This window comes from Mercenaria mercenaria, chromosome 4 (assembly GCF_021730395.1).
Source record: "Mercenaria mercenaria strain notata chromosome 4, MADL_Memer_1, whole genome shotgun sequence".
NCBI classification, from domain to species: domain Eukaryota; kingdom Metazoa; phylum Mollusca; class Bivalvia; order Venerida; family Veneridae; genus Mercenaria; species Mercenaria mercenaria.
The window spans coordinates 38,791,322-38,935,500 of NC_069364.1; the positions used below are offsets into that span (position 1 = coordinate 38,791,322).

Consider the following 144,179-nt stretch of genomic DNA (forward strand, 5'->3'; position numbering starts at 1 on the left):
ATCATGTGAGGAAGTCATCCTGCTGGATTACGGTGGTTCTACCCAGGTGCCCACCAGTGATGAAATAATGGAAGGGCACCTGTGATAAAACTCCACTATGAAAGATGGAAAGTTGTCAATCTATAGCTGTGTCGGTGCAACGTTAAACCCTAAAAACTTCTAGCGCCTGTATAGCTAAAATACCCTATTCCCTTAGTTTACAAATTTGTGACGTCTACCTGTGTCATTGGCCGGACGTATTATGTGAGGTATTCATCCAGCTGGCTTGGGAAAGCCACTTATAATACAAAGGATCCCTGTTGTTACTGAATAACCGTAAGGCTATCTGAGAATCTGATCTGGAAACACCTGAAAGGCTGTGTACCATTGACCTAAACCTACATGCTTTATCTTCGGTCGGTCTTTAGAATAGCACAGAATAACTTACACATTAAGTTTAATTAAAGCTTCTATATTTACGCCATCATATTGACATAACATGGTGTCATAAAATGAGAAATTAACTAACAAAGCATATGAAATTCATAACTTTCTATATGGACTAATTGGAAACCGGGTTATATCAATTTGTACCAAAGTGGCATTCCTAGACTACAAATGGACTGGAAATGTTGCTATCGTCAGAGGTATGGAGCACTTATATTCTGTCTGAAAAAGTAAAAGCTATGCCCATTACATATTTGCAGGCTATCAGCAAGGTTTTGATAAAACATACTGGATGGGGAAGAGGATATTGATCTCAATATAGAAAAAAGTATATTACTTGTTTACTGCAAACAATCACTATTTTTGTCTTACATATGTCAATGATGTCGAAACCACTTCAAAGGCCAGACTGCTGTAACAGCAGCACTCTGTTACTGTAAAAATGGACATATGAAAGTGGGAGTAGGTAAGGAAGGGGGTATTCCCCCCAATAATAGGCCTTCCCCGGAAAAAATATAGTTAACATGGTAATCTCTGGTGCATATTTTCGGGGGCTCAGATTCTGAAAACCCAAATATGGTTAACCTGTACACAGGAAGAAACGAAGAAACTGGGGCACATTTAAACTTCACTGCATAGGCATACATCGTTCTGGTAGACTACCAATGCTGTTGAACCTGTAAGGGGGCGATGAGGTTATCCCTCTAAAATTTTAAAAATTAATCTATATATAATGAAATAGCGGCCTCTGGATGATTGTTTGGGTCTAAATTCTAAGTACCCAAATATCATAAATCTGGGGAGATGAATACATCATGGCATACAACCTCACAGCAGACGTCATCTTGATAGAACCCTAATGGTGTTCAACCTCTGGGAGTAGTAATGCGAGGGTGTAATCCCACGTGGAAATTTGGAAATATATATATGAAAAGGTGACCTCAGGTGCATTTTTGAGTCTAAACTTTTATAAGCACAGATCACTTCTCTGTCGACTGCGGTTTTGTTTGAATTTGAGTTTGAGTTGGTGGGCAATAATCACTCAGTCTGCTTTGATGTTTAAGATTTTATGTGGACATTTTCTCCATCAAATTTGTTACCACAGATAAGCCACAAGTGCACAACACCCTATATTAAAATGATGAAGCCTTAGAATACTGCAGACAGCTAAAACATATAAATGCAATAACCTAAATGCAGTATTACTGCGATTTAATTTTGAGACTTGTCACGGATACATTTTTTTTTTGAAAAAATAGAGGAAACAAGAGCTGTTTGTAAAACGCTTATGACTCCAACGATGGCTTGTCCCATTTTCAGTCCAGTGAACAATACGATCATGACATTTGACCTACTTAATTACCCCCAAAACGATAGGGGTCATCAACTTCATAAGCCCAATCATACCATCAAGTTTCAATACACTGGGTAAAGTGTAAGCTGTTTTCAAGGTTCAGGACCTTGACCTTTAATTTATTTATCCAAAAAGCAATGGGGGTATTCTTCTTCATTAAGTCTTACCATGCTATCAAGTTTGAAGGTTCTTGGTGAAGTGATTCTCAAGTTATGTGGCAGAAATAGTTTTCAATGTTTAGGTTCTTGTGACATTGCGCTTTGACCTATTGATCCCAAACACTGTAGAGGTCATCTACTTTATAAGCCCAATCACATTATCATGTTTGAAGGTTCTGGGTCAATTGGTTCTCAAGTTATTAAGAGGAAACCGTTTTAAAGTTCAGGTCCCTGTGACATTGACCTCCGAAACAATAAGCGTCATCTACGTCATATACTCATTCAAGTCACTAGGTTTGAAGGTTTTAGGTCAAGTGCTTCTAAAAGTATTGGATGGAAACAATTTTCAAGGTTCCGGCTCTAGTGACGTTGGCCTTTGACTAACAGACCCAATAAACAACAGCAATCATCTACTTTATATGCCCAACCATGCTTTCGAGTTTGAAGATTCTGGGTCAAGTAGTTCCCTAGTTACTTGGCGGAAACCGTTTTCAATGTTAAGGGCATTCTAACTTTGACCTATTGATCCCAAAATCTATAGGGGTCGTTTACTTGATCAGCCCTACCATGTTTCCTTGTTTGAAGGTTCTGGGTCAAGCAGTTTTCAAGTTATTGGGCGGAAACCATTTTCAAGCCCCTGTGAACTAGACCTTTGACCTACTGAACCCAAAAGCTACAGGTTTCATCTACTTTATGCGCCTAATCATGCTACCATGTTTTAAGGGTGTCTAGTGGCGGCCGAACCAACTGACTGACGGACGGACCAACATACAGACACGAGCAACAAGTGCAAAAGCAATATATCCCTGCTTCTTCGAAGGAGAGGTGGGGGAAGGGGGAAGGGGTAAATATAGGAGGCTTTTCAAAATAAAGGATTTTTTAAAAGAAGTAGGAAAATATAAGAATATAGAAATTGGTTGACAGCCTGTATTTTTTGCTAAGGGCAAGACATCTACAGGACATTGTGTTTTAAGCCGATGACAAGAAAAACTGAAAGGCAATTTTTCATGTGGTTAAGCTACACCTGCTACCAAAATGAAACAGCGTCCACCCGGTACATATTCTACCATGAAGAAAAAGGAGAAAATACATTTGAGGAATTCATCACAAAGCTAAGACTGTGGGAGGAATGGTAGATTCAGCCTCAGGGATGACACCACCATTAAAACACGCCCGGAGTGTGGTACAGACACGGAATTGGGCATGCTTTAAGTGTAAAAAATGAAATCATTTTGGATGTATGTGCTGAGCTACGTTTCATGAAATTCGCGAGGGCAATGCAGAAAATGAAAATATATTTTCTGGAAGTGTTGAATCCGAAGAAACAAATGGACAGACACTAGATTCTAGTATTTGCTATGGCAGTTAAGTTGATATTTATAATGTTTAAAAGAATCGATCAGTAAGGTCAACATTATTACCATTTACAGAATTCAGAGTCTAGGCATCAGGTCTGGTCTTGAGAAGTCAAAATTGAGGTTACCTGCGTAACGGAAGTAAGACTGAGAGAAGCGAAAGTTCAGCACCCCAGTGCATACACCCAGTATTTCAATGTAGCAGATTGTAGGTCACCACCAGTGTCTGCACACCAATCTTAGTATCTAGCATTGACTTGACTTTGATCTAATCTGGAACAACTGATACGGGGACTGGAATGCGGCATTTATCTTATCTTATGCTGTCGTCCAACCGAAGCGTATGCCGTAGGTTATTCTGCTATTACTCACACACGCCTTACAGTTTAACTCGTCCTTTCAGTGAAAATCTGGGAAATCATTTGTTGAGTTTTTTGTTGAAAACAAAAGTTCTGCCATGAAATTATTGACTGCATCTGTTTTTAAATGGGAAATATCTACATAAATGTTACATTTCGCCCTGTGAAAATGGCTAAATCTAGGCTTGTCTTACCCAGAGAGAAAGATGTCGTTTTTTACATGATATTTGCCTTGTTGATTCAAAGTATTTAGAACAATAAAATTAGGACATATTTTAATGAAAATAGCAAGTCGAAACTGTAAACTGTTGCCTAAAAATATTTGTTTTCTGGTCTAATTGAGATAAATTATTCAGCAGGATCCGAGACCCATCAGATACTCTAATAAAAAGTTAGTACTAGAAAAGAATGAAAAATTGTTCAAGGGGATAGGACTTGTCTGAAGAATGCTCTGTTCACATTGACCAATCTGTAAAATATGTAGCCCTAGATATAAGAACTCATGGCGATATTCCGTGAAAAGCTTGTTGCAAGATCGGGATACTGGAGGCTCACTGAGCAATTATTTCTTCTACCCCTTCAGAAATGGCAAATGTGTGCAATCTTGTTTGGTTGTAGGTTTCACCTCATTCTGTAACGGTCCGAAGGTTGATGTACAAATTGATCAATTGCCATCGAGTTGTAGTGTATAGGTATAAAATAATCATACACAAGGTAATGAGATCAAAGATGCATGCATGCATTAGTTTACTCAGGTCATATGGTGGCAGAGAAATGTCATAGGAGGGAAGTCTGGAAGTCACAGTAACCCTGACCTTTGACCTACTGACTCCAGACACATAAGGGATCACCTACTGACCACAGGCTTTCATCATAACCTTGACCTTCGACCTACAAACAACCAAAACATAGGGGTAAGCAATTATTCTATAAATTCGACCGGACATGCCGTATAGATCTGAAACTGACTGACAGATGCTATACCATCTTGTCTTCGTAGTGGGGCACAATTAATTATCATTACTATACCCAGGAAGGTCTAATACGGGGAGTAGAAACTCCGTATAAATCAATACATTTATCTGTACTATGCTGTCGTCCATACCTGTAAATATCGACCAGTCGTTAGCGATCGATATTTTGTTTTCGCCACTATCAATTAGCGCGTAATTAGCATATTACCTCATGTTAATCATGGAGCTATAACTCTTATTGTTCAAAGGGTTTACAAGTCACATGTTAAGTGGCGATAATTAGATGATCAGAGATTGATCTAAAGGGATTCTGAAGCAAAAACAGCATGCGACTGCATGTGGTGATATGCTTAATTATTATGAATTAACTCGAGCTCACTTCCCTGAAGAAATATTTTACCACGTAACTTCAAACCTTTATCAAAGGGCCGATTTTTGTTGGATTTGAATAAAAAAAAAGGAAAATAACAGAAAGCTGACACTTTTTTTAATCTTGTAGAGCCATAATTATAATTATTGTTTATAATGTCAGATTTCTACATACAGAAACAAACATTCTTCTTGAACGTAGGGAATGTTTCGAACGAAATTGTTGTTTAAACTCCAAAAATTAGTTTAATAAATTTAATCTTAAAACCGATGTGTGAAAAATACAATGTATTTAAATTAAAATAGCAATATTTTTTTTTAAAAAAAGGCTGACAACGAAGTTACATTTAGTATTCCGAACTTTTAGATATAACTGCAGAAAGTCATCTAGGTTTAACACGCATTTAAATGGTGAAGAACAGAGCAATATCATAAACAAATATTTTCAGGCAACAGTTTACAGTTTTGACTTGCTATTTTCATTAAAATATGTCCTAATTTTTTTATTCTAAATACTCTGAATCAACAAGGCAAATATCATGTAAAAAACGACATCTTTTTCTCTGGGTAAGACAAGTCTAGATTTAGCCATTTTCACAGGGCGAAAAGTAACATTAATGTAGATATTTTCCATTTAAAAACAGATGCAGGCAATAATTTCATGGCAGAACTTTTGTTTTCAACAAAAAATTCAACAAATGCTTTCCCAGATTTTCACTGAAAGGACGAGTTAAACTGTAAGGCGTAAGTGTTTGAGTAATAGCAGAATAACCTACGGCATACGCTTCGATTGGACGACAGCATCAGATAAGATAAATGCCAGTTTCCAGTCCCCGTATCAGTTGTTCCAGCTATACCATATCAATATCATATAGTATTTTCATGTGTACAACTTATTCCAGAGCTTAACAGTGGAGCAAAACAGTCAGTGTACCAGCATCTCGAGTTTGGATTAAGTTTTAGCCATACAATTGTCGCAACTAACCACAGTTTTCAGATTACATTCTTAAACACCCTATGAACTTCTAGCATGTCCTTTGTATAGGGTGGGATTGACTGTGCATAGCTTTGAACATGCAAGAATCGTGTACTCTACTCTGAATCTCATAGGCAACCAATTACCTTCTTCAATATAGAAGGGGCCTCCGAGAGGCGAGTGGTAAAGGTTGTTTTTATTTTATTGGAACACCTGCGGCAGGCGGGTGGCGTCCACTAGTTATCTGCTCTCTAACTCTAGCAATTCTTATCCAGTGTTAAATAACTTGGTCACAATGTTTATAGACATAATGACTAGGCGAAGTTCGATTGTCCTAGTGGCGCTGGATCGAGTTACAGCCATTGAATTACTCAAAATTGCGAAAATTGAAAGTGTCTATCTTGAGCAATGTTCTCTAAATTTGGTCAAGATATTTATGGACATACTATCTAAGACAGGCTCGAACAGAATCAATCGAGGTCTGTATAAAGATGCTTCAGACCAAATAATAGGTTCAGGAGAAAAGTCTTTTCATATGTAATGATTTTAACAAACTTGAGAGCGCTTTATGCATGAATGCTTACCAGGAATTTTAAAGGTCCATGAAGCGGTTCATGAGAGGAATCTGCCTTAAGTGTTCTCTCGGTTTCTCTTAAACAAGGGGTTATAACCTGTATCCCAAAGGGAGATAAAGATAAACGTTACGTTAAAAATTGGCGTCCCATTTCTCTTTTGAATGTTTCGTACAAAATCGCTTCTGCTAGCATTGCTCAAAGATTAAAAAATGTCTTACCAAATTTGATTAGTCCAGACCAAACTGGTTTTCTTCCTGGAAGATTTATTGCAGATAATATAAGACTAGTGTATGATGTAATGTTCCACACAGAAGAACAACAAATACCAGGAATGTTATTGTTAGTAGATTTTGCAACAGCTTTTGATTCCCTTTCATGGTCTTTTATGTACAAGGTGTTACAGTATTGTAATTTTGGTGAAAACTTTATAAACTGGGTTAAATTGTTTTATAATGATATACAATCTTGTGTCAATATAAATGGTCACCTGTCAGACTGGTTTAGGGTCCAGCGAGGTTGCCGTCAGGGGGACCCCCTGTCCCCTTATATCTTTATTCTGTGTGCGGAAGTATTAGCAGCAATATTGAAACAAAACAAAAATATTAAAGGGATAAGAATAAATAATATAGAATTTCTCCTGTCACAGTATGTGGATGACACGACTGTATTATTAGACGGAACTGAAAAGTCCTTAAAAAACACAATACAAACATTAGACTTCTTTGCAAGAATATCAGGATTACAAATAAACATAGATAAAACAAAAGCTGTTCTGACTGGATCTTTAAAAAATAGCAGGTTTTTACCTTGTCCAGAACTAGGACTTCAGTGGGAGTCCCATAGTTTTAAATTACTAGGAGTAACTTTCACAAATGACCTCAAAAATATGGCAAATACTAACTATTTACCAAAAATTGAAGAAATTAAAAGGCTCTTTGCTCACTGGAATAAAAGGGTTATCAGTCCAATAGGTAGAAATACAGTCATAAAAACACTAGCTTTCCAAAAATTAATCACCTTATTATGAGTTTGCCAAATCCAAATAATGACATCATAAAAACTTTGCAAAATTCTTTTTATACATTCTTATGGAATGGCCAGGATAAGGTAAAAAGAAGTACTATTATTCAGTCCTATGAAAATGGAGGTATAAAAATGATAGAGTTAGATACTTTCATTACCGCTTTAAAACTGACTTGGCTTCGCAGATATACGAGATATAATACTACATATTTTGAACTTATTACAGATATCTACCCTTTTCTTCAAACCTATAGTAAATATGGAATGAATTTTATGAAAAATAAACTAAACACTGTTGGAAATTACTTTTGGAATGATGTCTTTAAAGGAATCATACGAATAAATGATCAATACCCAAAAAGCTGGAGTGATTTTTGTGCACTGCCAGTATGGCACAGCAGTAATTTTAAAACTGGTGGTGCTAGTTTTCACTATCCCATGTTCATAAGGAAAGGAGTTTTATTAGTCAACGATTTTCTAGATAGAAATGGAAATTTTTTGTTGTATAATGATTTTATTGATAAATATGAAGTCAGAACAAACTTTTTACAATACCAAAGTATCATCGCATCAATAAGAGAGTTCATTGACAAGGTTAGATTTCCACATTATGCAAGAAGGGAAACCTCACCTTTACAACCATTTGCAGTAAAAATAATTAATAGTCAAATAAAAGGATGTAGAAAAATCTATGCTTTCCTACTTGCCAGGCCAAAAATAATCCTCTCCTCAAGGAGAAAATGGACTGATAAATTAAATTTAAATGCGCTTTTTAACTGGAAATATATATATAAATTCCCTTTCATTGCAACTAAAGATACAAAGTTGCAATGGTTTCAATTCAGACTGAATCATAGAATCATTGCAACAAATTACTCTCTCCAAAAAATGGGTTTAAGAAATGATTCGTTATGTTCTTTTTGTAATACAGAAACTGAAACTTTACAACATTTATTTTATGATTGCCGTTATAGTAACTTATACTGGACTGAGGTCAAAAGATGGATAAACGAAACTTGTCCGAATATTTCTACTGAATGGTCAAAGACAGATATTATTCTAGGTAACGAAAAATTTAGCATTGCATTAATGAACATATTACTAAATGCGAAATTTACTATATATCAATGTAGAACTAGAAACATATTTCCAAGCTTTCAGATTTTCAAAACACAAATGGAAATGCTATTGAAACTTGAACATTTTAATGCTAAGAAAGAAAACAAATTAAACAAATTTAATGTAAAATGGAGTGATTGTCTAGCTCTGCTTTCACTAGACAACTGATCTTTCATTTGTACAGCTCATTTCGAAATCTCCCCAGTGCTGCACCACCAACCCCTACTTTGTTTCTGTCCCTTCTCGCGCCCCCCCCCCCCCCCCCCCCCCCTTTTTTTTTCTCTCATGCTTTTTGCATAGCTTCTCATGCCGATCTGGTATCTTTTATTTTTGTTCTTTATTAAGGTTATAAGAAGTAGGTATTACAAACAAGAAAGATGAATAACTGTGTTTTGATTAGCTTATTATACTTGTAGGAATTATCTCCCTTTATGTAGCTCAATAGTACTTATTACACTATGGTATTGCTTTGACCCTTGTTTTGTTTAATATAATTGGTTTCTGTTATTGAGACCAGTGTAGATCTTGATTAGCCTGCACTGCATTGCAGTCTGATCAAGATCTGTGCTGTTTTTTACGCCTATTGGTCAGATTTTTCGGTAAACATCTTGTAATCTCCGTAGTACTGTTCGAATTAAAGAAATCTAACATGGCAAGGGTCAGGGCTTTATACGAGTTCTATATAATACAATCTTTATCAAATAACTCATTATGTAATTACCTACGTATAGAATATTTCTTATACTATATGCTATATGCTGTAACCTACTATTGACAAATAAAAAAAAAAAAAAAAAAAAAGTGTTCTCTATTTCAGAACTGACGGCTCTTAAAAGGGGCCAGGTGCAACTATTAATACTAGGACGTTACAGACTACAGACCAGGTTTGATGATGATCCATCATGTGGTTTGTGAGAAGTAAAGGTAAATTTTATTTATCATCGCTTTATGAAACAATTAACATAAGCCTTGTAGAACTTTTTTTTTATACCTTACCCCCAGCAATTTACCGGTACCCATTTACAGCTGGGTCGACTGAGGCAATCGTGATAAAGTGCCTTGCCCAAGGACACACTGCAATGGGAGTAGCCTGGATACGAACCAGGGGCCTTCACCTCCGTAGGAAAGCGTCTGAGCCCTCTCGACCAATGTGTCCATAAAGTGGCGTAATGATTTTCTATTTTTAGCCAAAGCGTCTCTTAAAAGAGACCAATCGGATCCATTTGAACAAAACTAAGGAAGGACTATATCTGTAAGGATGTTAAAGACCATCTTTGATGAAAATACATAAGTGCTTCAAGAGAGCAAATTATTTCGTTTTCTTCTCAATTCTTAGCTCTGGTGGTGCCTATGCGCCAAGCAGAGGTCCGAAAACATGCTACAGACAAAATTTGACAAAGATCCCGCAAGTGGTTCATGAGGAGGTCTATTTAAGTTTTATTTTCTAATTTTAGCTCTAGTGGCTCTGGTGATATGAGAGGGACAATACAAGGATGCTACAGACCAAGTTTGAACTTGCAAATGGAATCATTTGAACAACACTGAGCTTGCCGGGATGTGAAAGGACAAGTTTGGTGTAATTCTGGCCAGTCCTTCCAGAAAAATTAAAATGTTGATGATGAACAATGGATTATCTGCCTATGCTAATAGCTCACCATGAATCTTTGGTTTGGATGTCCGAATCCTGCAAATGTTTAATACAGTTCTTCAGGTATTTCATTTTTAAAACCTTCAGTGCAAATCCTTGTATTACCTTAACGCTTAATTGCCTCCACTGCCTTTGCAATGATGTTCAGTAGTCAATAAAGCAGAATTTTGCTATCAATACATGTTTGGCAGGGGGGGTTTCTCAAATTTGTCTTTCTGTAATCTGGATATGACCACTAGTATACTACTGCCAACCTACTGTCTGTAAGTGCCAACCTTTATCTGTTGATTAAATCATTAGCAAACTTTGCCATCAGAGGTCACTTTTATCAGATGTAACAGTCACTTTATCTGGGGTATTACATTGCAAAACAGATTTTGGTTTCACTCTAACCTGTTTATTTGTGAATTACAAGCCACATTTTTGACAGAACATTTTCAGCAATATAATATCTCAAACACACTAAACAAACAGTTTCTACTTTCTTTACATAGTTAATACATCCATATACCAGGGTATGTTCCAACAACAATCTGCTTATGTCATTAGGAGAACAAAGTATAGTTTAATGAAAAAAGACCCAAGTGGCTCACCTGAACTACTGTAAAAATTAAATATAATTTAAAATGGAGACGATAGCTTCCAGATTTATGCAACTTTATGTCAACCTTCTGTATGAGCAAGGACCTGTATTTGAAGTTCAAGTAGGTTTCAGAGCTATTTATGAAAAACAAAAATTTTGCTACATTGTCTACATTGTAGTTCTAACACATGAATAATTTTGTCAGAGTAGGATGCAGTGTTATAGATCTTAATGTGTTTGCTATTTTGACTAAATTCTGCCAAGCAAAACCTTTTTAACAAACTAGGAAGAGGTTCATGCCATTTTGCTACAGACAAAGAGAAGATGTAACTTATAATTTAAAAACATTTTTATCTATTTAAGCTCTGACAGGACCTAAATGCTGTCAAGTGGATTAAGTGAACTAGTCGAGACAGATCTATGAATTTTACAGATAAGGTTTGGTGAAAATCTATTAAGGGTTCCATGGGAAAAAGTCGAAGTCGTTTAATGTTTTTTTCTATTTCCTGGTAAGCTTTGGCAGCCTTTTAATTGTGTCAAATGGAATCATCTGAATACCCTTGAGAGAAGTCTATGCTATGGTCCTACATATTACATTCTGACCAGTTGATTCAGAGAATTTTTTACATCTGACAGCCCCTTTAATACAATCAAAAGGAAAAGTTTGAGTACATTTCAGAGAGGCCCATACCTTGATGCTACAAACCAAGTTTTAATTCTGTAAATTCAAGATGCTTAAAGGCGCTGACCTCCAGATTTTGGCTAAAAATGATCTTTCTTTAAAAAAAAAAACCATAAGTTTTGACATATTATGAAGATTAAAATATGAGTTTTTGTTTCTAAACTATCTTAAAAAAACCAAATCAAGAAAGAAAAAAAAAGATGCCTAAGCCGGGAATAAAACTCTGGCTGCAACAGCAATAAAAACTTTCCTTTGTTCATGTCCAGTACACCATGGAGGAAAATGTATTTAACCTTTGTTAAATATAAAGATTTATAATTAAGGCAGTTTACCTCGAGCAAAAAAGCTTTTCAATTTTGAAAATAAAATCTAGTAAAAACAACTAATTCTCATGTGTTTCAATAACATGAAGTATGTCAGTAATTAAGTTTAAAAACTTTCTTAACAAATATAGCATTAACTTCCCGATACGGTCGTACGTAATATTTTTCTCTTTTTTTGCTGTTGTATGCTCTGGAGATCTTTTACATAAATTTGTGAACAAGGGGAGGACATCGGTACGAGTTGTCACTGTACTACTTAATGCATTTTTAAGGGATTACAGGATATCACATATTGAAATAGGAGATAATACCATTTCAAATAAGTGAAAAGCAGGTGATATCACAAAAATGAACTCAATAGAAAAATGGCTTCCCATACACCAGCCCATCCCCGAACCCCTTTTTTAAGAAAGCTTGAAAATGTCAGAGTAATTATCTATAATAATATGTAAAAGCCTTCAGGCAGTAGGAAATCTTAGGATTAACAAAACTGTTTAATATAGTAACTTGCTTCTGGAGCTAAAATCATCATTTTACAAAATTGCTTCACTCAAAAGAACTGGTGTGTAAGAGTATATATGGCATCATTTAATGAAATATTCCATGTTAAACTTTTACACCTCATCTTTTCTACTCAGTTAATCTGTTTAATGTCTGAATAAACTTGTATATTTTTTCAAAGCTCGCCCAACACCCCCACCCAAAAAACAAAACAAAACAAAACAAAAAACTTCTGAATAGGAGCTTTCTGCTTGGGAAGTGAAGTTTCTAAATTGTGAAATTTTGAAATTAAGTTATTTCAAATTTCAACATTAAAAAAACCCCATCAATTGGATTTCACAAACAGGCTTTCTCCTACTCAGGTAAGCTACTTGTATGAACATTTCTAAATACAAACAAAATAACTGAAAATATTCTTGAAATACTACATCTGTCCCTTATGTTGGAATGAAATGCCGATGAAGCTGTAATAATTATAGCATAATTAGTGCTAGTCACTCTTGTGCTAAATCACTGGTATTAATTTTTCATTTGAATTTCTGTTAAACACCAGTTTTTCCATAAAATCGGCCTATTCTGTGTGCATGAAAATAAAAATTGTACATCATGGCCACAGTCAGAACTGCTCTACTATGTCAACATTTGTAAAGCACTTAACTACTGTAACTCTTAAAATTACAGTATACTATCAGAGGAAAACATCATTTTTAAAATCAGTTTTCATTTATCGAAAAAACTTCATTTCTTAAATCAGTTTTCATTAACTATTACTTGTTCTCAATGTTAGTCTTAGAACACGAGTCTCAATCCCAGAGTCCAAATCAAGACAAAGATAACTATTGAATGAAGTTGTAGTAGTTTTCATTTAAGGTAGTTCTGTGCATCTGACAAACTGGAGGTCATAAAGAAATGACATTTATCCAGATTTCATACAATAAAGCTTACACCCACAAAAAAGTCAAGCACACAACCAATTCTTATTTGTCATATTTGCTTAGTACATTCTTTAGAACTGAAACATCACAGTTTAACCAAATTCTACATTGTAGGGAAAAAATAATTCAAATGTACAGAACTGTTAAAATCAAATCTACAATTTTAGAAATTTTAACTGTCATTTCACAACTTCAGGGTATACTTACCAATGTTGGCTACTAAAAAAAGATCGAGTCATGTATTTGATGTTTCTTAGATAGATTTGAAAATGAATTTAAGACAATAAAAGACATCTGCAAATTTCCAGCTGGCATGCAACATTACTTTTGATATTTAACATTTAGAAAGATATTAACATTTCCAATTTAATATGGATCTAAAGATTATAATGATCTTACAGGCCTGTCTGTGTAAGACTGTTTTCCAAAACCCATAGGGAAGCATATTGTATAAGATATTTTTATCAACACCGTCCAAAGGGTAGGGAAAACACTAAACAAATTTCCTCTTTACATATGTTGCCATTTACACTAGAGATTAAATGCCATCATATCACATCGTCCAGCTTATCAAAAAACACAGAGCCACCTTAACTGAAAGCTTAGCAGAACAGTCCCATTTTTGTTCAATTTATCCATTTGTGTCACAATACACTGACAATCCTCTATTTCAGTCCCAATCTCTCTCCTCCATTTATTATAAAGTGTAAAATCTCATATTTATCCTGTCTGCAACTACACTAACATACAACAGTCTGCATGATGCTGCCCGTCTTTCATTAATATTCTCAAGTTAAGGTACAAGCTCTATAGTTCTTATTCATATTCCAAATGACATGTAATTATTAGACAGTAAATCTTTCAAAATATTGTTTTTTTTTTTTTTATAATTCTTGTTAATAATGGTATGTTTTGTATCAGTTTAATGCCAATTTCCCAGAGTGGTTATAGTTAAGTGAACAATTTAACCCTAGCAAACGATCCTGGATTTCATACCAGTACTGACTGTACTATGCAAGTTCTGAAAACTTCTTCACATGGATGTGAAACAGACTTTCACTGAAAACATCTGCCTTGCCCAAGGACCAAAGTCACGACAGATCAACTGAAGTCTTGTGCACTACTCACTGACATAGGCAGGTGGGTGAAAATGAGACGTGTGATAATTGATTCTAAACTACAGTGATCCAAAACTTTGACGGGGAAAAATTCATACCTTGAGAATTTTAGTGAAAGCCAGGCCAGGGTTTCGATAATTATCACTTCTTTTTGTTGCTACTTTTCAACTTAAGGTATTGGACCCCTAATAGTAATGTTTAAAAAGTGACAACTGCTTGGTATATTCTTGAAGTTAACCGTGTTTCACACTGTGTTGCAAATTTTAAACAACTTTTACCGTGCTGTTTTTTGTAAATTTTGTATAACTTATGGTATTTCCTCAAGCTCAAGTAGGGACACATTTCAATGTGATTGCCACTATCTAAAACATTTGCAGAGAATTCATTATAGCATTAATTTTGATAAAAGAAACATCAAACTATTGGTAAACAATTATAAACACAAAATTAAAATGTCAACTTCATTTTTTATAGGGTGCCTCAAGTAAACGGATTTAATGAGACAGAATTCTAACTCCAACATTGAAAAATTAAGGTCGAATCCTGTAGGTTTGTTTTGAATTTTGCTCACTTCATGCAAAAATAACTTTGGGGCAGAAGTAAAACCTACCTACATTTCTTCCACAATATGTTATCTAAAGAATGAAGGCAAAATAGAGAACCTTTACCGCATGTAACTCATTATTTTTAAAGATTTCTAACTCTACCCCTTCTGTTCCAGAGGTAAATTCACTTTGAACAGCAAGAAATCGCTTATTAAATGAAAAAAAAATCCACTTTTGTACAATACATCAATAATAAGTCTTGAAAGAAGTAAAAACTGCTAGAAAAGGAAAAAAACAAAACAAATTTTGGTCCCAGTGGGGCTTGAACCTACGCCCCCCTGAAAATTGCAGTCAAAGTAAGTTTATAGTAGGAACTGAATACTCTTCATAAAGGAAGTACTCTGTTACAGGTCCAATACCTTAAATGAATAAACAAAAAGCCTTATGATAGCATGATTTACTTACAGTGTAAGACTTGCTTAAAATGACAAGTTCAAGGTCAGAAAGACCCAGCTCAAGTAAACCACACTAAAAAACCATTGTTGACTGTGCACCATGTTTGGTATATATGTGTTAAAATACTGTACAAGTACCAGTACTTACATTTGCAAAGTTCTAATATTTCTGGCAATCTGAGTACTTATGACTATTGAGAGTTCAGGTATACTTAACTTGTATGTGAACGATTTGACATAAAAAATGGATAGGGCCATTATAAAGTTTCAGCTCATATAAATTTGCATTATAATCCAAATGATCAAATTTGAAAAGAGGACATTATCGAAACCCACGTGCCGGGTACCAAACAGCAAGATGAGACATCTGTGTTTAAGTGCCCCAGACACGGCGTGCACGTCTTGAGAGAAGTCCGGGATTAAGACATAAATGTTTTAATTTTTTCATCAATTTTCCTCCCACATATAGGACAGATGACAGCATTTTCTGCGCACTCTTCACACATCCTATGATGTGTACACGGTAAGAACAAAATGTTCGTATCATTTTCCTCACACTGCATACATTTCAGTATCCCCTTTAGCCGTCGATTTTCTTCCTCTGGATCTGTGCAGAAAATTAAAATATAAACAAGAGGGTCATGATGACCCTGAATCGCTCACCTGAGTATATTGAACCACATGTTTCAAATGGCAAACTGATGCTAAAATATTAGAAAGTAGATCAGTAGGTCACATTTATGGCCACTGAAAGACAGTTTAAAGATTGGTGTGCAAAACTGTACATGTGATCCAAATTTCAAGGCTGGATCTTAAACTAGAGTGGTCACAAGCAAAAGTTTACGCACGGACACACGGATAACGTAGATCTACTGACCTAAATTTTGACCGCAGCTGACCCAGTTTCAAACTTGACCTAGATATCATCAAGATGAATAATAAGACCAACTTTCATACAGAGCCAATGAAAAATATTGCCTCTAGGCTCTAGAGAGGTCACAAGGTTTTTCTATTATTTGACCAACGGACCTAGTTTTTGATGGCATGTGCCCAGTTTCGAACTTGAACTAGATATCATCAAGGTGAACATTCTGACCAATTTTCATGAAGATCCGTTGAAAAGTATGGACTCTAGAGAGGTCACAAGGTTTTTCTATTTTTAGACCTACTGACCTAGTTTTTGACTGCACGTGACCCAGTTTCGAACATGACCTAGGTATCATCAAGGTGAACATTCTAATTTTCATGAAGATCCATTGAAAAATATGGCCTCTAGGGAGGTCACAAGATTTTTTTATTTTTAGACCTTCTGACCCAGTTTTTGACCGCAGCTGATCCAGTTTGAACTTGACCTAGATATCATCAGGATGAATATTCAGACCAACTTTCATACAGATCCCATGATAAATAGCACTTCTAGAGAGGTCACAAGGTTTTTCTATTATTTGACCTAATCATGACCTAATTTTTTACGGCACGTGACCCAGTTTCGAACTTGAACTAGATATCATCAAGGTGAACATTCTGACCAATTTTCATGAAGATCCGTTGAAAAGTATGGACTCTAGAGAGGTCACAAGGTTTCTCTTTTTTTAGACCTACTGACCTAGTTTTTGACCGCATGTGACCCAGTTTCGAACTAGACCTAGATATCAAGGCAACATTCTGACCAATTTTCATGAAGATCCATTGAAAAATATGGCCTCTAGGGAGGTCACAAGGATTTTCTATTTTTAGACCTACTGACCTAGTTTTTGACCGCATGTGACCCAGTTTCGAACTTGACCTAGATATCATCAAGGTGAACATTCTGACCTATGCATGAAGATCCATTGAAAAATATAGCCTCTAGGGAGGTCACAAGGTTTTTCTAGTTTTAGACCTACTGACCTAGTTTTGGAACAAACATGACCCAGTTTTGAATTTGTCCTAGATATCAAGATGAACATTCTGACTACCTTTCATAAAGATCCCATGAAAAATGTGACCTCTAGAGTGGTCACAAGCAAAAGTTTTCAGATGCAGGGACGGACAGGAAAGTTCACCTTGTCACTTTGTGACAGGTGAGCTAAAAATGATTGAAATTTATCATTCAAAATAATGTAATCTATTTTCTTCTTCTTAATTCTGCTTTTCTCCCTTTACAATTTGATTTACTTGTCACAATCATATAGAAGGAATCTCATGCCTTGTAACAATCAAAAGTCTTGTATGTTCAAATCCCTTCTCGATCCTAAATGGTTTATGCTCACATAAGTATTATATGTACCAAGTAAAAGCAGTGAAGTCTCCCTGCTTTTACATTTAAAGCACTGTTTTCAGTGTTTCACCATTTATTGGTATGGCATTATGAATACCATTGAATCAGCATTATTAGTGAAACATTTCTAAGGAATATGCTTGTCTGATTCTGCTGGTGTCTCAGTAGAATCTTGGTTCTGCCTTAATATAAATAATATGTAGAAGTCCTGGTTACAAAGATTGAGTAATAATGAATTAAACACAGTGTAAATTGGTTTAAAACTTTAAACTGACTTCAAAATTACTGCTAAGAAAAAATTCCTTTTTTTTTAAAGTTACTTTACTGTGTAAGTTAAAGAATATTTACCCATGTTTTCAGGTATCAACACATTAGCAGGAGCTGTAATACAGGAATAAATAAATATTACCATATTATTAGCATAGAAATACTCAGGTACAGTAAGTTTTAAGTGACCTGTTTTTTTTCAAACAATTTTTCAGTTATGTAATGGTGGGTCTTTTTCTTTTTACAAAAAACTTGATTTCTATAGAACTGTATGGAAATAAATGTCAGAAGTATTATACTCTTCAATATTTGACCACAGGCTAGAATATTTTCATGTTTTTGTTTGTATCAATACATACTGACTGAACAATGCTACCTTCAATATCTTTTTTTGTTCTAGAACATGTAGTTACGAGGGTCATGATGGCCCTAGATCACTCATCTGAGTATCTTATAATGAGTGGCCTTGTTTTTTGACTGGAATAATTTGAACAAACTTGGTAAAGGGTCACCATAGAAGCATCTCTGTGATATAATTTAAAGACAATTTCATAGAGACAGACATTCTGACCATGTTTTATGTAAATCAGGCAGATCATTAACCAATTTATTTTTCAATGTTATGACCTTGTGACCTAGTTTTTCTAGTGACCAAGTTACAAGTTTATCCTATATTTTGAACAGGGAAACATTCTGACCAAGTATCATGAAAATCAAATAGAAAATGTGACCATTAAAGTGCTAACAAGGTTCTTCTATGATTTAACATAGAGACCTAGTTTTTGGTTGTGGGTTTATCCTGCTACCAAAGTTAAGTGTATTTCTGACAATCATGTAGCATCTTTATTTGATTCCAAATCACATCCAAAGGAATTTGTTCATGCGCTACACAAAGTAGTCCCATTCATGAACAATGCGGATGAATTATCAATGATCAAGCAGTTCTTATTCATCCTCTATCCATTCACACTGGCCATTTAGATTATATAAGATCTGTCAATGATTAGGTATTTCAGCCCATGGTTACATCATTCATGTAAGGTCAGGCAGAGTTTATCTTAGATATGAGGCACATTAGTATTTGTTTCTTATACATGTATATTTATAGATTGGCATTTAAAATGAAAATAACTCTAGCAAAACCCGCAACCACCAGACATCTCAAGGCTTTGATTCACCTAAGGCATCACACTTTTCAACATGACATAGAATTTCATAAAGACAAACATTCAGACAAAGATTTATGATGATCAAGTAGAAAATGTGGTCTCAAGAGTGTTATCAAGATTTTTCTAGGTTTTGACCACGTGACATTGTTTAAGACCTCAGGTAACCCAGTTCTGAATCTGACCTTAATGTCACTGAGACAAAAATTCTGGCAAAGTTTCATGAATATAAAGTAGAAAATGTGGCCTCTAGAGTCAAACAAGGTTTTTCTATGATCTGACCTTGTGACCTAGTTTAAGACCACAGGCTACATAATTTCAAACTTGACATATATATTCAATTGGAAAGACATTCTGACAAATATTTATCATAGTCAAGTAGAAAACATGTCTCTAGAGTATTAACCAAGCTTTTTTATGATATGACCTGGGGACCTAGGTTAAGACCTCTGGTAACCAAGTTTCAAATTTGATCTAGATTTCAACGAGAAAAAAAAACACTCTGTGGCCTCTACAGTGTTAACAAGATTATCCTATCAATTGACCTAGTGACATAATTTTTGACACCAGATGACCATGTAACAAAGCCATCTAAGATTCTATTGACGGTAATATTCAGACCAAGTTTCTTGTGTCAAATTGATGACCTCTTGAATGTTTGCAGTCAAATTGTTGAAGACACGACACCGGGTGATCACAACAGTTCACCTTTGGCACTTTGTGTTAAGGAGAGCTAAAAACAGAAGTGCACAGAGAAAGTTTTCTTACTAGCATAACTATCCCTTGGTGAATCTGGCGGTAAAGCCTCTCCCCTGTCTTGTCTCTCTGTAAGAATCCTGACAAGATCACCAGCTGTGTAGTCATCCCTTTCTCCATGAGCTGAAACAATAAAAAACTTCTTAAGTTAACATAAAGAGGGCCCCTTGCCAAGACTTGCAAGCATGCATAAGATGCAAAATCAAACAAATATACTGCATGGATAAATCAAGTTGGACTGACTAAATTTCCAGATCATGTAAACTGGACTATTTCAATATATTGGTTAATTTAACAGATTCAAAATATCACTTCCATAATTGTGATTTGCCATTTTTGAAATTTTTTGAAGATTAAACAAAGCAATCTGAAGTGACCCCATTTGCTGGTGTAGAATACAACACTCTTTTAGCATCAAGTAATTAATACAGGATTTATGAAACCCTGATATATGATGTGAATATTAACAATTTTTTATCTGAATTCATTGTCTATTGCCACAGTTGCAAAGTAACAACACCTTAAGTTATCTATACACTCTGCAGGGGTAGTGATTAGTGTTTTGGGTCATCTTTCGACCTCGGGATGGGGAGGAGTGGGGGGTTAAATGTGCTGTGTGACAATAATAATAATACTGAATACCTTGCTATTCAAACTGAAATAACTGAGGTATATTCAAGACATATTTCTGCTAAGTTTTATATATTACTGACAGTCTGTCAACACAAACTTTTCAAGCTTTAAATAATGTTCAGTGGCTTTGCCGTGTGAGTCGGAGGTGTTCTGACTATACATGCAGTTTAAGATCATATCTTCTTGCTCACTGGACTGTAGTTTCTGGTGATTTTACCTATGCTGGAATAATCCATTTATCACCCCCACATGTGAGATAACTCTCATGATGTATATGACAACTAACAATCTGGACACTGATCATATATCTTTTATATAAAACGTGATAAACAAGAGCTGTCAGTGGACAGCATGCTCGACTATTCTCAGTGCTTGATAGTATAATATAAGCTATGAGTAAAACTTTAACATTACAATAAGCATATTCTAAGTCAAAAAGAGGCCATAATTCACTCAAAATGCTTGATAGAGTTGTCTCCTCCTTTTTACAGACTGGGGTCATGATGGTAAACAAGTATGCAAAATATCAAAGCAATATCTCAATGGACTTTGAAAATATTTGGAGTGGTACGCAAACTTTAACATTTGTGTGACGCTCACGCAGACGACGGGGCGAGGATAGCTCCCCTATTCTTCGAATAGTCGAGCTAAAAACTAATATATGTTTGCTCTCCAATCCTTATAGTATATTTCTAAATTCAAAATAAGTTATTTCTCTGAAAAAACATAATGCTGCAGTACACTACAAATGATAAAACTAATCTGTAACTTTGTTGTTTGTCACTGAAACATCAAGACGTCACTTCTGTTAATGGATGTTCATTTAACACGCTTTGTTTCAATATGCTTCTATAAGAAAGACTGCTACAATGAAAGTACTTCCTTTTGCTTTATTAATTCCATGCTGTATGCAAGAAAAATAATCAACCACTGGTTGTAGATGCAGACGGGAGTATCTGGCTCGTGTAACCATTTACTGACAAAACCAGATACTCCCATCTGCTTCAACAACCAGTGACAGATTATTACATTATATAAGTAACAGTTAGTAAAAGAAACAGACCTTGGCCGTTGTATTCATGTATTGCCAGCAGGACTGCACGTCTGGAGTACCCCATACCTATAACACTCTGGGCTGCAAGTGTGTTCAGAGGATCTGCAATAAGGTGTGCACACATTAGGTACAAAATGTTCTTCCGGTTTCGAAACAATTTAACTAAACAGCACATACTTACCCGCTGAACTAATAAATTGCAGTACCCTGTAGGGGTATACAGACAAAACAAATTTGACCAAGTTGGACAAAATCCCTTGTTTTCTTTTTTTAATTACATCAAAATTTTCACTTTATATTGTTTATAAATGGAAAATCATCCTTTTAAACTAGAAATACATTCCGCATGCCAACAGGCAGAATGTCGAGCCTGCCAGCACCTTTGGCCTCTAAGTGTGACCTTGACCTTAAACCTAGGGGCCTAGTTCTTGCGCATGACACTCGATCTCATAATGGTGAACATTCATGCCAAGTTACATCAAAATCCCACCATGCATGAAGAAAAATGCTCCAGACAAACTTCAATGTGACCTTTGACCTCCATGACCTTGACCTTTGAGATAGGAACATGGGGTTTGCGCACGACACACCTTCTTACTGAGGTAAACATTCATGCCAAATATAAACTAGAATTGTCACAGGAGTGACAAATTATACCCTAACAATAAGGCCTTGTCACAGAAATACGCCAATGTCAAAGCTGAACTTACTTGACCTTTGACCTACTGACCTCAAAATCAATAAAGGTCAGCTGCTGGTCATGATCAACCTCCCTATGAAGTTTCAAGATCCTCGGCCCAAGCATTCTCAGGTTATTGTCCGAGAAAGGTTTAAATGTTCCGGGTCACTCTGACCTTTGGAACTCAAAATTAATACAGGTCATCTGCTGGTCATGACCAACCTCCCTATTAAGCTTTGTGATCCTAGTCCCAAGCGTTCTGAAGTTATTGTTCAAAAACAGTTTAAATGTTCTGGGTCACTATGACCTTGACCTTTGACCTACTGACCTCAAAATCATAAAGGGTCATCTGCTGGTCATAACCAACCTCCCTATCAATTTTCATGATCCTAGGCCCAAGCATTCTCAAGTTATCATCCGGAAACTGATTAACTGTTTCGCGTTATTGTAACCTTGACCTACTAGCCTCAATGTCGAACTTGACCTGTATTCAATCATGTTACACCTGTGAACAAAAATTTATGATCCTAGACTCAAGTGTTCTCAAGTTATCATCCAGAAACCGTTTAACTATTCCGAGTCACTGTGACCTTGACCTTTGACCTACTGACCTCAAAGTAGAACTTGACCTGTATTTCATGATATTACACCTGTGTACCAAAACTTATGATCCTAGGCCCAAGCGTTCTCAAGTTATCATCTGGAAACCATTTAACTGTTCCAAGTCACTGTGACCTTGACCTTTGACCTCTAAATCGAACTTGACCTGTACTTCATGATGTTACATCTGTGTACCAAAAATTATTTAAATCTGTCAAGCCTTTCATGAGTTATCATCCGGAAACCGTTTTACTGTTCAGGGCCACTGTGACCTTGATCTTTGACCTACTGACCCCAAATTTGAACTTGACCTGCAATTTCTGATGTTACACCTGTGTACCAAAAATTATTCAAATCGGTCAAGCCTTTCTGGAAACCATGAAAACCAACGGACTGACCGAGCGACTGACCAACTGCCAACCTCACTCCTATATACCCCCCAAACATTGTTTTGTGGGGGTATAACAACATATCAAAGTTATGGTCCGGACAAAATCGAACGGACGCAAAGACACACGGGCGGACACACGCACATACTTTGTATAGTCAAGCTAAAAATGTTAATCATTTTAATTTCTGTTAATCATCTTTTTTCATATTTAGAGTTTTTATACAACAAAATCCATATCTTGAAGATATTTCAGAATCATTTTGATGATTACAATAAAAGTCAGAGAACTAAATCAATCTGTAGTTACAGCATTGTTTACATGGGATATAAATGTTGCAAACAAACAGATACATTCTCAAACCCATTTTTCTATTGGAGATACAAAACAACTTATTGTTTGTAAGATTTTTATTGCAATGACTACAAAATAGATTGCTTTTAGACTTGATGACTGATTACTATTGATGTAACAACTTGATAACTGAGCACCTGTATGAATCATACCGCTTATATATAACACACCGTAAATTATATATCCTGAATATAAAGAATTTGTTCACGATAAGGATAGAAATAACTTCTGTTAGAAAGAACAAATTTACTGTATTACATTTTAGTAAAAGTGAAATATTTACTGGTATCCTCTAGTGTGAGGTCAGAAATTCCTTGCTCAACAGGTCCTCTTCCTGCACGTTGTCCTGGTGGTGGATAAACAACAGCAGGGTCCTGTTCGATATAAGAGTGAGAGATTAGTTGTCAATGTTGCTAGTTGAGAAAGTAAGAGACAGATTAGATGTTATGTCCCAGAATGAGAGAGAGATTAGTCATCATTTTCACAGTATGTGTCAGAAAAACAGAGAATCAGTGTTGCAGTAAGGGACTGATACGTCATTAGTAAGAGAGATTAGCTGTCAACCTTGCATTAAGAGCGAATAGTTGTCAATGTTGCAATAAGAAAGATTAGTTTACAATGTTGCAGTAAGAGAGATTAGTTATCAATGTTGCAGTAAGAGAGATTAGTTGTCAATGTTGCAGTAAGAGAGATTAGTTATCAATGTTGCAGTAAGAGAGATTAGTTGTCAATGTTGCAGTAAGAGAGATTGGTTGTCAATGTTGCAGTAAGAGAGATTAGTTGTCAATGTTGCAGTAAGAGAGAATAGTTGTCAATGTTGCAGTAAGAGAGAATAGTTGTCAATGTTGCAATAAGAAAGATTAGTTGTCAATGTTGCAGTAAGAGATTAGTTATCAATGTTGCAGTAAGAGAGATTAGTTGTCAATGTTGCAGTAAGAGAGATTGGTTGTCAATGTTGCAGTAAGAGAGATTAGTTGTCGATGTTGCAGAAAGAGAGAATAATTGTCAATGTTGCAGTAAGAGAGAATAGTTGTCAATGTTGCAGTAAGAGAGAATAGTTGTCAATGTTGCAGTAAGAGAGAACAGTTGTCAAAGCTGCACTAAGAGAGACTAATTATCACTGTTGCAGTGAGAGAGATTAGCTGCCAATTTGACAGTAATAGAGATTAGTTGTCAATGTTGCAGTAAGAGAGATTGGTTGTCAATGTTGCAGTAAGAGAGAATAGTTGTCAATGTTTTAGTAAGACAGATTGGTTGTCAATGTTGCAGTAAAAAAGAATAGTTGTCAAAGTTGCACTAAGAAAGACTAATTATCACTGTTGCAGTGAGAGAGATTAGCTGCTAATTTGACAGTAATAGAGATTAGTTGTCAATGTTGCAGTAAGAGAGATTGGTTGTCAATGTTGCAGTAAGAGAGAATAGTTGTCAATGTTGCACTAAAAGAGACTAATTATCACTGTTGCAGTGAGAGAGATTAGCTGCCAATTAGGCAGTAATAGAGATTAGTTGTCAATGTTTCAGTAAGAGAGATTAGTTGTCAATGTTGCAGTAAGAGAGATTAGTTGTCAATGTCGCAGTATGAGAGAATAGTTGTCAATGTTGCAGTAAGAGAGAATAGTTGTCAAAGCTGCACTAAAAGAGACTAATTATCACTGTTGCAGTAAGAGAGATTAGTTGTCAATGTCGCAGTATGAGAGAATAGTTGTCAATGTTGCAGTAAGAGAGAACAGTTGTCAAAGTTGCACTAAAAGAGACTAATTATCACTGTTGCAGTAAGACAGATTGGTTGTCAATGTTGCAGTAAGAGAGATTGGTTGTCAATGTTGCAGTAAGAGAGAATAGTTGTCAAAGTTGCACTAAGAGAGACTAATTATCACTGTTGCAGTGACAGAGATTAGCTGCCAATTAGGCAGTAAAAGAGATTAGTTGTCAATGTTGCAGTAAGAGAGATTGGTTGTCAATGTTGCAGTAAGAGAGAACAGTTGTCAAAGTTGCACTAAAAGAGACTAATTATCACTGTTGCAGTAAGACAGATTGGTTGTCAATGTTGCAGTAAGAGAGATTGGTTGTCAATGTTGCAGTAAGAGAGATTAGTTGTCAATGTTGCAGTAAGAGAGATTAGTTGTCAATGTTGCAGTAAGAGAGAACAGTTGTCAAAGTTGCACTAAAAGAGACTAATTATCACTGTTGCAGTAAGACAGATTGGTTGTCAATGTTGCAGTAAGAGAGTTTGGTTGTCAATGTTGCAGTAAGAGAGAATAGTTGTCAAAGTTGCACTAAGAGAGACTAATTATCACTGTTGCAGTGACAGAGATTAGCTGCCAATTAGGCAGTAATAGAGATTAGTTGTCAATGTTGCAGTAAGAGAGATTGGTTGTCAATGTTGCAGTAAGAGAGAATAGTTGTCAAAGTTGCACTAAGAGAGACTAATTATCACTGTTGCAGTGACAGAGATTAGCTGCCAATTAGGCAGTAATAGAGATTAGTTGTCAATGTTGCAGTAAGAGAGATTGGTTGTCAATGTTGCAGTAAGAGAGAATAGTTGTCAAAGTTGCACTAAGAGAGACTAATTATCACTGTTGCAGTAAGAGAGATTAGTTGTCAATGTCGCAGTATGAGAGAATAGTTGTCAATGTTGCAGTAAGAGAGAACAGTTGTCAAAGTTGCAGTAAGAGAGATTAGTTGTCAATGTTGCAGTAAGAGAGAACAGTTGTCAAAGTTGCACTAAAAGAGACTAATTATCACTGTTGCAGTAAGACAGATTGGTTGTCAATGTTGCAGTAAGAGAGATTGGTTGTCAATGTTGCAGTAAGAGAGAATAGTTGTCAAAGTTGCACTAAGAGAGACTAATTATCACTGTTGCAGTGACAGAGATTAGCTGCCAATTAGGCAGTAATAGAGATTAGTTGTCAATGTTGCAGTAAGAGAGATTGGTTGTCAATGTTGCAGTAAGAGAGAACAGTTGTCAAAGTTGCACTAAAAGAGACTAATTATCACTGTTGCAGTAAGACAGATTGGTTGTCAATGTTGCAGTAAGAGAGATTGGTTGTCAATGTTGCAGTAAGAGAGAATAGTTGTCAAAGTTGCACTAAGAGAGACTAATTATCACTGTTGCAGTGACAGAGATTAGCTGCCAATTAGGCAGTAATAGAGATTAGTTGTCAATGTTGCAGTAAGAGAGATTGGTTGTCAATGTTGCAGTAAGAGAGAATAGTTGTCAAAGTTTTAGTAAGACAGATTGGTTGTCAATGTTGCAGTAAGAGAGAATAGTTGTCAAAGTTGCAGTAAGAGAGATTAGTTGTCAATGTTGCAGTAAGAGAGAATAGTTGTCAAAGTTGCACTAAGAGAGACTAATTATCACTGTTGCAGTGACAGAGATTAGCTGCCAATTAGGCAGTAATAGAGATTAGTTGTCAATGTTGCAGTAAGAGAGATTGGTTGTCAATGTTGCAGTAAGAGAGAATAGTTGTCAATGTTGCACTAAGAGAGACTAATTATCACTGTTGCAGTGAGAGAGATTAGCTGCCAATTAGGCAGTAATAGAGTTTAGCTGTCAATGTTGCAGTAAGAGAGATTAGTTGTCAATGTTGCAGTATGAGAGGGATGTCATCAGTGTTTCAGTTAAGAGATATTAGTTGTCAATATTGCAGTGAGTGAGTGAGTGAGTGAGAGTGAGAGTGAGACTGTGAGTGAGAGTGAGAGAGAGAGAGAGAGAGATGTCATCAGTGTTACAGTTTAGAGAGATTACAAGTCAATGTCACATATACTTACCAAAGTTGGTCTGGGAAGAATTGAAAGTTCATGCAAGAAAATCAGTAAGTTTGCCTTTTGATAATTCAAATACATCTGCTTTATATTGAAATTTTCTAATCTCCTTGTCTTGAAATAAGTCAAGTTAATATGGTTATGTTTTCTTACAGACTGATTACACTGAAAAGCTTTGAAAATGTGTACATCAGATACAGTGCAATGCTATCTCTCCTGGAATTTTTTTTTTTAATTTTATTTTGTTGGGTTTAATGTCGCACCGACACAATTTAGGTCATATGGCGACATTCCAGCTTTGATGGTGGAGGAAGACCCCAGGTGCCCCTCCGTGCATTATTTCATCACGAGCGGGCACCTGGGTAGAACCACCGACCTTCCGTAAGCCAGCTGGATGGCTTCCTCACATGAAGAATTCGACGCCCCGAGTGAGGCTCGAACCCACATCGATGAGGGGCAAGTGATTTGAAGTCAGGGACCTTAACCACTCGGCCACGGAGGCCCCTCTATCTCTCCTGGAAAGAACCAGTACTGGCCTCTTATGGTTCAGGAGATGATGTGTGTTTTTTAGGTCTGAACTTATTGTGCAGCTGAGCTACAACATTTAAGAACTCTGAAAGAGGACCACCCATGGAACATCCATGCTAAGTTTCACCAACTTTCATCAAAGGTTTCAGAGGAATTGTTGTTTAAAGAAAATGTTGCAGACTTCATTAGCTCACCTTGGATGTGTTCAGCTGAGATAATATAGATGGAGTTAGCTCTTGATAAATCAGAGAAAAGTCAAAGTGATCTACTACCAGGACAGCCTTGTCTTTAATTGCTAGGAATAATATATACAAACCTGTTCCTCCTCGCGAGCCTGTGCTGCAGCTTGCTGTACCATATTGATGTATTCCTGTCCCTTAATCTGCCTCACATAATTACAGTGAGGGAACCATCGTGCATGTTCTATCCATGGGTCATCATCTGCGTCCCAACGTTGTAATCCTCCATCACAGGTGAAACAGCGACACAAGTCATTAAATCCTGTATGAGGGCCAAAAACATACATGTTCTTGTATTTCTAAAGGTAATTAGCATTAGAAATCTGAATATACCTTAACCAGGTAACTAACTGAAAGTTACTCTTAACATACAATATTGCACTCAAAATCTAAGGTAATTTCACAGAAGAAAAATATCTGAAGTCATTTATCATTTGTCCTGTATACGCAGAAGTTGTGTGTTGCTAACAGACAACATGTAGGTACTGTATGATTTACAATCTTTTAGTGTTACAGCTCTCTTAAAGGACTGACTTTCAAGGATTTTTTATCAATGCGTATTTGTTTTATAACGTTCAGAATCCATTCCATAACTGCTGATTATAATCAAAAAATATTTTTTTAATATACATGAAATTGTGATATCCAATCGACCGGCCATGAAAAGCTTACCGCATCCTTTTCAATATCAACGTTGAACAACAAGGAATATTTTAATGTCTTGAGGTGAACTTCTTAACATCCAATTAGAGGAATAAATCTTTATTGACCGCAGTCATGCAGTATTGTCTTAATTCAAGTATGTTGATAAGATATTGTTTGAATTTTAAACTGGCCATGCTGAATAATGGTGAACATTGACTGACTGAAACTATTGCCAGTAGTAATTACAACTGCACATGCTCACTAAGTAAACGAAAGAAATAAATCAGAGGTTCATCTCAGAATTTTGACGAATCTCTGATAGATGAGAATGTATGAATACATTATAGTCTTTATATGGCTTATAGGAACATTTACCAGTATAGAACAATCCAGCATCAACCAAAGCCTGAGGTCTCTGTAGTGAGGACGCTGGCCATTTGTCAAAGGAACGTAATCTTGCTGTTGCCTCAGAGTACTGTGGGTTTCTGATTCTACCTGTAGCTTGCGTCTGATTTCCTAAAAATTGATTAAACTAGAATGTGTCTGTAGGACATGGGGTGTGCCCCCCACTGGTACATTTGTCACAAATAAGGGGAAATAATTCAAATGTTTGCAGTCTTAATGGGGTATAGACTCAAAAAAAAATTATGGAAAGGATTCATTATTCTACAGCATATACTTTTCATTTGAGCTATGAGCATCACAAACAAAAAATCCACTATTTTGGCTATTTCAAGGGTCGTAACTCTGTAATAAACATTAAGATTCTCAAGAAGAATGCCAAGTGAGCAAGGTCACATTATGATAAAGACTCAAGCAAGGTTTCATGAATTTACATTAAATATTTTTTGAGTTAGGCACATTATTAGGTGAAAATTTGCATTTTTTGACTATTTCAGGGGCCATACCTTTAAAAATAGGGGGTGGAGCCAGCAAATAAATAAGAGGTGTGCAAGTTCATATCATGATAAAGACTCCTGTTGCAATATTTGTCAGATGTGTGTTGTAAGGGTGTGAAGAAGATAGATTCCATGACTAATTTGTAGAAACAAGTATTTCCAGAGCTGAAATGCTCTCTCCCACAAATCAAAGGATGAAACATTTAACCTTCAAATGTGACCTTGACCCGGCACAAGAGGACCATGGGTTTCTTCAAGTCATCTGGATGAAATGAAATAATCACCCGAATTTAAAACAGGAGGACCAAATGGTTCGAGGTCGCTCACCTAAGAACAGCTTGATCAAATCTAATGAATATCCTGCTTGAAATGTCACCCCTTTTGCATAGGCTAGGTATATTTTTTATTTGACCAGGTGACCTAGTTTTTGACTCAACATGACCCATATTTGAACTCGACCTAGCTTTCATCAAGACAAACATTCTGATCAAATTTCATGAAGAGCCACTGAATAATGCAGCCCCTATTGCATACACAAGATTATTCTTCGATTTGACCAGGTGACCTAGTTTTTGACCCAACATGACCCATATTTGAACTTTACCTTAATTTCATCGAAGCAAATATTCTGATCAAATTTCATGAATATCCAGTGTAAAATGCAGCCACTGTTGCATACAGTCAAGTTTTTTCTAAATTATTTACTGTAAAATAATTTAATTTCGCGGGCATGAAATTTCGTGGTTTTGGTCAGAATGGCAATTTCGTGGGGATATGAATTCGTGGATTTCAACTTTTGAACATAAAATGAATGGGAATTTGACTTGTTCGTTGGGATTAAATTTCGTGGATTGACTCAACCACGAAAATTAATCCCCCACGAATATTAATGATTTCACAGTATTTGCAAAACATACACAGTATTTTAATTGCTGTCAGACTATTGCCAAGTGAGTGAAATTTTACTAGACAGATAAACAATTGCCAATTATGGTGGCATAAAATGCTTTATGAAATCTTTTTCACTAAAGTCTTTAAAAGTTTTATTTTTCTTATTATTTCTAGAAAGTATAAAAAGATCTGCATTTTTGGAAAGGTCTTTTAAAACTCTTAATTTTATCAAGTCAGAAAAACTGATCACACGAAAGTCGCTATAGGGAACTAGAGATGCTTTTGAGAAAAGCGCACGTCTCCCACAACTGCCCCTATGAAAAATGTTAGTTTCTCTAGATGTTTTAGACGAGTGGATCCAATTAGATGGTCTGGATGAGTGGATCCAATCAGTAATTCAAGGGCCATAAATCAAAAGTGCCTGGGCGGATTTGGCTAGTTATCGAACTTGGGTAAGGTCTTATGGCCAAACACATTTTGTTCAAGTTTGGTGAAGATCGGATGAGAAATGTTCGACTTAGAGAGCGGACAAGAGTAAACAGACGGATTTTTCCGGTAATTCAAGGGCCGTAACTCTAAAATGCCTGGACCGATTTGGCTAGTTATCGAACTTGGCTGAGGTCTCATGGTCAAAACACATTTTGTTCAAGTTTGGTGAAGATCGGATGAGAAATGTTTGATTAAGAGTGCGGACATGAGTAAAAAGGCCAATTTTTTGATAATTCAAGGGCCGTAACTCCAAAATGCCTGGACTGATTTGGCTAGTTATCCAACTTGGCCGAGGTCTCATGGTCAAACACATTTTGTTTAAGTTTGGTGAAGATTGGATGAGAAATATTCGAATTAGAGTGCGGACAAGAGTAAAAAGACCGATTTTTGGTAATTCAAGGGTCATAACTCCAAGACGCCTGGACCGATTTGGCTAGTTATCGAACTTGGCCGAGGTCTTATGGTCAAACACATTTTGTTCAAGTTTGGTGAAAATCGGATGAGAAATGTTCGACTTAGAGTGCGGACAAGCTTTGTGACAGACACAGACAGACAGACAGACAGACAGACAGACAGACAGACAGACAGACACACACACACAGACTGGAGTAAATCAATATGTCTCTCACACCACTGTGTGGTGGGAGACATAATAATGTATGTTACCAATCATCAATTTCTGATCAAGGCTTACAGCCTGGGTATCACCCTATACCCAAAAGTTTTACTGCATTATGTAGACTATTCTGCCTGCTGCAACTGTCCTCACAGATTTCTGATACTTGTTTTTTAACTTGATTTAATGCTCTTCTTGCATGGTTATGTAAAGAGGGTATAATCACCCATTAAAAAGTTTGTGCCGCATGTAGCTCTGAAATGTACCAGACCTAGAGTCATAAAACAGAGGATTGTTATATAGCATGTGAAATTGTGCACCTGGTGTTCTCTTTGGGATTTCACTCTTCTTCACCAATGTTGATCATTTTAGCTCACCAGAGTGCACTAGGTGAACTATTATGATCACCTAGCTTAATATTGTCTCTTAAGAATAAATTTACACAACTTTTGCACAATCTTAATGAAACTTGGCCAGATTGTTTGCCTCAATAATATCTGTGTTGAGTATGATAATGGATCATCTGGGGTCAAAAACTATGTCGATGATTCTAGTCATAGGAAGCCATTGTTAATACTCTGATGGCCGCATTTCTAGAACCATGATTTACTTTATTGTTGCATGTCTCTTATCTGTAATCAATATATTGATGCTGGCCTGTCTGACTTTTCTGGAAATCAACTAATGTCACAGAAATTCATATTGCTGATGTAGACATATTTCATTGTTTTCCAAGAAAGATGCCTTTGTGACTTTATACTAGACCTAGGAAGTTCAAAAGCACATTTCTGTTTATACATTTTTTTTCACCAGAACAAAAATTACTGGTAGTAAACTATTGTGACCATGAACTGTCCATCATACATCAGTACACACTTTGGCATCTACCAAAAATCATGTGAAAGAAGTTGATGAGTTTTAGCAAATATGTTCCTTGTATGGTACTTTACCAGGTTTTTTTCTAAGAAATCCCTTCCATGTAGAACTCTGAATGACATGGCAGCAGAAAGGAAGATACTCAAATAACTTCTTTTTCAGAAACTTTTGACCTAATCTTGTGTTACAGAAAAGGGCCATAACTCTGGTCCGGCTGTGTGGGATCACAACTAAAACACCAGGTGCAAAATTTCCTGAATTAAATCCTGTGAGGTGTGATGACTCTGGGTCAAACACTTTTTGAGGTAAGCATGACAAAAACTCAGAAGGATGGACAGACAAGGGCAACTCTAAGCGATCTCCCCCCTTTTTATTTCTTTCAAAAGCTAGACTGATCATTTCATACACTGTTCAAAAGATGCTGATTCTCCTTCACTGAGAGCTGTACCATGTTTTCACAGCCATTCCTCATTGCTAAAGCTTACCTGTAGAAGATCCAGATGTAGCAGTGGCCTGCCTTAACTGGTTTGCAAGCAGGTTATCCTGAAGATAGAAGCATTATATTTCAAATAAATTGTACACCAATCAGATTTCAAGGCAAGTGTATTCTGTAAAAAGTTAACCTACTTAAAGGATTTTAGTTCAGTAACAAGGCAGTCTGAAAGACAGCTATATCCCCTGCCATTGTTATTGATAGTGAAAGGGTTCAATGGTATTGGGGGGAACCATTATACAATCGAGTTGTGACCTTGACCTTAAGCTAGCAGGGGTGAATTTTGAATTCTGCACATTGTTTTAATACATGGAATATTACAGCCAAGTCATATTAAAATCCTCCAAGGGCTTTAGGAGACAAGAGCAGACATGAAATGGAAGGCTCAAACCTTTGACCTTGATTTGCAGGGATATAAACTAGCTATTTTTATTTAGGGGCCCAGACTGTCAAAAAAAAAATAAATGTATAATATTAGGTATATGGGCTTTTTCTCCAATAATTCAGGGACCCAGCCCAAAATTTTGGGGCCTTGGGCTACCGGGGTTCCTGCTTATTTATATGTCTTGAGTTGTGACCTTGACCTTGAGCCAACAAGGCTAAATCTTGAGTTCTGCACATCGTCTTGATGAGGTGATTAATTGACCAAAGTTTCCCGAAAATCCTTCAAGGGGTTTAGGAGATACAGAGTGGACATGAAATTGAAGGCTCAAACATCTGACCATGAGTTGTGACCTTGACCTTAAGCCGACAAGGCTGACTCACTAGTTCTGCATATCGTTTTGATGAGTTGATCATTTGACCAAAGTTTTTGAAAAATTCCTTCAAGGGGTTTAGGAGATACAGAGTTGACACAAAATGGAAGGCTCAAACATTTCACCCAGAGTTGTGACCTTGACCTTGAGCTAACATGGCTGAATCATCAGTTTAGCACATCGTTTTGATAAGGTGATCATTTGACCCAAGTTTCATGAAAATCCTTCAAGGGGTTAAAGAGATAGAGCAGACACAAAATGTCAAATGCTAAAACCTTTGACCTTGACCTTGAGCCGACATGGCTAACTCATAAATTCTGCACATCGTCTTGATAAAGTGATCTTTTGACCTACGTTCAATGGGTTAAGGAGACATAGAGCAGATACAAAATTATAGGCTCAAACCTTTGACCTCGAGCTGTGACCTTGACCTTGAGTCAACATAACTGACTCATAAGTTCTGCACATCCTCTTGATCAGGTGATCATTTGACCAAAGTTTCATGAGTATCCTCCAAGGAGTTTAGGAGATACAGAGCAGACATGAAATGGAAGGCTCAAACCTTTGACTTTGAGTTGTGACCTTGATCTTGAGCCGACATGGCTGACTCATGGGTTCTGTACATCATCTTGATGAGGTAATAATTTGACCCAAGTTTCATGATTATCCTCCAAGGGGTTTAGGAGATACAGAGCGGACACGAAATGGAAGGCTCAAACCTTTGACCTTGAACTGTGACCTTGACCTTGAGCCGACATGATTGACTTATGGATTCTGCACATTGTCTTGATGAGGTGATCATTTGACCAAAGTTTCATAAAAATTCTTCAAGGAGTTTAGGAGACATAGAGTGGACATGAAATGTTACAGACAGACGGAGACCATTCCTATAAACACCCCCTCCCCATCACTACTCATGGCTGGGGATTAATATTCAGAAATTCCTAAAAGTCTGGTTTATTTTGCTGTTAACCCTAACCCTGCTAAATTTCTAAAATGGACTAGTCCATCTTCCAATTTGGGCAGTACCATTAATGATTAACTGTTAAAATGGATGCATAACCAAAAAGAAACTGACTGAATGGTGAACAGTGCAGATCATTATCAGACTGCAAGGATGTGCAGGCTGATCATGATCTACACTTGTCGCAAAGGCTGAACCAGTTGTGTCCAGCGTGGTTAGGGTTATGTATTTGTTGGAGAATAGAACATTCTCTCAAAGTATAAACTAGAAATTACTAAATATAATGAAGGATAATGGCACTGGACTGACAAAAACAGCAATTCCTTATCAATTACAGGGCAATAACTCTTGTGTTGATGCGTGTCAGATGCTGACAGAACTTGATGAAAAATAAGTATCCTTCCTTTATACAACTAGGACGTGTCTGTAAGACACAGGGTGTGCCCCCACTGGTACATTTGTCACAAATAAGGGGCAATAATTCTAATGTTTGCAGTCTTAAGGGGGAATAGCCTCAACAAACATTTTATATAAAGGATTCATGATTCTAGGCCATATACTTTTTAGTTATGAGCATCACAAGCAAAAAATCCATTATTTTCGCTATTTCAAGGGCCATAACTCTGTAATAAGCGCTAAGCTTCTAAAGAAGAATACCAAGTGTGCAAGGTCACATCATGATAAAGACATATGCAAGGTTTCATGAATTTATATCAAATACACTTTCAGCTCGGCAAGTCATTGGGTGAAAATGTGCATTTCTGACTACTTCAGGGGCCTAACTTTAACAAGAGGGCCATGATGGCCCTATATCGCTCACCTGATATCATTGCACTTGAGGACAAGAAGGTCCTCAGTAAAATATCAAAGTACAAAGGGAAGAAATTTAACCAAAAAGAAAAAAAATTCTTACAAGGTATAGATATGTCAAAATACACCTAAAAATTGGAGGTACCATCCATGTTGTACCACAGAAAAGTGGTCTCGGTTTTTCCCTACGGCCAATAATAAAAAAAGTTACTAAAAAATAAGCTATTTATAGTAACGTAAAAGGGAAGTAATTAAAAAAATAAATATTGTAAGTGAACAAAAGAAGGATCTGCCAAATAAATCTGTTGACATAAATGAAATTTCAGATCAGTATCTTCATTAGTTATGGAGATACACCCATTTTAATTTGAAATAAAGGGAGGTAATTTGACATAAAACCAGTCCATAGTTATCTACCCTGATTGTCTCTGTCCAACTAATAACAATAATGAAATTTCAAATAAGTCCTATAAGGTCTTACTGATATAAATCCATTTTGATTACAATCAGGGGAGGTAATCAGATATAAAATAACTCTGGAACCTACGATTGGATCTGATTTGTCATGGAATCCAAGATTTATTGTTGTTGAAGATATTTTGGAAGTTTGTATAAAATAAAACCATAAATGAAGTCTCTATATGGCTGCAAAAGCCAAAATAACCAATTTTGGACTTTTAAGGGTCCATAACTCTGGAACCCATGAAGGAATCTGGCCAGTTAAAGAAAGGAAGCAAGATCTCGTGGTGATACAAGTTGTGTGCAAGTTTGGTTAAAAAACTGAAGCTGCTATTGTGCAGACAAGGTCAAAATAGCTAATTTTGGCCCTTTCAGGGGCCATAACTCTGGAACCCATTGTGGGATCTGGCCGGATCAAGAAAGGAACCGAGATCTTATGGTGACACAAGTTTCGTGCAAGTTTGATTAAATTCAAATCATAAATGAAGCTGCTATTGTGCAGACAAGGTCAAAATAGCTAATTCTGGTCCTTTAAGGGGCCATAACTCTGGAACCCATAATGGAATCTGGCCAGTTCAAGAAAGGAACCAAGATCTCGTGGTGATACAAGTTGTGTGCCAGTTTGGTAAAAATCAAATCATAAATAATGCTGCTATTGTGCAGACAAGGTCAAAATAGCTAATTTTGGCCCTTTCATGGGCCATAACTCTGGAACCCATTATGGGATCTGGCCAGTTCAAGAAAGGAACCGTGACCTTATGGTGATACAAGTTGTGTGCAAGTTTGGTTAAAATAAAATCATAAATGAAATCACTATCGTGCAGACAAGGAATTGTTGACACACGGACGCATGCACGGACGGACTGACGACGGACGAAGGGTGATCACAAAAGCTCACCTTGTCACTATGTGACAAGTGAGCTAAAAATAGGGGTGGAGCCAGTCAAATAATAAAATGTGTGCAAGGTCACATCATGATAAAGACTCATGCAAGGTTTCATGAATTTACATCAAACGATTTTAGAGCTAGGTACATCATTACATGAAAATGTGCATTTTTTACTATTTCAGGGGCCGTAACTATGGAAAGAGGTGCTGAAGCCAGATAAAAAATAGGAGGTGTGCAAGTTCATATCATGATTAAGACTCAGGCAAGTTTTCATCATTCTATAAAATACATTTTGAGCTAGGCATGTCACAAGGTGCAAACGTGTATTTTTTCATTATTTCAGGGGCTATAACTCTAGAAATAGGGGGTGGTGCCAGATGAATAATCTTTATGCCCGCACCACTCACTTCGGGTGGGGGGAGGGAGGCACAAAAATATTCAACATCCAGTCATCCAATATGATGTATTTACAATGATAAAGGTTATCAACTAAACAACAAAAGTATCTTTTTTAAAGTGCAATAACTGCTGATAGATTGTTGATTTTCGCAATAGAAGGGAAGCAGATTTGAGTAATACAAGCAAAAATACTGGATTTCAACTGAAAAAGACTTCAACTAACCAATACAAAGATGTGTCTGCATCAGGGCAAAGAAATATGCAGAGGAACACCCCCCTCCACACACCCCGCCCCCCCACCTCAAGTGGCTATGGTTTTTGAAATTGTCAACAGTTAACCAACCTTTCTATTTTTAGCTCTGGCAGCTTCTTGTGCAGCTGAATGGAATTATTTCCATAACTTTGTAAGTGGACCATCTAAGTATTATTCTTGCCAAGTTTCGCCAATTTTCTTTCAATGGTTTGAAGAAAATGGAAACAGATGAATGACTCATGGATGTTGAGTGATCACAACAGCTTGCACTTTTATATAAGTGGCTTACTCTATATGCGTTCAGTAAATCTTGTCCAAGAAGATCTTTCAGGAACTGACAATCTGGTGAGTGTTTTATATGTTCAAACAGTGGTTCATCTGGTGCTGCCCAATCCTTCAAACCAATCCCACACTGGAAACATCTGATCAGGTCAAACCTCCCTGTAATCATAACAGAAAAAAAGTTTATTTTTGGGCACAAGAAATATTTTCAATCATAAATTTTGTTCTTTCTCTCAAATAGGCGAATCATTTTGAGATCAACTATTTAAAAAACTGCACAGCTGCCTATAAAGGTTTAAATACTTACTGTAAACTGGATTAAGTAATATTACCATCTGAAGTGGAGTGGTGAAAATAAATCAGATGTGAAACAAGAGCTGTTTGATGACAGCGCGCTCGACTATTCGAAGAATTGATTGAAGAATGGGGTCAAAATATTACCAAAGATATTCAGACAAAAGAAAAAAAAGATTAGACAATGTTCCTGTATTTGTGGATTTCGATTTATAAGTCTTGCACTAAATGGCAACGTGTGAACCAATTTCAAAGTCCAAAAAGGGCCATAATTCAGCCAAAATAGTTGTCAGAGTTATGTACTCTTGCCTACAGATTGAAATCCTGATGATAAACAAGTGTTCAAAGTTTAAAAGCAATATGTCAAATAGTTTTGACAAAACGTGGACTTGTATGAAAACAGAACAAATTTCCAAGTCCAAAAAGGGCCATAATTCAGCCAAAATAGATGACAGTTATGTACTCTTTCCTACAGATAGAGACTATTATACTGAACAAGTGATAAAAGTTTCAAAGCCATACGTCAAACACTTTACACAAAATATTAACTGGTACGAAAAACTTAACCCAGATTTCTAAGTCAAAAGGGGCCATAATTCAGCCAAAATCCTCAATGGAGTTATGTACTCTTGCCTATAACTGGAAATGGTGATGGTAAACAGGTGTTGAAATTTTCAAAGCTTTATCTCAAAAGACTTTGTCAAAATATGAATTGGTACGAAACAAGAGCTGTCTGATGACAGCGCGCTCGACTATTCGAAGAATTGATTGAAGAATGGGGTCAAAATATTTCCACGGATATTCAGACAAAAGAAATAAATAGATTAGACAAACAACGTTCCTGTATTACTTTGATTTCGATAAGTCTTGCACTAAATGGCAATATATGAGCCAATTTCAAAGTCCAAAAAGGGCCATAATTCAGTCAAAATAGTTATGTACTCTTGCCTACAGATGGAAATCATAATGATAAACAAGTGTTCAAAGTTTAAAAGCCATATGTCAAATAGTTTTGACAAAACATGGACTTGTATGAAAACAGAACCAATTTCAAAGTCCAAAAAGGGCCATAATTCAGCCAAAATAGATGACAGAGTTATGTTCTCTTTCCTACAGATAGAGACTATTATACTAAACAAGTGATAAAAGTTTCAAAGCCATATGTCAAACACTTTACAAAAAATATGAACTGGTACGAAAAACTTAACCAAGATTTCTAAGTCAAAAGGGGCCATAATTCAGCCAAAATCCTTGATGGAGTTATGTACTCTTGCCTATAACTGGACATGGTGATGGTAAACAGGTGCTGAAAGTTTCAAAGCTTTATCTCCAAAGACTTTGTCAAAATATGAACTGGTACGAAATATTAACCCAGATTTCTAAGTCAAAAAGGGCCATAATTCAGCCAAAATCCTTGATGGAGTTATGTGCTCTTGCCTATAACTGGACATGGTGATGGTAAACAAGTGTTGAAAGTTTCAAAGCTTTATCTCAAAAGACTTTGTCAAAATATGAACTGGTACGAAAAACTTAACCATGATTTCTAAGTCAAAAGGGGCCATAATTCAGCCAAAATCCTTGATGGAGTTATGTGCTCTTGCCTATAACTGGCCATGATGATGGTAAACAAGTGTTGAAAGTTTCAAAGCTTTATCTCAAAAGACTTTGTCAAAATGTGGACTGGTACGAAAAACTTAACCCAAGGTGTGACGCCGACGCCGTGGTGAGTAGGATAGCTCTACTTATTCTTCGAATAGTCGAGCTAAAAATTAACCAAGATTTCTAAGTCAAAAAGGGCCATAATTCAGCCAAAATCCTGGATGGAGTTATGTTCTCTTGCCTATAACTGGTCATGGTGATGATAAACAAGTGTTGAAAGTTTCAAAGCTTTATCTAAAAAGACTTTGTCAAAATATGAACTGGTACGAAAAACTTAACCGAGATTTTCAAGTCGAAAGGGGCCATAATTCAGCCAAAATCCTGGATTGAGTTATGTTCTCTTGCCTATAACTGGTCATGGTGATGATAAACAAGTGTTGAAAGTTTCAAAGCTTTATCTAAAAAGACTTTGTCAAAATATGAACTGGTACGAAAAACTTAACCGAGATTTTTAAGTCGAAAGGGGCCATAATTCAGCCAAAATCCTTGATGGAGTTATGTACTCTTGTCTATAACTGGTCATGGTGATGGTAAACAAGTGTTGAAAGTTTCAAAGCTTTATCTCAAAAGACTTTGTCAAAATGTGGACTGGTACGAAAAACTTAACCAAGGTGTGACGCCGACGCCGACGCCGTGGTGAGTAGGATAGCTCTACTTATTCTTCGAATAGTCGAGTTAAAAAATTTATTCTGTTAACAATTTAGTACAGCACAGGCTTACAGGCAGGTATTTATATATATATATGCTAGGTTTATCATAGTCTGCAAATCATTACAAAATAGTTCATAACTGAATCGTTTTTAAACAGATTCCGAGTCTGACTTCCTAACAATGTCCCAATTTTATAGTGTAACTGAATCATACATTCATATTATTGCCATTCGTATTTATATCAGTGCTGAATAAATGACTGTTATTTCAATCTTGACAGAACTTTTAACCATTTTCCCATGTCATGCTTTAAAGGACAATCTGTCCACCTATTTGTACTTGTATAAATGCAGGACAATGCCCCACTCATATTTTCATCACCATATTATAGTTCAAGTAAGTTGGTAACATAAATATTTTGCTGACTTGCCTGTATAAAAGAATCCATAGACGGCCATCCTCGATGGATCCTGCCCAGCTGTCGAGGGCCAGTTCGAAAATGACCTCAGTCTTGCAGGTTGATCCGAATACTGCTGGTGCCTGGGTGGCTGCTGGGGTCGACTAAACCTGTTCTCTGGTAACACTCCCTGGAGTCTGTTAACCAAACTTCTCTCAGCATCAATGGACACCATCAAGTTTGTAGTAGGAGCAGGAGAATTATTTGTGAATGTCTGAAATATTGACCTTGCTGATGTCTGCACAAGTTCTGCTGGTGGAAGGTTTAAGTTTTCACTCGCAGCATCAGATACTTGTGTTGGATGCTGGTCTTGAATACCTTCAGCAGCTTGAGAAGCATGTGTGCGGCTCTGTTGATTTCGTCTCTGAGATGACTTACTTAACTTCCCTCTCCTGTAAGGGTATACATAAGCTGTTACTTTCCAAGACCTTTCATGATGAAGCAGATCAGTGAATTCCCTCAAAAGTTTGATTATGTCTTTACTGTATTTGTAAGAACTTTCCTTAAAAGAAAGCATGGAACATTCATTTTCATCAAGGATGTACTTCTGTTTCAGATTTTCATCTGAATTCCAAGACCATCCCTTACTTCGGAATGGTTTCTTTTGACGCCTCTTAACTATCTCTTGGTGATTTAACCTTTTCCCAACATAACATTTTACTTTTCCCTTCCAGTTATTCAATGGTTTTCCAACATAATGGCGACTCCTTTTCCTTCTTTTAGATGCCTGTCTAGATGCAGATGCTTTCTTCTGTCTACTAGATTTTGCTGACTCTTTATACACTTCATCTTCCTGATCAGATACAGATTTCTTGTGCTCTTTTGTTTTTATAAATCTTTTCTTTGTTGTCTCTTTGAATGTTAACTCTGTCTCATTAGAGAAATTCATTGTTCTAGATGAATTCTTACTCTGCTTAGCAGCTAGCAAAAATGCGTCTGTATGTCTCATATAATTCTTCATCTCCTTATCTAAACCCATTTGTCTTATGTCTTCACTTATGTTTGCACTACAGTCTCTTGCTTCATTCAATGCATCTGAGTTAAGGGAAAATTTTGTCACTGTTCTTTTTTCTGTTTGCTTTGCCTCATTCAATACCATTTTGTCCTCCTTTATTACTTTGTCAGTCAAAGCTAAGGTGTTTGTTGCTGCTGTACCTCCATCTGATGTCTTAGCAACATTTTTAATGTATACAGAAAGAATCTGTTCAATGTCCTGTCTAGCATGTTCATTTTCTTCTAACACCTTGTTTGACAAAATATATATTCTTGCAGGTTTACACCTTGTAGAATCTCCAAACTTGATTCTTTTGTACTTTGTATCTGCTTGATTATCAGGCAGGCTTTCTCCAGTTTTCACAGAAATCATTTGGTTACAAACAACACCAACTACAGAGTGCTTTTGCACATAATTTACCTTATCATTTTTACAACTGATTACTCTGTCCTCAAGACAAACATCATTTACAGGTTCACTTCTAATAACTTCTGACTTTCCAGACTTTTGCTGCACCATTTCTGGTAAACTTTTATACTCAATTCTTCTTTCCATACCCTTTGGAAAACAACTTTTAATTAAACCCTCTGCGTTTTTACAAACTAAAATCTGTTTGCTATATTGTAAGACGAAAACATCATGTATTTCAGGATCATTGATCAATTCGGTAGCTTCTATTTCATTGAAAGTTGAACAACCATCCAGAAACTTGAAGAAAGCTCTTCCATCTTCATAATGGAGAAATATCCTTGCATTATTTCTGCTTTTCTCTGACAGTGTCATGATTCTTTGAAGTGATATTTCCCTTGTAGTATTCTCTGGAATATCAACTATAAACCAATGAAAACAATGCTCCAGCAGATCCATCTTTATTCTTTGCTGTGCAACAGTAACTGAGGTTGTGCCATTCAGAATCTAGAAAGAGACAAGGCAGAACATATTAATCACACAATATCCAAAAAGATGATTTTTTACCACCAAGAACAACAAAGAAAAGTCCACACAAAAATTTATACTACATCCAATGTGATGCAAGAATATGAGTCTTAAAAGGTATGACCTATGACCCCTAAGTGTGACAGACCTTGACCTTGAAGCAAGCTATCCGAAACATGCGCTCTGCATGACGTCTCAATGTGGTGAACATTTGTGCCAAGTTTCTTCAAAATCCTTCAAGCAGTTGAAGTGTTACAGAGTGGACATGAAACAAAGTCATATGACCTTTGACCCCTAAGTGTGATATTGACCTTGAAACCAGCCATCCAAAACATGTGGTCTGCACGTCCTTTTGATGTGGTGAACATTTGCATCAGGTTTCTTTGAAATCCTCCAAGGGGTTCAAGAGTTAAAGAGAAGACACGAAATTGCTAATGGACCGAAGGACAGACGGACGGACACCGGTGTCATAACACAATACTTCCCTAAAACGTAGATGAATAAATATCTTACTCTGTACAAACAGTGTAGTCTAAAGTCAACTTAGTACATAAAGTACTGTGCATACCCCTTACAGAAGCAAGCCTCTGTGGCGTACATGCTGCGTATTTGCTGTGTATATGCCGCGAACACAGTAGTACGCCAGAGGAGTACATTTTACATACACCGCATGCCGCGTACATGCCGCGTACTATTTCGACGAGTACACAGCATGTACGCAGGAGGTCACTAGTACACTTCAAGTACGCAGCACAGACTCTGAAAATTTAAGGAGTACACTGCATGTACGCAGGAGGGACTTGTACAAGAAAATAGTACACTGCATGTACACCGCAGATACTTTGAAATTTGTGCAGTACACTTCATATACGCGGGAAAGACTTGTACAATTTCTTTTGGCATTTATACTTAGTTTTTTTTTTATAAGTTAAAGTCTGAAGTCAACTTCATATACGCGGGAGGGACTTGTTCATTTTCTTTTGGTGTTTATACTTTGAATTTTTTTAGGTAAAAGTCTGAAGTACACTTCATGCAGGAAGGATTTGTACATTTTTTTTTTTTTTTAAGAAGCAAGAACTTGATTTCCGAGTAACTTTTATCTTAATAGCATAGAATAGTTCAGATTACCGGTATTCTGAACAATGAAAATTTGCCAAACTATTTGCAATGTTCATTTGTGAAGCTTACATCTTAGTGATTTCTGAGCTGCACCTTGCATGCAGTGTAAAAATATATTCTTTTTCATTTTGAATTAATCCTGGAGCTTTCTAACCTGGATAATTGAAAAGCCTTATTTGAACTTCGTTGCATTACATTTTGTAATACATGAAATAATTACCAAGATAATGCCTCAACAGCGCCCGAATGAGAAGAATTAATAGCTCTCACTGTTATTTGAATACTCTTAAGCAAAACACCATTCTATCATGTTTTATAAAGGCTTTAATGCTCATTATGTTAACTCATTAAAGCCTCACCAAATTAAAAAGTTGTTCATCGGATTTGCCGCTCGTATATTTTCAGAACGTTTTTGGCTAATTGCGCTCGCCCCATTGGAAAAAATCAATGCAAAATTTTTTGGTGCGCTACTTTTTACGGACGTAAAAGTGTATAAATGCTTATATAATTTCAGTCCTAGATTGTTCTCGGATGGATTTTAATCAAAATAAATACATACTACGCACACATCGTCTATAATAAATCATAACACTTATATTTAGTTGCATTAAAGTTGTTTCCCCTTGATGCAGTTACGCCATTTTCTTCAAATGTTTACCAAATTACATGCTACAAAAATTGATTTATTTCATTGAAAAGTGGATGAAGAAAAGCATACTAATTTATTTGATAACATCAATCTACATTATTTTGGTAAGGGTACATTGTAAATACTTATTGATGCATGTCACTTATCTTTTTTCTGTTTTTTAGTGTCCAAATGATCAGCATTTGCTTACGAAAGTTGGTGGGGTAAGGAATTTACATTATCAAAGCAGTTTCGCCACAAGAGTACACAGCATGTATGCAGCAGGAGTACACAGCATGTACGCCGCAGGACTCGAGCCAGGAGTACACAGCATATACGCCGCAGGAGAACACAGCATACGCCGCAGGAGTACACAGCATGTACGCCGCAGGGGTAGTACACCGCAGGCTCATTTGCATGTGAAAAGTGTATGTGCCGCGTACATGCTGCGTACTATTTCCCGCATACTAAATTCCTCCAGCGTACATCCTGTGTACTATGTAGTCCACAGCATGTACGCAGCAAGTAGTACGCGGCAGAGCTCATTTGCATGTCAAAAGTGTACTACAAACGTACTATCGGTGTATGTGCGGTGTATATCCTGCGTACTATTTAAAGCCCTTGATTTCAGTACACATCATGTACGCATCATATACGCTGTATGTACACAGCAAGAGTACGCAGCAGGCCTTTTTCTTCTGTAAGGGACTGCTAAAATTGTGCAATAAAATATTAAGACATTAAAAACATTGTCTTATCCTAAATTATATGACTGTCAATTTGTAACTAGATACTTGTACTGTAAAATCATTTAATTATGTGGGCATGAAATTTCGTGGTTTTGGTCAAAACCGAAATTTCGTGGGGATATAAATTCATGGATTTCAACTTTAGAACATAAAATGAATGGGAATTTTACTTGTTCGCTGGGATTAAATTTCGTGGATTGACTCAACCATAAAAATTGGTCCCCCATGAATATTAATGATTTCACAGTATTTCTCAATTTTTCCATGCAAATCATGTATAATTACCATCATGAAAATACAATACAATTCCTATGTGGCCTTTCTTTTAGGTCACATAGAAAATATGCCCTCAGGAATGTTACAAGATTTTACTAGTTTTTAACCTCTTGACAATATAAACAAGTTACAAACGTTACTACATTTTATAGTGTTAAACATTCTGACCATGCACGACCAGGTAAATATTTGGCCTCTGGATTTGACCTAATGATCAAGTTTTAACCTCAGATGATCCAGTTTCAAATTTTCTCTAAAAGTCATGACAGCATATATTCTAATGATGTTTCATGAATATCAGGAACAAAATGAGGCCTCTATAGAGTATTAATAAGGATTTTATAAGATTTGACCTAGTGACCTAGTTTTTAACCCCAGATGACTTAGTATCAGTCTCTTGTAACCTGTGCTGTGAGTGTGCAGTGTTAATATAACTGTTGGTGATGGACAACTGTTGGCAACCTACACAGGGGCATCACATATACCTCAGCAAGAGCACTTTGTGCACAGATGAGCTAAAAATACCAACCATGATGCTGAACAATGAATGCTTGACCATCCACCCATTCTACAGGCTCACCCCGATGAGCTAAAACTGGAGATAACTTCATCATTATTCAAGGCATATTCATGGTAATTGTGCCTTCCTGTTCCTATTATGGATATATATCATTAAATTGCCTTTCATAGGATTTTATGTCAATCTCTTATAATATTCACAGGAGCTGATAGAATGACATGACTACAAAAATGTTTGCCATCAGGGAAGTTCCAATTACATAAAAACACAATAGAGCAATTGTACAGATTGTCATGAGAGTAGAGATGTTTTGAATGCAGGGAGGGAAAACAAAAAGGAGTTGAAATTTTGAAACAGTATGGAGATTGAAATGAACTTTTGCACGAGTTTGGGGAAGAGGAAAAAGATAACAGATACGCTACAATACGCTACAAGTGTGAAAAACATAACAAGAGGCCTTCTAAAGTCTGGCGAACATCTATTATGCAGATTCATCTAAAAGTCATTTAAAAAATTTCCTTTAAGTAATGGCTCTAAAAAATGTAACCATTTGAAGAAATTTGAGAAAGGTGCAACAAGGATTGCTACAGTTTTGTCCATAAAGCAGTACATGAAAAGATGATGTTTAAAGATGTTGTCAATTTTTAGTTCTGGCTGTCCTCATCTACAGTCAAGAGGACCATAATGGTTGTAAGGATGCTACCCTGACCTTGACCTTAAATATATATGTCATGACTCACAATATCATTAAATGCAATAATTTTATCTTTAACACCATATTCCATGAAAACATCAATTCTTATTTACGCTTAGCCTAGTAAATCTGATAAAAATAATGCCCAAAATTACTGGCGTGCAATTTTGTACAGATCGGCACAATCTTGTTGATCTTAGTACAGATCCTCCTCTCACCAAGATCTGCCAAAAATCCACAACCAACATTTCAATCAAATCTTCTGCAGCAATATCAATATAGCTTCTTTCCTTTTGTAAAAAATGCAAAGTAGAATTATGGAAACTGTGCACTGCATGTCAATCATCTCAATAAACAAGATCGTGAAGTTTAATTCCATTCCCATTAGTTGGTACTTTGTTTTAGAGGGAAGATAATTTATGAAATATTGGTGCGAGAGTTATGGCCCTTATGCCATATGATGTGGGTAATGATGAGGAATAACTATTTTAAGTTTAAGCAAATCTATCAAGTAATTACAGAGAGAAGGAGTAAAAAGAGAAAGTGCATAAAATCTTTAACTAAGGTGGGGACGCGGAAAGACACAGATGCCGGGGCAAGTAGGATAGCTCTCCATATACTAAAAGCCTGAAATCAGGACCAGTCCTGAAAAACCCCAGGCCTGTTAGAATTTGTTTAAAGGTATTTTTTAATATTAGTGCTCTAGTAGTGGCCCCTCAAAGGGTTCTTGCATCTCCATTTGAACAAAACTGGGAGCAGACCTTACAATGATGCTGCAGACCAAGTTTGATGAAGATCCATCCAGTCATTCAACAAAAGAAGTCGAATAAAGGTATTTCTATTTTAGCTAGGGGCCAAGTCCCCCGTATATAGATAATTCTGGCATAAGACCTTTTAATAAAATTACAGACAAAGTTTGATGTAGAAGATCCATCAAACAGTTCATGAAGAGGTCATTATAAGGTCTTCCTTCTTTTACGCTCTCCCCCCCCCCCCCCCCCCCCCCCCCCCCCCCCCTCTGAACAAACTTGGGAGAGGACTTTACAATCATCATGCTACAGACCAAGTCTGAAGTAAATCCAGCCAGCTGTGTAGCAGAAGAAGTCATTTAAAGATTTTTTTCGAATTTTGAACCTAGCAGTCCCTAAAAGGGCCAAACACCACAACTGAACAAATCTGGGAGAGGACTTAAATTTACAATGATGCTACAAATCAAGTTCGATGAAGATCTATTCAGTAGTTCTTAAGTTCTAAGTTTTTATGGATTTTTATGATAGTGGAATACTGTCTGAATGTGAAAATTGAACACTTTTAAAATTGTACATCTTTGAGATAATTGGTGTTGTACAGCTAGAACCTACCGTCTGTGAACAACAAACAACCTGTAAATGATTATTTACTTCAACCACTAACTAGAGCTGCTTTTGAGTTCACCGCATGTCTCCAAATACTGCCTTATCATTTAAATTGGCATTTCTTCTCCATTCTGTATCTGAGTCAATCATACACAAGTACCTGTATCATTGGCATCGGTAATTTTGGTAATTCAAGTGTCATAATTCCGAAGTGTCTCAGCTGATTTGGTTAATTATCAGACTTGGCCGAGGACTTATTGTCAAACACATTTTGTTTAAGTTTGGTGAAAATCAGATGAAAACTGTTCAACTTAACGTGCGGACAAGATTTGTGACAGACGTACTCATAAAACAATATGTCTCCCACCACAGTGGTGTAGGAGACATAATTTTACAATTCATTTTTGTATGTTTTTTTTCTTGAAATTTGCTGCTGATTATTCAGAAATAGCATATATAAATACATATTTATATAAATTTTAGAAAGTAGATTTGTAGTTCTCGTCATAAAGATTTAGTGAAAGGTGTAATCGAAACTGTTACTACTGTATAAACAAGAGCTGTTACAGGAGACAGTGCTCTCGACTATTTCGATGCTGGATAGTGAGACTGGGCATATCTTAGAAAACTGGAGCTGCCACTAGAGCATTAAACGACTCCAATGGTGGATGGAAATATTGTACAATAGCTTGAGTCTGTGTCCAAAATATTAAATAATAAGAGAAGTAAAGATAAAGTGTATCAAAACACTATATAAGTATAATTCTAAGCAAAAAGGGGCATAATTCATTAAATTTTGGTGAAAGAGTTTGGCCTGAGTTATGCACCTTGTGTCATATGATGTGGGTGGTAAGGTGGAACAACTATTTTAAGTTTAAGTCAAGTCCATTTAGTAATAACTGAGATAAAGTGAAAGTGAACCAAAACTTTAACCTGAAACTAGAGATGCTTTTGAGAAAAGTGCATGTCTCCCACAACTGCCCCTATGAAAAATGTCTAGTGTCTCTAGATGGCTTAGATGAGTGGATCCAATAAGATGGTCTGGACGAGTGGATCCAATCAGTAATTCAAGGGCCATAAATCAAAAAAGCCTGGGCGGATTTGGCTAGTTATCGAACTTGGCTAAGGTCTTATGGCCAAACACATTTTGTTCAAGTTTGGTGAAGTTCGGATGAGAAATGTTCGACTTAGAGAGCGGACAAGAGTAAAAAGGCCGATTTTTCAGTAATTCAAGGGCCGTAACTCCAAAATGCCTGGACCGATTTGGCTAGTTATCGAACTTGGCCAAGGTCTCATGGTCAAACACATTTTGTTCAAGTTTGGTGAAGATCGGATGAGAAATCTTCGACTTAGAATGCGGACAAGAGTAAAAAGGCCGATTTTTCAATAATTCAAGAGCTTAACTCCAAAATGCCTGGACAGGTTTGGCTAGTTATCGAACTTGGCTGAGGTCTCATGGCCAAACACATTTTGTTCAAGTTTGGTGAGGACTGGATGAGAAATGTTTGAATTAGAGTGTGGACAAGAGTAAAAAGGCCGATTTTTGGTAATTCAAGGGCCATAACTCCAAGACGCCTGGACCGATTTGGCTAGTTATTGAACTTGGGTGATGATGAGGAACAACTATTTTAAGTTTGAAGCAAATCCATCAAGTATTAACAAAGATATATAGAAAGTGTATCAAAACTTTAACCAAAGTGTGGACGCGGAAGGACGCCAACACCGGGTCGAGTAGGATAGCTCTCCATACTTCATAATATCATATAGTCGAGCTAAAAATTAATGTCAAAATTTTGGTACCGTAATTTACATATTTTCTTCTTAATATGTTTAATGTTAATCTTTTAAGTTTCTGTGAGTTATGTTAACCTAATTTGCACGGTGAAGATGCGTACACCGGATATTGCCTTAATGGTAAGGTATTTTCCGAAAACGTGATTAATTTTCGTCAACAAGGTAAGTAAAACTTCGATATACTATTGTACTATACTACTATAGAAGAAAAAAAAAAAGAGTACTACTTTTTATTACAAGATACAGTGTATATGCTCTCACAAGCGTAAAGTGAGTCAATCTTAATATAATGCGGCGATTCGCACTACATTAAAAATAAATCAAGTCTAGTGTAGTATATCTGTTTTAATTTTGTAAAGTTCCAATATTTAAGCACTACAGAAATTTATCTGGTTCACCAGGATATGTTGGAACACCAAACACAAATTTTAAATGTTAATGTCCTTGACATTGTGGAACACCACTAATAAATATAGTAAAGTTAATCTTTATGAAGGAACACCTTCTACTTTGTCATCTAAGAGTAAAGTGCAAGAATATGCTATTTTTAAAATTAAGAAACATTATGTTATAATATCCCTTACAGAAGCAAGCCTCTGTGGCGTACATGCTGCGTATTTGCTGTGTATATGCCGCGAACACAGTAGTACGCCAGAGGAGTACATTTTACATACACCGCATGCCGCGTACATGCCACGTACTATTTCGACGAGTACACAGCATGTACGCAGGAGGTCACTAGTACACTTCAAGTATGCAGCACAGACTCTGAAAATTTAAGGAGTACACTGCATGTACGCAGGAGGGACTTGTACAAGAAAATAGTACACTGCATGTACACCGCAGATACTTTGAAATTTGTGCAGTACACTTCATATACGCGGGAAAGACTTGTACAATTTCTTTTGGCATTTATACTTAGTTTTTTTTTTATAAGTTAAAGTCTGAAGTCAACTTCATATACACGGGAGGGACTTGTTCATTTTCTTTTGGTGTTTATACTTTGAATTTTTTTAGGTAAAAGTCTGAAGTACACTTCATGCAGGAAGGATTTGCACATTTTTTTTTTTTTTAAGAAGCAAGAACTTGATTTCCGAGTAACTTATATCTTAATAGCATAGAATAGTTCAGATTACCGGTATTCTGAACAATGAAAATTTGCCAAACTATTTGCAATGTTCATTTGTGAAGCTTACATCTTAGTGATTTCTGAGCTGCACCTTGCATGCAGTGTAAAAATATATTCTTTTTCATTTTGAATTAATCCTGGAGCTTTCTAACCTGGATAATTGAACTTCGTTGCATTACATTTTGTAATACATGAAATAATTACCAAGATAATGCCTCAACAGCGCCCGAATGAGAAGAATTAATAGCTCTCACTGTTATTTGAATACTCTTAAGCAAAACACCATTCTATCATGTTTTATAAAGGCTTTAATGCTCCTTATGTTAACTCATTAAGGCCTCACCAAATTAAAAAGTTGTTCATCGGATTTGCCGCTCGTATATTTTCAGAACGTTTTTGGCTAATTGCGCTCGCCCCATTGGAAAAAATCAATGCAAAATTTTTTGGTGCGCTACTTTTTACGGACGTAAAAGTGTATAAATGCTTATATAATTCCAGTCCTAGATTGTTCTCGGATGGATTTTAATCAAAATAAATACATACTACGCACACATCGTCTATAATAAATCATAACACTTATATTTAGTTGCATTAAAGTTGTTTCCCCTTGATGCAGTTACGCCATTTTCTTCAAATGTTTACCAAATTACATGCTACAAAAATTGATTTATTTCATTGAAAAGTGGATGAAGAAAAGCATACTAATTTATTTGATAACATCAATCTACATTATTTTGGTAAGGGTAAATACTTATTGATGCATGTCACTTATCTTTTTTCTGTTTTTTAGTGTCCAAATGATCAGCATTTGCATACGAAAGTTGGTGGGGTAAGGAATTTACATTATCAAAGCAGTTTCGCCACAAGAGTACACAGCATGTATGCAGCAGGAGTACACAGCATGTACGCCGCAGGACTCGAGCCAGGAGTACACAGCATGTACGCCGCAGGAGAACACAGCATACGCCGCAGGAGTACACAGCATGTACGCCGCAGGGGTAGTACACCGCAGGCTCATTTGCATGTGAAAAGTGTATGTGCCGCGTACATGCTGCGTACTATTTCTAGCATACTAAATTCTTCCAGCGTACATCCTGTGTACTATGTAGTCCACAGCATGTACGCAGCAAGTAGTACGCGGCAGAGCTCATTTGCATGTCAAAAGTGTACTACAAACGTACTATCGGTGTATGTGCGGTGTATATCCTGCGTACTATTTAAAGCCCTTGATTTCAGTACACATCATGTATGCATCATATACGCTGTATGTACACAGCAAGAGTACGCAGCAGGCCTTTTTCTTCTGTAAGGGATATGAAAGATTCTCATTGGTTATGTGAAATGTCATGTGACATTTTTACACATATGGCTTAAGTAATTATATAGTTTTTATAACACAATATTTGGCACAGGGTTTCCACTGGCCCTAATTCTTTTTCCGCCACAAAATATCGAAGTCATTGATGCATTGGGATGGGGGCGTCCAGGGGGTGTATTCTCCAACACACTGTGCATGTTGCAACAATCTGTCATTTTTATTTTATTTCATTATTTAATTGTTGAAACTGTTATTGGGGGGTCAGGGGGCTCTCACCCTGGAAATTTTTGAAATACAGGCATGAAATGGTGGCCTCTGGTGCATTTTTAGGTCCAAACTTTTGAGGTAATGGAGGAGTAAGTACCCTCTTGATGAGGGAGGGGGTGGGGTCAGGGGGCTTTCCCCCTGGAAATTTTTTAAACAAGTGAATGAAGTATTGCCATGCAATACAAAGTCCCCTACTGGAAGGCACCTAATTTTCTCTACTGCAGTACAACATAATGAACTGATATCTGTCAATGATGTATAAACAATATTGTACTATATATACTATATAGTATAACAAAGCACCTGGATTAAAATTTGCATATATAAAAATGTACAGTTGTTTTCATTTGGATTTTTTTTGGCCAATTATAAAAAGGTTATCATAAAAGTTATTTATAGTAACAACAAAGTGAAATTAATCCTAAAAAAAAAATATTCTTTATAATTCCACAAGAAACTCTTTACCAGGTAGAGATAGATCAAAATACACCTAAAACTTGGATGTAACATGCATGTTGTACCACAGAATAGTGGTCTCGATTTTTCCCTACATCCAGTAATAAAGAAGTTACAATATAATCTATTTATAGTAACAACAAAGGGACGTTATTCTAAAACAAGAGTGCCAGAATGTCACAATATACGCCCGTCACAGCAAATTTCTTTACTCTAGCACCTGTATTTGCAAATGGAATTTTAATTTTGTGGTTGTTTAGTAATCATTGTAAGTCATTTGTTTTTCTAAGACCACAAAAAACTCCTTACCAGGTAGAGATACATTAAAATACACCTAAAATTTGAAAGTAACATCTATGTTGTACCACAGAAAAGTGGTCTTGTTTTTTCCCTACGGTCAATTATAAAAAAGTTACAATATAAGTTATTTATAGTAACAACTAAGGGAAGATAATCTTATAAAAAAAAAAAAAAAAAAAAAAAATTGTAAGTCCACACAAAAATCTTTACCAGGTAGAGATTGGTCAAAATACACCTCATAATTGGATGTAGCATGCATGTTGTATTACAGAAAAGTGGTCTCGATTTTTCCCTACGACTAGTAATGAAAAAGTTACAATATAAGCTATTTATAGTAACAACAAAGGGAAGTAATTCTAAAGAAGGGAACTGCGCATGACACTTCGTCTCATGATGGTGTATAATTGTGCCAAGTTACATCAAAATCCCTCCATGCAAGAAGAAGAAATGCTTCGGACAAAGTCATTCTTGTATCTGACCTTTGGCCTCTAAGTGTGACCTTGACCTTTGACCTAGGGACCTGGTTCTTGCGCATGACACTCCGCCTCGTGGTGGTGAACATTTGTGCAAAGTTATATCAAAATCCCTCTATGCATGAAGAAGAAATGCTCCGGACAAGGTTTTCATTCTTGTATCCGTTGACCTCTAAGTGTGACCTTGACCTTAGACCTAGGGACCTGGTTCTTGCGCATGACACTCCGCCTCATGGTGGTGAACATTTGTGCCAAGTTATATCAAAATCCCTCCATGCATGAAGAAGATGTGCTCCGGACAAAGTTTTCTTTCTTGTATCCTTTGACCTCTGTGACCTTGACCTTAGACCTAGGGACCTGGTTCTTGCGCACGACACTCCGTCTCATGATGATGAACAATTGTGCCAACTTTCATCAAAATCCCTCCATGCATGAAGAAGATATGCTCCGGACAAAGTCATTCTTGAATTTGACTTTTGACCTCTAAGTGTGACCTTGACCTTAGACCTAGGGACCTGGTTTTTGCGCATGACACTCCGTCTCATGATGGTGAACAACTGTGCCAAGTTTCATCAAAATCCCTTCATGCATGTAGAAGATATGCTCCGGACAAAGTCTGTGGACGCCGCCCGCCCGCCCGCCAGGGGCGTTCCCATAATACGTCCCGTTTTTCAAACGGGCGTATAAAAAGGGTGCCTCATGGTGGTGAACATTTGTGCCAAGTTACATCAAAATCCCTCCATGCATGAAGAAGAAATGCTCCGGACAAAGTCATTCTTTAATTTGACCTTTGACCTCTAAGTATGACCTTGACCTTAGACCTAGGGACCTGGTTCTGCGCACGACAATTCGCCTCATGGTGGTGAACATTTGTGCCAAGTTACATTAAAATCCCTCCATGCATAAAGAAGAAATGCTCCGGTCAAAGTCGTTCTTGAATTTGACCTTGACCTCTAAGTATGACCTTGACCTTAGACCTAGGGCCCGGGCTTTGCACACAAGATGTTGTCTCATCCAGGAGAATGTTTGTGCCAACTTGATATTTAAATCCTGTTTTGCATGACAAAGTTATAGACCGGACAGGAAAAAATCATACTGACCTTTGATCTCAGTGTGACCTTCACCTTTAAGCTAAGGTTCTGGGTGTAGCGCATGACACATCGTCTCATCATGGGGAACATTTATGCCAAGTAATATTGTAATCCCTTGATGGATGACAGAATTCTGGACCGGACAGGAAAAAATCCTTATTGACCTTTGGCCTCCAATTGTGACCTTGACCTTTGAGCTAGGGGTCCGGGTTCTGCGCATGACACGTTGTTTCATCATGGGGAACATTTGTGCCAAGTAATATCAAAATCCCTTCATGGATGGGAGAGTTATGGACCGGACAGGAAAAAAGCCCTGTTGACCTCCAATTGTGACCTTGACCTTTGAGCTAGGGGTCCAGGTTTTGCGCATGACACGTCGTCTCATCATGGGGAACATTTGTGCCAAGTAATATTAAAATCCCTTCATGGATGAAAGAGTTATGGACCGGACACGAAATTGCGGACGGACGGAATGACAGAATGACGGAAAAGCGCATTCCTATAGTCCCCGAAACTGGTTTTCAACCAGTAGGGGACTAATAAAGGCATGAAATGGTGGCCTCTGGTGCATTTTTAGGTCCAAAATTTTGAGGTACATATGTAATATGGAGGGGTTAGTACCCTTTTTATGGGTGGGGGGAGGTCAGGGGGCTTTCCCCTTGGAAAATTATGAAATACTGGTATGGAATGGTGGCCTCTGGTGTGTTTCTTGGTCAAAAATTTTGAGGAAATATATATTATTATTATTCCTTTGCCAAAATAATAGGGTACTTCTCAACAAACAGTCTGATGCAAGATTAAAGTCTAATGGAGATATACATGTTATTGTATTTTGCATCTGACAATTTGATTTTAAATTAAAAATACATTTGCATAGGTAGGTCTTCTCTGACTAAGGTGTACCAGCACTAAATGAAGGGCCCTACCAAACAGTTTGCTACATCATACAAGTTGCCTACTTTCTCCATGTCCATAGTACTTTTTCTCATTTAAGATAAACAGGTTATTTAAATATATATTTAATCAAAGTTTCTAAGAAACTAAATTTATTAATTATCTCCCAGACTTCTCAGTCCTTTAGGGAAGTTAATTCCGTGAGGTTAATTATTGTAATGGAGACGTAAACATTTTCCGAGGCGCAAATGAAAGCTGGCTCTGTTTTTTGGTTTATAAATTATTAATCATTTCTGTATTTACTAAAATTTCAAAACTATCGAAACTATCGACTGTTGAAGGAACTATCGGCGATTGTTATTGGATCGTGACTTTTCTATCGATGCATACTATCGGGACACTCTGGATCGCAATGCATCGATATTTCGATGTATCGTTACACCCCTAATTGTGTATTATGAATGGAAACGGCCGCGGGTAATATTGATTTTTAAGCTAGATAGAGAGTACTTCAGACAAAGAAATACACATAAAAACAAGAGCTGTCGGAGGACAGCAACGCTCGACTATTCAACAGCCTTGTCGACTGAATGAATACGAAAGTCGAAAAAGGGGCATAATTTAAAAAAAGCAAAATAGGGTTATGGAACCTGCATAGTGCTTATCAGCTCATGACAGTGGACAAGTGTCCATTCCCATTAGTGGGTACTGAGATACCAGCTTACATATAAGAATTTAACCCAAAACTAAAAAGGGGCATAATTTTGTAAAATGCAAAGTTGAGTTACTGACCCTTTGCACTGCATGTCATATCATGACAGTGAACAAGTGTGTGAAGTTTCAATCCTTTCCCATTAGTGGATACTGAGATACCAGCTTACATACAAAACCTTAACCAAAAAATTCTAAGTCGAAAAAGGGGCATAATTTTGTAAAAAAACAAAATAGAGTTATGGAACCTGCTTTGTGTATGTCAGATCATGACAGTGAACAAGTGTGTGAAGTTTCAATCCATTCCAATTAGTGAGTACTGAGATACCAGCTTACATACAAAACCTTAACCAAAAAATTCTAAGTCGAAAAAGGGGCATAATTTTGTAAAAAAGCAAAATAGAGTTATGGAACCTGTGCAGTGTAAGTCAGTTTATCACAGTGAATAAGTGTGTGAAGTTTCAATCCATTCCCACAAGTGGTTGCTGAGATACCAGCTTACATACAAAAACTTAACCAAATCGGGACGCGGACGCCAATGCGGATGCCGACGAATGGGCGAGTCCAATAGCTCTACTATTCTATGAATAGTCGAGCTAAAAATACATTAACGGCAAAAAAAATTGACACCAATTTTTTATTTTTTTCGCCATTGGCGTATTTGGCGAATTGCAGCGGAAACCCTGGGTACATAATGATTAAACAGAAAAACAGGAAAAACAACACAAAGCATTTTTACAAGTTGACGGCTTGGCTTCCTAGCTTAACAATCTTTTGGAGACTTTGAGAGAGCTTAACATAATCTGACACTTATGTAATTTTCTTATTAAAAGAAAATGAAAACTTCCAATGATTGAAATAAACATAAGAATTTACAAAAACTAATTATTAAATCAGGTTTAACTTTAAAAGACAAACGTTTTGATACTAAACATGTCAGTATTCTATAAATATAATTTGAAATTTTATAATAAAAAAAATAATGCAGCGTATAAAAAAATTGACAAATATTTGCTTCATAATATTAAGAAGAAACTTATCATTTGATAAATGCATGCAGTGACCTAATTTCTCCCGATATTATCACTTATTTGCTTTGTTGGGAAAATTCTGAATCGTATCATTTATTAAGTTACATTCAAAGAAAAAATGTGCAAAATTTCAGCTTTGTAAATGTTCAAATGACGGAGAAATCGGTCATGAAAGAGCGTCGATGGTGTACTGTGTACTGAGTTTTCAAAATAATATATGTACTGTGTATTGCAATTTTGTGTACTGAGTATTGATATTGAATATCAAGCATATTTTCAGTACTGATGGCCCTAAATAGACACGGCATAAAATGGTATTAGCCAAAATGATTGAATGTCTTTTTCTGTTTGCAGATGGCATTAGACTTCACATCGAAAATAACAATCGCCAGTTTGAACACTGAAATTACAACTTATAATTACAGCGGCATGCCAATAGTCACTTCGAGAAACTGTCTAGACCAGCCATTGCCAAGTACAGGCCCAGCCACAAGCAAAACCATGAAGTTCTATAATAATGTAACACAGAATACGATGGCGACAAATCAGGGAAAAGTTTCCCGTTATAAAAAGAGCAAACATGAAAATATGTTTACAACCCTGTTGCCTTTAAACTTCAGAGACATAAGCCTTGGTCAGTTGATGACCCCTATCGATTTTGGTGTCAATAGATCAAAGGCCAAGGTCGTAGGGATTTTGACCTCTCCTCAATAACCATAGACTTGTGGTAAACCTGGGTTTTTGCAAAGAAATATTTTACTTTTTAGCATTTTAGGTATATCTTTTAAGAGTTTATTATTTTACACTATTTTGAGGACAGTGTCTTTTGAGCATCTTATTACGCAACTTTAGTGTAAGTTTCAAGTTAATCGGGCTGGTATTGACAAAGTTTAAGTTATAGGCAGAAACATACTGCACAATTTTCCAGACCAGAAACATTGTTGTTCCTGAAAACTCAATACCAGAAACATTGTTGTGAAAGGGGAACCATGCTCTTACATACATAAATTGTATTTTATTTTTTGCTATCATTCATCTTCAATATGTTGTAAATATTTGTCTTAACATTTATATTAAGTTTGGGGACATGGCATTTTGTAACTTTAGAGAAATTTTGAAAAATGTCTGTTTGTTTACATTTTTGCTAGTCAATTTCATACTAGTATGTTGCTAGAACTGGCCAATGAAAATGTTGTTTTTTTTTATATTTAGAGGAATTTTCAGGACTGAAATTTTACTGTTGTGTCAATGTTGTACTATTTTATATTATATTTATTATCATAATTATTTTATAATATTTAGTTTTGTAGATTAGGTGTCAAATGCACATAGCAATTTGTTGAAAAAAAAATGAGGCAACAGTGTCATGAGTTATTCTTGAAATATATTTTGCATACTTCAGTTACAAGATATGGGCCATTTCTATGCAAAGTGAAACAATTTGTTTTTACTATTATGTGATCCATTTTCCATTTGGTTAAAACAGTATATTCCTTGTCATGGTCAACTTTGAATAATATTTAAAGGAGAACAACTATCTAAACTATTAAGAATTAACCCATTCCGATTTTATGCATTCATACTGCTGAATGTAAAATGTTTATGATCTTTGTTATTTTATCAATTTGTGTTGATTTCCAAGTTTGTTTAATAAATAGTTCAATGAATAAGGAGTATCTGTTCCTCCTTAAAGTAAAACATAGCTTTCTTAAAAATATTGCTTGTCAAATCAGGTTTAGCAAAATCAATCTGTCATAACAGAACATATTTCAGTATCCTTGTCCAGTCTTTTATGTTGGAGTAATGTACTAGCATCCCAATTATTCAGGAAAATCTGCTTCTTTTAATGCCAATTATGTCTTTGTCTGTCTGGCATTTCTTTTTCTTCTTAATCTAGTCAGTAGTGTAAGGAATGTGGTCTCTGTAATGCAAGTGAAATCCTCAAGAGTTTTCAGCCTGTTCACTAAAACAACTTGCATTCTTCACTATCCCTCATATTAACCAAGTTGTCGATGGAAAATATCTTGCGATGTCAAAGAATACAGAAGTCAGATTTTTTCTTTGGAAAAACAAACTGATTGAAGGTTATATATTTGTCCATCTATTCTGTCAGATTTTATCAAAGACTGCATAACAGTGTATAAGCCTACTCTTTAAAAACCTCGTCTGTCCACGGAATTGCACTTTGTGTATCAATGAAGGTCTTATGTACACCGCCATATACGACTACATCTTTGGGTATCTCTAAGTTATATTTTGGTAGCGTTTAGCTAGAGGGTGTTGGAAGTAGCATGCATTTCCACTGTTGTCCATGAACAGGCTCAATCAAACCAAGCCTGAACCAATTTCATTTCTATCGGACCTTTGGTTTTTCCACTTTTTCTGTTTCCTCCTTCAGATCTTACAAATTACCCAAATTAAATTCATCTTTTCATCCTTTTTGAAGATTTCTTTTTTGTGTTGGAAATTGAACCCTTTTGAAACATCATTTTAATTTTTTTCTGAATCAACCATCTTTTCTGGCTTTTTTTCTCTGCATATTTCTGATGTTATCTTGTAATTTCCTTTTTGCGAATTTTATTGTTCATTTTTGTTGACATACTATATTTGCTTTCATCATTTTTGTCATTTGGCTGGTGTTCAGCTGGTCCTAATCTCATTGATCGATTCAAACTGACTGCTATAAACACATACATGTATAATCATTTTGAATCTGAAATGAAAAAATTAGTAGAAATCAGTAGGGTCTGACTTTTTGCAAGACTTCAGTGGCATACCAATGACAAATCAAAAAGATACAGCTTTAACTGTTTTTGAGATAATTTATGTAATATCAACTGAAACAATGTTCAATATTAGATTGCGTAAGAATAGATTTTATGTGAATAAAAAATACTAAATATTGCCCATTGTTGCATTTTTGTGACTGTGAGTTAAGATTTGGAGCTTATTACATAAATTACAACAAAGTAAACACTATGAATATCAATATAAAACACCATGTGTCTGCAGGACTAAAGACATTACTGTTTTGTGCTTTTACAAGAATATAATAATTATATTTTGTAAGATCTGTCTGTAAAATTCATTGATAAGGCCAACAATAGATTATACACAGTACAGTAAAATGTAAGACAGACCAATACCCAGTACACATATTTACAATACACAGTTCACCACCAACGCTCATTTATGACCGATTTCTCCGTCACTGGAACATTCACAAAGCTGAAATTTTGCACGTATTCTTTATATGCAACTAAATAAATCGTACGATTCAGAATTTTTATCACATTACAGTAAGTGACAATATCAGGAGAAATGTGTCCCCGGTCTGCATTTATCAAATGATAAAGTTGCCGTTTTATCACAAATATTAGCGTTTCTTCATAAGACTGACTCATTTTACGCTTGTGAGAGCATATAAACAGTAGCTGGTTTCTAGAAATAAAATCCCCTATTATTATAGTAGTAAATAAAGTAGAAAATTAGATTTTTATTTACCTTGTTGACAAGTCAATCACTTTTTCAGAAAATACCTTATCACAAAATGGCAATATCCGGTGTGCGCATCCTCACCGTGATTTGACATGTGTTTTAATAATAAAGCACTCTGTGAAACAGTCAAAGTATGTATGTATATATGTATGTCCAATATTTTCCCTAAAACTTAAAACGATATTTGGAGAGATTGACTTTTGAAATGATAATTATGCATTATGATTTCTTTGATAAAATACTGCTATTGTATAAATCAAAACCAAATAGTTAATGTTCTGTTAGTAATACTTCTAACAATGTACAGGACAGTATTTGAGGTCAGCATTATTTCTCCTGCACTGAGCATACTCACAAATTGAATGTACACTATTAAACCTTGTATGTTAAACCTAACCCTAACCTTTTGTCAGTATACTGTACACTCAATATGTGCATACATCTGACAGGGGCGATTTAATGTTGACCTAAGGTGGCACAAGACCACAGTTATTTGCCCTTGGTTGACCACAATACGGAAGTGGTTACGCGGAAAATAGTTCCTCTGTTTGATGGTGAATATTGGTGAATTTTTGAGTGAAAGACCTGCAATAAATGGCATGATTTAATAGAGGAGATATGAAACAGTAGGTACATGTACAATTTGACAGAATGAAAATGTCAGAATATGCATAACATGACTTTTTGATAGGGCCTGTTTGCGGCCATCTAGAGGGTATTCTTCATACGCATGTGATTTGGTTCAAAATGGTGGAAAAAAAGAGCCGGTCAACCCAATATTTACTGTGGCTGGAATTTTTTCTCTTGAATAGTTCTGTTGAGTTCAGGTATTTTTATAGGGGTTGGAATGCATGCAAAATTGCTATAGTGTCCAGTGCCTATATAGAACATATAGTAAAAATAACTGTGGTCTTAGGCCTGATATAGTGGAAAATGTCAGAAAGTAAATTGTCAATATTTTTTTTAATTTTTCAATCTACATGGCTGAAATTTTGACAGTGAATGGCTGGTAGGCATAGAAATCTGGTAAATATTTAGATTAATCATTACATTTGCTGAAATTGCTTCAGTTTGGGTAAAAAGTATACATGCACTTGAAACTTGTGAAAAATCCTACTTTCAGTTTACGTATTTCTGGATTTTTTTCTAATTTTGCAGGTTTTCATGCATGAAATGCATTTTTATAAGTTCTTTGTTTGAAACCGGTATGCAGAAAACAAAATGGGGTATTACAAATGCCGCGATGTGATATTTTTTTATTTTTTAGAAATTTGAGCTGCGACTGAGGAAATCTGACCTAAAGTCAGATATGTATTTTTTTCTATTCTTGTTTACATAAAATTGCTCTTTTGGTTACTTGAATTTACACAGTACACACAGTCTGAATAGTGAAATATGTGAAATCATAATCTGTGCAAGAAAAATCAGTTCAAGGGCTTGAAAATTGGACAGATTAGGCCTGAAATTGGCATATTTTAATTGATTTTGAAGGAAAACAGGCAGATTTTCACACACTAGACTTGCATATTGGTTTCCTTAATGCTTAATTGAGCATAAATCATCATATATGAGGTCCTGAATTGTATATTTACTTATTCTGTTGGATTTCTTACACTTTTAGTACCTAAAAACCTGAAATGAGAGCGCTCGGACAATGTGAAGTTTGTCGCATAGACGGGGATTGACCGCCTTTGTACATATATGTCTACAGCTTCTCAGATTTGACTGAAGACAGTTGTTCGGTGTTGTGAATGGGTAAATAATTCCATTTTAGATGCTTTTAATCAAGATCAGGTACTTTCTGTAATTTTGTAAAATTTAATAGACTTCGTTAAATTGCATAGGCAAGCGAAAAAAAGCTAGAAAATAGAATTGTAGTGGAATAACATTATTTCAGCCAGTTTTGCCATAATGACTACTTTCTAAATCATGTGTGGTAGTGAGATAACATTTATAATCCAGGGCTAGCACTGGGTTGAAAAAAGTTTGAGCCAAATTTTTACGCCGCGGATCGAAGAGGCTTGCATGCCATTCGCGTGTCCATGACAGGGTTTTGGTGGGGTTCACAGGGAGCTTTGCACCCTGAAGCTTTTGGGCTTTAAGGTATTTCAAATGCTTAGATTGCAGCAGAAAACACCATTATCCACAAATGTTAAATCATACTAAATGCTTCATAGCTGAATGGTCAGTCCTTGTGTAATAATAAGCAAAACATTGCATCAAGGATAAATTTATTTTTAACCATAATTTATATCATTTCTCAATGAATTAACAATATATTATATACATGTAACTACTCGGACAACTCTTAAGCAATGAATTTATTTATTAGTTTTGAAATAAATCACACAAACTTACAAGTAATCCACAAGCAACCAATGAAAGTCTATTTTCCATTTTTTAGCTGGATTTAGAGTCCTATTTTCTCTTTTCACAGATTTTGCTTTCTTTGCAGGAGGTAAACTACCTGATTCAGAACTATCTTTCTCAGCCATAATGACAAGCAAGAAATTAATTTAAAAACATTTTATTATATACTTATTGGCATCAATAATGAATTACTCATTTGAAATAATTTTATAACAAAAGATGGCTCAATATTTTATTCCTGAAATCAAGGAACTTCAATCATGGCATGTGCCACAAACAAACACCTTTGATCCATGTATATTCATTAATCAGTACCAATTTAGCTAAACAAGCTGTGAGAGATGCTTTTAATTACCCCAAGGGCACAGGTTTATTGTCACTTGATGGTGTTAATGGACCATGGACTGTGCCTCTTGTTTATTGCATGTTTTGTCACAGTCTGTCTTGGCACTCTTTGGACCAAAATAACATTATATAAAAATTGACTGGTTTTTTAGAGTTTGAGCCATTTCTGAATTTTCTTGAGCCAAAATTAGCATTTTAAGCATTTTGCTCAAAATGCCCATTCCAGCGCTAGCCCTGTAATCAGTTACCATGAAATTGGACAGGAATTTGTTCATAATAGTTGATGCAGTAAGCTGTATTCCCAGTGTGAATACTCAGTTCAGATTATAGCTAATTTTACCTGAAAATAGTAAACATTGCTTCAGATCTAGCAGTCAGTAAAGCAAGGAAACTGGACAGACTGCTTTGTGATTGATAGTTTTGTTATTCAGACTGTTTGTTATGACACATTTTACATACATAAGACTTGAATTTGAGGTTTTATATTATATTATGACAGTTTCAGTATGGGGAAAGGAGACTGTGATATAAATATTCATAGAAAAGTTGCTTTGAGGGGCACTTTTTAGCAATTCACACTTTCTTTGCAGTCAGATTGTTTTGAAATATAGTTTGCACATACATACAATCATGTAAACTGATTAAGTATTCATTCTAAGAAATTATGACTAGCTCGACTCATATGTCAGATGTTGTTTGGCCGAAGGCCTTCCAGTCACACAGAAGATCCTGGTTCGGTCACACGAAGAGTCACTTCCATTGATATTAGTCACAGGAAAAATTAGGAGCACCAGTTGTAGTTTCTCAGGTTGATATTTATTAAGGTTTTTGCTGAAATTAAGCCAGTTTGGAACATTCAGCAGGCAGTGATGTACATTAAAATCATTCTTTATAGAGATAGGGGCTGTTTTGCCAGAATGCTCAGCTGTGATACACAATGTAAGATTTTGTGCAGTGTAAATGGTCATGGTGTGCATGTTTCATTTACAGAGTGCACTGAATGCCTGTAAACTGTAAGATTTGAGTGAAATATTCATTCCAGAAAGACTCATAAGCTTTTTAGAAAGCTCACATATTGGATTTTTCAGAGCTGTTTGGCTCATTTTACCTAGGGTAGCCATAAATGAATGATCACTGAAAAGTATATGACACATATATGTACAAAAGCTATTCATGCTCATATTTGCCACATACTGGGCTGCTTAAAAAGGGCAAATTTGACAGCTACAGGATTTTTCTTAGTTCACATTTTACTTTTTCGTGTGAGTAGACTACGCGTTTTGACGTGCTTTTTGTAATATGAATAGTTTTCCTTAAAATTGGAACAGTGATATTGTAATCAGACTTGAAGTGGCTCTTAATTTGGATAGATGTATATTAAGGAAACATGCTGTTTTATTTTGGGTGAAAATCTCATCAAACAAAAAAGTTATAGAATTTTGCGGTTTTTTCATCTGAAAATTCGCAAATTTTTTTTTTTCTCAGATTTGACCGATACCATGTGTAACATTGGAAGCTGTCAAATTTTAGTGCATAGTTCAACAAAGGTGTAACTTTCAGATTTAATTTGCTATACATCTGAGATTATACTGGTAAAATATTTTTTAGTTTGGAGAGAAAAATAGGTCTAAATAGGCACAAGACCACAGTTATTTGCCCTTGGTTGACCACAATACGGAAGTGGTTATGCGGAAAATAGTTCCTCTGTTTGATGGTGAATATTGGTGAATTTTTGAGTGAAAGACCTGCAATAAATGGCATGATTTAATAGAGGAGATATGAAATAGTAGGTACATGTACAATCTGACAGAATAAAATGTCAGAATATGGATAACATGACTTTTTGATAGGGCCTGTTTTGCCTGTTTGCGGCCATCTAGAGAGTATTCTTCATACGCATGTGATTTGGTTCAAAATGGTGGAAAAAAGAGCCGGTCAACCCAATGTTTACTGTGGCTGGAATTTTTTCTCTTGAATAGTTCTGTTGAGTTCAGGTATTTTTATAGGGGTTGGAATGCATGCAAAATTGCTATATTGTCCAGTGCCTATATAGAACATATAGTAAAAATAACTGTGGTCTTAGGCCAGGTTAAATCAGCATGTCCTGTATACAGACTAAGCATTATTCAAACGATTTTTTCCCAATTCAAGGGAGACAAAACATCCAAGACCGCTTATATAACACTTGCATAAGTGAATGCCCTTGCTGATTTATATACCCCCACTTTGAGCCTCAACTGTATTAAAATATATTTATAGATTTCTGGGTTTATCGAAAACATCACAGACTGGTATATATTAGATTTTTTTGACTCCATGTGGTTGCATAAGCTCAGAGATCTTTTCTGCTCGAGTTTTTTACATTTTCGGATGACAAATGAGCTTAAAGGAGGAATTGGGAGTATATAAGCCACAAAATGGAGCTGGGGCAGGCTTTTTTATAATTTTATACACATGTTCACATCAGGGAATCCTTTTTTCAAGTTACCTTAAATCCGTTTAAAGTTTTTTTTTCTGAAAATTGGCATATTTGTACATTGTGACTTTTTACAACATTTTATCCAAAAATCTTATTCTGTTTTATTTTGCAAAGATGACTTGAGAAAAAAGTTTTAGCCTGTCAGGAGAAAATTTGAATTTGAATTTTGGCAACGGCTGATTCATTCGCTGTTTGTAAATAAATTCATTTGGATCTAATTACAAATGTGATACCAGTGTATAGCAGATGAATCACTCATTGAGTAGTTTGTAGAACATAGTATTACATTCATATTCAATCAAAATGTAATATGTAGGTTTAACCCAAATAAAATCTAATAGTTATATTAAAGCAACAATAACATTAAAGAAACTTATTAAAATAAAATAAGACAAAGTATATAATAACCAGTGTTGTCTGCTTTTACTCAACATGCATGTATAATCTATCAACTGCTAAAAGCACACTCTGGTGTCTCAGTGAAAGTTCCCCCTTTAAGTTTTATCTCTAGGCAAATTTCATGTTTTAGCATTCATTTTTCATAAAATGACAATGGAAAACTCTGCCATTTCTGCCCGGTGACTGGTTAGCACAAAGTAAAGTCTTAAGATATGTTATAGTATTACAAATCCCTTACTGGCTTTTTTGTACATTTGTAAGTTAACAAGATATTGTTTGCAATGATAGACAATGGAGAGGCATATCAAGTATCTACTTCAAGTAGCTACTTCCGTGGTACAAATGAAATCATTAAATATCTTTACTATTCATATCAGAAATCATTACAACCTTGAAAACATGTTAAAAAGAAAAGTTCTGAAATACGAGTAGGGCACTGATAAGAAATTATATCCAAGCTGTAATAATACAGGTAAATTATCATTCACCTGATATTAGCGGAAAGACAGTGGCATGTTTTATTGTTTTCAAATCATGCGCTCACATATGTTAAACAATGTTTGTTTTTTTAAATTACATAATGTACAAAATGTAGTTACTGGCAATATTCTTTTGATTAACCGATAAGATTTTCTAATCATTGTAAATTTATAGCTCATACCAGCTTATTTGTTTTGTCTTGTCGACTCAAAATAAATCTTATCTAATTCTATGGATTTTCAAACACAGACATAAGAAAAGAACTGTACATATGATCTAAATAACTGCGACAAACTAAGTTTTAGCCAGTGCAAGTCTGTTCTTCATTTTAGGCCAGATGACTGGTTGGTATGATGTCACATTACACATCTGTGTTGTGGTGTTTTTATATTCGGCATACTAAACAGGTCTAAGAAAGCAGTATGAAAATTTACTGATTATCCGTAAATTTACGGATAATTTCTTCAAATTTTATGTTCGAAAACAGATGAAATAAGCTTATTCAGTTAATTATTGGGATGTCGGGACAGTGAGAGTGATAACAAAGCCATTGAGTGAAAAGATAAATTCCACTCTGTTCAGATATTGTTTCAGATGATTACCTCCACCAGAGCAGAGAGAAGAATCTACTTTTGTTCCCAAATAAAAACACTAGGAACCATTTTCGCTGATCTGGATCTTCCAGACGCTTGCAAATATTTATTTGCGCATGTGCTATAGGAAAGAGGGCGTGGTCTCTTCACCGCGCAAGCGGTCACTGTAGGGGAAACTTCCCGTTCGGAATTTGAATTTTACGGTTGGAACTTGGAAAACCTACTTCCCGGACGGGAAACTTGTTACTAATATAGCATTGGAAGCAAAATCATCATTTTTGACTTATTTCCATCAAAAGGCCCGGTGCATAAGATATAGGTACATGGTGTCATTAAATGAAATGTGCCAATGTAAACTTTGATACATTATCTAGCCTAAAAGGCCAAGTGGGGGAAGGGATTTCTGTCTTCATCAGCACAACTGGTGGCTTATCGGGATGACTTATTTTATGATCGTTTATTTTAGTACAGTCAATAGTTATCACGAGGTCCTTCAATTTAGACTATAATTTATGACTAATATGAAATAAGGCAACGCCTCAAAAGCGGGCTCAAAGAAATCAGGTTAAATTAAAAATATATAGGCCTACATCATTTGCAACAAAGAAACTATTCACTACTCGAAAGAATTTGCTTTTAAAGTTTGAAATTTTACACGGATTCTATGATAAAATCCGTGTACAATGTAATCATCACCCAAGTGAAATAGTATCATATTCCGCAATGTTTCGGACATGTTAAATTTATGGGGCCAGGGACATTAGATTTGAAAATTCCACATATCTGCGCTGATACCAGTGCGAAAAAAAATCATACAATTGAATCCAATTTTGATGATTTCCAGGAAAGTGTTAAGGCAGATCACCAAATCAAATGTAAGCCTCCCTCCCTGCATTTTCTCACGTTTTAGCACTGCAAATAATTAGCATGTCTCTGATCGAAAATACCAATAATCTTAACGATGAAATGGACCCTGAATCAAAATTACATGAACAATGTAATAAAATTTGAGATATTGTTTGCACGGGGCTAAATTTCGCGTATTTTTATAAGTGAGGGGTGACCAGTAATAAATGCTGATTTCTCCCGATTTTCTCAATATTTTGCAACAAAACTATGCAGATAATCGTGAAATAGGTGTGCCTTGAGAATGGATGCTAAATCTCGAAACAAGAGCTGTTACTAATGGTGACAAATGCCCCCGAAGAAAACTACAGTGCGTTAAATACAACCCGCTGAATTTACTACTTTTCTCTTCTTTCAATTTCTCTTTTCGAGACATTAAATTCTTACGCCGCCATTTTTACCTAGCATGCGATAGGAACATGCCGATTTCACCGCTGGTCTATCACAAGTAGTCCAAATATAAATAGTACTAATTTTTTTTCCTTTCCTAGTGCATTTTCTCGACAGCAACGTTCTTACTTTTACCCTGCCGCGTTTCAGTATGTATCACTTTGCATTCTATTGAAATCGGCATGTTCCTATCGCATGCTAGGTAAAAATGGCGGCGTAAGAATTTAATGTCTCGAAAAGAGAAATTAAAAGAAGCGAAAAGTAGTAAATTCAGCGGGTTGTATTTAACGAACTGTAGTTTTTTTATATAAAAGTTAACACCCCTTTTCTTTTTGTTTTTCTAAAGTAGCGATCTCTTTCTTTATGGGAATATAAGTCTCTGAAAATCTGATATGCTAGAAAATGTCGAAAAACCGCTATGAAGTAAGTGGATTTTATATGAAATAAAGAAGAGCTGGATTTAGTGGTGTTCAGCCTATAATTCAATAGAATGCAAAGTGATACATACTGAAACGCGGTAGGATAAAATTAGCACGTTGCTGTCAAGAAAATGCACTAGGAAAGGAAAAAGGATTAGTACTATTTATATTTGGACTACTTGTGAGGCTTACATTCTATTTGGTAGTGATCAGCCAAAAGGAGTAAATTTAGCGGGTTGTACTTAACTAACTGTAGTTTTCTCACATAAAAGTTAACACCCCCTTTCCTTTTTGTTTTTCTACATTAGCGATATAGTTCTTTATGGTAATATAAGTCTCTGAAAGTCTGATATGCTAAAAAATGCCGAAAACCCGTTTTAAAGTGAGTGGGTTTTATATAAAATAAAGAACAGCCGGATTTAGTGGTGTTCAGCCTTAAACGGATCTGCATATACTTGGCACTTCGTAGTTTCTGTGATAAAAACAGTAAAACTTAGGTTTCAGGATACTTAATTTTGAGGCAAAAAAACAACAACCCCCCCCCCCCCCCAAAAAAACAAAAAAAACAAAAAAAAACAAACAAACAAAAACGCACACCTTGCGCGATCTGTAACGTATTATCTGCAACTGACTAACACATGCATACTTTTAAAGCATGTTACCAGACGAAAATAATGGTGGGAAAAAAAGTGTCTCATAACCGTTTACTTTAAGTTAAACGTTTAAGGAACGAGTTTCTTAATAAGCTTAGCTTTCTACTCAGTCCTTGATGTTTGCTGTATATCTGCTGAAAATAAATATTGTTTAAACCAACCGTTTACTTTTTTCTCAAATATGAGCTGAATCTGGATGGATGGATGGATGACCGTTTCCATTTCATCTGATTCACTCATCTAAAAGTTTTGTTTAAATGCTTGCAGAATATTGTAAATAACATTTGTCTAAGATTGTACATTTCAGTGTTATAAATTAAAGCATAAATAAGTACATTTTAGCCATTTTGTTATTGACATCGAAAATTCAGTATAGATAGAACACAATAATTTGATTTTATCCAGTAATATTACATTCCAATAAGGGTGATTGCATGAGAAAATCATTTTCTCATTCTTTTAATAAGTTTTTCTACATAAATATAATGGAAAGATCACCTTCGTCGGTATTATGACCTTTTTCATTAAAAATATGATATGATAAGATAGTGTTTGTCGACACAAAGAACTAATTGAGTTTTCACTATTATGATCTTTTTTTTAAATATTATTACAACATCTTTTATGATTTTCATTTGTAATATTATGTAATAATCAGATAATAATTATCATCTATACAAGAGCCATGTCAGACATGGCTAATCCCCCCACCGGGCAGCTGTATTTGCAAATGGAATGTTAATTTTGTGGTTGTTTAGTAATCATTGTAAGTCTTTTGTTTTTTAAAGTCCACAAAAAAACTCCTTACTAGGTAGAGATACCTTATATATAATAAAATTAATAAAATACACCTAAAACTGGAGAGTAACATCTATGCTGTACCACAGAAAAGTGGTCTTGTTTTTTCCCTAGGGTCAATTATAAAAATGTTACAATATAAGTTATTTATAGTAACAACTAAGGGAAAAAAAAAAAAAAAAAAATTGCAAGTCCACACAAAAATCTTTATCAGGAAGAGACTGGTGAAAATACACCTCAAAATTGGATTTAGCATGTTTGTTGTACTACAGAAAAGTGGTCTCGATTTTTCCCTACGACTAGTAATGAAAAAGTTACAATAAAAGCTATTTAAAGTAACAACAAAGGGAAGTAATTCTAAAGAAGGGAACTGCGCATGACACTTTGTCTCATGATGGTGTATAATTGTGCCAAGTTACATCAAAATCCCTCTATGCATGAAGAAGAAATGCTTCGGACAAAGTCATTCTTGTATCTGACCTTTGGCCTCTAAGTGTGACCTTGACCTTAGGCCTAGTGACCTGGATCTTGCGCATGACACTCCGTCTCGTGGTGGTGAACATTTGTGCCAAGTTATATCAAAATCCCTCAAAGCATGAAGAAGAAATGCTCCGGACAAGGTTTTTATTCTTGTATCCTTTGACCTCTAAGTGTGACCTTGACCTTAGACCTAGGGACCTGGTTCCTGCGTATGACACTCCGCCTCGTGGTGGTAAACATTTGTGCCAAGACATATCAAAATCCCTCCATGCATGAAGAAGATATGCTCCGGACAAATTTTTTTAAGAAAATATGATAAAGGGGAATAACTCAAAAAATAGGCAAGGTAGAGTTATTGTTCTTGCACACTGCACTTCCTCCCAATGTGTTCTATCAGTGTATGAAGTTTGAAGAAAATCCCTCCGGTACTTTTGGGGTTATGCTCCGGACAAAATGTTTTAAGAAAATATGATAAAGGGGAATAACTAAAAAAATAGCAAGGTAGAGTTATTGTTCTTGCACACTGCACTTCCTCCCAATGTGTTCTATCAGTGTATGAAGTTTGAAGAAAATCCCTCCAGTACTTTTGGAGTTATGCTCCGGACAAAATTTTTTAAGAAAATAAGATAAAGGGGAATAACTCAAAAAATAGGCAAGGTAGAGTTATTGTTCTTGCACACTGCACTTCCTCCCAATGTGTTCTATCAGTGTATGAAGTTTGAAGAAAATCCCTCAAGTACTTTTGGAGTTATGGTCCGGACAAAGATCGTTGCGGACGCACGGACGGACGGACGGACGGACGGACAGACGGACGCACGGACGGAGAGCATTTCTAATATCCCCTTCACCTTTGGTGGGGGGATAAATAATAATAATAATCATAAAACAATAATAATAATATTCCACATTCACTAAGGAAAATTAATTTCCACACATTTTCATGATCTAGTTGGGACCCCTGCTGTGACAACTGCCCCCTAATCAGCTACTGTTACATAATCGCTTATAAACAGCAGATAAGATGGGAGTTGGTTATTGGATGTGGGGTGGGGTGGGGGGGGGGACTTATATATTATTATTATTATTATTATAGGTATATATATTTACATCGTAATGCATTCAGTCAAACTTATGACCCCTTTTCCACTCAGAAAATTCTCCTTTTTTCAGGTTTTTGTTGAGGTGCGTATTAAGCTTTTAATGATGCTTACTACTGCATAAAATCATTTTAAGCAACATGAAATTTAAAACAAGAACTACATGTGTACGAGTATAAACTGTGTATTTGTCAAAAGTAAGTGTTGAAGCATTTGGAAATATTATTTTGTTTTAGAAATTTTAATATATTTCATTTATATCTTATTCAATTTAATTTAGATAGAAGTGTTGAAAATAAACGCATTTTGTATGATAGAAAATTTGATTTTAAGTACTGCTGTAGGGTAACTAAAAGATTTTTTTTTTAAAGAATATGTCCTTAAAAATGGAAGAAATGAAAAATAGGAAGCCTACAGATTTATGGAAAATGGTTTGAAGCAAAAAGTCAACAGATGAAGGTGAAAATATTAGCATTGAAGATTTTTATACCCATTTTAAAGAGTTAACATAATTTAAAATTAAAGATGACATAGAGTGCCAAGATTTCTTAAATGATTTTAATTCACAACATTCGAGTAACTCAGCGTTTCAGGAATTAGATGTAGCATTTACAGTTGATGAAACTCGCCAAGCTATTAAATTATTATGCAGAGGTAAAGCATGTTCTTTAGATATTATTTTTGAACGAGTACTTTAAATAAGTTGTAGATGTACTTGTTAAGCCGCTAGAAATTTTATCTAATTATATTCTTGATAGACAATGTTTCCAAAGTCTTGGTCAAAGGGTATGATCATTCCCATATTTAAAAAAGGAGATAATTCAGATGTTAACAACTACAGAGGTATTACGCTGATTAGCTGTTTTGCAAAATTATTTACAATTGTTATAAATGAAAGGTTGAAGAAAGGGTCTATAGCAAATGATGTTATTACCGACGCACAGTTTGGTTTTAAGGCAAACTACAGCACCACTGATGCTATATTTCTACTAAATGCTTTTATAGAAAAGCAACTTAGACACAGATCCAAGCTTATCTGTTGTTTTATTGATCTCAAAAAATGTTTTGATACCATTTATAGAAATGGCCTTTGGTTCAAACTCATTAGAAATGGAGTTAGTTAATGGTAGATTGTTTAATGTTATACGTTCACTTTATAATGAAGTTAAACTATGTGTTAAACATTTAAATGACCTATCTGATGTATTCAATTGTGATATAGGATTGTTACAAGGGGAGATAATGTCACCTTTGTTATTTTCCTTGTTCATAAATTATGTCAAATTATATTTACAATAAGATCGATCAAAGTGCATGTATCTCTTTAGAACAACTCTCAATTTATTTACATGTATTACTTTTTGCTGATGATGCAGTTATTTTTTCAGAAACAGCAGAAGGCTTCCAAAAATCTTTGGATAATTTTAAAACATATTGTGATAAATGGAAGCTTAGAGTTAATATAACAAAAACGAAGATAATGATATTTAAACAAGAGGGCCAAGATGGCCCTAGGTCGCTCACCCGAGAAACACACCATAACAGTGTAAACATTTTCTGACCTAGTGATTTAATGGAAACAAATATTCTGGCCAATTTTCATTAAGACTGGACCAAAAATGTGGTCTCTTGAGTTTAAACAAGTATTTTCTTAGATATGACCTAATGACCTAGTTTTTGACTCCAGATGACCCATATTCAAACTTTGACGTAGCTTTTATCAAAGTTATCATTCTGACAAAATTTCATGAAGATCAATTGAAAAATACAGTCTCTATCGCATACACAAGGATTTTCTTTGATTTGACCTAGTGACCTAACTTTTGACCCCAGATGACCCATATTCAAACTCGACCTAGATTTCATCAAGGCAATCATTCTGACCAAATTTCACGAGGATCAATTGAAAAATACAGTCTCCATCGCATACACAAGGTTTTTCTTTGATTTGACCTAGTAACCTAGTTTTTTTAACCTAGATGACCCATATTCAAACTTGACCTAGATTTCCTCGGGGAAATCATACTGACTAAATTTCATGAAAATCAATTGAAAAATACAGTCTCTAAAGCATTCACAAGTTTCTTCTATAATTTGACCTAGTGACCTAGTTTTTGACCTCAGATAACCCATATTCAAACTCGACCTAGATTTCATCAAGGCAACCATTCCAACCAAATTTCATGAAGATCAATTGAAAAATACAGCCTTTATTGCTTACACAAGGTTTTTCTTTGATTTGACCTTGTGACCTAGTTTTTGACCCCAGATAACCCATTTTCGAGTTCGGCCTAGATTTTATCAAGGTAATCATTCTGACAAAATTTCATGAAGATCAGTTGAAAAATATAGTCTCTATCGCATACACATCTTTGGTTTGACCTAGTGATCTAGTTTTTGCTCCCAGATGACCCATTTTCAAACTTGGCCTAGATTTCATCAAGGTAATTATTCTTACCAAAATTCATGAAGATCAATTAAAAAAATACAGCCTCTATCGCATACACAAGGTTTTTCTTTGATTTGATCTAGTGACCTAGTTTTTGACCCCAGATGACCCATTTTCAAACTCGACCTAGATTTTATCAAGGTGATCATTCTGACAAAATTTCATGAAGATAAGTTGAAAAATACAGCCTCTATCGCATACACAAGCTAAATGTTGACAGACAGACGACAGGCAGACAGACAGATAGACGACAGACAGACAGACAGACAGACAGACGCCGGACATCAAGCGATCACAAAAACTCACCTGAGCAGGTGAGCTAAAAAAAAGTGGAGCTTATGGTAACACTAGAAATGTTTTTAAATATGATGGTGAAGGTATTGAAATTGTTAGTAACTTTGATTATCTCGGTATTGTTTTCTCTAGTGGCGGGTCATTTATGAATGCCACAAAACATTGCATGGAAAAACATTAAAAGCGATGATCTCACTATTTTTAGTCAATACCTACCAAAATAATGTTTAATCTTTCTGATACCTATGTAGCATCCATTCTTAACTATTCATGTGAAGTTTGGGGTTTTACAAAATCTGAATAACTAGAAAGGGTACACAGAAATCTTTTAAAATGGTTTCTCAATGTAAAAATGTCAACATGCAATGCCGCACTGTATGGTGAAACCGGCAGATTCCCACTGTTTGTAATTAGACAAATAAGAATTGTTAAATATTATTTGAAATTACATTTAGAGAAAAGTAATAATTGTTTGTTAACAACTGTATTTAGTTCACTTAGATATGATACTGATAGAGATAAGAATGTGGTCAACTGGGCTTCTAAAGTAAAACATGTTTAATGATGTATGGTTATATCCAGAATCAGTTGATATCAAAATGTTTATTCCAATATTAAGAACACGATTATTTGACCTGTACATAAGCAACTGGAGACAGGACATGCATAACAAATCTTCCATTTGTTTGTTTAAAAAACTTAAGTTGACATTTGGAATATCTGAATACCTAAATAAAATGAATTGTGTTAAACTACGAAATAGTATTGCCAAATTAAGATTGTCGTCTCATCATTTAAACATTGAAAATGGTAGACATAGAAATATATTGCGATCTGAAAGAAAAGGTATTTTATGTGAACACAACTATTTGGAAGATGAATATCACTTTGTACTAATATGACCTGTTTATTCTGAGTTAAGAAAAAAGGTATATACCACGTTATTATTACAACCATCCAAGTATGTTTATTTTTAATTTTTTGTTTTGTTGGATTTAACGTCGCACCGACACATGATAGGTCATATGGCGACTTTCCAGCTTTAATGGTGGAGGAAGACCCCAGGTGCCCCTCCGTGCATTATTTCATCACGAGCGGGCACCTGGGTAGAACCACCGACCTTCCGTAAGCCAGAATTCAACGCCACGTGGCCAGTGATTTGAAGTCAGCGACCTTAACCACTCGGCCACGGAGGCCCCCCCAAGTATGTTTAAATTCATAGAACTTTTAAACATATCTAATTTGAAAATTTTAAATAGGTTGGCTATATATTGTAATAAATCGTTTAAAATGAGAAATGATGATTTAAATTACTTGTATCATTGAAACTATTTGTATTTAGACATATTGCACTGTACCGTTTTTTGTCTGTGAAATATTTAGTACGAATTCAAAAATTTGATCGCCAAGTCCAGGTATATTTGCTATTATTTTTATCATAGATGTCTGTATATTTTCATTCTCAGTGTTCGTATATATGTAAACAGTTTATTACTGAATAAAATTCTGTTCTGATCTGTTCAGTTCAAAAAAGAAATCATCAAACAGGGCAATGTTAAAAGTGTTTTAATAGTATCATTTCTGTTACTTAAGTAGGCCTACCTTATTAACAAGCAGTTCAATATAAATCTATGTGATGAGTTTGTATTTCAATGACTTTGGCCCCTAGTGTCAACAAAACTTTAAAAGCGGAAAATGTCTTTAGCTTAGTCAGGAATCGATAAATTTAAACCAACCACTTTGCTTATTATTGTTCCTTCTTTGAAAGAACACTTAGAATTGGTAAGTCACACATGACTAAGCAACTGACCTCGAAAACTTTTGTCATTACATGTGGCCAATCAAACTCCGTGACCTTAGAAATAACATCTGACGTTAAAATTAGTCTTTCCTAAATGAGGCAACTCACTGACTGAACACGCTAGGCGGATTACTATTACTAAACCCGAGGATGGAAAAGTCGTTGAAACATGCCAAACATCTTATTTGTCACAAAGGTTAACATACGTCGTTACCTTCGAAGGCATGGCCAATATGTGAAAACAAACCTCATTGCGACCCATTAATTAAGCGCAACCAATTCACGCATCGAATGCTCGGATTTCACACACACTAGATTTAGGACAGATACTACTAAACTATAGCCATGAATTACTTGAACAATGACCACTAAGTTTGTCGTGTGCGAGGACGTAGACTATTAACGCGTCAAATCACTCCATAAGGACGTTAAACAGAAAAAAATAAAGAATAAAGCAAATATATGTTAATAAGGTAGAATGGTCTTGTCCTTGCGTCCAATCCTGGGGTTCCACACACTGATGACCAACATTTAAAACAGACATTGCAACTAAAATTTTACAAGATGATCATTATATATTTATATAGATGTGCCATAGAAGAAACTTTTGCTATGCTTTTAACTTGTCTTAATAGCATCTGAATTTGGTGGTACAACTTTGCAGAAATTCTTTTTATCCAAAATAAGGAAAACAATAGAACAAGAGGGTCATGATGACCCTGAATCGCTCACCTGAGTAATATGAGCCACATGTTTCAAACAGAAAACTGACGCTAAAAATATTAGAAAGTAGGTCAGTAGGTCACATTCATGGTCACTGAAAGACAGTTTTAAGATTGGTGTGCAAAACTGTCCATGTCATCCAAATTTCAAGGCTGTATCTTAAAAAAAACAAGAAAGTAGGTCAGTAGGTCAAGGTCACAGTCAAGTGATCCCTAATCACTTGGGTCATCAGATAATTATAAATAAACAGTCTAGGAAATATGACCCGATACTTTTTTAAAGTATTTTTTCCTATATAACTCATAATCATAACAAGTGACTCCCAGGGCGGGGCCTCTTTTCACCCCAGGGGCATAATTTGAACAAACTTGTTAGAGATCCTCCAGGCAATGTTACATACCAAATATCAAATGCCTAGGCCTTGAACTTTCAGACAAGAAGATCTTTTTTTCCCTATATAAGTCTATGTTAAACTTGGTACCCCAAGGGCAGGGCCTCTTTTCATCCTAGGGACATAATTTGAACAATTTTGGTAGAGAAACACTAGGAAAGGCAACATACTTAATATCAAAAGCCTAGGCCTTGCAGTTTCAGGCAAGAAGATTTTTAAAGTTTTTTCCCTATATAAGTCTATGTAAAATATGAGACCCCACGGGGCAGGGCCTCTTTTCACCTCAGGGGCATAATTTGAAGAATTTTAGTAGAGGACCACAAGGCAATGCTACATACAAAATATCAAAGGCCTAGGTCATGTGGTTTTAGACAAGAAGATTTTTAAAGTTTTTTACTATATAAGTCTATGTAAAACTTGTGACCCCGGGGCAGGGCCTCTTTTCACCCCAGGGGCACAATTTGTACAACCTTGATAGAGGACCGTAAGATGATGTCACATGCCAAATATCAAGGCTCTACGCCTTGCGGTTTTGGACAAAAAGATTTTTAAAGTTTTTCCTTTCGGTTGCCATGGCAACCAGAGTTCTGCATGGAAATAAATTCTTTGAATAATTTTGAAAGGGGACCATCCAAGGATCATTCCTGTGAAGTTTGGTGTAATTCTGCCTAGTGGTTTTCAAGAAGAAGATATTTAGAAAATGTTGACGGACGCACGACGCACGACGGACGACGGACACTGAGCGGTCACAAAAGCTCAGGAGAGCTAAAAATGTGGTCACTTTCAATAATTCCTTCTCTATCTATATGAAAATTGGAATAATAAATCATGCCATGCATAATATTATAATTAAAATATCTTTTCCCGAAATTAATTAGTTAGACCATATTTTTATGAAAAGGAAGTGGCATACAAAGAATGGGAGACGGGAGTTGAAAGTGCTGTAGCTTTTTGTAAAATGACTTACGGTAAAATACTGTATTATTATGAAATATAAAATGTTAATGAACACATCTGCGTCATTTTTGAAAAGAAAAAAGTCTACATCTAAAAAGTCACTGAAATATCTTTATAATGCATCAGAAAATGGGGCTTGGCAATATTTTTGGGGGAACTGTCTGACGGAATTAATCGAATTATCATACTGCAAACGATATCTGCCCAGGGCTGTAAACCGGATTATATACATGTATAGTGTGACGAAGCAACTTATCTTATTTTTAGAAGCATGCAATTGATTATGAAACATATGTAGGGGAGTTAAATATTTTAGTGTCTATAACTTTTGTTTTGTTTTTACATAGCACTTATGCTCTTTTACTGATTCCAGGTTTAAATGTGTTGTAGTTTTTAACCTAAGCATAAGTATCTGTGTTTTATGCTGTAAATAAGATAAGGGTTAACGAAGAAAATGTATTTTAGCAAATTTAAATATTAGTTTACTTATACTGATATTGATTCACTTAGAACTGTGTCATTCATTTCAGAAGTAATGCACACACACACACACGCACGCACGCACACACATACACCACCACCACCACCACCACAAATTGTGTAACATTTTACGGAATGAGACAAATTGTAGTATTTTGTAATTCTATATAGAATGGCCATTTACTTGTATGATATGTACTATCTTATGTTTGTATATGTGTATAAAATGTAAATGGATGAGACTATAATAAATTATCTAATCCATGTTTTTCCCCTGCAAAATCGAAAACAAATCTGCCCCGGGGAAAGTAAAATTAGTAAAGTGTTGACAGATGTACTCGCCATCTCCTACGCGGTGTTTGCATGTCAAAGTTCATGACCTATTTTACGCATGCCAGTGAAAAACGTAACCTGCAGTTACCTTGGTAAGGATCTGTCCATATTGATTAAAAGCGTATTTTTCATGCATCTTTTGCAGAAATTAAAAAAAAATATCCATTAGTTAAGCAAATATTTGCAATGTTTACAATGCTTGGCATTTGCCCATATTAATTTGGCAAATCAAGTCCCGCCCACTGGTTAGAGATATAAGGCCAAGACAATGTGTTTAATATCTAAATATATGTTATTACTAGTAAATTAATGTAGTAGTGTGCACAGTACTTAATGCATTAAGGCGAGTTTCTACAGTGTAAGATATTATTCTGTGTTTATAAGACTATACAGAGAGGAGAATGACTGAATAAATTTGCAGATGAAGTTGTGAAAACGCATTAATTCAAGGAGACCTGTCATCTTGTAGAATAGCTGTATTATAATGTATTATTAGAATGATTTGCACCAAGTTCATGTGGGAGAAAAAAGTAGGTCACTATAGGTCGTGGTGGGTCTTTAAGGCACTGCTTAGAATGGGGATTTATCGTTATATAGTGTAATCCTTTTTTTGTAAACAAACGGACGGCAGGAAGGCACCAGCGATGTTGGTGTAATTCTGTTTTCATTTTTTGTTTGCACTCCACACAGAAACTTGATTCCTTACTGTTTAAAAATATTACGAACCATGTTGACATGGTTTACGAATTTTTGTAACTGATTTGTCTTTGGGGTGCTCTGTTACTCTTGGAGACAGCCAGTCTGTGGAAAAGACATAAAACGGAATCGGAAAACATCGAACAATTTCAGACAACAAAGACGAATAACTAGTCTAGGAGATTTTCATCCCCTATCAAAGCGTCTAAGCTCGACGGATTTTAAGGGGGAGGAGGAGATGGGGCACCGGGATACTGAACAGTGAATTAGAACATGTTAAGTAAGAATCATTTGAACATAATCAGTTATTGTACCAGTTAGGCTCCGACGCCCGCGACCTTGTGGTTTACTTGCAATATATCAGATGAGTATATTTGCGATATTGCCAATGTCAGCAGTTAATATAAAACGTTTAAATTGATGTTTAATGACTTTTGTGTGTTCTTAGTAGTTAATGATCTCGAAATATTTTTTTCACAGTGTACAGCTGGCGGTTTCAAGACGTGTGTGTGTTCGGGTTTAACGTCTTTTTCAACAATTTTTCAGTCATATAAAAGACGGTGTCAAGACATAGTTTCTGTTCCGGTACTGAAGTACTTCCTGGTAACACCAACTTTTTAAAGGTACTTCCTTGTGTAATTCGGTATTAAAGTACTTCCGGGTCGTTGTATTCAGTGTCAACCCCGAGATAACTACTTCCGGGTTGCAGTAAATCCAGATCGTTGTACTTGGTGTCATCCCGTATTGAAGTACGTCCGGTTCATTGTATTTGTGTCATCCCAATATGGAAGTACTTCCGTGCCGTTGTATTCAGTGTCATCCCGGTATTGAAGTACTTCCGGCAGTCACCTCAGTATTGAAGTATTTCCGGATCGTTGTATTCAGTGTCAGCCCGGAGATTAACTAATTCCAGGTGTCACCCCAGTATTGCAGTGCATCCAGATCATTGTATTTGGTGTCACCCGTATTGAAGTACTTCCGGGTCGTTGTAGTTGTGTCATGCCGGTATGGAAGTACTTCCGTGTCGTTGTATTCAGTGTCAACCCGGAGATTAACTACTTCCGGGTGTCACCCTAGTATTGCAGTAAATCCAGATCGTTGTATTTGGTGTCACCCTGTATTGAAGTACTTCCGTGTCGATGTTTAGTGCCATCCCAGTATTGAAGTTCTTCCGGGTCGTTGTATCCTACCAAGTAAATTGTTGAAACTGTGATGTCCCCAATTTGAAGCCATCTATTTTGACTCTGTGTCATTTCCTTTGTCTTTAACAGTTATGCAGGACTATAAATCTGCGCGGAAGAACTGAAAAAATACTCCAGACCAGTCAGCCATGACAGATGTGTATGAAAAATTGGACAGTGACTGTAAGCATTGAGGTATAGTAATGTTCAACGTTCATTTTTGCTAGACTTGACTGACTTGGATAGTGTTACATTTTAAGAATACGGAGTTGCCATTGTTATAATTTTGTTGCGAAATTTACAATTTGAGTCTAAATATGCTTGTCTAAATTATGATTCTATACATGAAGGAAGAAGAAATGATAACGCATATACCGGTACGGATACGAGTTGAATACCACAAAATCACGCTTCGCAAATGACAAATATGTGCCTCTATAGAACATCAAAATTTCAATCATCAGCTGATAAAAAAGAAAAGGAAATGGGGGGGGGGGGGGGGGGGGGGGGGGAATGTTCCTAGTAAAGTACAGTGATTCCCTGAAAAGACGCATATTCGCTCTTGTCTGCAAAATATATGAACTCGGTTTCGATTTACAAATTATAATATACTGAGCATAAAATTCCAACTAGACCCTTGAAGAATGTAGATACCTTTTTTCATTTTAAAAGGTAAGCTTATGAATTTTAAACATCGTTTTATTGACCTGAATGCCTACACAAAGATAGGTAAAATAATTTTTATTTTTTTTTGCAAAATCCAGCGCTTGCCTCTGCACGTGCAAATCGTGATTTTGTCATTTGTATTCTTAAAATTTGGTTGAATTATTTTTTGTTTTGTGCCTCAAGAAGCCTGGCGTTTTGTGTAAGCAAAAAGCAGAAAACATCTGAAATAAACCAAATACGCCTCTGATGCGACTCGATGAAATGACGTGTGCTATAGGAATGTTGGAAGCTGGAATGTCACGACGTCAGGTAAGCATTGTGATTCATGTTACAATTGTCAATATTCTTTGAAAGAAAGTTCTCCAATATCATTTAATACACAAGAAAACAATTATTCAGAAGTGATATTCAGTACGTTTTCAGTTTTACTCCAGGTGGCCAGGATCATAGACAGGCATGTGTGAACTATTCCTGCTTCCAACACTCCTATAGAATGCGATCCTTCATCGAGTCGCATACAGGTTTTCTCGACAGCGTATATATCAAAGTTCGATCTAGCCTGATATGGTGTTTGCGGCCATGGTTTTACTTGTATGGCTTAAACATTATTTATACGGCTGCTCCAGTAATTAAACTCCCTACCAGTCTCTGAAATTCTTTTCTGAAATTTCATTATTTTATATATGAATGAAATCGCTTATCTATAGGTCCTGGCTTATTGACGGCGATTTAAATAGTGTGTCTGTGTTTAATCGCGACAAGGAAGTATAAATAGGAGTATAAAATCAAGAACAAGTCCAAAATCAGAGAAGGCCATAAGTGGACGGCACACGAAGGAAAACTATATAATGATACCTAAATAATCACAACAGTTTACAAACTACATTATATATGTAGTATTATGTACTTGTTTGTAGTATGTGTCTCCTACCGCTGTTCATAAATGTGAGATTGTATTAAAAGCAAAACAGTTGTATCTTCACTAAAATACTGAGTGATACTTCAGTCCATTATCGAATATTATTAAAAGATTTTTTATCAATTGCGTAAGTGCATGGAAAGTAAACTAATAGATATCTATGCTTGTAAGTACTTGCCAGAGGTAAGAGTTTCATTTGTTGCGAGGTAAACTTATTATAAACAAAACGTTTTCATTTCGTTGCCATAGTGTATTTAACACGACATCATTTAAACCAGTTTTTATTTCATTTTTACTCATTCCTCATTTGTATTACTTTAAAAAAGAGATATTTATCAGTACTCGCAACAATTTAAGTTATTCAAGTTGTACTTCGTATTAAAGTGTTTTTGTTTCCTTTTTGAATCGGGACATTTCCATCTTATGTAAAATGCAGTTCACCTCATTCGTTCACCAACAGTTCAGCATTTCATTTGACTATTATAAGTCAATTAGTTTAAATTCATTCTCGTCTCTTAAAAGTGTATCAGCTTCTGCTTTTTAAGGCCTAGTCGTTTTGTATGAAGGTGTATGGCATATGTTAAAGAGTAAAGAAAATATTGCTACTTTCTGCAGAATGCTGGGGTCAGGTAGGGTCAGTGTGTATTTGAACATGTATCTCAATAAATCTCTAGGTTCTAGGCTTTCTAGCTGGCAGGGCTAATGATAGCATTCCATATTTGGGAGATAGCTTTCGATATTTTATAGCTGGTATAAAAGGTGTTGTTTTCATGATTTCTGGGCTTACTGGTTTTTGAGTTGAAGAAGTCGCAAATATGTGAGAGCAAGAGAAATGTCGTTTTGAAACAATTGCTATACAGATTCGTAATAATATGACCTTAGTAGATTAAACATATAATCGGAGTTGAACTGTGTGCGTTATAATATATACTTACAGCGGTGGCAGCGTCGCGATGAGGACGTTGACACGTTTGTTAAGAGACTGGTAATGTGGTTACTTTATAGGTGAAAAACTGGACTTAAAATTTGCTAGTGTTGTGGGCTATTATAATTATAAAAGCAGTTTCTGTAAATAGTGACAAAAATGTTGATCATGGACTTACCAGTGAACTTGAGCAGTTAAAACAAAAACTGCTGACTTCCAAATACGATACAATACTGTGCTAGTAGATCGTTGCAGTTTGAATTTAAAACCGCAAATTTCTTTCAAGAATACCGTGCGAACCTGATGTATTGCAGTGTAAAGACAAAATTACCACTTTAGTGGATTTGCCATGTAAGGGGTGTGCTAATGCGTAGTTAAACATAAAGCCTGGTCAGACTTTGCACAGTTTGGTGATATTGTTCTGCTGTATGAAAAGGACATTGTGCACGTGTCTAAGAACTTGGGAGAAACCATCGAGTGCCTGGATTTCCAGAAGCAAATGTCAAGTGTGTGAACTTTGGACTTTGTTTCTTCTCGTGTCACAAATAATTTTTGTAACAGCCTGAAATTGTGGTGGGACTATTCAGAATCAGGAAATATCGTCGCTGAGGTGTCAACCGATTACGCTTCCGGCAGTATTCTGAAACCACTGGGCTGACAAATGACAGCAAGTCTACTTCCCGTGAAAGCACGGTTTTTGTAAAGGCCTGGAATTGTGGCGTGTCTTTGTGCAGTGGACTATTCAGAATCAGCAGGCAGTATTCTGAAACCACTGGGCTATCAAACAACAGCAGTTCTATTTCTGAGGAAAGCAGCTTTAATATACAGAAAGGAAATAGCGCACAGTCTGACAACGATGATGGCTCACTAGCCAAACACCTTCCGCGTTGGGCAGCTTGAAAACGTCTGTGGTGTTAACTATTCACCTGAAAGGATGGCAAGATTTCAGCAACATGATCCCAATATATCTGCTGTTTTTAAATTGCTAAAGTCTGACAACAAGAGACAATCAAGTGATATTTTTGCGGGATATTCTCCTGCCATGAGATTGGGACTTACTCGAATTATGGGACAGCATATTATTTAAGAGATTTGTGAAATCCAGTCATGAGGAGCGGTACCAAGAGTTTTAAGGAAGGAAATTTTACTTCCGGTTCATGACTCAAATATTTAGGCGTGGACAAGTGTTATTCATGGCTCAGACGGAAATTTACGAGACAGTGTGAAACGTCATATCAAGACATGTACAAAATATGGATAACGCAAGCATCCTGTGGAAAAAACATAGGTTTCCGGAAAAGGTCTTACTTAGTTTCCAGTCAAATTAGTGATATATTAATGGAAATTTAAGTTTCTCAGAATGCTAAAACAAGGACTGCACATCATGACAGGTTAAAATTGTACCGTGGGAACTTTGTGTCATATTGGTGCAAGAGGGACAGAGTTATCATGTAAAACAGAGATTCAAAAATTTAGACAATAAAATTGTGCACGTAGAAGTTCAAGACAGAGGATTCATTATAAACCATTCCAGTACTAGCACTGGGAAACTTTTGGCAGATAACTAGTCAATATCTGTCGAAAGGGTTCGAGAACAAAGGAAACTCCTGCTAACTTTGAGATGATTTCGGATTTTAGGCATTTTTGGAGAGATTTCATAGTAACAGGATGTAAATTTGTGATTTTTCAAGAGTGTACCTTTTTAAATTCTTTATTGCGAATTAAGGGGTTTATTTTTGAGAATTTGGATATATATAAATTCTGTTGGAATATATTTCGTGCGTTTATAAAACTTGGATGGAATATTTTGTTACACCCAATATTCCCAGTAATTTTTTATGTATTGGGATATATTTTCTTTGTTTTGTTTATGTGTTTAAAAACTGGATGGAATATTGTGCTACACCCAATATTTCGAATGCATTCTAATTTGGATTAATCAATGTGTATTCACAAAATTGGATATAAAGAGTTTTATTTATCTTGAAATTTTCCTGTCAGATATCATTTGATATGAAATCCTGTGCCAAATAAATGTAGGAATTTTGAAAATTGTCAATTGTTAGATTTAAATGCTAACATCATGTTCATTTAAAAATAAAATAAAATGGCACCATGCCTGACTAAGAGTGTTTGTGAAATCAACAAGCTTTAGCGAGTGATTGTGTTTAAAGTTGAGTAATATGTTAGACTGATAAAAAGTGCAGAAATTCTTTTAGTATATTCCATCCTGGATTATAGTTTTGCAATGGACCGTATGCGAATTCTTATCATAGTGTATTTCTTGAATCATTGCTTTATTTATAGAAGGTAGCACATGCAGATATAGGTAATACATCTTAATTTTAAATGTGCCCTTCTGAACAACAACAACCAAATACAATTTACACTATCACATAACATAGTTAATATCACACTCATTCTTAGACAAATACCCCTATGAATAGATATTGCCTATAAGTATCCATTTATACAATTTCCATTTTGGCAATCAGTTAGTGACATAATATTCTACATACATAATTATATTATAATGGTAAGGTTATAATTCAGTTGAAATAAACAAAGAGAACTGTTAGATATACTTTTTATACTTATTTTTAAAAGATGTTGGAGAACATGTGGAGCGAATTTCATTTGGTATTCAATTCCAAAGTTTTTTTACCATACTTTGTACGATGTTTAGGTATAACTATGTCATTATGAGGAGCAGATCTTAGATTGTATGTTTCATTGCTGGAAAAGGTTAAAATTTCAGAGATATATGAAGGTGCTAAATTGTTGCAAGCTTTGTAGATAAGGCAGCCCGTGTGGAAGTCACATCTTTCATTAAAGGACATCCACCCAAGTTCTTTTAGCATATCTTTTGTTCTTGTTTGGAACGTTTTATTCGAAATTATTCTTTCAGGTCTACCTTGAATTTATTTTTTTTTTCTTTAAAGAACTCATTTTCCTTAACACCATACAGTACAATAATCAAATATTGACATTATATATGCATTTTAGAATAACTTTTTCATTTCATCTGTCCAATAGTACGATATACGTCTCAACAATGTTATTTTTAGTTAAGTTTAGTGCAAACTGTTTCAAATTGAACATTCCACGACAATGTGTTGTCTCTATAAACACCTAATAATTTTTGCACCTTGACATTTCTATTACTTGCTTTGAAATACTTAAATTAGTTCTTTACAATTGTTACTTTTTTGTTTATTACACAAAACCATGCATTTTGTTGTTCCGACATATTTACCAGAGCCCCATGTGGTTCTGGGACGATCTGTTTATGAAAAGAATTGGAACCACTGCCTTACCCTTGCATGATCGTAAGAGGCGACTAATAGGGTTTTAACACTTGGTTTTGCAGTAACTCTGTGATTCCAGCAGGTATGCAAATTTTGATTCCATACCTCATGTTTTTATTTCGATGTAAGTGAGATGTGGAACCAAAATTTGTAGTCCTCTTTGGCGCCATATAACCTATACTGTGTTGGTGCGCCGTAAAACCCAAATAAATAAATAAATAAATATTTACCAGAATCTCAATCTGTAATTCATGCTCCTATTAGTCTATTTAGTGTTGTATGGCATGAATGAAACTGTCTAAATCCTGATTGAGTTTTGTGAATGGTGTTAGATTTCTTAAAGAAGAAATGTATCAGCTTTGTGTCTCTCAAATATTTTGGAAATTGTAGGCAAAAATAGATATGGGCCTGTAGTTATTTGGGTCTTCTTTATCACCACCTTTGAATATTGGGAGAACGTAAGCCTTTTGAGAGCATCGGGAAAAAACCATGTACAGTACTTGTGTTTATTATAAAAGCAGTTGACATTGTAATATGGTCACCACAGTAGCGCAATATATTTGGACAGATTCTGTCCAATCATTGATTTATGCACATCTAATTTATCAAAATATGCCTTTTAACTTCAAAAGGTGTTATAGGTTCAATAACAAAATATGTATGGGTATTAAGTTTACTGTCAATGAAGTCCGTAAGGTTCTACAAAAGCCGTTTTCTTAATAATATTTGATATATTGGTGAATGATCATTTAACATATTTAATATATATTGGTTTGTCCCTCTACCATTACTCATCTACATAGCTGGTAATACTATGCCCTCATATACATTACTTAAGTTTGAGATATTTCTAATATTTTTCCCAATGATAGCTTTGCTTTTGTTTTCTTTTACAGCAGTTAATATCCTTTTTCACTTTTCTTGATTACTGATGAAACCTTATTATGCAGAATTTTATACTTTTCAAATTCTTTATTCTTATGCAGATGGTCTCTTTGAAAAATCGCATGTTTTATTTCATCATTAAACCATTTCGCTTAACTCTTTTTGTTTATATTAATAACATTATAGAATAATTGTAAAGACGGGTTAGGGACATTAACTGTTGCAATAGTATCAAATGGCGCATTTCTAAAATTTACTTCATCAAATTTTGTAAACGATCTATAAGTTCTAGTTTTATGTGTTTCATTTAGGTTTTTAGTTTTTGTATGTTTTACTGATCTTGTAAAACATACTGGGAAGTGATCACTTATACTATAAGCGGGTACAGTTCGATTAATAGGTCATACGTGTTTACACGTTTTCAAACTAAAATTTCTCTACTTACAAAACGACCTTTCTGCTTTTTGATTATGTTTTGTTTTAGCTTGAGCTCAAGTTTTTCTTATACAAGAGACACTAAAATATGGACCGCTGAGTTGAGGTTACAAAACGCAATCTTTAATGTTTACAAAAAACGAACTGTAGCTCGTTTAAATGGGTCAACCGTGTTGTTGCACTTATAAAATAGACTGGCCCGGTTTATAGGTTGGTCAGGGCTATGGATATGTATTGTATTTTGCCATCTTAATATTTCTATAAAATGCTTCTTCCCCTTTCGTTTGGATCCGTCCATGTTTACAAACACGTTTGTTTATTTTATGGACTGATACTTCGCTAATTAGATCGCATCTAGTTGTGTAAATGTGATCAATGATAGACGAGCTGTCCTTTGTAACTTGTGTCGATAAGTTGACTAATTGTGTCAAGCCAAATTTCAATAACAAAATTGCAAAATAGTCTGATATTTTGCTAGGTATGTACTAATGTCCCCAAGAATATGAGTTTCAAGATTTAAGCGATCAACTTTATCTAGTGTCTGTTCAAATCCATAATTGACTTGCATCCAGAGGTCTATCTACAAACATAAGGAACGGTTTAGAATTATCATATTATACCTGAATACAGACTGATTCAATATATCGGTGTTCTAGATCAGCACGACGTATATATGGTACTTTATTGGCTATATAATTATATTAGTATACCTCCACCTTTTTTCCCAATCCTGTCTTTCCTTTCACAAGTGAAATTACTTTTTTTTGAGATAGCTGTCTTTTATCTCCGGTGTTATAGAGGTCTCAAATAAGCCCAAAACACATGTGCATTTATTTGCACCTAAATGAAATCGTATCTGATCAAGTTTATTAAGGACATGTCTAATATTTAAACTGGCAATATGTAGCCCTCGTTAATCATATGAAAAGATGTTCGCATCATCATCATCATCATCATCATCAACATCATCATTATTATAGTGTGGCATTAATACATCTTTTTTTGCAAAGTGATCTTTCATTAGAACTCACAGAAGCTTTGAAATTAGTATTTTTGTCTTTTGTACTTTATATAAGTATTAATGAACTTTTTAATGTAATGTTTTTGCATGTTGTAAATATAAATATCATATCCATATTCATTCTACACCTTCTGCTTGACTTTGATCTGATATCATGTCCATTATATCCTGGTTTTTTTTTGTGGGCAGAGAGATATGTTGACTTCATTAGTGGAATTTTTGGTAACACAATACATTGTTTCTTAATGGGGACCATTAAGCCAAGGGGATGGGAGTGTTGAAATTTTATAAGAATTTAAATGTTATCTTATTGTATTTTCATTGCAGAGAATCTCTGCCAAAGAATTTAAATGTTATCTTATTGTATTTTCAATGCAGAGAATCTTTCCTACTTTCTGCAGAATACTGCGGTCAGGTAGGGTCAGTGTGTATTTCAACATGTAGCTCAATAAATCTCTAGAGTCTAGTCATGTATCTTACATTCCTGAAACTGTTTCCTTTGATTTTCTCATATTTCTAGACATTACCTTGTGAAATACGGTTTTCTTCATTTTTCCCCAGATATTTTACCCAGTATCATTTTTTTTAGCTCAAACAACTCTTTTCAGAAAAGAATATCCACTAAATCAAAGTACGCAAGTATATGATTTTGTTGAATTTACGACTTTAACACATTTCTAAAACTTCACAAAAATGATAACAAAAACAAAACAATGTTTATGTCATAAAATGTGTGAGAACATTAACTTTTTGTTTAACCATATTTTAGTGAAAAGTTAACGTCTACATCCCAAAACAACAAGTTATTTATATTCGTGTTAAATATTGCATGATTTACTATGTTTTTGAAATGTAATGGATATTAACAAACGAAGGACAATTTGTTAAGTTTGCACCTTTTACATATGTTGATACATGCTTAATTCTTGTTTATTTAAAAAAACACTCTTATTTTCAAACAACTCCTTTCTCCAGATGTTGAATTATGTAGCAAAAATAACAAGACGTTTTCAAAAGAATACAAACAGTACTATCGGATGTTTGCCCTACTTCTGCTTCCGGTAGAAGCATGAGTCATTTATTGTGGATATGGCTTTTTTAAATTCGAATACAGCTCTGTACGAAATGAAGATGATCACGGAAAAGAATGTGAATCAAAAATATAATTCATCAAACACAGGTGAAAATATAGTCATCCGACAGGATGCAAATTTGACTTTGACTGATATCATATAGCACATTTTCAAATCAGCCCCTGTGTCTATTTTTAGAATGACCTGATAAAACCCAGGTTTATGGTTAAAGGATTCGGACAAACATTGAGAGAGCTGTGTGTTATTTATATAGACTCAATGAATTGTGTGATGGTTGTATAATGTTAAACACATTATTTTTTCTGTTTAAGAACTGTAAATGGATTTCAGACATGTCCTAGAACTCTGTAGACTGAATTACAGAAAACATTTACTTTACCTGGTGTTGTTATTAACATGAAGTAAACTGTTTTCACACTAAATTAGATTATCTTATTCATGTTGAAATTTAGACTGACTATACTGAGAGCTATTACATTAGTTATAAGAAATAATAATTCTGGAAAACTTTAATAAAATCAAATCACATATTGTTCTGTATTATCATTAGTGAAGGTAAACAAAAATGACATCAATAGGAAAATAAAACATCTGTTATTGAAGCCTTAGATTGAAATCTATATCAATCAAAAAGAAAATACATATATATGAAAGTTACATAATGTGATCTGTCAATATAAAACAATTTCCCTTTTTTTAGAACCAGAGTGGGGAGATCATGAACAACTGTCTTACTTTGTAAGAAAATTTATTGTTTTGTTTAAGCTAAAACATAATCAGTATTTGAGTCAACTCAGTTGGACCAATCCAGATGTTGCGAGTTCGATCTCAGTGACAATTTGTCTAAAGAGAGTAAATCTGTAATAATTCGTTCTCAGTCCAAATTTTATGGGGAAGTTGTATGACAGTTCACATTGCTTCATTTAATAGACTCATGAAACATAACCTAAATTGGACTAAAATGATAATAATGCCCGATCAAACAATAAAGAAAAAAAGTAGATTTTGTCAGAACAAATGTTACAAATCTAAATACGTAACAAGAATGAAACAATATTTTTTCTGTTTTTTTTTTTAACAATCATTCAAGATTATATATACAATAATTATTATGTGTAAAAGTTTCTAAATTCAAATTTAATTCATCAAATCTTTCTTTATCTTTTGTCATTTTCCGTCCTAAACAAAATCAGTGACTGTTACAAAATACCATCCATTTATTACTATCAACAAATATCATCTAATAACATTGTTGAAAATAATAGTTTAAAAATTTCTCCAGTACCTTCACTCGGTATATTAATCAAGTAGCTTAAAATGGGCTACTGTATAAAATTATGTTTACAACCCATTATTTTTTAAGTTTTATTTATCTTAACTGCCATTTTCGCCAATTGTTAAGAAATTTTATGAGCATTTTCTTTCTTTTTTTTTTTTACTAAGAATATTGGCAAAAAATCTCATAATTATGTATACATGATCAATTATTACACATACATTTCATTCATGAATAATTATTTTAAAAAAAATATGAACAAAATGAACCAAATATTCAACCATCTATGTTAATATGTTAATATGCATTTAAGAGCTTTAAAGATAAACAAATTTTGCAACATTGGCCAGGTACATCATTTACTGTGAGATAAGAATGTACTGAGCCATGCGTGTTTGTTACTAATAACAGGGATGACCGCATTGAGTGTGGCGTAGTGATACCTGTATTCTGAAAATGTAATGAGTATCCACGTTGTTCTTTTCTTTTGAAAAAAAACTGTTACAACACGTACGTATTAAAGGAAAGAAGTTACCGAATATATGGAGGTGCCAAATTTACAATAGGAAAAACAAGCGTCTAAAGGCAATCTAATTAATAGATATACCTTGAGTTCATGAAAATAAATTCTGATCAAAACAGCCCATCTTTTCTCGCCGCCATGTTGAACGAAGGGAGTTAACAAAAGGGAGTTAACAAAAAAGGTCTTACGAAGAAACAAAACTGGGACCCTTTCTATCAAAAGATGAGACTGACATTCATCAGCTGATAGTATTATTTATATAGTAGTACATGTGAACACTAATTCTCCTTGTCTAGTACAATATCTTTGATTTGATTAACATGTACACAGAAATGAAATTTACTTATTCACACTAGTTTACATAGAGGTAAATGCGTTAGGTCGCAATATTGATAAATTCAGTCAGTTAAAGAAAATACTATATCTATACCATTTTTAGATGTATTAGTCTGCGATTTTTTAAATTATCGTTCAACTTCCTTGTTGTTGTTGTTGTTTTAAAGAACGTTTTATTTATTGTAATATAAATGTACACAAAACTAATAAATCATTTTATACCATATATAAATACATAAAAAGAGGGCCCTAGATCAATCATGTAGCCTTTCTTGAACAGTTTTGATGACGCAAGGAAACACTGTGAAACTATTTTGAAATACAGCTATAGCTTATAGTGACTCTTAATCGATTTTTTTAAGTTTCTAAAAAGTAAATACGGGTGGGAATTGACAATGCGAGTTTTGCACGCGCGTGTGGACGCTTGAAAGACTTTGGTAGAGGGTCACCAAATAAACATCTGTTTGATTTTTTTTTTAAATTTTATTTTGGGCCTGTAGTTTCACAGGGGATTTCATGGCATAGAGAAAACAAGCCCCGTCCAAACAGCAGCCTTTTTTCAACGGAAAAGAACGATTTAAATGAACACCCAAGCACAACTGCTGTCAAACTATTTTAAAATCAGAGGAGAAGATTTTCAGTTTTCCATAAAGCGATATAGAGAAAAGTAGCTTTGTCCTCTGGTGGCCATGTCCTTCAAAACAAAAAACCCAAGTAACATCCCTGTAAAAAAATTTTGAAATTGGATCGGTCAGAATAGATTTTCAAAATTCTCCATACAGTCACTAGAGAAAACTATCCCACGACTTTTAACGAAACAGAATGAAATGGAGGAGTTTGTTAGAGGAAAGGAACATTGCTGTAAAATTTAACATTTTGATCATCAGTTCTATAACCGAGAAACATAAAAACATTAAACAGCAGGAAGCATAATATAACTCAGTTTGCTTGCGACTGATGCAGGTATGTTTTGATCATCAAGGAACGTAATCTGCAACTTCCATAAATATTTATGTTGATAAAAACCGAACTTGCGCAAAGAACAGAAAAGCAGGTCTGGGAAATCTTTTTATGTAACTGGATTATGAAATTGGATTTTGGAGTTGATTTCGTGTGTGAAATGTTTTCATGGCTGATACGCTATAGCTTTTCCGGGGGAGGGAGGGGACAGACAAACAAACAAATAGAATTAGATAAGTTTCAAATCTAGCTAGTCACATTAAATTGTTCAGGAATAATTAGTTAATGTTGTAGTCAACATTATTCCGTCATTTCATGAATAAACTTTGTGCTCAGGTGAGGTAAAAATCACACAGACCAAGTTTTGAAAAGATCCATCAACTGGCTTATGAAATACATATGTTGTGTGTTTTAAGGATAACATGGTGTAATAGCCATATCTCATATCTTGTAACTGGATGGTAATATTTAAATGAAATTTGGTCACAGTAAAGACATTCAAAATAAAAAAATTTTCACCGAGAGATTTTTCACATTTTATCATTTTATGGGGAGATAATCGGTATTGAAGTTAACATTGATGCCTATTGGAAATATATAATTTCTTTGATTATGAGAATCTGAACTTGAGTTTCGAGAAAAGTTTGCGGTAGAAAGCTGCATTATATGATTCTGATACAAATATCAAAAAGAAATCTAAAATGCCCCGTAGTTAAAAGGAGAAAATCAGTTTTTTTTTCTAATTTTCAGGGGAGATAACTCATGAAAACCAAGATTATCAGGGGAGGTAATTTAAGGATATTTTGAGAACTTTTGTCACTAGATAACTTGTCAATATGCACCTTATTTCTATCGTTTGACATTTTTAAAGCTTACAATATCAAGTTGTATGTATGCTTTTGGTGAAATGCATATGCAGACTGTTTGTATATAGTATGTTAACAAAAAACATTATGTCCCATAACTGTGCAGATTTTTTTTTCTGAAAGAACTTAACATGCACCATGCACAACTAGGGTTACTACTGATCACTTGAATTAAGTTTCATTAACTTTTGTCCATGGGTTCAGGAGATTAGGCACGCACAAGATTGCATATGCAGACTCTATGTATATAGTATAGTAACAAAAACCAAAGTCCCGCAACTCTGCATTTTTTTCTGAAAGAAACTAACATGCACCATGCACAACTACTGTTGTTACTGATCACCTGTGTGAAGTTTCATTAAATTGTGTTTATGGGTTCATGAGATTAGGCGCGCACAAGACTGCATATGCAGACTCTATGTATATAGTAGAGTAAAAAAATCATAGTCCCGTAACTCTGCAATTTTTTTCTGAAAGAGACTAACATGCCTCATGCACAACTACTGTTGTTGCTGATCATTTGTGTTAAGTTCCATTAAATTAAATTGTGTCAAGGGGATGAGGAGAGATGGTGCGCACAAGATTGTGTCTATGTATGTAGTATTATTACAAAAAACAAAGTCCAATAACTCTGCAAAAAAAATCTGAAAGAACCTAACATGCCCCATGCACAACTACTGTTGTTGCTGATCATTTGTGTTAAGTTAAATTAAATTAAATTGTGTCAAGGGGATGAGGAGAGATGGTGCGCACAAGATTTGTCTACGGACAGACAGCCAACATGAAACCAGTATACCCCACACCCTTACAACTTTGTTGTCGGGGGTACAATGACAAGACCATTCTACCTTATTGACATTCCGTATCCCCACGTTTAAGCGCCCCCGGATGCACCAAGAGTGCGGTTATTTCTGTACCAAATACAAAAAACAAAAAAAACCAAAAAAACTAGAATTTTGAAAAAGAACTATGTTGTTTTATACTACCGAAAAATGTCAAGTCCGCCACTCGCTAACATACATGTAAGTTGTTAAATCGTACAACAGAGTAAATCCGTTACCACTTTCAGTCGAGTAAATACGGCAATTAAGAGTAAATACGGCAATCAAGAAACACTGGCTATAAACCTTGACCCGGTCAGTCCACATGTAGAGTACCATTCGATGCGTGAATTTGTTGCGCAAATTTAGAAAGTTGCAATGGGGTTTGTTTTCACATATGGACCATACATTCGAAGGTAACGATGTAAGTTAACCGTACCTTTGTGACAAATAAGATGTTTGACATGTTTAAAACAAGAGGGTCATGATGACCCTGGATCGCTCACCTGAGTAATATGAGCTACATGTTTCAAATGTCAAACTGATGATAAAATATTAAGAAAGTCAGTAGGTCACATTCATGGTCAATGAAATTCAGTTTTACGATTTGTGTGCAAAACTGTGTATGTCATCAAAATTTCAAGGCTGTATCTTAAAAAACAAGAAAGTAGGTCAGTAGGTCAAAGTCACAGTCAAGTGACATCATGTTACTTGAGGTCATCAGGTAATTATAATTAAACAGTCTTGAAAATAGGATTAGAGGAATTTTTAAGTATTTTTCCTATATAACTCACATAATAACTAAGTGACCCCAGGGTGGGGCCTCGTTTAACCCCAGGGGCATAATTTGAACAATTTTGGTAGAGGACTACTAGACAATGCATCATACCAAATATCAAAAGTCTAGGTCGTATGGTTTCAGACAAGAAGATTTTTAAAGCCTTTTCCTATATAAGTCTATACAAAACTTTGGACCCCCAGGGCAGGGCCTCTTTTCATCCAAGGGGTACAATTTGAACAATTTTGGTTGAGGACCATAAGACAATGCTACAAACCAAATATCAAAGGTCTAAGTGTTGTGGTTTCAGACAAGAAGATTTTTAAACTTGTTTTCCTATATAAGTCTATGTAAAACTTGGGACCCCCGGGGCGGGGCCATATTTGACCCTAGGGGGATATTTTGAACAATCTTGGTAGAGGACCACTAGATGATGCTACATACCAAATATCAAAGCCCTAGGCCATGTGGTTTTGTACAAGAAGATTTTCAAAGTTTTCCTTATATAAGTCTATATAAACCATGTGACCCCCGTGGCGGGGCCATATTTGACCCTAGGGGGATAATTTGAACAATTTGTTAGAGGACCACTAGATGATGCTACACACCAGATATCAAGCCCTAGGCCCTGTGGTTTTGTACAGCAAGATTTTTAAAGTTTTTCCTTTCGGTTGCCATGGCAACCAGAGTTCTGCATGGAATTCAATTCTTTGAATAATTTTGAAAGGGGGCCCCCAAGGATCATTCCTGTGAAGTTTAGTGTAATTCTACCCAGTGGTTTTCAAGAAGAATTTTTTAGAAATTGTTGACGGACGACGCACGACGCACCACGCACGACGGACGACGGACGCACTTCGTGACAGGTGAGCTAAAAAGCCACTTTTCCATCCTCGGGTTTAGTAATATGTAATCCGCGGAGCGCGTTCAGTCAGAGAGTCGCCTCAATTAAGAAAGAATAATCTTAACGTCAGAAGTTATTTCTAAGGTGGCCAGCTTGTAATTACAATAGCTTTCTAGGTCAGTTGCTCAGTCAAGTGTGACTTACCAATTCAAAGTGTTTTCAAGAGAAGGAACAATAAGGAAATGTTTGACCCCGGTCACAGCTCACTTCTAAACAGGGATCATCATCAAAATTTGGATATGTTGTGTATAGTAATGATTGTGAGTGTGCTGACGTATGCTTTTAGATTTTTAGAAGAATGCTGTGCCGCAGGAGTGATTACTAAAGGACTTAAGTTAAAATTAAACGTGAGTGTCGGAAATGATTCTTCGGACCTTCAGTCTTCAATTGACAGACTATTAAACAAGGTTAGTCTAGAAATATGCGACAGAATAAAAGATGATCATATGAGAAAAACTGACGTAATGCTTTGAAAGTCACGAATCAAAAATATTTTGTACTAAATGTTCTAACTGCAAGTGCTTCTCTTCGGCGTTTCGAATCCGAAAATATTGTAAATTGTTATCAAGACTTAAAAGCCGTTCTTCTGGTGCAAGATTTTAATAATACTATTTACAGACTATGGAGTAATATTTTTCACAGTCACCTCTCCATACACTGCGTATAATCGAGTTTAAATAGTGAGAGGCGTAAGAAATATTTCGGTTCTTTTTTTATATGGGAGCAGCGGTCATTGTTGAAATCGACACAAATAAACGCTTTTGGAATCGCGGTAACATTATATTTTTTCAAATAGCATGGCACAATTTTTAATTCAAATACACAATGTTAAAATGGAGTTGTTCTTTTTTTAATTCAAAATATATCAAAAGATTTAATAACTTGATGACTTAATAGGACCAAGAGTCCGGAACATCTCGAATCATACGACTTATACAGTGTAACCTGTCTTAAGCAGCCAGCAATGGGGAAACAGACAACTTGGCCGCTTAAGCCAGGTGACCGCTGATCGGAGGGGCAGACAGAATATATATATTTCAGACTTCTGACCAGTGTTCAATCATGACTTAAGCCTTTATCTCCTAAACTAACGACCATTTCTAAAACTTATAATTTGTATAAAAATGCAAACTGATTTTCTCGTGACTTCTTTCTTATTGCTAAATGAAATACAAGAGATCACAGAGTGATCTTGGCGCCCACCATTGAGCCATTTTTCAATGTTCAAATTTCAAGACTAGCTCAAGGTAAACATCAAGGTCAAAGTTCATTTCGGTACACAAAACTGTGCATATGGTCCATGCATGTGGTCCAATTTGAAAGCTGTAGCAGGTCACTAGAGTCAATTTCAAGGTCAAAGTTCATTTCGGTACACAAAACTATGCATGTTCATCAAATTTGAAGGCTGTAGTTTGAGAAATGTGAAAGTAGGTACTAGGTAAACATCAAGGTCAAATTTCAATTCTGAACACGAAACTATGCATGTGGTCCAAATTTGAAGCCTGTAGCTTCAGAAATGTGAAAGTATGTCACTAGGTCAATTTCAAGGTCAACGTTTGTTTCGGTTCACAAACCTATGCATGTGGTCCAAATTTGAAGGCTGTAGCTACAGAAATGTGAAAGTAGGTCACTAGGTGAAGATCAATGTCGACTCGTGTCAAGGTTCATTTTGCAATCAAAACTATACATGTTGTCCAAATCTGAATGCTGTAGGTTATGGACAAGAAGATCTTAAATGTTTTTCCCTATATAAGTCTATATGAACCATGTGATCCCCGGGGCGGGGCCATATTTGACCCTGGGTGGATAATTTGAACAAACTTGGTAGAGAACCACTAGGTGACGCTAAATTACAAATATAAAAGCCCTAGGCTTTGTGGTTTTGACAAGAAGTTTTTCCCTATATAAGTCTATGTAAACCATGTGACCCCCAGGGCGGGGCCATATTTGACCCTAGGGGAATAATTTGAACAATCTTAGTAGTGGTCCACTAGATGATGCCACATACAAAATATCAAAGCCCTAGGCCCTGTGGTTTTGGACAAGAAGTTTTTCAAAGTTTTTCCCTATGTAAGTCTATATAAAACTCTAGGCCCTGTGGTTTTGGACAAGAAGATTTTTAAAGTTTTTCCCTATATATGTAAATTATAAAACTAAACAAAAGGCCATAACTCACTCAAAAATTACTGAATCAGTCTGATTTTCAGGGGGCACAACTAGGGTATCAATACATCATTCTGACAAAGTTTGGTCAAAATCCCCCAGTAGTTTCTGAGGAGATGCGATAACGAGAAATTGTTAACGGACGGACGACGGACCACGGACGCAGAGTGATTTGAACAGCCCACCATCGTCATAAAGAAATGATTTTAAAATATCGCAATAATAAAACCTATGACAGGCCCTTCAGGGTCATGCTAGGACCGTTTAATGCGTAGTGCAAACTTGAGTCTTGTAGGATTCATCTAAAAATCACACTTTTCTAATTATTTATTTTCTTTTTTATTGTTCAATCAAATATGAATAAATAATTCAATAAACGGCAATAATAAACACATTATATGGCCTTGCCGGTTATGTTAACCGGATTTTAGCTCAGATTAATTCCGTTGAAAGAGACATGCGCAGTGCGTAACCTATTACGATACTAACAACCATGTGCTCGCCGGCCTGGATTAACAAGTACTTCGTAAAATGAAATTGGACTATTTACATATGTTTAAAGAGAACATGAAAGATTGTTATATAATATCTGCGGATAAGTAATATTGATTCGTATTTAGTCAGTGATTAAGAAACATCTTTTGTTGGGTAAGTAGATAAATACTGATTTTATATTACGATATTTCACCTCATCTCTTAAGACACAAGGACGTATAATTTAAGTATCTACCTAAAGCTTCTATCAGTCTACGTACGTATGAGTTAAAGATGAAACTTTTTATAGGTACAAATTTTTATGGAATCTATTTGCAAGTTATTCTCAAGAATAATGGAACAAATATTTAAATATGTTTAAAAGAGCTATTCGCGTAAAGACAAACACGGTCTAAAATTAGAAACTTGTGACGGTGCTATTTTTAGAATCAAGTAGATCGTCAAGGGTAGACAGAAAAACATGCTACTTTACAAACTAATGCCGTTTAAGTCGATAACATCGGCTACATTCCGTTTTAAAAGTGCGTAACTCCTTAACTCGTAACCTTTACTTATTATAATAATTATTATGATGTATTTAATTAACGAATTATAATTATATTCATGACATATCATTTGCTGCGACTATTTTTAACAACACACAACAACAGAAAATTGGTCCCAACTGTTATTTTTACCACAAAGTTAAAGGGAATTCCAGACAAACTGAAACTTACCCTTTTCCTTCCTGGGTATTTCCCCGTTCCGCCTTCAGTATTCTAATTCGTTACTAATATAAAACATTGGTATAAACTCCGTTCGCTTTCCCGTCTGTGTAGCAGGTCACATTCGTAACATGCCCCTAGAATATGCACTGTTTCATCAAAGGAAATGAAATATCAAAAGTTTCATCTCCAGGGATAGGGTGAAAATGTATACAAATATAGCATAAAGCATTTCAGGATTTGATGGAAATTTGAGGTTTTAAAATTTGAACATCATCAGATAGGCACTGGACCCAAAATACAAATTTCAAGTAGGCATTAGGCCCCATATCTATTTTAGATATATGTGTAGTTAAGTGCATAAAAGTACAATCTGAAAAAAAATGAATAAAGCATTTTCTGAAACAAGAGTTGTCCGTAAGACAGCGCGCTCCACTATTTGGCGAGTTGACAGTAAAAATGAATATATGTCTCAAAAAGAGACCTCTACTTTAAAATGAAGATACACCAAGGGACATAATTCTGTCAAGAACACAAATTTAGAGTTATTGGGATTGTTACCACACATGCAGATGTTGATGGTAAAGATATATTTTGAGTTTCAAGTCATTATCTATATAATATATAATACCAAAGTTATGTCCAGAAAACGAAGTTTGTCAAAACATTTAAGTATGAAAGGGGCATAATTTGGTCAAAAATACAATTTGACTTATGGGAATTGTGACCACACATGCAGATGATGATTCTAACGAAATATTTTTAATTTCAAGTCATTATGTTTTAAAGTACCAAAGATATGTCTATTAACAAAGCTTTCAAAAAATTTAACATGAATAATAATTGCAAGTTTAACAACTTTGTGAACTTGACCTTCGGTATAATGGGCCCAGCCCCTGCAAATACTTTGTTGAGTCGGCTAAACGCTGAAAGCGTTTGACGAGCCCTTGCTATCGCCCGATTTCTCATTCTCATTAAATGGCCTCACAACACAGCGAATTGATCGGATGAAGTTCAGTTATGTCAATCCCGTTTGCTATGACCAATATACGATGTAATCTGTCAAATTTATGAAGTGTAATTGTTGATCGCGGCCGGCCGGGGAGGCCGCGATCATATTGAATAGGTAAAGTATATGCGCGCTGGGGAAAATATTTCATGATGGACCTGTGAATTCTTTACTTATGGATGAAACAGGTCTCATAAGCGTAAATACGACTAGCTTCTACTGACTATAAAACATACCGTACGATTTGTTGTGAATTAACTGTTGTTGTACTTTTAGTAGTTCAACCGCCACCCTTGTTTAAGAGCAACATTTAAAAAACACGTTTTTTTTTCATCCTCAAGTAATAAGTAAGTAGATTCGCCCAGTTTAATCAATAACCCACAATTGACCGACCCCTCTGGTACAGTATCTAAACGCATAATCTAACTCTATACATAGAGCGCCTACTTCACCCGATTTACATTCGGAACATTTTCACGCGTTTCGGGCTTTATCGTATGTTTAACATGGGATTTTTTAACCGTCCAAAGATGTTGGAAATGTTTGTCTCATTGTTTATTTTTTTTTTAATAAAAATGTTACTGCTTTCATTGTCTACCACTTTTTTTCCACCCTTGCCTGAAAAAACAGTAATGAGTTTGTACACTGTTCAGACAATTGTGCTCTGTTGAAATTTAACCAAACACAAGTTTACCTGCATAAACAGAAGACATGATATGTCACCATGCGCGGATCCAGAGGGGGGAGGGGGGACCGGGGGTCCGGACCCCCTCTAGAAAATCTTTAAAAAAGGAAAGAAGACAAGAAGGAAAGAAAATGTTTTTCGAAAAAGGCAACATTAGGACTGCATGTAAAGTATATGCGGCTGCTGCTACATACGACCCCGACATAATTCATATTATTTATCTAAAAGAAACTAAGAATTTTACCTTCAAGAAAGCTTGATTTTATCATTTTCCCAAATTTAACAAGTTAGTCCATAAAACTGTCCCAGAATGCAAAAAATGAAGTGCTCAATTTCAAAATTTCCAGGGGGGGGGGGGGTGGGAGGGGGCAGGAGATCGGACCCCCTCTGAGAAAACTGGCTGTGTCCGTGCATGGTCACTATACCTGTCCAGTACTGGACATTATGGTAAACGCTTCTTTCCTGCACAAATGACAATTTCGTAACTTCCGTCCGGTTTGTACAAATTTCTGGCCGCGATAAACCATTTGACATGTGCAATACTCGAATAAAGCCACGTATTTTCTTCCGCGGTAACTCATTAAGCATTAACACGAATAACGATTCTGCGGATTTGGTAATACATTTGCGCATATGATTACGGTGACTAATTTTATGCCCTTTTGTCACAGAATAGCAAATATGTTGTTCACAAATTCAAATAAAAACTGCATATTAACTTATTAGCCAATTATCCATTTGTTACCCTGTCCGTTTCAAAAAATAATCTTTAAAATCATTGCGCAAATAAGAAATGTATTGCGCTGTGCATTTCATGAATTGCGCAGGCTTACCAAGCTTGCGTAACATCCAGCGAAAGACAAAATATAGTTCCAGAACATACTGCTAGTATTTTATTGAGTCCGGTACCTCTGAAAGCATTGGAATGTCTCTTATCAAAGAGTTTACCACATCGATGAGATTAAATTACGACAGCTTCATTTTAAATGACCCGAATAAGATATGTGCAGTACGTTAATTCTTCCGCGAGACTTCGCGGATGAATCCTAATTACATTCTGGGCATTTGTCGGCGAACACACGTGACCAGTTTATAACAACGCTTCTACGACTTTGCGTTTGAAAGTACGGACTTCGGTTTACCGAAAAAATACTACGAAGATCGGCCAGATCAAAATCGCGAGTGGCGAAAATGCAAACGTCTACATACAACTTCGTTCTAAATCGTAACCTTTCTGGAATTTTGACTGGTTCGGATAATTTGCTTACGATTCAGGTCGCAAAAAAAATGACGGTTTCACCCTTTCTGCGTTTCATGATGACACATGGGTTGAAAATTGCATTCAGTAAGCGGATAAATTATCGGGAGAAGAAGCTCTTACTGGTTTGTTTAATTACTACTGATTTTAAAAATGATTTTATTTCTTATTTTTCGAGAAATAAACAAATCGGCGATACATTAAATTGTATTTTCTTGTAGCTTTTGAAATCGAAAGTAGATCGTCTATGTCAGACTGCTTTGACGAAACGAAACAATTTTTTTATGAAATGATTTAAATAAGAGGTAATTTCACCGTAAACTTCAATGTCAGATACTGCCAATTGCTGCTAAACTGTCTTCGTATCATCCCAATTTGTAAAACATATTGTTGAAACTGGAGATTTTGGCGGTATCAAGAAAACTGTAATCGTATCCGGATATAATATTTTGGATAAATATCGAGCTGTGTATGAAATTTTAACATTCAAGTAACAGACATGATAGATATTATTGTAACAGAAATGATTCAAGAATTTATTTTTATAACACATACATAGAATCTATATCAGATTAAATTCTAGTCCTGAGGCATGACCTGAAAGTAAAAATATGAAGTGACTGTCATTCATACTTAATGTAATACTAAAAAGAATCTAGGTAATATTTAGAAATTGAAACATATAATTTTCAGTTAGAAAACGCACCAAAGGCTGTATCAAGGGTCTACATTTTCAAAATTTTCTTGTGGTGATACCCCAAACCCTACTTGCAGGAAGGGGTATCCTCCCACACCTTCCCCCCCCCCGCCCCCCCCCCCCCCCATATTTCTACTTTACAGTTTGATACATTTGCCCTTTTACCAGCTGCCACATTGACCATTTCAAAATCTGACTGCAATTCAAAGCGGGAAGGAACACCCCTCCCCACACCCAGCTCCACACACCCAGCCTGCTACCGACCACGTAAGAATGGCTCAAACATTTTTCAGCCCAGGATAATTGAAAGTGCATGGACTTGGGGACTACTTACATGGTTTTGAAGGGGTTAACAGGTCTGAAATAGAATAAATGATGGTTTTAACTAAAAAAAGAACTGCATTTATTAATATTGGTAACTTTTCCGAAATTGGTAGCTAGTCCGAGTAACTTCCCTTAGTTTCAAATGCGCAATTTTCCTGTCAGTGTAAACATTCATGACTCTATATATTGACACTCAGCAACATTTACATATCTTTAAACGCAAAAGTAAGTACTACTTTAAATTCACATCACTTATAATATGATTGAACAATACCTAATGTATGACACGATTATCGCCAGGCCCTTTATCTGTAAAATATCTGAACAGTTCATCCGTTACAAATTGTATGTGGCAATCCGCGCTATAAAATTTCAATATATAAATTGTCATATTCAAATTTTATCATGTGCAAATATATACCAGCCCATAATTGCCTGTTTTGGTAATGCCGGAGGCAAATGTTTACTGGAAAAATATATATAGTCATGGGTAGTATCTTAGTGTCAGCTGTCAAATTGTAGTTTGTACTTTCAACATTTTTATTTTTGCGGACCACTCTTCAATTTTAGAGAAATATATTTGGTTTAAATACTTGTATAATGTCAATCAAAGTTTTATAAGATATCGACTGAATGTCCATTTCATTGATATTTATTGTAACAAAATCTCTGTTCAGTTGGGAAAAAAACTAAAAACAAACCTAAACTGGTAGACTATACTAACAGTACATCAATCATTAGCCGACTCTCAGGCCCTTCAGGCCTTTGATTTGTATACTGGACAATGTTTATGTGAACTTACAGTACGATATTAGCAATAGTAACAAAGCAAAGGTTGTCGAAAAACTTTAACCTTAAAAATAACCTAAGTATAATACCTTGGTGACCTTGACCTTAAGTATAATGGGCCCAGCCCCTGCACATACTTTGTTTGTATGCTAGACAATGTTTATGTGAAGTTACAATAAGATATAAGCAATAGTAACAAAGATATGACAGAAAAAAACAAAGGTTGCCGAAAAACTTTAACCAAGAAAGCTCACGCCGACACCGACACCGGGGCGAGTAGAATAGCTGCCCCCACCCCGCCGTACCCACTTTTCTCAAAACGGTGGAGCTAAAAAGTTGTTTTAACTGGAAAAAGCCGCTTTTCATGGAATTACACGCGGGTTTATCATTGAAGGCCGTATGAAAACATAAATCTGTGGATGTCGCTAAATTGTTTCTGCTTGCAGCATGTGTAAATGCTGAGTTCTGCTCAACCCGGGGCTAGAGGGCGCGGACGGTAGCATGCATTTCCACTACCGTCCACGAACAGGCTCAATCAATCCGAGCCGTGTTGGGCGACCTTTGGAGTTTCCACTTTTTCTATTTTATTTGAGCTGAAAAAATGATCCTGGGTAAAATTGTTGGAAAAACTAGAAGATGCGTTTGTAAAAAAGCGCATGCCTCCCCCAATGCATATTCGTATATGCAAGAAGTCAATAGGGGACAAGAGCGAACGTCAAAAAGACACTGATGGTTGGCTGCAACAGGGATCACCTACTTGGCATGTCCAATCATCCTACCAAGTTTCAACATTTTGGGCCTAGTGGTTATCAAGTTAGGAATTGTATACGGTTTTCCATGTTCGGGCTCCTGTGACCTTGACCTTTAATAGAGTGATTCGAAAAATCATTAGGGGTCATCTACTCTGCATGTCCAAATATCCTATTAAGGTTCAACATTCTGAGACAAGTGGTTCTCAAGTTATTGATCGGAAAGAGTTTTCTATGTTCAGCCCCCTGTGACCTTGATCTTTGACGGAGTGACCCCCAAAAGCAATATGGGTCACCTACAGTGTAATTCCTATCTCCCTATGAAGACTGAAGATTCTAGGTCAAATGGTTCTCTTGTTATAAACCGGAAATGGATTTCCATTTTCTATCCGCTGCAACCATGACCTTTTATAAAGCTACCCCTACATAAATAGGGGTCATCTACTCTGCAAGTCCAATCATCCTATTAAGTTTAAACATTCTTTGTCAAGGGGTTCTCAAGTTACTGACCAGAAATGGTTTTCCATGTTCAGGCCCCTGTGACCTTGACCTTTAACAGTGTGACCCTAAAACTGATACGGATCATCTCCTCTGCATGACCAATCATCCTATGAAGTTTCAACATTCTGGGTTAAGTGGTTCTCAAGTTACTTATAGGAAATGGTTTTTCATGTTCAGGCCCCTGTGACCTTGACCTTTAACAGAGTGACCCCAAAATCATTAGGGATCATCTACTCTGCATGACCAATCATCCTATGAAGTTTCAACATTCTGGGTCAAGTGGTTCTCAAGACACTGACCGGAAATGGTTTTCCTTGTTCAGGCACCTGTCACCTTGACCTTTAACACAGTGACCCCAAAATCAATAAGGGTAATCTTCTCAGCATGACCAATTACTCTATGAAGTTTCAACATTCTAAGTTATTGATCGGAAATGGTTTTCCATGTTCAGGCCCCTGTGACCTTGACGTTTGATGGAGTGACCCCCAAAAACAATAGGGGTCGTCTACTCCATAAGCCCTGCCGCCCTATGAAGTTTGAAGATTCTAGGTCAAATGGTTCTCCAATTATTGATCGGAAATGAAGTGTGACGTACGGAATGACGGAATGACAGACGGACAGGGCAAAAACAGTGTGTCGACATAATAAAGACACCTCCGCTAAAACATTATTGTAGGCATAGCACCTTATGCAAACCATGCACTTTTACATAAAACAAAATTGTCAGAGTCATATGATGTGAGTGTTCGAGAGAGGCGAAGAGCAATAAAAATAGTGTGTACATCTTTGTATGAAGCAACTGTCTGTATCAAATCCATTAAGTAACAACAGAATCAAAGATAAAGTGCTTTAAAAAATTAACCAAAAATTCTAAGAATGAAAGGGATACAATCTTTGAAATGTTGCAGCCAGAGTTATGACTCTTGTGTCATATGTTAAGTTTGAAGAATCAAATTCATTAGGTACCACGAGCTATTAATCAAATACGTATGCCATCCCGTGATTCTCCAGCTGTACATATTAGGACCATTAACATTCATGGTATGAAGAATGAGTGCAGTATTCCTAAGTATTCTCAATTATTGATAAAAAACATTTAAGTCTCAATATCACTGTAAACTTGAACTTACCTGCTAATACAAACCATTGACAGTTTGACTGTCCTAGACCAAAACATTCTCCAGTTACAGATCGGAAATTGTTTCAGTTTTAAGGTCATTGTGACCTTGAATTTCGACAAACTGACTTCCCCAAAACCATCGGGTCATCTACTGACCATAGATCATAATGCTATGAAATGTAATGGCCTTAAGCCAAAGCTTTCTCGAGTTATCATTCATAAACCATATATATTGTAAGGTCACTCGGACCTTGACAATTGATCTATTGACCCCTTCTTCCAAAGATTTGGGTCATCAACTGACCAAAGAGATTCATGCTAACAAGTTCAACTGTCCTATGCCAAAGCATTCAGTTATTGGTCAGAAACTATTTTTAGTATCAGGTCACCGTGACCTTTGAACTATTGACTCTCAAGCAATCAATTATCCTATGAAGTTTTACTACCAAGTAACCTTCATTTAATCATTGGAAACTGTTTTCAGTCTCGAGAGCTTTGTTACCTTGCCCACTGACCTAATGACCTCTAAAAATGGGGTCATCTAATGACCACTGAAAATTAAGCACTGTATGCCGAAGCAATCAGAAACAGGAACGTCTCCTTTATATCCTACTGACCGACAGACAGACCGACAATCAGCAAAACAAACAATAGGTAGCAGGGTACACTTTCGAATTTTGGCCCCCGTCAATATTTGTTATAAAGAGAACATCGTGATTTTGGATGTCTGTAAATTAAGGTGAGAGATAATGATTATTAATTCTTTAGAAAATTTATACAGCCGATACATGTAAAATTCTGATGTCAGTTGGAAAACTAACTGCTGGTAGCTTTGTATGATCAATGAGACACCATTTCGCGGAAAAATTCAATTCACGGAAGGGTTCTGTGCTTGTTGATTGATACTCAGGAACATTTTCGTTATTTTCTGGAAAAAAAAAAACAAGCTGGATGGGCCCCCATTCCGTTTATGTCCTGACGTTCAGTAAGGACTATTTAATTAAGAAATGCAATAAACAGGGTTCCCACTCTTTTTCGTCTATGAAATTTAAGGACTTTTCCAGGACCTTGTTGCGATTTTCAAGGACCTCTGTACGACATATCGGGTTGTACGTTCCCGTCAATTTTTCTAGATTCAGTGTAAAAATATAAGAACAAGAGGGCCATGATGGCCCGATATTGCTTAAAAATTTCTACTTAATAAATACAGGCTCTGCAAATTTTCTTTTTTCTTTTTTTTCATTTTGTTTCCTTACTGTCCTCAAGTTTTGTTTCTCAAGGAAACTATGAATCATTTACTTGTCTAGCATGTTGTGAAGAATTAATCAACTTCTTCATAATAACTACACCTCTGGTGCCACCTACATTATTTATATAATCTTTGATACACTTCTAGCAATTAAATTATTTTCAGTCAAGTTGATGTTTGATCACTGAATCCAAGTGTGTCACTAATCACGATTTTCACAATTGTTCTCGAAAAATAATCGGAATTTCACAGGGCTTCTTAAAAATCGACACAAAAATGACCAAAGCCTAAAATTACTGTTTAAAAATTCAAGCATAGCTACCTATATAGGCCCATCAACCACAAAAACATCGGTATTTTCGAAAAAGGAAATTGAAATGACATTCATGTCCGCCATTTTGAATCATGAATTACTTCCCTTAGCAAAATTGGATAATTCCCGGTATTTTCCCGTACCTTTACCGTTTTCTCGCCAAATTCCCGGTATTTTCACGGCCGGGAGTCAATTTTTGAAATTCACGGACTTTTCCCGTTTTCCCGGTAGCGTGGGAACCCTGAATAAAATTGGACAGTGTTCTTGCAGCGGGATCATTGTAGACTGTTCAAAAGGTGCAAAATTGATGATTTTGGCGCGCTATTTTTCATGGATGATGTAAACCTTTCTCTTTGATAACTTTCTTTATTCTTGTATGAGAATCCTGATCTTGCCATTAATTAAAAGCACAAAACATGTACGCAGTTTATAAAATAGCCACCCAAATTTTGCTCATAGGGGAAGTGCAATATTGCGACTCGCTACATGTAAGACCGTCCGTGCCCAAAATTTTCGCATCTAAGTGTACCTTGCTACCTTAATATACCATTGAATATGTTTCCTATATTTTAACCTGAAATTCTAAATATCGAAGGGATATGATTGATGGAACATTTCTGCCTTTGGGTTGTTTCTGATGGGTGATGAATAGGAACAACTGTTTCAAGTTTAAATCGAATCTATTCAGTAATAACATAGATAGAGTGCATCAAAATTTTAACGTAAAATTTTAAAGATTGAACTGGTATAAAAGCCACAAGAAGGCGCTGGGGTAGAGTTTTCTGTAATTTTATGCATGCTTCACATCAAAGATCCCTATTTTTTTTTATAAAACTAAGACTATCACACAATGTGATTTATACGCATTAAAAGCCTTGAGCAAAATGTGATATTGGTAGTAGAAAACACTCACTACTACTCAATGCACCTTTTATTTTCAGTTTGGGAGATAATTGTATCTTTTAATCAAGAAAGAGTTATAGTTCTTGTGCTTTTCAGTTTATTGTCTTAAATTATTGAAAAGAAGTACAAAATGGACGATAACTTTATCCAGTTATAGGACAAGGGGTAGCTGGAGAATCAATTTTGATTTGGAACTTTCAGGCTTGTTGTCTTGTCAGCATGATGTTCCATTAAGAATCAGGTAATGTGAATTAATGGCACTGACCAGTTTGATAAGCTTTGAATCTGTTCTAATGGTGGTTTGAGAATTTTAGAACATGTTCAATGATTGTAAAACTTTAGTCAATGTTAAAGTTTGTGTCTCACAACAAGAATGAATGTGATAACCCAATAGTTGTTTTATTTTGAGAAGTGTTTTATTAAAAATCTTTATTGAAACTGTTTTACATAATGAAATTATGAATAAACAATGTAATCATTTTATACTGTAACTTGTGATAAAATATAATATACATTGTAAATGGCAATATTTCATAATACTATAATATGAATCCAACTTTGAATCACAAGACCTAAAGCTTGAAATTTATAATTCAGGGGCGTTGTTAGGCTAAAATGGAATTGTAGGCCACTGTCCAAGGAGGGTATGGCATGCTTCCACATAAATTTTTCATATTATAGATGTAAAATGGTGCTTTTTGGTTTATATCTGGACTTTTATGTTTTTCATTTTCAAAATGAAGTGTAGACCCGGGGGAGCTATTGTACAATTTAGAAAGTACACCAGTGTCAAAGGCGTAGCTGGGCCATAATGGAAGTATGAGTCACTGTTCTAAGGGGGATGGGGCGATGTTACCCCTGAAAAAATACATTCTAGATAAGACATGATGTGTTTTGGTGAAGTTCATAATTCAGGGCGTTGCTAGGCTAAAATGGAAGTGTATGCCACTGTCCTGTGAGTTCTGGGGCATGCTCCCACGTAAAAATTGCACAAATTAGATGCAAAATGGTGTATTTTTGCAAAATTCATAATTCTGGGGTTTAGCTAGGCCAAAATGGAAGTGTAAGCCACTGTCCTAGAGGGTTCGGGAAAAATTGGACATCATAGAGGCAAAGCGGTGTGTAACTGGACCTTTAAACTTTTTCATAAAGTGTAGACCCAGGGGAACAACTGTACCTTATAGAAAGTACACCAGTGTCAAGTGCGTAGCAGGGCCAAAATGGAAGTGTCAGCCACTGTTCTAGGGTGTTTGGTTTGGGAGGGGGGCAGTCATGCTCCCCCGGAAAATATTTACATTCTAAATGCAAAATATGGTGCTATCTGACGAAATTCATAATTAATGGGCGTAGCTAGGCCAAAATGGAAGTGTAAGACACTGTCCTAGGAGGGTTTGGGAGCATGCTCTCTGTAGAATTCTTACACTATAGATACAAAGTGGTGCATATTTTGGTGTATATCATGACGTTAAATTTTTTCCTAATGAAGTGTTGGTCGGGGGCAACTACTGTACCTCAGAGAAAGTAAACCTGTATCAGTGTAGCATGGCCAAAATGGAAATGTAAGCCATTGTTCTACGGGTTAGGGGGCATGCTCCCCTGGAAAAATTTTACATTCTTAGTTAATTTCTAAATGTAAAATGTTGCGTCTTGGCGCATTTTGTAACCTTTTCGTTGTTTAAATCGTCAATGCTGCAGACTAAAACCCTGGAAAGAGAATGCATGGCCAGTGTATAATAGTGATATAGTTTCGCACTGCCTCTTTTCAAAATTAAATAAGCTAATGTTATATTTAGTACACATAATTATATATTTCCCCATTTTTTTCTATAAAACTGCATGCACATTTAGTGAAAAAATAACATAAGTACTTTAATATTCAATTTATATTTTAACATTATGTACAATATTTAAAGGTCTTTTGAATTTACTAATACAGAATATTACTTTTTGTTGACTCTACCTGACAATAATTCATAATACCTATGCTCCGTACCTTTAGACAAGCCTGTAAGGGGTTTTCTAAGGGTAGGAACCTCTGTTTTTTAGAGATTAAGGATCATTTACATTTCAGATTTTGTTGAAAATGAAATAACAAATAAGACTTCATCAGTATTCACCTTAAACTTGGATCTATTAATGGTTTACAGATAACAATATTCACCCTATCTTTCAAAACGTAAATAACCGAGAAACACCAAATAAATCACCAAATAAGTCACGAGGATTAGAACTTGCAGAAAAAAATATAAAGATTAAATAAATAATGTTAAATATGTTGTGAAAAAAACTATTTTTAATGATAATTAACCCGTATGGTATTTATGTTTCCCACACATTTGGTAGCCGTTACGAGATACAAGGGACGGTTTCACAGACAGTTTCTTTTACTTAATGACGGTTAATGGATTATTAAACAATCAGTTCCTTGTCTATTATTATTATCTCTTCCTAAATAACTAATAAATAGGTGCATATTATTATGCCTATTAGCTCGACTATTCGAAGAATAAGTAGACCTATCCTACTCACCTCAGCGTCGGCGTCGGCGTCACACCTTGGTTAAGTTGTTCAAAACAGTCCCTATTTTGACAAAGTCTTTTGAGATAAAGCTTTGAAACTTTCAACACTTGTTTACCGTCACCATGTCCAGATATAGGCACGAGTACATAGCTCCATCAAGGACTTTGGCTGAATTATGGCCCCTTTTGACTTGAAATTCTTGATTAAGTTTTTCGTACCAGTTCATATTTTATGTAACGTGTTTGACATATGGCTTTGAAACTTTTATCACCTGTTTATCATAGCAACCTCTATCTGTAGACAAGAGTACATAACTCTGACAAATATTTTGGCTGAATTTTGGCCCTTTTTTGACTTGGAAATTGGCTCAGTTTTTGTACAAGTCCATGTTTTGTCAAAATTATTTGACATATTATGGCTTTTTAAACATTGAACATTTGCTTATCATCATTTCCATCTGTACGCAAGAGTACATAAATCTGACAACTATTTTGGCTGTATTATGGCCCTTTGAACTTGGAAATCGGTTCAGTTTTTTCGGACAAGTCAGCGTTTTGTCAAAACTATTTGACACGTGGCTTTGAAAGTTTGAACACTTATTTAATATCATCATGATTTCAATCTGTAGGCAAGAGTACATAACTCTGTCAACTATTTTGGCTGAGTTATGGCATTTTTTGGACTTGGAAATCAGTTAATTTGTTTTATAATAGTCCATATTTTGCCTAAATTGTTTGTCATATGGCTTTGAAACTTTGACCACCTGTTTATTATCATAGTCTACATAATTATGTAGGCAAGACTTCTTAACTAGGACAAGGACTTTAGCCCAGTTTAGCCCTTTTTTGACATTAATCTGTTATCAACAGTTTATAATCAGCATGGAACAGTGTATTAATTTGGAGTTCCTTTGTTATTTAGCTTTTGAAAGAGAAGGTAAAAATCAGATGAACGCTGGTACCTGTAAACGATTTAGATCCAAGTTTTAATTGAACACTGGTTAATTCTTATTTGTTATTTCATTTTCAACAAAATCTATGTAAGTAACCCCGAATCTCTAAAAAACATGGAGGTCCGTACCCCTAGAAAACCCAAAACAGGATTGTCTAGAGGTATGGATCCGTACCCTTAGACACTTCCTTTTATGTGTTCTAATGTTAAATCAGTTTGTTAACTGTGCACACTTATTACAAAAATGACTTGTTTAAGTAATTACAGTTACATGTTTCCGTTTTTCGTAATTTCAGAGCTTAAAAAAAATTGATTTAGTATCTGAGTTACACTTGAAACTATATAAAAAGTTTTAAGCTACAAGTATAAGTACTTTTCTGTATGACTGTCTACTTCAAATTTTTTAGTTTACATGTTAAATATATTTTAATTCACAAGTTTTTGTTCCATTTTTTTATTGACTTTACTGATGCTTGAACAGAGTTGTTTCAAATTCATGAGCTATGCCATTTTATACTGTATGGTATCACAATGTTGTGGTTTTACATGTTTTACACATTCCTTCTTATCATTTCACACATTGTCCAGATTTGACCACTGTTGTAATTTATAGCCCCACTGCTGAGTTTAAATGTCCATTTTATTGACTTGGGGGCTAATAATAATTACATGCATCATTTTAGCAATCTAGGAGAAATTCCCTCTCTACCCTTGTCCTATAACTGTTCAATATCCAGTGAAGATTTATGGCAAATGTGTCTTTCGATTCATTGTAATGACATGTATCACTGTATCAAGTTATATCAAAATAATTTCAGAAGAATAAATGTCATTCTCTTCAATACTGAAAATGTGTAAAATTCAATACAATATCAAAAGGGAGTACTTGTAAAGAGATCAGGTATGTGACTTGTTAAGTTCACTTATCTTTCATGGTTTCATATTATATACCCTTCTGTAAAGTCAAAGTTTTTCCTAAAATTTTGAAAAAAAGGCACAAGAAAGTAAGCTGACTGCCATTAGTCAGGACAGAGTCACGGTTATTGTGCCTTTCAGTTCCTCGTCAAATGTTACATTAAATTCCCTTCAGTAGATTCAATATCATCCTCTTAAATATCAAAAATGTGAAAAATCAAACACAATTACAAAGGGAGACAATTTTTGTATAAAACGCTGTCAGAGATATGGGACTTGTTATTTCAACTTCCTCATGAGCCAACAGGTTTATGTAAAATCCCAATGAAATACCTGAAAGTTAGTTTAGGAAAATAATTATTTTGCCAATAACCGTCTTGAAAGTCCGGAAAGGGGAATATTTTTTTTTCAAAATAAAACACAAATAAAAGACCTGAAGACATAATTATAGAACTTGGCCTGAAGAGTGTATTATTGCATTATGATTCAACATTGTAAGTAGACATGAGTTTTACTATAGCAAATTGCTCATTAAGAAATCTTAGGTTTCAGAGTTATGGAAAACGATAATTTTGCATATACCCATTTTGAAGATCCAAACTGTGGAAAACGTAAATGAAAATGCAATTTAAGGGCATTTTCAAAGTGCGAAAAGAGATGTAATTTTGTCAAAATTAGAGTCAGAATTATGGGACCTTGGACATTAACTTGTTTAATGATCCTTACAACCTGTTTCAAAGTTCATTGCAATCCATTCATTACTTTCAGATTAAAAAAAAACAACACTTATTTTTGTTACTTTTCAAGTAAAAAGGAGATTGCATATCGTTTTGACGCGGTGATCATTTTAATGAAACTTGATCAGAGTGTTATCCTCAATAATGTCTTGGACGAGTTTGATACTGGGTCATCTGGGGTCAAACACTAGGTCACCAGGTCAAATCAAAGGAAAAGCTTGTTAACACTGTAGAGGCCGCATTTATGACTATAACTTCATGAGACTTGGTCAGAATGTTAGTATTGATGATCTTAAGGTCCGGTTTGAATATGGGTCATGTAGGATCAAAAACTAGGTCACCCAGTCAAATCAAAGGAAAAGCTAGTTTACACTGTAGAGGCCACATTTATGACCATATTTTAATGAAACTTGGTCAAAATGTTAATCTTGATGATCTATAGCTCAAGTTCGAATCTGGGTTAGGTGGGGTCAAAAACTAGGTCACCAGGTAAAATCAAAGGAAAAGCTTGTTAACACTCTAGAGGCCATATTTATGACTGTACCTTCATGAAACTTAGTCAGAATGTTAAACTTGATGATCTTTAGGATAAGTTCTAATCTGGGTCAGGTGGGGTCAAAAACTAGGTCACCAGGTCAAATCAAAGGAAAAGCTAGTTAACACTTTAGAGGCCACATTTATGATCATATTTTAATGAAACTTGGTCAGAATGTTAATCTTGATGATCTTTAGGTCAAGTTTAAATCTGGGTCAGGTGGGGTCAAAAACTAGGCCACTAGGTCATATCAAAGGAAAAGCTTGTTAACACTCTAGAGGCCACATTTATGACTGTATCTTCATGAAACTTAGTCAGAATGTTAAACTTGATGATCTTTAGGTCAAGTTCGAATCTGGGTCATGTCAGGTCAAAAACTAGGTCACGGGGTCAAATTAAAGTTAACACTTTATAGGCCACATTTATGACCATATCTTAATGAAACTTGGTCAGAATGTTAATCTTAATGATCTTTAGGTCAATAGGTCAGGTGAGCGATACAGGGCCTTCATGGCCCTCTTGTTAGCCCACCATCATCAGATGGTGAGCTATTCAAATCACTCTGCGTCCGTGGTCCGTTGTCCTTCCGTCCGTTAACAATTTCTCGTTATCGCATCTCCTCAGAAACTACCAGGGGGATTTTGACCAAACGTTGTCAGAATGATGTATTGGTACCCAAGTTGTGTCCCCCTGAGAATCAGACTGGTTCAACAATTTTTGAGTGAGTTATGGCCCTTTGTTTATTTTTATAATTTACATAGATTTATATAGGGAAAAACTTTAAAAATCTTCTTGTTCAAAACAACAGGGCCTAGGGCTTTGATATTTGGTATGAAGCATCATCTAGTGGTCCTCTACCAAGATTGTTCAGATTATTTCCCTGGGGTCAAGTATGGCCCCGCCCCGGGGGTCACATGGTTTATATAGACTTGTATAGGGAAAAACATTGAAAAACCTCTTGTCCAAAACCACAGGGCCTAGGGTTTGATATTTTGTATGTGACATCATCTAGTGGTCTTCTGCTAAGATTGTTCAAATTATCCCCCTAGGGTCAAATATGGCATAGACTTTTATAGGGGAAAACTTTGAAAATCTTCTTGTCCAAACCACAAAGCCCAAGGCTTTGATATTTGTAATGTAGCATCATCTAGTGGTTCTCTACCAAGTTTGTTCAAATTATCCCCCTAGGGTCAAATATGGCCCCGCCCTGGGGGTCACATTTTTCATATAGACTTATATAGGGAAAAGCTTTTAAAATCTTCTTGTCAATAACCTACAAAATTCAAATTTGGACCATATGTATGGTTTTGAGTGGCAAGATGAACCTTGACATGAGTTGACCTTGACTTTGACCTAGTGACCTACTTTCACATTTCTGTAGCTACAGCTTTCAAATTTGGACCACATGCATAGTTTTGTGCACTGAAAAAAACATTGACCTTGACATTGACCTAGTGACCTACTTTCACATTTTTGAAGGTACAGGCTTCAAATTTGGACCACATGCATAGTTTCGTGTTCCGAAATGAAATTTGACCTTGATTTTGACCGAGTGACCTACTTTCACATTTCTCAAGCTACAGCCTTCAAATTTGGACCACATGCATAGTTTTGTGTACCGAAACAAACTTTAACCTTGACATTGACCTAGTGACCTACTTTCACATTTTTGAAGGTACAGGCTTCAAATTTGGACCACATGCATAGTTCTGTGTTCCGAAATAAAATTTGACCTTGATTTTGACCTAGTGACCTACTTTCACATTTCTCAAGCTACAGCCTTTAAAGTTGGACCACTTGCATAGTTTCGTGTACCGAAATGAACTTTGACCTTAAGATTGACCTAGTGACCTACTTTCACATTTCTGTAGCTACAGGCTTCAAATTTAGACCACATGCATAGGATTGTATAATGAAACAAACTTTGACCTTGACATTGACCTAGTGACCTACTTTCACGTTTTTGAAGGTACAGGCTTCAAATTTGGACCACATGCATAGATTTGTGTTCTGAAATGAAATTTGACCTTGATTTTGACCTAGTGACCTACTTTCACATTTCTCAAGCTACAGCCTTCAAACTTGATGCACATGCATAGTTTTGTGTACAAAGAACTTTGTCTTTGAAATTGATCTAGTGACATACTTGCACATTTCTCAAGCTACAGCTCTCAAATTTGGCCCACATGCATGGACCACATGCACAGTGTTGTGTATGGAAATGAAATTTGACCTTGAGCTAGTCAATAAGTCTTGAAATTGGAACACTCAAAAATGGCACATTGGTGGGCGCCAGGATCACTCTGTGATCTCTTGTTTAAGATACAGCCTTGGAATTTGGATAACGTATACAGTTTTGCACACCGATCTTAAAATTGAGTGAACATGAATGTGACCTACTGACCTACTTTCTTAATATTTTAGCATCAGTTTGACATTTGAAACATGTAGCCCATATTACTCAGGTGAGCGATCCAGGTATGGTCCTATTGTTAAAGTATTTTTACCTATATAACTTATATAAACAAGAGGGTCATAATGACCCTGAATCGCTCACCTGAGTAATATGAGCCTATATGACTTATATAACAAGTGACCCACAGGGCGGGGCCTGTTTTCACCCCAGGGAACTAATCTGAACAATCTTGTTAGACATCCACTAGGCAATGCTACATACCAAATATCAAAGGCCTAGGCCTTGAACTTTCAGACAAGAAAACTTTTCCCTATATACTAGTAAGTATATGTTAAATATGAAACCCCCCAGGGCAGGGCCTCTTTTCGCCCCAGGGGCATAATTTGAACAATTTTGGTGAGGACCACAAGGCAATGCAACATACCAAATATCAAAAGCCCAGGCCTTGCAGTTTAAGGCAAGAAGGTCTATGTAACACTTGAGACCCCAAGGGCAGGACCTCTTTTCACCCCAGGGTTATAAATTGAACAATTTTGGTAGAGGATCTCAAGGCAATGATACATACCAAATATTAAAGGCATATGTCTTGTGGTTTTAGACAAGAAGACTCGTTTTGATTGCAGCTTGTATATGCGTTATTCTATTTATTTAATCAGTGTTGTGGCATTTCTGGACGAAAAATTGTTCATGTATATCTATGAATATATGTATTTAATGATTTATTCTATTATTTAAACATGTCCAATTGATTTTGAAATGTTCTGGTGTATCGGCTTTAAATCGATATAATTATGAAGTGGAACCAGCATCCTTGAGTTTGACCTAGATATTTATCATCGATTACATTTATTTTTATTATTAAGTTTAGTATACGATATGTACAGCTTAAATTTTGAAAATTAGATCACATGTAATGATTTATTAGAAAGCAGGAATAAAAATGCCACTGCATCGAGGGAGACAACGCTTATCTAAACATGATTATGTGTTAACAATGGCATATATAAGTTAGTAAACAAGTAAGAACTAGGTTAACAGACTTCTATTGTTTTCGTTGAATCGCACTGAAAAAAAAGTTTTCAAAATACTTTTTTATGGGACCGGGAATCGAACTCCCGACAAAAAAGTAAAAGACGGATATAGATACCTCTCGGCCAACGAGGATTTTCTATTTGCTGCGTAAACGTTGTGTATTGACTTTAATTTATGCTACTATTTTGTTTGTTTACATTTCAAAGCGCCTTATTACTGTGCGATACCTATACATCACAAAATCAGAGAAAATTTTAGTAAACAAACAACACCTTTACAAACAACCCATCTGTTCAATACATTTTTACCGTTCTGTCCCGTAGAATTGGATACTTAAAATATTCCAAAAGAGTTGTCCCTTTTAAAAAAAGAATGGCATCTGTAAAGAAATAAAAGTAAACAATGGTCAAAAACGAAGTTTAACCTAGTTATGTAAAGTTTCAGCACTCTTACATTGTTGCTAATGCATCAAAACGAAGACATGAAACCGCTTTTTAAAAATGGTGTTTTTAAAGGCGTTGAACTGTCAAGAAGTGCGACCCCTTCCAAAACTCAATACATGCATGAGTAAATTGACAATGGTTTTATAGAATAACATAAATGCTTTATATGCTGTTTAATTTTCAAGTAAAACAATTCTTTCCTTCTATGATTTGGTGATGTTCGAATTTTCTTCTCCGAAACATTGACCTTACTCGTAACGGATGTGTTTTGTATGATTGAAATACTGTGAGATGCTCTAGACTGAAACAATAGCAATTATTACGTGATATAGACAAAACGATAGTAAGGTAACAATATATTATTTTATTGTTTTAATTTATGAGTTGTAAGCTACAACACAGAAGAGCCATTTTAAGAAAATCAAACTGGAAGGTATAAATAACCTCGATATTAAGATATAAGAAATGCTGGAAAAAGGAAACTATTTGGTTGAAACAATAACATAACGTTTTTTGGAAAGAACTAAATATTCTTTGTTGTTGTTTTTTTGTCATTCGCCGGAAATTCGAAACGTAATATCACATTAAACCTGCATACCTTGATTACTAAATTATTATACCTTAAAACTACGTTTCTAACTTTTTAGCTCACCTGTCATGTAGTGAAAGGTGAACTTTTGTGATCGCCCTTCGTCCGTCGGCGTTCTCCGACTACAATTTCTTGTGAACAAGATAGATACTATATTTTGCAATAAATTTTAATCACACTAGCACTCAACTTGTATTGGCATAATATCTCCGTTCTTTTCGAAAATTGGCCAGATCACATCATGGGTTCCAGAGTTATGGCCACTTAAAGGGCCAAGATTTGCTATTTTTGGCTTGTGAACACGATAGAGTCAACATTTTACAATCACCTTTTATCAAACTTGCACAAAACTTGGTTTGTCATAATATCTCGGTTCCTTTCTAAAATTGGCCAGATCCCATCATGGGTTCCAGAGTTATGGCCACTTAAAGGGCCAAGATTTGCTATTTTTGGCTTGTGAACACGATAGAGTCAACATTTTACAATCACCTTTTATCAAACTTGCACAAAACTTGGTTTGTCATAATATCTCGGTTCCTTTCTAAAATTGGCCAGATCCCATCATGGGTTCTAGAGTTATGGTCCCTTAACGGGCCAAAATTTGCTATTTTGGCGTTTGCAGTCATATAGAGACACTTCCACACAACTTAAGTCACAACAAAGATCTCGGTTCCTTTCGAAAACTGAATAGATTCCATCATGGGTTCTAGAGTTACTGCCCCTGAAAGAGGCAACATTTTCTATTTTGGCCTTTTCAGCCATATAGAAATTTCATCTGTGCTTTGATCTCATACAAACTTGCAAAGAATGATTATCTTGATAATCTCTAGGCCTTGATCGAAACTTGGTCATGCCGGGTCAAAAACTAGGTCATCAAGTCAAATCAAAGGAAAAGCTTTTTAACAACCTAGTGGCTACATTCATGACCCTATCTTCACGTAACTTTGTCTGAATGTTTATCTTGATGATTTCTAAGCCAAGCTCAAAACTGGGTCATATGGGGTAAAAAACTAGGTCATCCGATCAAATCAAAAGAAAAGCTTGTTTACACTCTTGTTCATTTGATGTGCATGAAACTTGATCAGAATGTTTGCCTGCATGAAATATCAAATGATCAAATGAATTTTATCTGGGTCATGTGGGGTCAAAAACTAGGTCACCAGGTCAAATCAAAGAATAAGCTTGTTTACACCCTAGGGGGCACATTTTTTTATTCAATCTTCATAAAACTTAGTCAGAATATTTGTTATCATGAAGTCTTGGATAATTTTAAATCTGATAATTAATATTAAATTTTAAATGCACACAATCGTCATGTATGTGGAACATACTGCACATGTACTTGGCATGTATTTGTTCACTGATGAGAAACAGATTTTATATTTCACATAGTCTGTTCACCATCCTCTCACCACTCGTGCAACACCTTTTTATGTTTCATGCCCACTATCAGATGATGAAATGGTGTATGAACAAAAACTGTATTTGAATTTAACTACATATATAAAGCATGCCTGAGTAAAATGTTAGGGCTAATTGTCATGTTTTTTTTTTTTACTTTTTCCTAACTGGTATATTGTTTAATTTTACTTTAAACTTTCTTTTATTTCCAATACATAGTTTCGTACATAATGAACGTGTATACCTTACTAATCCCTGAGCAAGAAATTATAATACACATGGCATATTTTGAATATTTGTTAATAAGAATTTGATTAAACAAAGGATTTTTGTTAAAAAATATTTCCCTACATGTACCTACCTCGAAAACTTTGGGCGTGAGAGGGGAAGACCATTATAAATTAAGAGAAAAACAAATTATACAACTGGGGTCTTTCCAGCTACAGATTGCATGACTATTTACAGATGTCACTTTAATATCTTGTTTTAAATTGGGTAATTAAGAAATACACATGTCCATGTAAGATTTTTTTTAATCTTCAGATGATAGGACAATCTGATTTATTACTTGTTTACAAGGCAATGTCCTTCAAGTTCAGGTCTTAAAAATTCACAACTGTACAATGTTTAGGCTGAATAAATAACTTTTAAGGACAGGAACCCAGGCAATCCTTGCGTGTATCAGTGCTATATACTCGGCACGTTAAAGAACCAGGCTGTCTATTCGCAACGAGCTAGGCTAAGTTAGCCGGACAAGCCTGTATCTGATTTCTGATCTCTCTGTCGTGGGGGCTTTGTCTCACTCTGTCCCTCTGGTCAGATCACTCTGTGTCTGTACTAGTAGAGGATGAATTATGCGCCCTGTGTGGCTGCATTTGAACTATGTAAAGCGCCTTTGAACGTGAAATTGATCATGAAAAGGGCGCTATATAAATCTGGTATAATAATAATAATAATAATAATATGATTCCATCCATACAGAAGTTCGTTGAAATTCAGATTTGCTTTTTAGCTCACCTAAGCAATGCTCACTTGAGTTTTTGTGATCGCTCGATGTCCGGCGTCCGGCGCCTGTCTGTCTGTCTGTCTGTTAACATTTAGCTTGTGTATGCGACAGAGGCTGTATTTTTAACTGATCTTCATGAAATTTTGTCAGAATGATAATCTTGATGAAATCTAGGCCAAGTTCGAAAATGGGTCACTTGGTCAAATCAAAGAAAAACCTTGTATACACCTATGCACACAGTGCAGATAAACTGATAAGACACATACGTGATAGAACCTGTCTTTCTCAATTGATCTTCATGAATTTACGTAGAATGATTCATTGATGAAATCTAGGTCAAGTTCCAAAATAGATCATCTGGGGTCAAAAACTAGGTCACTAGGTCATATCAAAGAAATAAGCTTGTGTATGCAATATGAACGGCATTTTACACCGAATCTTCATGAATTTTGGTCAGAATGATAATCTTGATGAAATCTAGGCCAAGTTCGAAAATGGGTCATCTGGGTTCAAAAACTTGGTCCCTAGGTCAAATCAAAGAAAAACCTTGTGTATGCGATAGAGGCTGTATTTTTCAACTGATCTTCATGAAATTTGGTCAGAATGACTGCCTTGATGAAATCTAGGTCAAGTTCGAAAATGGGTCATCTGGAGTTAAAAACTAGGACACTACGTCAAATTTAAGAAAAACCTAGTGTATGCGATAGAAGCTGTATTTTTCAATTGGTCTTCGTGAAATTTATTCAGAATGATTGCCTTATTGAAATCTAGGTAAAATTTGAATATAGGCCATTGGGGATAAAAACTAGGTCACTAGGTCATATCGAAGAAAAACCTTGTGTATGCACTAGAGACTGTATTTTTCAATTGGTCTTCACGAAATTTGGTCAGAATAATTGCCTTGATGAAATCTAGGTCGAGTTTGAATGTGATTTATCTGGGGTCAAAAACTAGGTCACTAGGTCAAATCAAAGAAAAACATTGTGTATGCGATAGAGACTGTATTTTTCAATTGATTTTCATGAAATTTGGTCAGAATGATTGCCTTGAAAACATCTAGATAAAGTTTGAATATGGGTCATCTGGGGTCAAAAGCTAGGTCATTGGGTCATATCTAAGAAAATACTTGTTTAAACTCAACAGACCACATTTTTGGTCCAAGCTTAATGAAAATTGGCCAGAATATCTGTTTCCATGAAATCACTAGGTCAAACATGTTTACACTATTATGGTGTGTTTCTCAGGTGAGCGACCTAGGGCCATCTTGGCCCTCTTGTTTAAGTCAGCGCTCAAGTGATGTTTCTGTTTCCATTAAATCTACCATGTTAATAGTTACTTCAGATATATATTATCAAGAGTTAAAAAAAACATTTAACTTTAGTTTATTCAAAAAAGTTTCAAACTACATTGCACTTTGCCCACTTCTTGTAGAAAATATTCATGTCTGATGCACTGCAGTTAACAGCTTTTCCTTCTGTTCTTCATTGTCAAAAAAAACCCATCAGAATGTCCAATTTGTTTGTTCTTACAACTCAATTTTACCAGTGTAACATGACTTTGCAACTGAACTATTCCTAATTTGACAAGTGCCAGTTCTCGAAAAGATTTTAAAACGCTGCATAATATAGATTTTAAGTAGGCCCTATTTAAGAAGTAATAATACTCTCATTCTATTTTAAAATAATTACATATTATCAGTAATTGCAAAAACTTGCACTTAGTTGAAGACTTTTAATTCTGAATTAATTTCAGGATTCTCAATTTCTTGAAATAAAATAGTTGAAGGAAAATAGGCTTAACCATACATTTTCACTTTGTCATTAAAATGTATATAAAATTATTCTGATTACAGATAAAATATGCCAAAATATTGTATTTTCCAGTTTTACAACATTTAGCTTTCCTCTCCATAGTTCAATGTAAGAATGCTTCTTACACCATGTAGGAAGAGGTCTGGGTTCAAGTCCCAGTGGAGAGTATTTCGCTATAAAAATGTAGACTGGACAAAAACATACTAGTTAGTAAAAAGGAAATGTAAAACTTATAGTCTAATTCAGATATATATAACTAAAGCCTGTCACTTAAATAGATTTACTGAAACAAAATAAATTAAAGAATTCAATATACCTGTTTGACTGCAACCAGGGTGAAGTGTAGATGGAATCAGTAATGTGTTCACATAGATTATTTCCGCAATAACTTTTTACATATTTTCACTTAAACACCTGCTGACTGGTCTGAATCACACCAAACTTGGTTTGTTTGTAGGAATCTTTGTATTATTACTGATTAGAGATATCAAATCACCATCAAATTTTCAAAATATAGTGGTTTTAAGAATTAAAAATGTAAATAATGGACTCTGTCTATGAATCATTGGGATTATCGAATGACAGTCCATCTTAGTCATAGTATTGATTGACAGTGAGTGCTAATGACTGTGTGTTGCAGATAGATATTTAGTTTGTAACTGTAATTTCCTATCAATTAAAATTCTCTCAAAACTTGTAAAATGATTGCCTAAATTTGGACAAAGCTCATTGTCTTTGCCGTTCGCCAGCTGCTTAAAGGGCAAATATAAAAGATTCAGTGCAAGTTATATTTCACTGGTACTACCAGTTTAGTAAGTTCATACTCTAAGAAACACATCAGAAAAATTCGGACAGTTTTGACAAATTAAAATGTTGACAAAATTAGATTATGTTTTTTCTTTACATGGAAATTGCTGTTAGGTAACACAGCAAATACACCAATAATCCCGAGTAAACAAAACATGTTTTTGTCACAAAATTGTTCCAGTTCACAAAGAGAATAGGGGTGCACCAAAATTACCTAACTATAGTTACTGCTGTTATAGGGAAGTGGCAGAGTATCTGCCTTAGGTGTGAGAGGTCCAGGGTTTGAGTTCCGGCCAGAGCTTAAATATTTGCATTCTGCTACAAGCATTTTTTTTTGCTGTTATCAGACTGTTCCAGATGTTCTATATTTATAGCAAACAGTATCATGGATCATTATTTAGCAATCCAGATCACAGCTGAATGTTAAATCAATTGCACCAAAATAGAAAATATTCAAAATATTATGTCCCTTTGATGTTTCTGCTCTACATGTTAAAGAAGAATTACATTTCCTTGATCACAAACTTTTCTTTTATATGAAAATTTTAAATGATCATAACTCTATGCCTTGGGTTAATATATTGTCAATATATCTATTTCTGAGAAATAAATGGGCATTTGCCTTCATTTCAAAGCTTTTTATGCCCTATAAAGGGATTTTGAAATTACTTTGCATAAATGTTCACCATAATGACATGATGTGTCATGCGCATGATCCAGACCCCATGCGCATGATCCAGACCCCAGACCCTTAGTTCCTAGGTCAAGGTCACACTTGGAGGTTAAAGGTTAACACAGGGTCTGTTTAGTTTCCAGTTGATAACTCTGCCAACCATGAAGGGATTTATATCAATAATTTGGCATAAATGTTCACCATAATTAGACGATGTGTCATGCACAATATCCAGACCCCTAGCTCCAAAGTCAAGGTCACACTTAGAGGTTAAAGGTTAACATGGTCTGTTTCTTGTGTGGTCCATAACTCTGCCATTCATCAAGGGAATTGGCATAAATGTTCCCCATAATGAGACATGTCATGCACAAAACCCAGACCCCTAGCTCTAAGGTCAAGGTGCGAGGATGCTACTGACCAAGTTTGTAGTAATGCTGACCAGTACTTTCAGAGGAGAAGATGTTTAAAGTATAATTACTGAAGCAGGACGACTGATGATGGACAATGACTGACTGACGATGGATGCCGCACTATCCACCTATACTAATAGCTCACCCTGAACGAAGTTCAGATGAGCTAAAAAGGGGCATAATTTACAGAAAATTTCTGCCAGTCATCTGGTTTTGGGTAATGACATGAAACAACTATTTTACCTTTGAGTATAATCCATGTATTAATAACAGAGATAGAGTGAAAGTGCATCAAATAAAACTGTAATGTCAAAGGAAACAATGTAAATTTGGAAATATTCTTAATTTTCAAATTTCGCTAATTTTCACAATTTCATTTCATAGGTGAATTCAAGAAAATCATGAATATTTACCTTTGATCTTTATTTTCCATATTTGGACGTTCTGGCGTGATCAGAAGTATGTCCATCCAGAATTATATACACATGTAATGTTTTCCATTTTAATGTTTCTCCATGTTACATAGGAGGTAAGGCTTACTTTAGGAACTTTTGAACAAAACAAGGAGCTGCGTTCAATAAACGCTTTATGCCCCTAGTGGCATCCTTGTCAATAGATTTTGCCAAAACGAGGTCCAAAACGAGGTCAAGGTCAAGGTCAAACTGAGGTCAGGTGATATTTGAAGATAAGGAATGATCACAGGGTACATCTGCATTTGTATTAAGTCATTCTAGTAAGGGGTATTGATGCTAGACGAAATGGTCCCATTTGGTTAACCAAGAGATGGCCCATATAAAGCAACCTAAGTCCAAAATGAGGTCAAGGTCAAACTGAGGTCAGGTGATGTATGAAGATGAGGAATGGTCACAGGTTACATCTGCATCAGTATCAAGTCATTCTAGTAAGGGGTATTGATGCTAGACGAAACGGTCCCATTTGGTTAACCTCGTACGTACGGACGGACAGGACAATCACTTTATGCCTCCCGCATCAGTAGATGCTGGGGGCATAAAAATGATAATAATGATAAACAAGTGTGCAAAGTTTCACAGCTGTAGCACTTACAGTTTTTGAGAAAAGGTGGACTTAAACAAAAATTTTAACCAAGAAACTAAAATTTTCTAAGTACAAAAAGGGCCATAATTTTGACAAAATGCATATCAGAGTTATGGTTCTTGGCTGACACAGTCACTTAATGATGATAAACAAGTGTGCAAAGTTTCAAAGCTGCAGCCCTAACAGTTTTTGAGAAAAGGTGGACTTAAACAAAAATTTTAACAAACGCCAACGCTGATGATCAAAGGAAGACGATACCTCATAAACTTTTTCAAAAATCAGACAAGCTAAAAAACACCCGAGTATCCCTTTAAGGAGGTAGGTTACCTTGTTACCAGGGTAAATTCAAATTAGTTGAACCGCAGTGATTTTTTGTATTTCGTGTAATTTAATGTTTTAACTGCTACAATCTCAGTTCCGTTTATCTCTGTCCCTTCAAGTACAATTTTTATCCAGGTTTGAAGTACATGACCCTCTTAAGGTATTTTATATAGAAAGAAGAAGGAAAATACAGATATTTAACACTTTTCAGTGTATTTTGGTTTCATTGTTATCCGTAGAAGTCTGCATAATTAATAGTTTTACTAGTATGCGCATTAGCTTTCTAATAAAAGCTTAAAATGTATATGTCGCGGGGCTCGTGTTTCCATGGTAACGCATTTTCTCTCATTTTTCAACAATTATGTATGAAAACAGGTTTTTCGACGGTTTCAGTGACATTCTGTTATTGACCAACATGGAATATTTGGGTAATATGATTAGCAAAATACCAAGAACTTTACATAGTACTATGTTTTTCTTAAAGTTTAGAGTAACCATGGCAACAGAGATGTTTAAAATAGCTTATATGTTGCTTTTTATTGTAATTTCTTATAAAACAATATTATATAAAATTATCTTTCTTCTTAATGTAGCTTTAAACCATCTTATTTCTAACGTTAGTAATATTTTCGTATGAATTGCAGTTAATTTAACAAATTTCACAGTTTAAAATACTTACAGCAGTGCCCGTCGTCTGACATTTTTATTGAAAAACCGTTCTGCATGCTGCTATTATTCTCATGGATATTGTTGAAATGAAAATAAAAAGACGAAGCTGTGTTCCTTAAATAGACCAGTGTCAAAGCTTTTGAATTTTACAATTAGACATATAGGTCACGGGCCTTGTCCCCATGGTAACATCAATTTAATTCAAGACACCACAATTTTTTACTGAAATTTGAACAATTTTAGAGCTTAGTTTTAGTATTTAAGTAACAAATTATCAATGGAAACTGGGAAATAGGTATAACAAATCAAACTGCCCAATTTTTATTTGTAAATGACCGTAATAAGTTACCTTTCAGCCAACTATATTCCCAATCACATCAGTTACCATCATCCATTTTCTTACATTTCGCATAACATTTCAATATAATTACATAAAAGAAGCAAAATATTGATCATTTTTCAGAGCAAAAGACTAACAAGAGGACCATGATGGTCCTGAATCGCTCACCTCTTCCCACATGACCAGTTTTGAACTTGACCTAGATATTATCAAGATAAAAATTCTGACCAATTTTCATGAAGATCCATTGAAAAATATGGTCTCTAGAGAGGTCACAAGGTTTTTCTATTATTTGACCTAGTTTTCGAAGGTACGTGACCCTGTTTTGAAATTTATCTAGATATCAATGGATCTTCATCAAAATTGATCTGAATGTTCACCTTGATGATATCTAGGTCAGTTTCGAAACTGGGTCACGTGCGGTCAAAAACTAGGCCAGTAGGGATAAAAATAGAAAAACCTTGTGACCTCTCTAGAGGCCATATTTTTCATGAGATCTTCTTTGAAAGGATGAAAGGCCGAGTAGGATAGCACTCCATACAGCTAACAACTGAACATCTCCTGCAACTTGGAATAATATAAAATCAAACCTTTCAGTACTGACTAGGGTTAACAATATTCATTGCAACTGTTAAAATGTTAAGACCTTGAGACAGCTCGGTTGGTTCACTGCTAGAGTCATTACCATAGTAACCATCACAATGACTGTTTATCTCATAGTTATTCTGGCAACCGCTCTTCACTATGTCTTTACTGTGCATATTGGTTTCACTTCTTTGTTTATTTTCAAGTTCAGGTCTCTGCATATTTCTGATTTCGAAACTGTTAGGAATCTGATCTTCACCAATCTGTTGAGTTCTCATTGTAAAATTGTCTTGGTCTTGCTGTTGACTTATACTCTGCTCTTCCATATATGAATGGTCATAAAATTGTGTACCATATCTTATACTGTCATTATCCACAGACACCGAGTCAAGATTTGTGTATTTACTTTGACCTAGATTATTCTCTAGCGTTCTCACATAAGAACCAGTAGACATTTGTAAAGAGACATAAATAGGCTCTATATAACTATCTGCATTTTTTGTACAACCTTCAACAGTTTTTGCTTGATCATACAGTTTGTCAACTAAAACACTTTTCTCCTTGGGGACAACTGATTCTCGTTTTCTCTTCTTTTTTGGTTGTTGCCTAGGTAACCTACTCTCGTCATGTATTCTCATATGTTTCTGGAGATTAGTCTTGGTTGCTGATTTATAAGTTAAACAGTGAGGACAGGAAAACGGTTTTTCCCCCGTGTGCGTCCGTGCGTGTTCCATCATCTTAAACTTTGATAGAAACCCCTTACCTGAAATAGTAAATTCCTCACAGATATAAGCACCATACCTGTATCACATCACAACATAGTAATAACTATCAATTTAATAACCAGAAAGAAGGAAATATATTCTTACAGGAAATATATGTCCCTGCGTGTGTAATGTCAGATGTGCTTCTTCATACAAATCTGTATAAAAGCAGTTACCTCTCTTTTGTGCTGGTGTCAAGAATATTGTATTACAAGGAAGACAACTAGCCTGGCTCCCTGGCTGCATGGTTATTTTTTATATAAATACTGCAAGCAAAATAAGAAAATCTTAAGCCTCTAAAATAGCACATTTTTATCTGATGGCTGAACCATACCTATGTTCGGAGCCAGGGGCAATAAAAAATGTCAATGTAGAAACAACCTGCTGGAGTTACTTCCCTCTTAATGAATAAACATATATATGTAAATAAGAACATAGGGACGGGAGCCTGTCTAGGAAGACAACATGAATCAGTCTTTTCCTCTGATAAATTAGTATAAAAGTCAAAGTTTCATAAACATTAAGTTAAATACAATAACCAATCAAATTTTATGTATAAATTGAATATTTAACATACTTCATTAAAAAATTGTTTTGAAAACGTGCTTTAATACTGGTCCTTTGAAGGGACTAACCTTTAGATCGTAAGACAACAAAAGAGGAAATTTTAAGATATCTGGAAGTTATTGCTACATTTCTTAACAATGCTATGAAGCCTAATTACTGACAGATTAGATGTTATGAAAACATGTGAGAATTAGTTGGTTTTTTAATGATGGCTTCATTCAAGATTGAAAAGCATTTGTTACAGGGTACCATAATTAACTTGCTTTCATTATGAAGCTTTAGGCGTAAAAAAAAAAAAATTGTTTCTTTCCGGTATCCCAACCTACCCTAATTTTTTGGCCCGATCCTAAATGTTTTTATGGCCTTGGAGAATATTTTTTTCAACATTTTAACAAAAAGATGCAAAACTACACTTTTTATGCTTTAAACATGGCCAGTGATCTTAGAAATTAACTTACTGATGCTCTAAAGGCATAACACCCTTATTTGTAATCATTTTTTGACAAAAAAAAAAAAAATTCCGAAAAGTCTCCCTTAATAAAAAAAAATTCCGCCCCAAAAATATTTTCTGACCTACCTACCCTAATTTTTAAGCATGTTACCGGAAACAAAGAGTTTTTTTAGGCCTTATGTAAACTGTTGTTAGGTATGTACAAATTCCTTCGTTGTGTATTGGTCAAGATTAGAAAGGAAGTTTTTATTGCTCAAACAACCCAAGTTTCCAAATCAAACATCATTTTTTTTTTCTTGAATTAGCATTTTTTAAAATTTTAGAAACAAAATCTCATGTTCTAACTTTATTTTTTATATGACTAAACTTCAGCTTTAAAGAAAGATCATTTTTTGCTAAAATCTTGAGTCCAGTATACAGCATAGCTATTACTGATAGTGATAAATACCCCCACAACAGCACAGTGTTTAAGGAACAAAATCCCTCAGGGAAGTAAATATCAAAGTTGTTAAAAATAAAAATTAAGTATAAACAGGAACATTATTTTGTAAATATTCAAGACATGATTCTTAATACTTTCCTTCCTCTTTTCATAACTTATCATTGTGTTAAGGTTTTTATTCAAATTTCTTTAATAAAGTCAAAATGATGTCACGGTATAGAACTTGAATATTAAAACGGGGAGAAAATGTGTAGGCGGCCGGACAGCTCAGTTGGTAGAGCATCGGAACGGTATTCCGGGGCCCCGGGTTCGAGTCCTGGTGTCACTGCACATTTTTCTCACACTGTGACATTTGGCACCCAACATGGGACCGTGACGGCATTACACTGGTTATTCTCCGACGCCTGTAATTGTTTATATATAAAGTACCCGCTGAAATTCGAGGACGAATTTCAAAATGGTGGGGAAATATGTCACGGTATAGAACTTGAATATTAAAACGGGGAGAAAATGTGTAGGCGGCCGGATAGCTCAGTCAGTAGAGCATCGGAACGGTATTCCGAGGCCCCAGGTTCGAGTCCTGGTCTTACTGCACATTTTTCTCACCCTGTGACAATGATATAAACGCTGTTAATGTTTAAAAAATCCTTAAAGGTGATCTAAATAAAAAGTTGTTTGCTGAAACTTATTTCATATAATTCTTTTTTTCTATTATCCCATATAAGAACACAATTATTGATCTGAAAACTAAAAATAATGTCTAGTTCTTTGAGGTAGTGGTTATATGTAAAATGAAATAGTGTTGGTTTGTATGGTGAATATTTGTAATAAGTTACCTAAATATCAGGCATCAAAACTTTAATCATGTCATCAAGTTGATCTCAAGTTATTGAGTAGAAACTGTTTTTTTTTTTCAAGATTCTGGCCCCTGTGACCTTCGACCACCAAAGCATTTGGGGTCATCAACATCATAATCCCAAACATGCTACCAAGTTTGAATGTTCTGGATCAAGTGGTTCTCAAGCTATGGAGCATAAACTGTTTTCTCTACCGAAAGAGAGACATACTAACTCGCGTGATCGGCATGTGCAAAGCAATATGCCCCCACGTCTCTGAAGGGGAGCACAATGACAAACATATAATATTGTGTAAGAACTAGACTGATTACAATCTGGTCCATTTTTTATTTAAAATGCACAGTTTCTTTTAAGTTGGGAAGGGAAATGTAAAGAGAACTAATAATGATTCAACATTTTTTTTTGTAGAAACTTACATTCAAAATACAATCCATTCACTAGTCAGTTACAAGTAAAATACCTACCACAAGTTTCACAGAAGCACGTGTATGCTTTCTTATGGATTTTCAAATGTTGTTTAAAGATCTGTTGCTGAGAAAATTCCTTCTTGCACTCTGGGCATGTATATCGAACACCAGTATCTTCATGGGCATTTCTCATATGACGCTGTAAGCTGTATGTTCCTAAAATTGAATTTAAAACATTAAGATTAATAAAACAGAAATTATTATAAAGCCTTTAATGCCTGGTAAAAAAATAATTTAAAACAAATATCACTCTCAGACTGGTTTTAAAACTGGATAGGGTACTACAGGCTAAAACAGTATGGGGGCTCCTAAGAAACAATATGTAGACACAGCTAGAAAAAAGTGTTATGTTGCACAGCCAATTACCAAGTGGAGTTACTCTCAGATTTGGGATTTGAAGTTTGAGTTGCTGCGGAGCAGGTCCCCAGGGTCCAAGTGCGGTTAATTCTGGTAAGAGGAAAGTCTAGCTGAGGTAAGAATTCTGGACATTATTTGTAGGAAAAATGCTGACTTTTCAAGTTTACAGATAGAGGTAGACTCCCTTTCAGACAATTAGAACATGGGCTAGCATTTAAGTAGAACCATAGCATCTTAAGACATTCAACTGGATAGTTTTTTCACATCAAAGAATATCATGTATCAAGCAGAGAACCAAAGCCCAGGGTAAGGATGCAAACAATTTGAAGCTGGCAACCTTAACCCCAAACAATTTTATCTGATATATATATTGCCACCTACCTTTAAAAGATTTGCCACAAAGTGAACAGACAGTAGTTGTATCATCCGAGTGAGTGTAATAGTGGTGCATCTTCAAACTGGACTTGCTGGTCAATTCTAGGCCACATATATCACAGAGAAATTTACACTTGACTGCCTCCTTCAGGCTACCATCAGGATTATGGGTAATATAATAGTTTTCACTGCAACATGTCTTCTCATGTAAATGACACGCTACCTTGTAACGAAATGGTTTCTGGCAAGTTTTGCATGAATATGGCTTCACATCTAAATGCTTATTAACATGCCCTAAATAATGCGACTTGTAGTAAAATTTCATATCACAATGTTCACACTTATACAAGGTGCTATTCTTATGTATAATTTTCACATGATTACGTAGGCCGCTCATGGAGGAAAATGTTTTATCACATTCCTTGCATTGGAGGCCAGAATTATGCCCGTACAACTCATGCATTTTAGCATCATGTTTCCCTTTAAATGTCTTGTTACATTTAGAGCATCTATGTCTTATACCCGAATGGATCTCTCTGGCATGCCTGTTGAGGTTGCTGCGAACATTTGTTCTATAGCTGCATTTATCACATTTCCAACCTTTCTTTGCATCCTTTGCCAGAAGCTCTATTTCTTGATTATTGTCTGTCTTACCAAACTTATTTTTGCTTCTATCAGTTACATCTTTGTGCTCAATGCTTTCATCTAGCTTTTCAGTTAAAGTTTCAGGACTGTACTGTTTATTACCTTCATCATTACTTCCTTTTATCTGATCTGTGTGTTTTTCTTTGTTCTGATAACTCACCATGGGTTGCAAAGATTTGGTCTGTTTGACATGTACATTATTGATATCTATATTTGACATTTTCTGATTTCTATCCACTTTAGCATTTTCTCTAAATTCCGACTCAATGTTTAAATTTCTGGATCTGAGATTTAATGTCTTGATCTGAATTGTATTTCTCTTCCTTCTTGGTTTTCTGCTCTTCTTTTCTGTAATAATTTGATTATCTAATGGCTTCCTTTTCATTCTTACCTCTGCAGTATTTATACTAAAAATAACATCATCAGTTTCTATCCTGCAAGGTTCAGTGATTGCTTCTGCAGTGTCTCCACTATGAGCTACATCATCAGATCCTCTTTTGCAAGGTTCGGTGCTTGCCTTCACAGTGTCTCCACTATGAATTACATCATCAGATTCTGTTTTATGTGTTCCAGTGATTACCAATGCCTTAGTTTCAGCCTGAAGTAGTCTGCTCTCATCTGCAGCAGTGCCATCTATATTAGGAATAACAGGTTTCTCAAAAGATTCTTTTTTAGTTTTTGTATCAGCAGCAACAGTTGTTTTCTTTTTAGACTGTTCCCAGGCACACAGCATTTCATTCTCTAACTTTTCAGATAAAAAAGTCCCTACAAACAAAAAATAGTATTAGTTCCAAATATAACAGTGCAAAAATACGTAAAATATAAATAATCATACAAAGTGCAAACAAGCCCGCCAAATAAATCCTACATGGTTCAACTAAATATCACTTTAGGTTTTATATAATTATACATAATTTGTACTACGGCATGGTGTGAAATGTATCAAATTTAACAAAGTCATCGGCAGTGACTTCAGTGTTATTAGAACAAGCTTGCCCTAAAACGATATAAAAAATCCTTATTAACTAATGGCACATTGCACATGTGTGTGTTAGTCTATCCTAACTGGTCTCTGATTAATCATTTTCTCAAGTATAACACCTCCCTGAAACTAGTACTAACGTGTTTTGACAAAGAACAATCCTAGAACAATCCTAGCAGGGTTCTAAAGAGCTGTGTCACAGCCAAGCACCAGACACTTTATAACCAAAGACACTTTTAATCTTCTGTCCCTCAAAGGGGAGGGCCTACAGCGATGTGCTGTAAAGTTTTAATGAGCAAAATGTGTCGCTTTAACAAAAAAGAGAGTTCTGAACACACATTCTCTGAAACCAGAATGTGTGTGCTGGAGGCTTTTTTGACTGGTAAGTGGGTTTTTGTTTCACAGTTCACCATACGTCATCATCTCTGGTCCCTTGTAGTTTGTCAAAATAAGAGAATAATATGGTATAAATATATCTGTACTTGCACATAAAATTATATTTTTATCCACTCTTTGTGAACATTAAACTGTTAGACAAAAAGTTCATCTGTTAAAAAGATGCATGCAGGACTGAAATGTTACTTTTTTTTCTAGTAACAGCAAAAAAAAATCTTTCACACATCTCTTAGACAGTTCTAAAAAACCATGAAGAAACATATCATACCAAGATTAATGACTGTCCAATCTCTTCTAGAAAACAGCTGGTGTATGGCTGTTTCCTGTTCTAGTGTGAGATACAGTACCAGAAGTTTCCCCATTCTTACAATGTATCAAATCTTCACACAAATAATACCACACACCTCATCTGAAATTTTCAAAACAAACAATTTAAAAAATCTCATTTCAATTTCAGACACCAATATGATAATGATTGTAACCTTGCAAAGAAGAGAGTGGAGTTTCATTCATTTGTAATGTGTAGCTACCGAGATACTAACTTGCAGACAATTGTAAACAGAATATTGCACACACAAAAATTAAACAAGAGGGTCATGAGTAATATGAGCCACATGTTTCAAATGGCAAACTGATGCTAAAAGATTAAGAAAGTAGGTCACATTCATGGTCACTGAAAGTCAGTTTTAAGATCGGTGTGCAAAACTGTACATGTCATCCAAATTTCAAGGCTTAAAAACAAGAAAGTAGGTCAGTAGGTCAAGATCACTGCCAAGTGACCCCTAATCACTTAGGGTCATCAGGTAGTTACAATTAAACGGTCTAGGAAATATGATCTGATAATGTTTTAAGTATTTTTTCCTATATAACTCATATAACAAGTGACCCCCAGGGCGGGGCCTCTTTTCACCCCAGGGGCATAATTTGAACAATCTTGTTAGAGATCCACTAGGCAATGCTACATATCAAATATCAAAGGCCTAGGCCTTGAATGTTTAGACAAATTTTTATTTATTTTATATATAATCTATGTTAATTGGACCCGGACAGGTGTGAAATGTTCATTTACAAGTCCAGGGCATGATTCAGTTTTTGAGGAACACTGCAAGCAACATATAAAAATCAAAACTATGCACTTGCAGTTTGTAGCAAAAACATTTTTAATTTTTTCATATACATTAATGTCTAATGTTAAAAACATCTAGAACAACCACACTCGGCTGTGGCAGCGCCCATTTTCACTTTTTTCGTCCCTAAGGGCAACATTTGTAAAAGTTTTAGAGAAACTACAAGAGAGTTGAACCACATTCAAAAGATGTGTGCTTGAGTTTTTTGACTGTAAGTGGTTTTTTAAAAGTTTTTCTTCAAATAGGAAAGAATCGTACGTGCATCAGAATTAATGTTTAATCACCTTGTGTTATCTGTTGCAAACAAATGTTATTGTTAATAGTTGCTGAGGATGAAATTCTTAATTTTTAATAACTTTTTCGCAATTTTAGATTTTAAAACCATAAAAACAAGATTGAATACTGCCAATTCTTCTGATACATTATTTTCTTTAGTGTGAATATACTTTCTTTTACAATGTACAATTACACATATTAAATGACTCATTGAATTTAAAGCAAACGTTTTAAAAATCTCACAATTTAGAAAATAAATATGTAACCTTAAGTGAGTTTCATATTTGTAATGTGCATTCAATACTAATTCAGATTTAAACAGATATTCACACAAAATTAAAAAATTTAATTGCTTGTTTTATATTTAACATGCTAAAAAGATTATGAATATCAATTGCTGGTATGAAAGTAGTTTAAGACCATTGCAAAAACATTCATCAATTTCACAAAAAAACATGGTCGTAGCATCGCGTCAATGCCCAATCACAGGTCTCATTGTTTAATCTGTCTAAAAATAGAAATGTTTAATGTATTTTATTAACAAACAATGACCCCATGAGGCCTCTTTTCACCCAGGGGCAAATTTGAACAATCTTTAGAGGACCATTAGCAATGTATATCAATGTATATCAAGGCCTATGCCTTGAATTTTTAGACAAGATTTTTAATTTTTACTATATATTTGTAATGGGACCCAGAGGTCTTTCTCAGCATTTTTGAACAATTTTTGAAAGGGACACCAAGGATCAATATCAGTGCTGCAGTTTGGTGTTAATTTCTGTCCTATTAGGTCTTTAAAGAATGCAGGTCTTTTCAGGAATCAAAATCTAAAAATTTTGGTAACTGAGACAAAGGAAAGAGCCATATCAAAATTTTCATATCCAAGTAGAGTTTAAGTTTTTCATATGAGTGGCTGATCAGTTAACACTGTTATCGGGGCCACAATTAATTTTTTTTGGCATGGATTTATTTTATATAATTTTTGTGAATGGTTAAAATTCAAAATTGAAATGTTTAGGATTAATTTTCTTACTTGAAATTTTTAAAGTGAAAAACCATAAATGACGTATTTTAATACACATATTCACTGGAGTGAAAAAACCATGTAATTTGTTTGCATTCATTTATTTCGAATATTAAAGTATAATAATTTGCTTTTTTTATCCTTTCATTGATCAATAAATATTCAATTATATTAATATGTTTGAGGGACATTTTATAGTTTAAAGAATCATATGTTTAACATTAGATTCATGGAGATGGTCATCTGCCCACCGGACTTTGTCACATAAAAAGTGATAATTACAAAATTTATACAAAAGATTATTTCTTTCAACCCAGGGCACATTTATAAGCAATCTCATGAAGCTATTCAAGATGACAGTAAATTGGCTTCAGTTTTGTTAGACAATATTTTTTCAGTTTTTTTCTATCGTTTGATGCAACCAGTTTGATTTTGAACAATTTTGAAAAGAAAAGGTCATTCTGAAGTTGTCTATTCTGCCCATGTGCCAATAGCATTTATTTAAAATCATAATAATCTTTGTTAAGTGGCAGAAGAAAGAGCATTGAATTTTTAAAAATAAAGACATAATTCATGAAAAATGGTCAGAGTAATGGAACTGAGTCATGAGTGGTAAAAGGTTGAACAACTATTCAGGACTCAGATAATTTTTTGGCATTAGAAACCATTAATTTTTTGATGTTTTAAACTTGCATAGAGTATATTTTACTTCAAATTTATGTGTCATTTAAAAATTCTGGGGTAACATAATTTTCAGTTCACTACGAATAAGCAATCCAAGTTTGTTTTTTTTTCTCTTTGGCTTTGTTTGCTTCAAACCTGCTACCGAAGTCAATAAGAATATTCAATATACTTTAAAATGTTCTCTTTTTATGTGGTTAAAGAATGCCGATGTGTAATGTCTTAACATTTCATCGAAAGAGACATTTTTGTTGTTTACTACGCACTGGAAGTTGATATTTTAAATCGACACCGCTTCAGATTACACTACTGTACCGTCCATATTAATTCCCAACTATTTGATTTACGCATGCATCGAGTGTAAAATATAATTGTAATCCGAAAAATACGAACAATCCGAACTGCACTCTACAAACAAACATAATCAACCGCAATAATGTCGATTAGTAAACCGATTATAATATCATATAATAAAAATAAAATTTACTTCTAAACAAATGTTAGACTCAATAAATTGTTCCTTCTACATGTTTAGCCGCGGTTCGGTAAAGTAACCAACTTATGTCAAAAGTTGTTGTTGTTGTTGTTGTTGTTGACCGGAAGGTCATGGCGATGACTGACGCCAATGGACGCATGTACTGTTGTCGTCTACTCTGCACTGTATTCTCTATGTACTTTTACTCTTGTTACTTAAATTATACAGTATATAGCTTGAGGGACGTTGTTTTTAGTTAAATCTCGTTTTCACTAAGAAATTTTGAAAGGCAACGGCTATTCCCTCTCTCACTGACACTGGAGCCCCTTCAATCTCTCCAGCTAATACTTTTAAGGGTAACTGGCCCACACTGAATATAATTTCTGTCAAAAAATTGTTGGGTTGTTGTTGTTGTTATTCGGCCAGAGACCACCAATTCAAAAGTACGGGCTGAAAAACACTACATCCTGCTATAAGATTTTCTAGCATATCAGATTTTCACAGACTTATTTTCCTATAAAGAACTATATCGCTACTATAGAAAAAAAATTGGTGTTAACTTTTATATAAGAAAAAAAATCATTAAATACAACCCTCTGAATTTACTCCTTTTCACTTCTTTCAATGTCTCTTTTCGAGATAAAAAAAATCCGCCAATTTTTCCTAGCATGCAATAGGAAAATGCAGATTTCGATAGAACGTTTCACATACATACTGAAATGCATACAGGAAAAGAATACACGAAATGCATAGAGGAAAAGAATACACGATGCTATTTAGAAAATGAGAAAGAACATTAGGAGGAAAGGAAGAACGATTATGACTTTTTATATTTTGGATTACAGTCTACATGGAACCTACTGTTTCTCACACCATTAAGTATTTTTGTGTGAATGATATAACACCCTGTTTATCAAACTGTCAAATTATGTATTAAATTACTCTCAACGCACTAAAAAGGCCCAATTTCGCAAAATAAATCACTTCTTGGGTTTGTTTCCATTACTGACCAATCAGGACGGACTAAAGTTGGCCCTTATCCTATGTATACTATAGTCTCCTAATATTCCTAATGTGTCCTATGTGCTTTTTTGACTTGGTGGTCCCTGACCAACTTGGATACGAATTAATCAGTATCTCTGTCATCATCTTTCTGAATTTGTTGGTGGTGGTATTGTTGTTGTTGCATGATAACATCATTTCCTCCACTGAAGTTCTTCTGTGACTGGAGAGGGACCTCCGTGGCCGAGTGGTTAAGGTCGCTGACTTCAAAATGTGAGGAAGCCATCCAGCTGGCTTACGGAAGGTCGGTGGTTCTACCCAGGTGCCCGCTCGTGATGAAATAATGCACGGAGGCACCTGGCGGTCTTCCTCCACCATCAAAGTTGGAAAGTCGCCATATGACTTAGGCCTATAATTGTGATTGTGTAGGTGCGACGTTAAACCCAACAAAATAAATAAATAAATTCAGTGACGGGAGAGTTATATTTACAAAAATACATACAACATAGAACCAGCTGACAAAGTAAAAAAAACGTCATCATAATAATGCACAATAAATGCTGATACTCCGAAAGAACTTCATTCTGTAACGACCTGTTAAGCCAGCATTTCTTCCAACTTTAGTTAAACATAGACGGAAATTTTTAGCTCCGCAAAGGTCCTTGGCAGTCTCGAACATGGTATTTTATAACGAAGTGTTGTAATGTGTTCGACAAGATTGATCACAATAAACTGATTATTAACGGCAAGAACATCATGTAACGTTAAACAAACATAGAACTATTTGGCGTTACGTAATGGTCAGAGACCACCAATTCAAAAAAAGCCAAGGGAACTTACTGGGAATAAGGTAATCGTATATCTTTGAACAAGGTAATGTTTGCCAGTTATGTTACAAACAAACACAAGAAGTGATATTTGATTGATTTTTACTGCATTTACAGCATTTTATTATGCATTTTGACAATATTTGCTACATTTGATGAGGACTGAAAAAAGTTTATCAATCCCGCAATGCCAACGATGCAAACAGGGGGGTCATCTAATTCATGTGAAAAATACTCAAATAGCGTGTCACTTCATGTATTCATATGTTTTTCATCCATTATTTTGGTGGACATGAGATAGTTCTTGAAAGAAACATGATTAGATATACATGTTTAGAATGAATGGAAGGCCGCGCACACCATAATGTTATCATGGAAGCCTATGTGAATACAATTTGTGGTTTCTAACCTAAAAGATAGATACGTAATATTGGTTATTCCTATCCCCAACTTCATTGTATAATTCATATATACATTTTTTTTCTTTTTAATAATGTGTACATATTCTTTCCATGATAAAAGAATTGTATTTTAGTATGTAATATTGTATGTTGAATAAGGTATATCTAGGGTTTCCCCAACACTATCTTGCACAAATCAAAAATGAAAGCCCATCTTGATTCTTCACAAAAAACATGTCTGCAGATTGCTTTATATGGCTGTATGAAAATATTCTCTGAATCTGCAGGCCAACTTTCAAAGTAATTTAGGAGAAATGTTTCTTGTTCTACCCTTTTGAGCTTTGAAACCCAGGTGAGCGGCAAAGCGCCATCATTGCCCTCTTATTTGCAGCTTATCAAGGAAGTCTTCACGCGGTTCTTTGAACTTGCATTTAGACTTCATGGACTCAGAAGAACCTGTGTCTGGATGACTGAAGTGATCTTATAACAATACCATACCATTTTTAGGTATTTTGGATATTTCAGACCTCCTTCAGGTTGATCTTGACCATTTGATGTGTCGATCAGTTTTATGATGTGACTTCTGTAAGTGAATGATACGGCCTTTCATTACAAACGATTGTAAAAACGTAAATAGATAGTTGCTTACATAATTATGACAATAAGTAACGTAAGTATTTTAAAGCATCATTAAACAGTGAGGATAGTTTCGCAATTGCGCTGTTTTCTTCCTGGGGCGCCGATACAAAAAGGCAGTTCTTACCGACTAATACGGTAGGCCATTAACACAATAATTTCTAAGACTGACAACATATGTTATGACCGAGTAACCTTGCCATTTGACATAAATCAATAGACTAGAATCTATTGTCAGACAGAGAAAATGTCCAGATAATGATATTTGAAAAGACATAATGATAAAAAGATCGCCCGATAACTTGGCCCTTATTTAGGGGGTTTTAGGATGAACAATTTTGTACATTGTTAATTTCTTTTAAAGGTTCAAATAAAATGTTCACTAAAACAGTATCTAAAGACTAAATTATCAATTTTGTTCTAGATATTTGAATTATAAATGTGAACTGTTTAGAGTACAGATTAAAAAATCAAAAAATGTCTTAGAAAAACTTGTAATGTTGCGAACCCAGATTCTTAACATAATAATGTTGCTAAGAACTTATGCCTTTAACGCAAGCCTGTGATTTAGAATAGAAACTCAAGTGTTTAATCTTGCACAGTAGTTTTGAGTGTGTAAACAGTAATACGATAAATCATAAAGATGTTGCAGTTACTTCCCTTCAACTGTTAGCTCTTATATCAAATAAGCGTGACACGGAATATTGTCATTCAACGGATGTGCACAATGAAACGCGTACAGTGGATATGAATTTTCTCGTGCAAACTTAATGGGACGGGACTCCAGATTTTAGTTAAACGTGATTTTTCTTTATAACTGAAGTTTGGTCATATTATGAACATAAGAACATCAGTTTTCGTTTCTAAAAGATTTCAAAAAATACTTAATCAATGAGAGAAAAAAAAATGTCCGAGTCAGGAATCGAACCTCGGGTTGCCAGTCCTACCATATTGACAAATACACTGTAGGGGAATTCCGTTTATGTAAAGCTTTATTATGTATTACGACAGTTTACCTTCACGACAAACGATGAAAAAATAGTTAACACAACTAATGCTCACATGTTTCCATAACATATAATCTATAATCTGTCAGTAACTGCTTTTCTAAGCCTTCTTAAGAAATAAGCAGTATTTTCCTGATCTTTTATAATTTTCTTTTTTTCCCTTTTTCTTCTTTCTCGTCAGATGTGGAGGTCAGTCTCAGCGCACCTAACAGACAACACCATGAATCAATCACACCGGGCGCTTTTTTATATTTTGACCGATTTTTATGTAATTAAAAAACGATTAAATGACCATATAGTAGTTTAGAATTAACTGAAATTAACTCGGATTACCGTCAAAAATGGAGACGATTAAACCCTATCTATCATCATACCTTCATATTTCATCAATATCGTAAAAATCAATGCAGCTGTCATTTGTTAGTTCTCACTACGGTGGACACGAGAAAAAAAAGTTCATTGTTTAAAGGTGGTTATTCAAATTTTGGTCAACTAACGGATTTGTTCAAAACTTAATCAAATGATCATTTACACTTGTTTGTGATCACTGAGTTCTTAATACTCAACTGCGTTTTTTATATTCATCAGATTTTCACTGAAAATACTTTTAAAATTTGATTTTCCTATCCTGAAT

At 35.4% G+C, this 144,179-nt stretch overlaps 2 protein-coding genes and 2 long non-coding RNA genes across 6 annotated transcripts; 2 read left to right on the forward strand and 2 right to left on the reverse strand.

Annotated features, from left to right (window-relative positions):
• The first annotated feature begins 9,490 nt into the window (after positions 1–9,490).
• On the forward strand, positions 9,491–10,515 carry LOC128556310 (uncharacterized). Its single transcript, XR_008370565.1, has 2 exons — positions 9,491–9,612; positions 10,143–10,515. It is a non-coding gene; the product is annotated as an uncharacterized LOC128556310 (long non-coding RNA).
• A 1,189-nt stretch (positions 10,516–11,704) lies between these two features.
• Positions 11,705–101,094, reverse strand: LOC123551492 (uncharacterized). Of its 3 annotated transcripts, none has more exons than XM_053540967.1 (10): positions 100,985–101,094; positions 40,919–42,858; positions 37,896–38,043; positions 33,070–33,127; positions 29,189–29,329; positions 28,246–28,430; positions 23,920–24,010; positions 21,624–21,716; positions 19,940–20,050; positions 11,705–18,119 (listed from the first exon to the last, which is right to left on the reverse strand). In XM_053540967.1, the coding sequence occupies exons 2-10, from the start codon at positions 42,808–42,810 to the stop codon at positions 18,055–18,057; spliced, it is 2,784 nt and encodes a 927-aa protein (XP_053396942.1). In that variant the 5' UTR covers positions 42,811–42,858; positions 100,985–101,094; the 3' UTR covers positions 11,705–18,054. The 3 variants fall into 3 exon arrangements, with proteins under 3 accessions (XP_053396942.1, XP_053396941.1, XP_053396940.1); XM_053540966.1 differs by lacking the exon at positions 100,985–101,094 and adding an exon at positions 67,858–67,982 and having other exon boundaries at positions 37,896–38,047; positions 40,923–42,858; XM_053540965.1 differs by lacking the exon at positions 100,985–101,094 and adding an exon at positions 67,858–67,982.
• Positions 61,653–65,288, forward strand: LOC128556309 (uncharacterized). Its single transcript, XR_008370564.1, has 3 exons — positions 61,653–62,208; positions 62,804–62,937; positions 64,587–65,288. It is a non-coding gene; the product is annotated as an uncharacterized LOC128556309 (long non-coding RNA).
• Positions 101,095–122,623: 21,529 nt separating the features above from the next.
• LOC123551493 (zinc finger protein 37-like) lies at positions 122,624–139,786 on the reverse strand. Its single transcript, XM_053540968.1, has 5 exons — positions 139,685–139,786; positions 136,358–136,498; positions 134,073–135,476; positions 133,332–133,490; positions 122,624–130,549 (listed from the first exon to the last, which is right to left on the reverse strand). Exons 2-5 carry the CDS (start codon positions 136,449–136,451, stop codon positions 129,795–129,797), a joined length of 2,412 nt encoding a protein of 803 aa, XP_053396943.1. The 5' UTR covers positions 136,452–136,498; positions 139,685–139,786; the 3' UTR covers positions 122,624–129,794.
• Positions 139,787–144,179: the final 4,393 nt, after the last annotated feature.

What these genes read in the sequence shown, in the direction of transcription:
- LOC123551492 (XM_053540967.1), bottom strand. Translation starts at nt 42,810, where the DNA reads ATGGATCTGCTGGAGCATTGTTTTCATTGGTTTATAGTTGATATTCCA. An exon ending in AGGCTCGCGAGGAGGAACAG is followed by an intron (nt 24,011 to 28,245) that starts GTTTGTATATAT and finishes TATATCGAACAG; the next exon opens with GACCCTGCTGTTGTTTATCC. An exon ending in ACATGAATACAACGGCCAAG is followed by an intron (nt 20,051 to 21,623) that starts GTCTGTTTCTTT and finishes TTATTGTTTCAG; the next exon opens with CTCATGGAGAAAGGGATGAC.
- LOC123551493 (XM_053540968.1), bottom strand. Translation starts at nt 136,451, where the DNA reads ATGGGGAAACTTCTGGTACTGTATCTCACACTAGAACAGGAAACAGCC. An exon ending in TTGGACAGTCATTAATCTTG is followed by an intron (nt 135,477 to 136,357) that starts GTATGATATGTT and finishes TTTTGTTTGTAG; the next exon opens with GGACTTTTTTATCTGAAAAG. An exon ending in TTGTGGCAAATCTTTTAAAG is followed by an intron (nt 133,491 to 134,072) that starts GTAGGTGGCAAT and finishes ATTCAATTTTAG; the next exon opens with GAACATACAGCTTACAGCGT.